The sequence below is a fragment of the Hylobates moloch genome, unplaced genomic scaffold, assembly GCF_009828535.3.
Source record: "Hylobates moloch isolate HMO894 unplaced genomic scaffold, HMol_V3 SCAFFOLD_11, whole genome shotgun sequence".
NCBI lineage: Eukaryota > Metazoa > Chordata > Mammalia > Primates > Hylobatidae > Hylobates > Hylobates moloch.
Genome location: NW_026652286.1, coordinates 49,603,140 through 49,747,318, shown reverse-complemented (window position 1 = coordinate 49,747,318; position 144,179 = coordinate 49,603,140). Strand labels below are relative to the sequence as shown.

At 42.2% G+C, this 144,179-nt stretch overlaps 3 protein-coding genes, 1 long non-coding RNA gene and 1 other non-coding gene across 7 annotated transcripts in view; 4 read left to right on the top strand and 1 right to left on the bottom strand.

Moving 5' to 3' along the window:
* RSF1 (remodeling and spacing factor 1) overlaps nt 1-17,988 on the top strand; it is a 160,280-nt gene extending 142,292 nt beyond the window's left edge. For both annotated transcript variants that reach the window (XM_058446643.1, XM_032167000.2), the window contains exons 12-16: nt 4,486-4,553; nt 5,640-5,847; nt 7,699-7,919; nt 10,744-10,932; nt 15,442-17,988. In XM_058446643.1, the coding sequence (XP_058302626.1) occupies nt 4,486-4,553; nt 5,640-5,847; nt 7,699-7,919; nt 10,744-10,932; nt 15,442-16,013 (1,258 nt within the window). In that variant the 3' untranslated portion in view covers nt 16,014-17,988. The remainder of the gene's footprint in view (nt 1-4,485; nt 4,554-5,639; nt 5,848-7,698; nt 7,920-10,743; nt 10,933-15,441) is intronic.
* A 28,004-nt stretch (nt 17,989-45,992) lies between these two features.
* On the top strand, nt 45,993-68,240 carry CLNS1A (chloride nucleotide-sensitive channel 1A). 2 transcript variants are annotated; one of them, XM_032166999.2, is made up of 7 exons: nt 45,993-46,201; nt 54,486-54,622; nt 58,454-58,555; nt 59,198-59,305; nt 61,614-61,787; nt 64,602-64,690; nt 68,050-68,240. In XM_032166999.2, the coding sequence occupies exons 1-6, from the start codon at nt 46,077-46,079 to the stop codon at nt 64,667-64,669; spliced, it is 714 nt and encodes a 237-aa protein (XP_032022890.1). In that variant the 5' UTR covers nt 45,993-46,076; the 3' UTR covers nt 64,670-64,690; nt 68,050-68,240. The 2 variants fall into 2 exon arrangements, with proteins under 2 accessions (XP_032022890.1, XP_058302748.1); XM_058446765.1 differs by lacking the exon at nt 68,050-68,240 and adding an exon at nt 65,271-68,011.
* An 8,407-nt stretch (nt 68,241-76,647) lies between these two features.
* On the bottom strand, nt 76,648-96,754 carry AQP11 (aquaporin 11). The gene is made up of 3 exons (XM_032166998.2): nt 95,846-96,754; nt 82,918-83,034; nt 76,648-76,998 (listed from the first exon to the last, which is right to left on the bottom strand). Exons 1-3 carry the CDS (start codon nt 96,462-96,464, stop codon nt 76,919-76,921), a joined length of 816 nt encoding a protein of 271 aa, XP_032022889.1. The 5' UTR covers nt 96,465-96,754; the 3' UTR covers nt 76,648-76,918.
* Nucleotides 96,755-96,899: 145 nt separating this feature from the next.
* On the top strand, nt 96,900-127,991 carry LOC116476726 (uncharacterized). Its single transcript, XR_009208754.1, has 5 exons — nt 96,900-97,105; nt 100,917-101,014; nt 106,740-106,827; nt 126,317-126,456; nt 127,053-127,991. It is a non-coding gene; the product is annotated as an uncharacterized LOC116476726 (long non-coding RNA).
* On the top strand, nt 120,178-120,238 carry LOC116477530 (U7 small nuclear RNA). Its single transcript, XR_004250499.1, has one exon. It is a non-coding gene; the product is annotated as a U7 small nuclear RNA (small nuclear RNA).
* Nucleotides 127,992-144,179: the final 16,188 nt, after the last annotated feature.

The window sequence follows — 144,179 nt, the reverse complement described above, 5'->3', positions numbered from 1 at the left end:
TGGACTTGTGTCCCCTATACCTAGCATAGTGCTGACAGATAGTTAATGCTCCATAAGTACCTAAGTGAAAGAATCAGGAAATATTACCTGGTTTACCTTTTAACACCAAAGATACCAGAGAGAGTTTTCCATGGTCACTGTTAGTAGCTATTCCTAGAAACCTTATCTTCTAAAACCCTATCTTCCAGTCTAGTGTTCTTTCCACTAAATCATGCTGTCTCATTCAAATAATAAATAAATTATATTTTAGTTATTTTAGATCATTTTTTGGCCTACAGCTTCTAAAATCTGCTGGGATAACACCAGAGCAGTTTTTTAACTTGAATAACTGGAAAAGGAAAACAGTGGATTTTATGAAACTCTTAACTTTGAACTTGCTTCTTACTTATAAACTTGCATCAGTAATCATGGAGGAATTTGCTTCTATTGTTAGTGTTAAAACTTTATAAAAATATGGTAGAATCAGTAAGGGTAAAATCCCATATATATAGGAATAGTGCCCATCCTAGTCTTTAAAAAAATACTTCAAAAAATAAAAAGTATTCTTCTATGTGTATGAAGTCAAAGCTGACAGATGGAAAGTGCAAATGTGAAGTCAGCTCTGCTGCAACATAACATGTATTTTTAAAAATCACCATGCTGTGCAAAATTATACAGGAAAAACCATAGGGATTATGGAAAATATGGGGTTAGAGACATACATTAAAAACTTCAATAGCGATGAATTAAAAAAGATAGGAATCTACTAAAAATGAGAGCGCCATTTGACATATGTTAAATAAGTAAGAAATACATAAATACTACATTAACTGTGGCGTTTTATACTGAAAAAAGACCTGAAGCTTGTCTGTGGAAGCAGAGAATTGCAGTTTGTAAATTATGGTGTGGTGGCAGAAGGAGGTTTATCTGAAATCAGAAAAGTATAACATCAGATGCAAAAGGCTATAGTTTTATTATAACACATAGTGAAGTGATGTTACTGGTAGATGTCTTAGGTGTGTGTGTTTTGTAGATTCCTGTGCAACTCAGTTCAGCTAGGTGTAGTTTTCTGCATTCACCTAGTGTTTCTCACAAATGAAATTGCACATCAATTGGCTGGGCATGGTGGCTTACACTTGAAATCCCAGTACTTTGGGAGACTGAGGCAGGAGGATCGTTTCAGCCCAGAAGTTCAAGACCATCCTGGGCATCATAGAGAGACTGTAAGAGAGAGGGTGGCAGGGAGGAGGGAAGGAAGGAAATTGCACATAAGCATGTATGAATGAAATACATATCATGTTTGAGTTGTTTTGTAATATGTCAGTCATTTTGGAACTAGGTAGAGTATAAATAAATGCGTAACACAATACATTTTATATGAAAAAACGTAGTTTACCCTAAATTCCTATTTTATTCGTATATGATTTTAGAGCTTAAAGGGATAATCTATGTTAATCCACTATCACAGATGAGACAACCAAGACCAAGGGAATATAGATACATGGAGAGTTGTATTCAGAAATCTTTTATCTGAAGCTCTGCATCTGGGATATAAATCAAGGCTGTTTAGTTGCATTAAAAATGACTTAGATTATCATTAAGGCAAGAGTAGGATGTTTCATTCTTTGTAAAATAGTTTCAGATGCCTGAAGTTTCTGATGGTCTTTGATTTTAGCAAACAAATTTCTCAGTAAGAAAGTAGTCACTCAGAGAAATAGGTTATTATGCCACCTTACAGCTGCACCCTGTCCTCAGGACAAATGCTGTTTTCGGTTAACTTTGCATCTGGCATCTGGCTTTATCTGTGTCTGCTATTCTACCCTAGTGAATGGATGTGCTGAGTTTTACTTTCTCAGAACTTAAGAAAAATCCACACTACAGCTACAAGAATGTTTCTCATAATATTGCAATTGTGAAAAATTGGAAATAAACTGTTTTAGCTAAATGTGGTACATCTGTAAGGTGAGATAATATGCAGCCAGTAAAAATTACATTGTAAAAGAAGAGCTCTAGATCTGAAATTTGTGAGTCCTTTGAAATTATATATTCTAACTCAGAAGGCAGGATATTTAGTTTTTAGAGACGGGGTCTTGTTATGTTGCCTAGACTGGACTCCCAACTCCTGGGCTCAAGCCATCCTACTGCCTCAGGCTCCCAAGTAGTTGGGACTATGGGTGTATACAGCCACTTCCAGCCTCCAGCTTTTAGTCTTTTTTCTGAGACAGGATTTCACTCTGTCGCACAGGCTGGAGTGCAGTGGCACGATCACAGCTCACCGCAGCCTCGAACTCCTATGCACAAGCAGTCCTATTTCCTCAGCTTCCCAGAGTGCTAGGACTGCAGGCACACATCATCACACCTGGCTAATTTTTTAAATTTTTTGTTTTTGTAGATACAGGGTCTCACCATATAGCCCAGACTGGTCTCAACCTCCTGAGCTCAAGTTATACTCCTGCCTCAGCCTCCCAAGAGTGCTGAGCCACTGCACCCAGCCCCAGTTTTTAGTTTTGATGCTGTTGTTAATCCATTGTGTGCCCGTAATCCCACCCTCTTCAATATACTCTGGTGATGGAAATATTCTGTTTTTTTGATGTCTGATATGGTGGCCATAGCCATATGTGACTATTGAATACTTGAATTATGTCTAGTGAGGAACAGAATTTTAAATTTTAACGAATTTAAATATATAAGTAGCCACACATGGCTAGTAATTACCATTTTTAGCATAGTTTTAAACAAGTTACTTCATCCTTTTGGCTGAGCCCTGAAGTAAAAGGCATTTTATATGTGAAGAAATCTTAGGAATCCTTTAGTCTTGATCCTTTCTTTAAGTCAAGGTAAACAGCTTCAAGAAGTACTTTTACCTAGTTCTAAAATTTTAACCATTTGTGTATGAATTTCAGTAATAATTTCAATAGCAGTAATAATATAGCCCTATTATTGGGACTTTTTTCTTTTCTTTTCTTTTCTTTTCTTTTTTTTTTTTAGACAGGGTCTCACCCTGTCCCCCAGGCTGGAGTGCAATGGTGCATTCTCAGCTTACTGCATCCTCTGCCTCTTGGGCTCAAGCAGTCCTCTTGTCTCGGCCCTCCAAGTAGCTGGAACTATAGGCACACACCACACACTCAGCTAATTTTTTGTATTCTTTATAGAGACAGGGGTTCACCATGTTGCCCAAGCTGGTCTTGAACTCCTGGGCTCAAGTGATCTGCCTGCCTTGGCCTCCCAAAGTGCTGAGATTACAGATGTAAGCCACTGTGCCCAGACATATTATTAGGACTTAATAGTATTTATGGAACTGTAATTTTGTTTTACTTACTTTGCCATGTGATTTGTATAATTAGGAGTTGGCAAATTATGGCCTGTGGGCTAAATTCAGCTCACTTCTAGTTTTTGTACAACGTGACCTCAAAGTGGTTTTTATAAATGCTTGAAGAAAAGGATCAAAAAAAAAATGATATTCTGTGAAAATTGTATGGAAATTACCTATAATTCAAATTTTAATGCTCATAAAGTTTTATTGAAACACGTCTGTATCATTTACTTACATGTTGTCTGTAGCTGCTTTGCACTACAATAGCAGAGTTGAGTAGTTACAACAGAGACTGCATTGTCTGAAAAGCCTAAAATATTTACCATCTGGTTCTTTATAAAAATTTTTGCTGACATTGCCTCAGTCCAGTTTGTCTGCTATCACAAAGTAACCGTAAACTGGATAGCCTATAATCAACAGAAATTTATTTCTCGCGGTTCTAGAAGCTAGGAAGTCCGAGATCAAGGTACTGGCAGGTATGGTGTCTGGTGAGGGCCTGCTTTCTGGTTCATAGATGGCACCTTCTAGGGTGTTCTTAATCACAGAAGGGATGAGGGGACTTTTTAGGGTAGACCCAATGCCTAGTGAAGGCCTGCTCCTTCATAGATGGCCATCTTCTCACTGTAACCACGTATGGTGGAAGAAACAAAGGGTCTCTCTCTGCCTTCTTTTATATGGGCACTAATCTTATACATGAGGGCTCTGCCAAAGACCCCACCTCCTAATACCGTCACCTTGAGATTTAATATTTCTACATGGGGATTTTGAGGGGACATAAACAATCAGACAGTAACAGACATCTGCTAAAGGTAATCTTGAAAAGGCCAGCTGGGTGCGGTGGCTCATGCCTGTAATTCCAGCACTTTCGGAGACCCAGGCGGGCAGATCACGAGGTTAAGAGATCGAGACCATTCTGGCCAACATGGTGAAACCCCATTGAAACCCCATCTCTACTAAAAGTACAAAAATTAGCTGGGTGTGGTGGCCCGAGTCTGTAGTCCCAGCTACTTGGGAGGCTGAGGCTGGAGAATCCCTTGAACCCGGGAGGCAGAGGTTGCAGTGAGCCAAGATGGCACCACTGCACTCCAGCCTGGTGACAGCGAGACTCCATCTCAAAAATAAATAAATAAAAATAATTTAAAAAAAAGAAAAAGCCAGGACAGGCTATAATGTGATCATTGTGTATATTTTAGATTTGATGAGTTTGATGAAGCAATTGATGAAGCTATTGAAGATGATATCAAAGAAGCTGATGGAGGAGGTATGTTTGTCATTCTCTCTTCTTCATAGAACTCTGCCAAGAAGTTCATTCAGGTGCCCAAATTAGGGCAGTGAGCATATGTTTTTATTCTCTTTCCCATTGTGTATCACGATTAGTACTGATGTTAGTTGTCTCAGATTTAGAGTAATTTGTGGACACAATGTCAGTGTATAGACTCAGATCTTACTAATTACTTTTAAAGCAGTTTTGTTTTACAAGCTGAGATAAAACATTGATGTTCCTGCATAGGTTAAAAAATTTACTTCTGATTCCATATAGAAAACTGAGGAAACTTTTCAGTTGTCTTTGAGACTACAAAGTCTCAAAAATTATGGATAATCAGAACCAAAATAATTGAAACCAAAATTTTTTAAGTTAACCTATTAAAAGTTGGTTTCTTAATTTCATAGTCTTTAGTAAGTGGCATTAAAATAGAAGAACTTGAAGGTAATTTAATTAAAGCACTGTTAGCCAATGCTCCAATATGGAACATTCTGGTTTCTACTTAGTTATTATGAAAACTCTGGAAAAGATTAATAAGTAGATTGTTTAAGGCTTTTCCAGAGATATATGTTTTATTTACATCTTTGCTGCTGAATTCTCACTTTTTCTGTCCTGCAAACACTGTTTTTAAAAACTCTATTGGCCTCTTTCTAAAGCCTTGTCCAAAAGACAGCTTTCAAGAAGAGATTCTTGAGTGACTGCTCATAGGTATGAGGTTTCTTTTTTGGGTGATGAAAATGTTCTGGAGTTAGGTAGTGGTGATGGTTGCACAACTTTGTGACTGTACTAAAAACATCTGGATTGTACACTTTAAAAGGGTGAATATTATGGTGTGTGAATTATATAAAAATTTAAAAAACAAGAGGTTCCCTACATAGTAAACTTCTCTTTAGTAGGATAAACGAATGCTAAAACTCTGAGACCTCTGTCAGCTGAAGTCATGAGAAAACTGCATATTTGTAGGAAGAAAATAAAGAAATGAAGAGCTGCTAAGCATGAATAAGGACTGTCTCTAGAAATTAAAGGGAAGCTTTTAATAAACACATATTTTTCTCTCCCCGAACTTCCCTCCCCCAAATTCAGGAGTTGGCCGAGGAAAAGATATCTCCACCATCACAGGTCATCGTGGGAAAGACATCTCTACTATTTTGGATGAAGAAAGAAAAGAAAATAAACGACCCCAGAGGGCAGCTGCTGCTCGAAGGAAGAAACGCCGGCGATTAAATGATCTGGACAGTGATAGCAACCTGGATGAAGAAGAGAGCGAGGATGAATTCAAGATCAGTGATGGGTGTGTGGTCTCCTACTAGACTCCAATCCCTAGATACCAGCAGGAATAGGACTGGGCTAGCAGAGAGGCTTGCCCATGCTGTGATGAGGGTTTTCTTCTTCATGTACATAGACAACCTCTGTTTATTTTCAGGATATTTGAAGCAGATTCAAGAATACTAATTTTGGCCCATTTTTAAAATTTAGAACAGAAAATAGATTTATGGTTGTTTAACATTCAAAATTGTATTTAAATTTTACTAACTACAATTAAACTTTCATTTATTGAGAGCTTTCTCTGTACCTCTGTGCCACCTTCTACCAGGTCCATGAGGAGTTTCCAGTCCTATGTGAAAAATAAATAAGATATTATCCTCTCATGACTCATAGAAGTTGGACTTGGGACTGGTAATCCAGTATAGGAGATCAAGAAAGGCTTCTTTGCAGAGTTGGAATTGGAACAATACTGCAGAGTTTCTCCTTTCAGATTATTAGAAGAGGAAACAAGCATATAAACCACAAAAAAAGCCGGGCGCGGTGGCTCACGCTTGTAATCCCAGCACTTTGGGAGGCCGAGGCGGGCGGATCACAAGGTCAGGAGATTGAGACCACGGTGAAACCCCGTCTCTACTAAAAATACAAAAAAATTAGCCAGGCGTGGTGGCGGGCGCCTGTAGTCCCAGCTACTCGGAGAGGCTGAGGCAGGAGAATGGCGTGAACCCGGGAGGCGGAGCTTGCAGTGAGCCGAGATTGCGCCACTGCACTCCAGCCTGGGCGACAGAGCGAGACTCCGTCTCAAAAAAATAAAAATAAACAAACCACACACACACAAAAAAAAGTCATTCTGCATAACTGCTACTAAAATACAGGGAAAGATAAATTAGGGTACAGAGTAAAGTTGGCTTAATCCAAAGAGTAAACCTTAAAGTAGAAGTAAAGCTTGATCTGAAATTTGAAGAATGAGTATTTGGAATCAACTAGTATGAGACTAAAAGCAGGATAAGAAAAAGGTATTCTAAGCATAGAAGTCATATGTCCAAGACAGCAAGCCGTAAAATGTCATAGAATGTTTGGGAAACTCCTGTTGGCTCTGGATAGCAGGAATAAGGGGATATAGTAGAGAGTGCCCTACTGGAGATGTGGCCAAGTGATAAAAAGAGCCAGATTAGGGAGTGTTTTATTTGTCATGCATAAGTGTTTTGACTTTATCCCGAAAATTATACAAAACCAGTGAAGGATTTTAAACACTAAATTAATATGAGATTTATGCTTCAGAAAGAGAGATTTATGCTTCATCCTGGCATTCATTTGGAGGATAGATTGAGGGGAAATGAGACCAGATATTAGAGAAACTATTTGTGGAGTTGCTTTTGTAGTTTAGGTGAGTATGAAAAGCTGAAAACAGAAGAGATCAGGTTTGAGAGATTATCTTTTAAGAGGTAGACTCTAGAGAAATTATTAATTTATTAGATACGAGAAATGAAAAGGGGAAAGTTAGGATGAATACCACGTTTCTGGTTGGAGTTACTGGATGAGTGATGGTGCCAAATACCAGACCAGGGAACAGAAGAGAGAAGTAGATTGGGAAATAATGAATTCACTTTTGAATATGTCGAATTTAACATGGGGGACATCCCAAGAGGTCAAAGCAGTACAGAAATCAACATTAATTCATCTTTACAACCCCTCCTAAGAGGATAGGTGGTAAAACATTTTCCCCATTTTATAAATAGGGCATTTGATGACAATTATCCAGATACATTGCACTATACTTAATGATTCACTGGGCTCACCAGAATTTGAACTCAGAACTCTTAAAAATGGGTTCACTCTTCTAAATACCATTGTATTTTATCTGGTTTCTCTTGGACAGATCTCAAGATGAGTTTGTTGTGTCTGATGAAAACCCAGATGAAAGTGAAGAAGATCCTCCATCTAATGATGACAGTGACACTGACTTTTGTAGCCGTAGACTGAGGCGACACCCCTCTCGGCCAATGAGGCAGAGCAGGCGTTTGCGAAGAAAGACCCCAAAGAAAAAATATTCCGATGATGATGAAGAGGAGGAATCTGAGGAGAATAGTAGAGACTCTGGTAAAAATAATCTGTAGCCATATGGTAGCTCAACAAATTCTTTTTTTTTTTTTTTTTTTCCCTGTTGCTCATGCTGGAGTGCAATGGCGCCATCTCGGCTCACTGCAACCTCTGTGTCCCGGGTTCAAGCAATTCTCCTACCTCAGCCTCCCAAGTAGCTGGGATTACAGGCATGCGCCACCATGCCCGGCTAATTTTGTATTTTTAGTAGAGAGGAAGTTTCTCCATGTTGGCCAGGCTGGTCTCAAACTCCCAGCCTGAGGTGATCTGCCCACCTCGGCCTCCCAAAGTGCTGGGATTACAGGCATGAGCCAGCATGCTGGCCAGCTCAACAAATTCTTATGACTTTTGGAGTTAAGAATTCTTAAAATTCTGTTCTTAAGACGTATTTCTGACTAAATTTTTCTCATAGAAAGCACATCTGAGAAAATACATACAGATGGATATGTTAACTTCATATCAGATGCCTAGTAGGATTGTGATGACTCCTTGGTTGTCAAATGTTTCCACGCCTAAACCTTCATCTTCATAGGGTTTCTTGGAAATCATTCTCAATAAACTGTGAACATTTCCCTCAGATGCCCAGCTGTTGGAGAGAGAATAATATAAGTTAACTCTCATTTAGACCACAGTCAGTGTTGAGTAGTTTTTACAGATTAACAGTAGTTGATGTTGTTATAGAGTATGCTTATCCCTATTAAGTGAGTAAATAGAGGCTCAACTGCTGAAAGAAATGCGTGGCTTTATGCAATTGGCAAATTGATAGGTGTCATCTTATTGGAGAAGAACCATAGATATGAGTATCAGACTCTGGCCATCCTTGTGAGGTTTTTTTGGTTTTATTTATCTTTTTTCCTAAACCATCTAAATAAGTGATGATAATATCATGCCCCTTTATCAGTGATTATTTCCTAAGGACAAGGACATTTTCTTACATAACCACAGTGCAATTACCAAATTCAGATATTTTAACATTGATATAATGCTATTACCTAATTAACAGTACACATTCAAATTTTTATCAAGTATCTCTGTATTATTGTTTATATCTTTTTTTTCTTTTCCTAACCCAGGGTCCATTCCAGGGCTACGCGTTTATTCACATCTCTTTAGTCTCCATTAATCTGGAATGTTCCTCAAATTTTGTCTCATTGATCTTGATATTTTTAAAGAGTACATACTAGTTGTAAGATGTTTGTCAGTTTGGATTTCTTTTGTTTCCTTGTGATAAGATTCAGATTATGCATTTATAGCAGGAATAGCACAGAGAATGTTGCATCTTCTGAGTCTCTTTATTATTTTTCCTTATAATTAATAAGTAATTTGTGGGAATTTGAGACTATTTAAATATCCTGTTCCTTATATTTCACCTACTAGTTTTAGTTCCTGTGGATAATTCTAACTCTGTCATTTCTGTTATATTTATTTATTGTTGTTCTGTAAGGAAGAACATTTCCCTTCTCCTCCATATGTTTATTTATTTATGTCAGTGTAAACTCGTGGATTCTTATTCTGATCAGTGGATATACTACATTCCCATCACTATTTAGGCTCCATTTGTCCCAAATTTGGCCAATGAGAACCACTTCAACCTGTTGGCTAGCTATTTTGAAATGTTTGAAATCCACAAAAGAATAACAAGCTTGAATGTCATACTTTGGTGAAATTTAACATTCTGAAAAACAGCTGTGACATAATGCCACAGCCTCACTCTGGCTTGTTGATCAGAGATGACAAGAACAATGCTATTTAGCAGTGCTTTGCAAGTTTAACTAGATCTGTGTGCTTTATTTAGCAGATTTTGTATTCTTTATGGAGAAAAGTCAAAAATGTATCTTGAGTTCTATATTTATGTGGAACAGATTCATGAGTTTTCTTTGATTAGAGGACTTAACCTCTGCAATACATTGTGACTATAGCCACAGGTACAACAGCAGATTATCAGGAGGCAGATTTGTGGTAGCCGTCCACCAAGAAGAGCAGTCATGGCAGCTCTGTACCTGACCAGGTAGCTGTAGGTCGACTGCAGTAAGGACTATTTCTAAAAAAGTATAAAACATTTAGGCCGGGTGTGGTGGCTCACACCTGTGTCCCAGCACTTTGGGAGGCCGAGGCAGGCGGATCACTTGAGGCCAGGAGTTCAAGACCAGCCTGGCCAACATGGCGAAACCCCACCTCTACTAAAAATACAAAAATTAGCCAGGTGTGGTGGCCAGTACCTGTAGTCCCAGCTACTCGGAAGGCTGAGGCAGGATAATTGCTTGAACCCAGGAGGTGGAGTTTGCAGTGAGCCAAGATCACGCCACTGCACTCCAGCCTGCGCGACATAGTGAGACTCTGTCTCAAAAACAAACAAAAAAGGATAAAACATTTTCTAATCTTGAGGATTCACTGCTAAGAGTATAGATTGTGAGGTTTGGCATTAAAAACCCTCACAGATTGACTCATTCTTTTTTATTTTTATTTTTTTTTAAGTGAGACTTAAAGGCCAGGCATGTTGTAATCTCAACACTTTGGTAGGTAGCCAGGAGTGGTAGTGCATATGCCTGTGATCCTAGCTTTAGCCACTGGGGCAGCTGAGGCCAGAGGATCTCTTGAGCCCAGGAGGTTGAGGCTGTAGTGAGCCGCGTTCATGCCACTGCACTCCAGCCTGTGTGATAGTGAGATACTCTCTCAAATAAAATGAGACTCCTAAAAGTTACTGTTCACTGAAAAATATTTATGACTGAACTCTGCTTAGTAGCTTTTCATTTTTATAACCTAAGCTACATTTCTACTTAATAGACTTAAATTTTATACTTTTTTCTTCCTTTTTTTAAAATAGAAAGTGACTTCAGTGATGATTTTAGTGATGATTTTGTAGAAACTCGGCGGAGGCGGTCAAGGAGAAATCAGAAAAGACAAATTAACTACAAAGAAGACTCAGAAAGTGACGGTTCCCAGAAGAGTTTGCGACGTGGTAAAGAAATAAGGCGAGTTCACAAGCGAAGACTTTCCAGCTCAGAGAGTGAAGGTAAGGCATAGGTCTCCTATGTATAGAAGTCTGGACAGGGCAAAATAGACATTATAAAGTGAACTCAGGATTGTGACTCTGTACCATTCTTTGAAACTCATATAACCAGGCCAGGCATGGTGGCTCACGCCTGTAATCCCAGCAGTTTGGGAGGCCAAGGCAAGCAGATCACTTGAGGCCAGGAGTTCAAGACCAGCCTGTCCTACATGGTGAGACCTTGTCTCTACTAAAAATAAAAAAATTAGCCTGTGTGGTGATATGCGCCTGTAATCGTAGCTACTCAGGAGGTTGAGGCAGGAGAATTGCTTGAACCTGGGAGGCAGAGGTTGCAGTGAGCCAAGATCGCGCCACTGCACTCCACCCTGGGTGACAGAGCAAGACTGTGTCTCAAAAAAAAAAAAAAAATTCCATATAACCAGTAGTATCTTTGAGATAAAACCTATAATTTTGTGCCTACTATAGTTTAAATAAAAGATACTCGAGAAGAGGCTAATTTTTAAGATCTCCATTGTAATTTAAATTTTCATTGAAACTGGAAAAGTCTCAAAATTGTGATCTGATCAAGATTATTCTACTTCTTTTTTTTACTCCCTTATTCATGGCCCTCATTTTGAAATAACCTCTTATGTCCTTAATAGCTAAAAAGGTTTCAAATAAAAGTGCCTACTGTCTCTTTCCACCTTGACTATGATTTCAGTTGGAAACTGTTTTATTTCCGAATAGCTGTTAACTGTGCCCCCTACCAGTAGTACAAGACAAGCTCTAAAATATGAATTTCTGACATCCATTTATCCATTCAGTCTTTTTTGTTTTATTTAACATATATATATATGTATATATATATGTGTGCGTGTGTGTTTTTTTGTTTGTTTTTTTTTTTTTTTTTTTTTTGAGACAGAGTCTCACTCTGTCACCCAGGCTGGAGTGCAGTGTTGCGATCTCAGCTCACTGCAACCTCCGCCTCCCAGGTTCAAATTATTTTCCTGGCTCAGCCTCCCAATAGCTAGGATTTTAGGCATGCGCCACCAGGCCTGGCTAATTTTTGTATTTTTAGTAGAGACGGGGTTTCACCATGTTAGCCAAGCTAGTCTCGAACTCCTGACCTCAGGTGATCCGCCCGCCTTGGCCTCCCAAAGTGCTGGGATTACAGGCGTGAGCCACCGCGCCCGGCTTTATGGCCTGTTTTGAAGATTGTTTTGCTTTCATAGATTAAACATGAATTTAAGTTTGAGCCCAAGACAAAAGAGAAAGGGAAAAAAATGTTTGGATGTGGGATGCTAAAGAAGGAAGGTGAACATCTCTTTTGAATGTGTATTTAACTTCATGTGTCACAGAAACAAACATAAATGCATTAGTTAAGCCATTAAATATGAATATTTATTAAACTAGGCCCTATTCCAAGCACTGGAATATAACAGCAAACAAAATAGCTCTTATGAAACTCTTATTTTAGTTGGGAAGAAGGTGACAATAAACAAGATAGATAAGTAGAATATATGATATGTTAGAGATGAGTGCTGTGGAAAAAAATAAAGGAGAAAAGGGGGTTGGGAAAGTACTTGAATTTCATATAGTATACTAAGGAAATCCTCACTAAGAAAACATTTGAGTGAAAACCTGAAAGAAATGTTGTGTGTGAGTCATGCAGTTATCTAAAAGAAGAATGATATAGGCAGATGGAACAATAAATATGAAGGCCTTGAGGCATGTTTGTGCTCGTCATGTTCAGCAAACAGAAGGGAGTGCAGGGTTGTTGGAGCAGAATGAGTGAAGCAAACATAATGATATGAAGCAAAGAAGTCAGTGGGGACCAGTCAGCAAACGACAGCCCACCTGCTTACACAAATAAAAAAGCAAGGTTTTTGTTTTTGTTTTTGAGACAGGGTCTCAAAACCTGGCTGGCGTGCAGTGGGACCATCACAGCTCACCATAGCCTCAGTCTGCTGTGCTCAAGCAGTCCACCCGCCTCAGTCTCCTAAGTGGCTAGAAGTGGCATAAGCCACCACACTGTGCTAATTTTTAAATTTATTTTATAGAGATGAGATCTTGCAGTGTTGCCCTGGCTGGCCTTAAACTCCTGGCCTCAAGTGATCCCCCCTACCTTGGCCTCCCACAGTGTTAGGATTACAGGTGTAAGCCACTGCACCCTGCCCTGTAATACAATTTTTACCAGAAGACTACCATACCCATTTGTTTACATATTGTCTGTTGCCTGCTTTCTCAAAAAGCTGAGTTGTTGTGACTGAGACTATAGGGCCTGCCTCTTACATAAAAAATGTGCTAACCTCTGATGATAAATAGTGCTGTGCAGTTAAACTTTCTGCACTGATTATATGTGTGCTGATCGTTACAATAGCCACTAGCCTCATATGACTATTGAGCACTTGAAATGTGGCTAGTGTGACCGTGGAACTGAATTTTTATTTTTATTTAATTTTAACTAATTTAAATTTAAAATAACCACATGTGACTAGTGTTTACCATATTAGATAACACAGAGTAGGGCATTGTATAGACTTTGGATTTTTATTTTGTGTAAGGTGAGAAACATTTGGGCCAAAGCACAGATGAGTATTCAGAGGCAGATGAGGAGGAAGAGGAAAGCAAACCATCCCACATTTTGAGCAAAAGAGTGATATGATCTGACTTAGATTTTAATTTGCTGTGGTAGTTGTGTTATGAATAGATTGAAGGGGGGCCAGGGCAGAAGCTAGAAGACCCATTGGGACGTTATTGTAATAGTCCAGGTGAGAGATGATGGAGGGTGGAACTGGGTCAGTGGCAGTAAAGGGATGAAAGCAGTCACATTATGGATATGTTTTAAAGTGAGACCCAAAGGATTTACTGTTGGGTGGGATGAGAGAAAGAAAAGAATCAAGGATGACTGAGCAATTGGAGGAGCAATTGCCAAAAACTAAGTTGGTAGAGACCACAGTGCTGCAGGTTTAAGGAGAAAGTTTAGGAGCCCAGTTTTAGACACATCATTTGAGATGCCTGTTTAGAGATATCCAAGCTTAGATGTCGAGTAGGCAGTTTGATACACTAGTCTGGTATTCAGCGGTTGCCTAAAATAAATATGAGAGCCATTAGCACATAGATGGCATGCCAAGTTGTGAGACTAGGTGAGTTCTTCTAAAATGGAAGTAGAGTCATCTTCAGTATCCATGGAGGATTGGTTTCAGGATCCCCACAGATACCAAAATCCTTGGATTTACAAGTCCCTCATATAAAATCGTGTCATATTTGCATATAACCTACCCATATCCTCTATATACTTTAAATAATCTCTAGAATATTTAAAATACCTGATACAGTGTAAATGTTATATAATTGTTATACTGTATTGTTTAGTGAATGACAAGAAAAAAGTCTATGTATGTTCAGTTCAGACACTACCATCTATCTTTTTCCTGAGTATTTTCCATCTGCAGTTGGTTAAATTAATGGATAGGGAGGCCCAACTATATAGACAAAGAAGAGAAGACAATTAAGACTACCAAGGGCATCTGATAACTAAGATGAGAGTTGGCACAGTGTTTAAGATGTACAGAGTTGGGTGTCCAGTTTGAATCTTTCTTTATCAGCATGTTGACCTGATAACCTAATTTGTGTACTAGTGGGATGGAGTTTGTTAGTTTGTAACTAACCTGTCTTCATTTAATTCAAGCATTATCAGACATCTTCCCCAAGAAGTCTGCTGTTGGCTGGGCAGAGTGGCTCACGCCTATAATCCCAGCACTTTGGGAGGCCAAGATGGGCAGATCACTTGAGGCCAGGAGTTCGAGACCAGTCTGGCCAACATGGTGAACCCCCATCTCTACTAAAAATGCAAAGAAATTAGCTGGGTGTGGCGACACACACACCTGTAATCCCAGCTACTTGGGAGGCTGAGACAGGAGAATTGCTTGAACCTGGAAGGCAGAGGTTGCAGTGAGCCGAGTTTGCGCCACGATACTCCAGCCTGGGAGACAGAGTGAGACTCCATCTCAAAAAATAAAGAAGGCCAGGCATGGTGGCTCATGCCTGTAATCCCAGCACTTTGGGAGGCCGAGGCAGATGGATCACAAGGTCAGGAGTTCGAGACCAGCCTGGCCAACATAGTGAAACCCCGTCTCTACTAAAAACACGAAAAGTTAGCTGGGCGTGGTGGCGGGCGCCTGTAATCCCAGCTACTTGGGAGGCTGAGGCAGGAGAATCGCTTGAACCCGGGAGGCGGAGGTTGCAGTGAGCCAAGATCACACCATTGTACTCTAGCCAGGGCAACAGTGTGAGACTCCGTCTCAAAAATATATATATATATATATATAGTCTAAAATCATAAAGTACACCATGAGTCATATTGGGCATTGTTATGGGACTGAGAAGAGAGAAATCAGGCCAATTATTGAAAGGAAACTATGTACAAGCAATTCTGAAAGCAGGACGTGGGGTGAATATGGGGAGGAAAAGGAGAATTAAATTCGTTTATGGTTAACCGTGCCAATGGCTTAAATGTGCTGTTTATTCTAGAGAGCTATTTGTCCAAGAACTCTGAAGATGACGAGCTAGCTAAAGAATCAAAGCGGTCAGTTCGAAAGCGGGGCCGAAGCACAGATGAGTATTCAGAAGCAGATGAGGAGGAGGTGGAAGAGGAAGGCAAACCATCCCGCAAACGGCTACACCGGATTGAGACGGATGAGGAGAGTTGTGACAATGCTCATGGAGATGCAAATCAGCCTGCCCGTGACAGCCAGCCTAGGGTCCTGCCCTCAGAACAAGAGAGCACCAAGAAGCCCTACCGGATAGAAAGTGATGAGGAAGAGGACTTTGAAAATGTAGGCAAAGTGGGGAGCCCATTGGACTATAGCTTAGTGGACTTACCTTCAACCAATGGACAGAGCCCTGGCAAAGCCATTGAGAACTTGATTGGCAAGCCTACTGAGAAGTCTCAGACCCCCAAGGACAACAGCACAGCCAGTGCAAGCCTAGCCTCCAATGGGACAAGTGGTGGGCAGGAGGCAGGAGCACCAGAAGAGGAGGAAGATGAGCTTTTGAGAGTGACTGACCTTGTTGATTATGTCTGTAACAGTGAACAGTTATAAGACTTTTTTTCCATTTTTGTGCTAATTTATTCCACGGTAGCTCTCACACCAGCGGGCCAGTTATTAAAAGCTGTTTAATTTTTCTTAGAAAACTCCACTACAGAATGACTTTTAGAAGAAAAATTTCAACAAATCCTGAAGTCTTTCTGTGAAGTGACCAGTTTTGAACTTTGAAGATAAATAATTGCTGTAAATTCCTTTTGATTTTCTTTTTCCAGGTTCATGGTCCTTGGTAATTTCATTCATGGAAAAAAATCTTATTATAATAACAACAAAGATTTGTATATTTTTGACTTTATATTTCCTGAGCTCTCCTGACTTTGTGAAAAAGGGTGGATGAGAATGCATTCCGAATCTGTGAGGGCCCAAAACAGAATTTAGGGGTGGGAGAAAGCACTTGTGCTTTAGCTTTTTCATATTAAATATATATTATATTTAAACATTCATGGCATAGATGATGATTTACAGACAATTTAAAAGTTCAAGTCTGTACTGTTACAGTTTGAGAATTGTAGATAACATCATACATAAGTCATTTAGTAACAGCCTTTGTGAAATCAACTTGTTTACTATTGGAGATAACCACACTTAATAAAGAAGAGACAGTGAAAGTACCGTCATAATTAACCTAAATTTTTGTTATAGCAGAGTTTCTTGTTTTAAAAAAAATAAAATCATCTGAAAAGCATTTGTACAGTAAAATGTATAATGAAGCTTTGCCAACCAGACTGTGCTAGCAACAAATTTTTTTAAATAGCTTTATGCAGTGGTAATAAGGTGGCCTCAAATACATTGTGTCTGATGGAGAGTTATTAGTGAAATGAATGTGGTCTTTCTTAAGGCCTGGGTGGACTGTAAACTTTGCCAATAGTATAACTCTTGTCTTCTGGCCACTTGATGTTTAAATATCTGAAATATCATTTTGAAAAAAATACATCTATATATAACATACATGAAGAGATGCTAAGCTGACAGTGGTATTTTAGCACATTTGAAGACTGGGAAGAGATTTTCAGGTGAATTTTAACTGGTCTATTCTTGCCCTTAGTATCTACTTCAAATTGAAGTCTACAAGCAAAGCAGTTCCTTTGGGAGGTTTTTAGTTTGAGTTTTAGCGTGTGTGCGTGTGCGTGTGTGTTTGTGTGTGTGCATGTGCGTGTGTGTGTGTGTGTTGGAATTTCCTATCTGCCTGGATATATTAGCAGAGTTTGAATGTAGTTTTGGCCTTTGGCCATTAGACTTCTATTAAAATTCATTAATAGTCATACAACCAACATAGAGTTGAATGAGAACTGCCGATGTAATTAATAGGCATGACATCCATTTCAAACATCTCAACACTTTAAAGAAAAGCCCTTTGTTTCAAGAAAAAGGGGTTTGTAACTAACTAAATACCTAACATGTAATTGACACTAAAATATGAACTTTGTCTTATTTAGTTTCTGTTATAGCTGTAAAATTTCAGGCAGAGCCATAACATTGTACAGAGTGTAGCACTTGTGATTAAACCTAGCCTGTTAAATCCAGAAACCTTCAACCATTACTTCTGTGGATACTTTTGCCCTGGGATTTGGGTTTTTCTGTTCCGGTGTTGTGTCTGTTGCCGGCAATGGACACACCATATCTGCTGCTGGCCCAAGGAACGTCATTAATTTTTCTTTCCAAATTAAGTATTATGTGCTAGTCAGTGTATAGTAAAGCACTTCTCTTTTTTATTACTAAAAAGCTGGCATTAGATTTGCATTATAAATACCTCTCTAGGAACTTTATACTCCTTTTCCTTCTTCAACAGGTATTGCCCTTAAATCTTATCTTTTGGCCTTGAAAGTTTATAGCTATTGTTTTTCAGTCGGTCGTTGTTTTGTTTTGTTTCACTTTAGTTCTGTAGTACCTGCCCATTAATATTTTTGCTTTGATTCTAGCAATGTGTATGTATCTGTATAAAAAATAAAATAATGAAAGCAACCTAAAAATAGGATGCACCAATAGCATGTGGTTCCAAGTAAGTTGTGATTTTTATTTTGAGACAGTGTTCCACTGGAAGGGAGGGAAGGGCTTACATTGACAGACAGTAAAGCAGGGCTGTGGAAGAAGCTGCATTCACTTACAGCCTCCTTTCCAGCTAGGTTTGTTTTATTTATTTGCAAGTCAGCTAAGAATTAACCTTTTAAACTATCTAAAACAGGCAAGCAATATAAAGATTTCTACTAGTGCAAGGTAAGTGGTTTGAATGTACAAGTGCCCTTTCCTGCCACCCAGTCTCACTCTACCATTTTAGTCCTGCAGCTGGGTAAAGCCACTATTGTGTGGAAACTCTCCCATGTGCCCTGTCTCTACCTCTGGACACACCAGCTCCTTCTTCCACCTATTAGTTCTATTCCTCAGTTAAGCCAAGTGATCAGAAGTAGTATTAAATGGGTAGATAATTTTAACAGGATGCGTAATGTGAAATAAGGAGTTATTTTTACTCTTCTACTATAGAAAGCCTAAGGTAATTTTTACCATCGCAAAGACTGAGTATTCCATTTAGCAAATGTCCCACTGACATGGGTTTGGAGACCACTTGTGCTGCCTGATATTTACCAAACTTGAATAAGTGTTTGTCAACTTGATAGTGAATGTACCCCTTCTCACCTTATATTTTGATTAAATCAATTAACTATAGGTTATCTACCAAGAATGTAATCCAAGCAGTTGATAAAACATGCAGATTGATTATTGATTATTAAATTTTGAGCAGTGCAAAAACGGTTGTGCTGCTTCGAGTTCGGATTCAGTCCCTCAAAGAGTTTATGATCACTGAAGTACACTCTGAAGGTATTCTGAAGAAGTTAAAAAAAAATTTAGAAAATGAAATGTTCTGTATACAAAGAGAATACAGTCACTACGAACTGCAGAAAGTATAGGAAAGCAGTAATTGATCTAGAGTTTAGACAGTCTTGGATCTTTTTTAGAGCACTAACCATGGATTTAGACTCAAAATAGCTGCTACATAATAGAGCCCTTTAATAATTTAAACCCCCCTTTTTGAAATACAAGTTGGACTCCCAATGTCAAACTCTAGACTGTAACAAATGTATTAAAGGGAGATGTAGATTAATATTCAGTATATTTAGTTTGCAATTTCTGTAAAGGTTTGAAAACTAGTCAGCTTTTCACAAAGCAGAAGCTTTGAACTGAAATATGTGTGAAAAGGAGTCAGACTGAAAACATTTTGGTTTTGTACATCAGTGCTGATGAAATAGTGTTTACTGTAAAACATTTTCCATCATTGGCACATTACTGCAAAATGATGGCAGAGATATTTTCAAGAATGTACATCAAGTTATATTTCCTTGACATCCTTTTTCAATTGGTCAAGGTTACAGATTCAGAGAATAAAGGGCAGTTTCATTTAGAATAAATTCATGTCTACTGGCAATCTATATAAAAGTGACCTGCCCAAGAACCAAAAACTTCAAATGCGAATGAAGCTTTTGAAAAATAATTTTTAAACAATTTTAAAAGGGTGTTATACATATCCAGTTTTTACTTTTTGGTTTGAGCAAAGTACATATATTAAGAAAAACATGGACGCTTACTTGTTTAAGTTAATAGTCAAAATGTTGAGGAAATGTTAGCTGTTTTTAAGTGGGATTGGTGGGGTGTCCTTTGTCACAAGGAATGCTTTTTTAGCTTGTTTGTGGGCATAAGAGATGTTAACCCTTTGCTAGTTCTACCACACAGCTGTAAAGAACCTAATGAATCTACAAGTTTAATATTCAGAAAAAGCTAGGAACTCCGCTCTTTACCAATACAGTGGAACAGGTCCATTATTCAAGGTGATGCCTCACAGCTGTAGAACAACTATTCAAAGACCCAGAGTTAAATGGTACATGTGTATATGTGTGTGTGTGCACACACACTTCAGATAAGTATCAGAAGGAATAAAAATGAATCCATCATTAACTATTGAAAGAAATAAGATGGCTGCATTGCAACAGATACAAATATTATGAACATCATTTAATTACAGAAAATCTAGACAACAGTTTCTCCTGATGTTTGACATTCTCAAAATATATTCCTTGTTCTCGAAGAAGCAGAGAATGCCAAGGCTGCATATCTGCTGTAATCTACCTAGCCCTCTTCTGCTTAATAAGATCCATTATTGAATCTTCTCAGATTAAAATCCATTCCTATATTATCTACCTTTCCCAAAGTGTATACCTGTAAACTTACCTTGGAAGTGGCAAGTTAACGGATTTTTTTGTGTCGTTTTTATACCAATCCTTAAGGTCAAAGCCTTTTGCTATCAATGTATTTAAACTGAGTTGCTGTATGTTCACTCAATTTGTTTTCAAAATATTTTGCTCCAACTTAAATTATCTTTTAACATCTTTTGAGTGCCAAGAATTGCTAAGTAACTGTAATATGTTGAAGAGAGTAATCGCCAAGTAAGCAAGCAGTCATAAGCCAAAATGTAATGAGCTTAGTATATAACAACTTTAGATTATACACTCACCACTTTTTGTATTCATTCACGCAAACCCTCCTGGAAGTCGATTAGAATAGGATCCCATTTGTGGACTTTTTTTCCTCCTTTTGGACACCTGAGCACAATTTTTTTTTTTCATTTCATATTTATACCACTTTGGAAAATTCAGTAAACCCAATTCTGGCACATCGTAATGGTTTCAGTTAGTGAAGATGTTTTTATTTTAATAACTTTAAAATACGACTATCCTAGGCCGGACGCGGCGGCTCACGCCTGTAATCCCAGCACTTTGGGAGGCCGAGGCGGGCGGATCACGAGGTCAGGAGATCGAGACCATCCTGGCTAACACAGTGAAACCCCGTCTCTACTAAAAATACAAAAAAATTAGCCGGGCGTGTTGGCGGGCGCCTGTAGTCCCAGCTACTCGGGAGGCTGAGGCAGGAGAATGGCGTGAACCCCGGGGGGCGGAGCCTGCAGTGAGCCGAGATCGCGCCACTGCACTCCAGCCTGGGCGACAGCGAGACTCTGTCTCAAAAAAAAAAAAAAATATGACTATCCTATACATAAGTTATATAAGAGGGCATAACAATAGATGAGTAGAAATTTATTAAATTTCTTGGATATTTTGAATGAGAAAAAACATTTTTTAAAGGAATTTTTTTTTTCCTTTTTTGGCCAAACCGGTACAAGCTAGAAAGTGTGCTAAGGACTGAATACTTGCCTCGTGCTTTTTGCCACTGGATGATGTAAGTTAAGAATGGAATTGTTAATCCTGAGTATATATTTTCTTGACTTTCATCAGTTTCTAAAGAAATCTAATGTAAGTGTTTAGCGGTTTTGTTTGATCTGTATTTATTGAGTTCTGGTCATAGACCAGCAGCTTGCACGTCATGCTCATGAACAGCCAGAACACAGTTATTGGGGAACTTCATGGCTCAAAACCTTCTGAATCATTTAACTTATTTTGTATGTTGCAAAAAAAAAGTTTATTTTGCTTGAGAGTCACCTTTTTTTTTTTTAAATAACTGTACAGCTTTTAAGGGATGGGAGGTGGGAAAATACCCTAAAATAGGATGTAGATTTTTTACAATTTTGTTTATGCTAGATCATCTACAGGTGCATTATGTAATTAAACCTAAAATTGTTTAAAAATTTGTGCCATGTCTTTTTCATTCTCCTGCCCTTTAGCAGAATTGGTGCATGTCAACTGCTATGTGGACAAGCCTTGAAATTAGAGTAACAAGCCCTGTCTCCAAACCTTTAAGGTCACTGCATGAAAATTGCACACACACACACATACACACAGATCTAGCTTATATTAGTAAATGGATTTTCAGGATCAGAACAGCTACAATAGCCCAGATTTGGCTGTTAACAGCATATTCTTGTAGCGCATGATTTTTGTGATGCCTAACTAGGGTATTCTCAATGTTAGTCTGGTGTTCTATTCTCTTTCAAAGTAGCTTCTTGATGATGGTATCTGTTGTAGCTTGCCCAAACCTGCCATGAGGTTTTGTGTACACTTTGAAAGGGTATGGCCTATGCTAAGATGGGGGTAGAGCAGGGCTTGATTTTAATCTATTCGTATAAAAGAAGGAAAAAACTAGAATTGCTCTATTTGATTATTCAGTGGACTTAATTCCACAGGAATAGTTGTCTGCTGAAGCGTGGCAGCAAGAGAAGTCAAATTCAAATTTCAGTTCCCTCCTTATTCACTAAGTATTTTGAAATCTTGTAGAACTTCTGATTCTAGCAGTCTTTTACATGGCACATTTTACCATGGTATATTCACAGCTTCGTTTAAATGTCAGTACTTTTTCCCATCTGATAATTTTGCCATTCTAATTTCTCACCTTTGTAGTACAAGTGTATTCTTGAAAGTAATTAAATTCATCTAAGTGTGTCATAATTTCTATCAAAGCTATATTCATGTGTTGCTAGCGTCAGTTTTTTGCTATCATTCAGAAGGGAAGCCTGCAGATCCTGAGTTTCCATGTGAAGAATACAAATTCCAGATAAAAATTTATAAATGGTATATTTTAGAATTTTGATTTAAAGTAATAGCTGGAATTCAGGGACTATTTGATCAGAATGCCTCTTGAATTTTCCAACATGCTTATATGAAATACTTTATTTTCCTATGCGTTAAAAAAAAAAATTCCTGGAATAGGTTCTCAGAATGTTTTATTTGGTTTCCAGGAGATGAGATTTAAAGCAGAAGCTCCAAGATTAGCATAAAACTAACTCTTGAGGTAATTAGGACCGTGCTGTTAGTCAAATAGAAGCAGGAGTGCTCTCTGTCACATAATGTACTGCATGTGTGTGGGGGTGGGGGGGCAGGGAAGATCAGAAAACTGGAAATGTAATTCTGATAACACACAAAGTAAATTGTGCATTAAAAGTATGAGAATTCTTGGTACCTTAAAGCTTCAGGGGTTAACTTCAGTGTATGAACACCTAGTGTGTTAGAATTGGAGTGCATAGTTGTTTAAATACAATATTCCTTGTAAGTGACAACCAAAATATGTTGTGGCTGGTGCCAATATTTTTGTTAATGAAATGTTCAGTGTCTCACTACAGTCTGATCAGAACTCTTGGTGTTATAAGCCAGGCCTAAAGCCATTTTATAGCTATTGGCCTAATTGTGTAACTTTTTCTTTCAAAATGTTTTATTATAATACTTCTGTCATTTATTTCACTTAATATGTCAATTGTCATAATAAAAATTTAAATTTGAATTATTTAGCATGATGTGTTTGCAAACTTAGCTTATTTTAAATTTTGTGGCACATGGAACAAATTGTCTGTAATAGTTCATGACGGTTAAAATTTATCACCCAGGCCTAGATGAATTGTTCTCCCACTATCTAGAAAGTAAATTTGCAAGTGCATCAATTTCCCTAAAATAATTTTTAAGGCTATTTGCCAACTAGACAAATATAGATATTAGAAAACTATTATTGATTTGTATCTTTAGCCTCTGGAGAACTATCACATTATAGAGGCTGTGGACTTGTTCTTTGTGGTCCCGTAGGAGCACAGAACTACCAGAGGACAGAAGCCATAGGGCAAAAGTTTTCCATTCATTCTGTGGAGGAAGCTTAGTTCTCTAATAATGAACAAGCTTGGAAGTGAATTATTAGGAATAGGGGATGTTTGGGAGTCCAAACATCCGCACATTGATCCACACATTAAAAAATGGATTAGACCAAATGACTAACCGGTCCTTCCAACCCCGAGTAGGCTTCTCAACTACAAATGATTTGACAGTTTTTATTTACTCTTGAAATACAGTAAAATTCACACTGAACTTGCTTTTTTACCAACAAACTAGCAGAGTATTTGTGATTCTGATTGAAAATATTAACTAGGTAAAGAACTTTTGAAGAATTTCACCTAACGGAGTAAAAGCTGGTCTGTGCTAGCAAGAAAATGGCTAGTTACATTGCAAATTTATTTGAAATTTTCACTTTAAGAGAATCAGTCAAATAACGTGAGCCACTGTGCCCAGCCAGCCCATTTCTTTTTCAGATTATGAGACCAGAAGATGTAGAACAGTTCTTTTCTTTTACAAACAGAATTGGTGTACTATTCTGTGATTCTTTAGTAGAGGTGGAATTATAAAAAATAACGAAAATATTCTATTGAAGTTAGATGTTGGGACCCTTCTGGGTGAGATTAATGCTTGTGTCATTTTGATTCTTAAAGAGTTTGCATGAGCTCTTTAGGGTTCTAAAAGTCTAAATGAATATCAAAGAGAAAGGACACTCTAAGAGGATGTAACTTGACATTGCAATATAGCATGTATAGTCAAATCCCAAATGAAGACAGCTGGGAACCTACTAGTATTGATATCGGCCTCCTATGGCTTCCTTATCACTCCTCCTTGCCCATTTCAGAGCCACTTTACCCACATTTGAGCACCTATCTTTCTTCCTAGTCCTGTCTCTGAGGAGGTATCTTCTTTTTGCAGTACTTTGTCTGCCTGTGTCCTTGATCGGTTGTCTTTTTATTACCGCCTCTGGGTCTTGCACATCTTACTTCTCTATCTCTGATCTCCATTACTTGACACACACTCCTCTCTAAATAAAGTTCTCCCTATTGTGGAAAACAAAAGTTCAATCCTGTCTCTGGTTCAATACCCTTCCCAGTTACTTCTTATTTAACTTCCAGTCTTTAAAATAAATAGACTGTGGAAAACCCTAAACTGTATTTGGAAATTATTACTGAAATGTCAGAAATTCCTAAGAGAAACTCCAGGAAACAAGCCACCATCTCAGCAACATACTTTATTATCAGGAACAACTGTTACAGAAAGCTGAAACTTAGAACAGGAATGCGATTCCTCCCTTTTCCCTGCACTTGCTTCATGTTTGTCTGTTGAATGTAATGTGCATTTTGTTTTCTCTTTGACATTATTGCTTGCTAGTGGGACACCAGTAATTGCACTGTGAACTCACATAACCAAATAGCTCTTACTCTACCATTTAGAACAAAAAAGTTAGAGGAAGTACTTCATTAATGATGATAGAACCTTATCTGAACCTGTACTGTCCTAGCTTCAACCATAAAAGATTTTCTGTAGCAACAACAGAGAGAGGTAGCTGGCTGAATGCTATTAGGTTGGTGCAAAAGTAATTGCAGTTTCTGCTATATATAATATATATTTTTTTTAAGGCCAAAAGCACAATTTTTTTTTTTTTTTTTTTTGAGACAGAATCTCACTCTGTCGCCCAGGCTGGAGTGCAGTGGTGCGATCTCGGCTCCCTGCAACTTCCGCCTCCCAGTTCAAGGGGTTCTCCTGCCGCAGCCTGCCGAATAGCTGGGATTACAGGCATGTGTGCCACCATGCCCAGCTAATTTCTTTGTATTTTTAGTAGAGACTGGGTTTCACCATGTTGGCCAGGCTGGTCTGGAACTCCTGACCTCAGGTGATCCACCTGCCTCGGCCTCCCAAAGTGCTGGGATTACAGGCGTGAGCCACCGCATCCGGCCCAACAATTAGTTTTGCACCAACCTAATAGAAAATCAGAAAGTTGGCTTCAGATTCAGAATAATGCAGAAGTAGGGCTGGAATTTTACTGGCCAATGCTGTGAGCAGAACCAGGTGAGGACCAGAGAGCCCAGGATGAAAGGCAAAGATCTCTTGGGTGCAGTGGCTCATGCCTGTAATCCCAGCGCTTTGGGAGGCTGAGATGGGAGGATCACTTGAGGTCATAAGTGATGATGATGAGTGGTCACTACAGCCTGAGCGACAGAGCGAGGCTCCATCTCAAAAAAAGAAAAGAAAAGAAAAGAAAAGGATCCACAAGCAGGAAAAATATATCGGAGAGGGGAGATGGAATGCTAAGAAGCCGTCTTTAAGATGACTGTCCCCTTTTTGACATAGCCACTTTTTTTTTTTGAGACGGAGTCTCACTGTGTTACCCAGGCTGGAGTGCAGTGACGTGATCTCGGCTCACTGCAACCTCCACCTCCTGGGTTCAAATGATTCTCCTGCCTCAGTCTCCTGAGTAGCTGGGACTGAAGGCGTGCACCACCACACTCAGCTAATTTTTTGTATTTTTAGTAGAGACGGAGTTTCATTGTGTTAGCCAGGATGGTCTGGATCTCCTGACCTTGTGATCCTCCTACCTCGGCCTCCCAAAGTGCTGGGATTACAGGCATGAGCCACTGCACCTGGCTGACATAGCCACTTTTAATAATCTGGATGTGCTTACATAACGATGTCCAAAAGACCTTGTAAGTTTTATTTATAAAAGTTTCTTGTTTTTTATTGAGATAATTCACATACCATAAAGTTCACCATTATAAAGTGTACAATTCAGAGGTCTTTAGTGTTACCGGTAGAGAGTCTTGACTGCAAGTTGTCCAGGTTCTTGGTGTTTTGAACAAAGAATTGGACAAAACACTCAGCAAAGCAAAGAAAGAATGAAGCAACAGAAGAAGGAAAGCAGGGATTTATTGAAAATGAAAGTACACTCCACAGTGTAGAAGCTGGAGAAGCAGTGACTCAAGGGCCCGGATGCAGAATCTTCTCGGGTCCAAGTACTCCCTAGAGGTTTTCCATTGGCCACTTCATGCTCACCTCATGTAAATGAAGTGGTAGCTCTCAATCAGTCTGATTGGTTGTGGAAAGCAACCGATCAAAGACTGAAGTGGAGGGTACAACGCTCACACTCCTCTTTTTGCAACCAATCAGAGGCTAAGGTAAAGTTAGAAAGTTGCAAACGAAGACTGGCCAGCAAACAGTCCGATTGGTTTCAGGCAGCCAGTTTCCCAACTGCCCAGCAGAAAAGGTGGGGGGTTTGCAAAGGGAGTAGTAGCCTCTGGTCCTTTTGTTACTTAGGCTGTGGAAAGTTAAGAGTTTTCTTTTCAACTTGATTCTAAGAAGTGATGTGAAATGGGCTTAGGTTCCCTGCCTCCAGACCCTATTCTCCTGTCTCATCTAGCATATTCACAAGGTTGTCAACACCCTAAAAACGCCCTACTCATTAGTAGTGACTACCCATTTCCTCCGTAGTCCCTGCCAAGTACTATTACTTTCTATGTCTACAAATGTGCCTCTTCTTGACATTTCATATAAATGGAATCACACTGTGTTGCCCTTGTGGATCTAATGTCTTTTATTTAACAAGTTTTCAAGGTTCATCATGTTATAGCATAAGTTAGTACTTCTTTTTTTTTTTTTGAGACAGAATCTTGCTCTGTCACCCAGGCTGGAGTGCAGTGACATGATCTCAGCTCACTGCAACCCCTGCCTCCCGGGTTCAAGCAATTCTTCGCTTCAGCCTCCCGAGTAGCTGGGATTACAGGCGTGTGCCACCATGCCCGGCTAATTTTTGTATTTTTAGTAGAGATAGGGTTTCACCGTGTTCGCCAGGCTGGTCTTGAACTCCTGACCTCAGGTGATCCACCCGCCTCGGCCTCCCAAAGTGCTGGGATTACAGGCGTGAGCCACCACGCCCGTCCACTTCACTCTTTTATATGCATGAATAATATTCTACTGTATGTATATGCCACATCTTGTTTATCCATTTGAAGATTTGAGTAATTTCCACTTTGAGGCTCTGAATGGTCAGGGCTATTAGAAATAATAAACATTCATGTACAAGCTTTGAGTGGGCGTGCATGTTTTTCATTCTTGAGTACATACCTAGGAGTGGAATTGCTGGATCATATGATAACTCTAACTTTTGAAGAAATTTGAACCTGTTTTACACAGTGCCTGCACCTTTTTACATTCCCACTAGCAATGCACAAGGGTTCCAATTTCTCCACATCAACAATATTTATTATTGACAGTCTTTTCATTATGGCCATTCTAGGGGATATGAAGTGGTATCTCATTGTGGTTTTGATTTGCATTTCCTAGTGATTAATGATGTTGAGCATCTTCTCATGTGTTTACTGGCTGCTCATATATTTTCTTCGTAGAAATGTCCATTTAAATCCTTTGCCTATTTTTATGATCAGGAATGGTGGCTTATGCCTGTAATCCCAGACCTATGGGAGGCCAAGGCAGGAAGATTGCTTGAGGCCAGGAGTCTGAGACCAGCCTGGGCAAAATAGTGAGATCCCATTGATACAAAAAAAATTTTTTAAATTAGTCAAACATGGTGGTATGTACCTGTAGTCCCAGCAGTTTAGGAGGCCAAGGCAGAAGGATCACTTGAGCCCAGGAGTTGCAGGCTGCAGTGAGCCATGATCATGCCACTGCACTCTGGCCTGGGTGACAGAGCAAGAAGCCATCTCTTAAAAAAAAAAAAAAGAGGGCAGGAACAGTGGCTCACGCCTCTAATCTCAGTACAGCACTTTGGGAGGCCAAGGTGGGAGGATCGCTTGAGGCCAGGAGTTTCAGATTACAGTAAGCTATGACAGCAGCACTGCACTACAGCCTGGGTGACAGAGCAACACCCTATCTTTACAAAAAACAAAAATAAATCCTCTGCCCCCGCCTTTTTTTTTTTTCTGCTTTTTTTCATGGAAATGTCCCAAAAACCTCTACCCATTTTTAATTGAGCTATCTGTCTTTTTATTGTTGAGCTATAAGTAAATACCAGCTGAATTCTGAATATCAGACCTTTACCAAATATATGATTTGCAATATTTTCTATGATTCTGATAAATCACTTTCTTGATGGTGTCCTTTGATACACAAAGGTTTTTTAACTTTGCCGGTGTCCAATTTCTGTTTTTTTTTTTTTCTTTGGTTGCCTATGCTTGATGTTAGAGATCTAAGAAAACACTGCCTAAGTCAATATCTTGAAGATTTACATTTTATGTTTTCTTCTAACAGTTTTATAGGTTTAGCTCTTTTTTTTTTTTTGAGACAGGGTTTCGTTCTTTCACTCAGGCTGGAGTGCAGTGGTGCAATCTGGCTCACTACAACCTCCGCCTCTCAAGTTCAAGTAGTTCTCGTGCCAACAGCCTGCAAGTAGCTGGGATTAACAGGCATGAGCCACCATACCTGACCCAATTGGTTTAACTCTTTTTTTTTCCCCCTGATACGGAGTGTCACTCTTGTTGCCCAGGCTGGAGTACAATGGCGCAATCTCGGCTCACCACAACCTCTGCATCCCGGGTTCAAGCAATTCTCCTGTCTCAGCCTCCCTAGTAGCTGGGACTACAGGTATGCGCCCCCATGCCCAGCTAATTTTTAATAGAGACGGGGTTTCTCCATGTTGGTCAGGCTGGTCTTGAACTCCCAACCTCAGATGATCCACCCACCTCGGCCTCCCAAAGTGCTGGGAGGTTTAACTCTTAAGTTTAGGCCTTAGATCCCTTCTGAGTTATTTTTGTATATGATGAGAGGTAAGGATCCAAATTCATTCTTTTGCATGTGGTTAAACAGTTGTTTCAGCACAATTTGTTGAAAATACTATTCTTGGCCAGTTACAGTGGCTTACACTTGTAATCCCAACACTTTAGGAGGCCAGGGTAGGCAGATTGCTTGAGCTCAGGAGTTCAAGACCAGACTGGGCAACATGGCTAAATGCTGTCTCTAGAAAAATAAAAACAACAACAATTAGCCAGGTGTGGTGGTACACGCCTAAGGTCCCAGCTACTCAGGAGGCTGAGATGGAAGAATTGCTTGAACCCGGGAGGTGGAGGTTGCAGTGAGCCAAGATTGTACCACTGCACTCCAGCCTGGGCAAAAGAGTGAGACCCTGTCTCAAAAAATTAAAAAGAAAAGATACTATTTTTTCCTTCATTTAATTATCTTGGCATCCCTGTCAAAAATCTATTGTCTTTTGTATGGGTTTACTTCTGGATTCTCAATTTGGTTCCATTGAACTATATATCTGTCCTTATTCTACTACTACACAGTCTTGATCACTGTAGCTTCTTACTAAGATACAAAATCAGGAAATGTAAGTCCTTTAGTTTGGCTCCTTTTTTTATTCAAGACTGTTTTAACTATTCTGGGCTCCTTAAATTTCCATGTGAATTTTAGGTTCCATTTTTCAATTTCTGTGAAAAAAGGCAGTTCGAATTTTGATATAGATTGTGTTTGTTTTGAGACGGAGTTTCACTCTTGTTGCCCAGGCTGGAATGCAATGGCGCGATCTCAGCTCACCTCAACCTCTGTCTCCTGGGTTCAAGCGATTCTCCTGCCTCAGCCTCCCTAGTAGCTGGGATTACAGGCGTGTGCCACCATGCCTGGCTAATTTTTGTATTTTTAGTAGAGAAGGGGTTTCACTATGTTGGCCAGGCTGGTCGTCAATGCCTGACCTCAAATGATCCACCCACTTCAGTCTCCCAAAGTGCTGGGATTACAAATGTGAGCCACTGTACCCAGCCAAATTTCATTTTTGTATTGTTCATTGCTAGTGTACAGAAATACAACTGTAGTCCCAGCTACTTGGAGGGCTGAGGCAGGAGTACTGCTTCACCCAAGGAGTTCAAGGCCAGCCTGGGCAACATAGCAAGACCCCATCTCTAGAAAAAAAAAAGCTAAGCAGAAAATAAATACAATTGTTTTTTAGTTTTTTGTTTTTGAGATGGGGTTTTCCTCTTATTGCCTAGGCTGGAGTGCAATGGTGCGATCTTCGCTCACTGCAACCTCTGCCTCCCAGGTTCAAGTGATTGTCCTGCTTCAGCCTCCCAAGTAGTTGAGATTACAGGCATGCCCCACCATGTCCAGCTAATTTGTATTTTTAGTAGAGATGGGGTTTCACTATGTTGGTCAGGCTGGTCTCGATCTCCTGACCTCAGGTGATCCACCCACCTCGGCCTCCCAAAGCGCTGGGATTACAGGTGTGAGCCACCGCGCCCGGCCAAAATACAATTGATTTTTACTTAGGAATAAACTTAACTAAGCAGATGAAAGACTTGTGTACTGACTGCTGTCAAAAAACAAACAAAAAATAATAATAAGGGTTGATGAGGACATGCCCAAACTGGAATCCCTGAGCATTGTTGACAGGAATGTAAAATGGTGCAGCTGCTGTGGAAAACAATACAGAAGTATAGCAGTTTCTCAAAAACGTTTAAACACAGTTACCAAATGGTCCAGCAATTTTGCTTCTTGGCAAACATCGAAAAGAACTGAAAGCAGACTTTCAAAGGGATATCTGTTTTTTTGGTTGTGTGTGTTTTCTGTTTGTTTGTTTGTTTGTTTTTTGAGACAGAGTCTCACTCTGTCGTTCAGGCTGGAGTGCAATGGTGTGATCTCGGCTCGCTGCGTCCTCCGCCTCCTGGGTTCAAGCGATTCTCCTGCCTCAGCCTCCTGAGTAGCTAGGATTACAGGAGTGTGCCACCATGCCCTGCTAATTTTTGTATTTTTAGTAGAGATAGGGTTGCACCATGTTGGCCAGGCTGGTCTCAAACTCTTGACCGCAAGTGATCCACTTGCCTCAGCCTCCCAAAGTTCTGGGATTACAGACATGAGACACTGTGCCCAGCCTCAAAGGGATATCTGTACACCCATGTTCACAGAAGCACTATCCAAAGTTGGAAGCAACCCAGGTGTCCATCAACAGATTAATACAATCAAAATGTGGTATAAACATACAGTGGAATATTATTCTCCTTTAAAAAGGAAGAAAATTCTGATGAGTTATAATTTAGATAAACCTTGAGGACATTATGCTAAATGAAGTAAGCCAGTCACAAAAAGACAAATACTACTTATATGAGGTACCTAGAATCATTAAATTCATACAGACAATAGAATGGTGGTTGCCTGGGGCTTGGGCAGGAGGGTAATGAAGTGTTTTTGTTTAATGGGTATAGATTTTCAGTTTAGTAAGATGAGAAGAGTTTTCCAGATAGATGGTGGTAATGGTTGCAAAACAATGTGAATGTATTTAACACCACTGAACTGTATACCTGAAAATGGTTCAGATTGTAAATTTTATGTTATGTGTATTTTACTACAAGTGTAATAAGAAAAAAAAATACACCTGAGGTTTTTTGTTTTGTTTTGTTTTTGTTTTAGAAGGAGTCGCCCAGGCTGGAGTGCAGTGGCATGATCTTGGCTCATTGCAATCTCCACCTCCCAGGTTCAAGTGATTCTCCTGCCTCAGCCTCCCAAGTAGCTGGGATTACAGGCACCTGCCGCCACGCCTGGCTAATTTTTTGTATTTTTAGTAGAGATGGGATTTCACCATATTGGCCAGGCTGGTCTCGAACTCCTGACCTTGTGATCCACCCACCTCGGCCTCCCAAAGTGCTGGGATTACAGGCGTGAGCCACCACACCCGGCCCTGAGTTTTGTATATTGATTTTGTAACCTGTAACCTTCCTGAACTTTATTTAGCTCTAATAAATTTTCTGATGTGGATTCCCTTAAGATTTTCTAGATACAAGATAATGTCATCTGTGACTAGAAATAGATGGATTCCTTTTATTTATTCTTCTTGCCTAATTGCCTGGCTAGAACCTCCAGTACAATGAAGAAACATAGCGAAAATGGACACCCTTCTGTTGTTCGTGATCCTAGGTGAAAACATTCAGTATTTCACAATTAAGTATGAAGTTAGCTGAGGGTTTTCATAGATGTCTTTTATCTGGTTGAGGAAGTTACCTTCCTTTCCTAATTTTTCAGTTTGCCAGTCTTTTTATCATGAAAGGGAGTTGGATTTTGTCAAATGCTTTTTCTGTATCCATTGAGTTGGTTATATGGCTTCTCCCTTTAGTAATATGGTGTATTACATTAATTTTCATATGTTCAATCAACCTTCCATTCCTGGGATAAATCCCACTTGGCTATTGTGTTGGGAATCTCCAAGATCACTCCAGGATCAATGATTCACCAGGAGAACTGACAGCTGTCATTTATTACAGTGAAAAGATAAAAAACAAAATCAGCAAAGGGACATGGCCCATGGGCAGAAAGGAGGTAAATAAGTACATGCTTCCAAAGGTCCTCTCTCAGAGGAGTCACACAAGACTTACTTAATTATGATAATACATGTGAAAAGTTACCTACCTGTGCAGCTCACTAGAGACTTGGGCAAGTTTTTACTGGGAGCTAGTCACACAAACACCATTTTGCCTAGCACATACCGAAATGTCAGACCCCAGAAGGAAAGCGCGTGTTCAGCATAAGCCATGTTGTTTGCACAAACACAAGGCACAGTGAGCGCCTCTTACAGCCAGGGTAGTAGGAATCATCTCAAAATCAAAGTTCCCAGGCACTAGTGAAGGGCTAAGCTTGTAAGTAGGTTTTTCTAACGATAAGTATTCTCAGGCTTGCTATGATATTCTTTTTTTTTGCACAATCCAACCTCTTGGCTCTTATCTAAGAGCAAAATACACCTTATTGTAAAAGAGTTTATAATAATTAGGGCACTGCAAAACAGAATATGCATTAGTCAGGCAGTACAGGTTAACAGAGTGCCCAATGTGGCCTCCCACCATGGGGCCTCTAACCCTAGGGTTCCCACTCTAGTCTGAAATAATTCAGCTCAGGTCAGGCACGGTGGCTCACGCCTATAATTCCAGGACTTTGGGAGGCTGAGGCAGATGGATTGCTTGGACTCAGAAGTTTGAGACCAGCCTGGACAACATGGCAAAACCTGGTCTCTACAAAAAATACAAAAGTTAGCTGGGCGTGGTGGCATGTGCCCATGGTCCCAGCTACTTGGGAGGTTGAGGTGGGAGGATTGCTTGAGCCCAGGAGGTCAAGGCTACAGTGAGCCATGATAGAGCCACTGCACTCCAGTCTGGATGGAATGAGATCCTGTCTTTAAAATTAAAATAAAATTAAATTAAAATAAAATAAAATAATTCAGCTCAGTTCTTGAGATCAGAGGCACTGCAGTCAGTTCCAAACAGCTTTGTTTGTTTGTTTGTTTGTTTGTTTGTTTGTTTTTTGAGACAGTCTCACTGTCTCCCAGGCTGGAGTGCAGTGGCACCATCCCAGCTCACTGCAAGCTCCACCTCCCAGGTTCACGCCATTCTCCTGCCTCAGCCTCCCGAGTAGCTGGGACTACAGGCACCTGCCACCACACCCAGCTAATTTTTTGTATTTTTAGTAGAGATGGGGTTTCACCGTGTTAGCCAGGATGGTCTTGATCTCCTGACCTTGTGATCCGCCCACCTCGGCCTCCCAAAGTGCTGGGATTACAGGCGTGAGCCACCACACCTGGCCAGTTCCAAACAGTTTTGCTTGTCCTTGACGTCAATTCATCAGTCTCATGAGTGTGGATGACATCTGTCAGTGTTCTGCCTGGAAAGCTGAGGAGCAGGGACCACTCTTGCTGTCTCAAAATCAGCTCTATCAGCTGTGATCATAGGCTTAGAAGTCAGTTTGAATAAAAGGTGCTCAAAGCAGCTCGGAAAGGCAGCATGGGAAGTTTTTGTTCAGTAAGAGGGGAAACAACTCTGAAGAACAAGAACATCAATTCCCTTCTTGCCCTTGCCCTCAACCAGGGCTCCCCATGTGCTGGGGCTCTGTTTTCCTACACGTTTACAAAATCAGTGTGTTCCATTCAGTCAGTGATCAATATCTTAAATTTTTTTCATCCCATACTCTAACCCGGACCTTGTATCTGGAGGAGTTGTATGTAAGAAAGACAAAAGAATTTTCACCGATATTATAGAACAGTTTCTTAACACCTAAATAAAGAAAAAAAAGAAAATGAAGAATAAGAATAAAAATAAAGACAAAAATAATAAATGAAAAAAATAGAAAAAGACTTTTCACAGAAAAATATTTTTATACTACTTAATCAAAAAGACACATCATGTTCAGAAGTTGGTCAGGATAACATCCTGAATTTTCACGCATTTTCAAAATGGGTTTATATAACTTCTCAGCCCTTTAATCCTGATTATCCAGTGAGCATCCTAGAAAAGCCTTGTTTTTCTGAAGACAGCAGCATTTTACAATCAATCTGCACTTAGATTTGTGTACCAGGAGAAAGATGAGAGAAGTAGAGTTAGGGTATCAACAATCCATTGTTGAAACTGCAAATAATTGGGAAATTCAAGCACGAGTCAACAGTAGTGAGGCATTCCCAAGAAAGGGTTGAGTCCAATCTGTCAGAGGGCTCATACTGTTTGTGATGTGCCCTCCCCTAAGTTGCAGCTTTTGGTAGGAATCACACATTAGGAATGCAAACAGTCTCTGCGTCCAAAATATAGAGATGATGAGTAATTTAATTTCACACAATCTCATCGGAGAATAAACACTTTCTTGTAGGTATCTGCAAGTGACCCAGATGGACCAGCCAGTTTCCCTGATGTTTTCACAATTTATGGCCCCACAAAGGACTGTCCTAAATCTGCAATGGTCCATGAGTGGAAGAGCTGTTTTTGAGCATATGTCTGCTTTCAGTTCTGCACAGCTCATGTTGAGACTGAAACAGGCCCATAACAGACAGTATCTAGTTTTCTGTAGTGTGAGTTCCAGGCAATTAGGGTCTGTGAATTTAGGATAACATAAAAGCCAATAGCTTCTTCAGCACCAGCAAAGTCAATATGCTTCAGGACCAGAAAACTGTGTTCCAAATCTAAGTGACAAGCAGGACTCCACTGACCCTTTTTGTCTTATGAGTCTTATAGTCCAAAATGACCCACTTAAAAATCACACATCGGCCGGGCGCGGTGGCTCATGCCGGTAATCCCAGCACTTTGGGAGGCCAAGGTGGGCGGATCATCTGAGGTCGGGAGTTTGAGACCAGCCTGGCCAACATGGTGAAACCCCGTCTCTACTAAAAATATAAAATTAGCTGGGCGTGGTGGCGCTTGCCTGTAATCCCGGCTACTCGGGAGGCTGAGGCTGGAGAATCGCTTGAACTCGGGAGGCAGAGGTTGCAGTGAGCTGAGATTGCACCATTGCACTCCAGCCTGGGCAACAAGACTAAAACTCTGTCTCAAAAAAAAAAAAAAAAATCGCGTATCAGGCCAGAAAATCATCTGTCTCTTAAGGGTCAGGTGTCTGATTTCACAAAAGCTTATTACCAAAATAAAAACTGCTTTTGAAACTCCAAAAGTGTATCTCTCTGGAGATTGTCTGTCTTTTCATGTTGTCTCCTGTTTTCCTGAAGCTCTAATAAGCAAAAATTATAGTATAAATAATCAGTTATGGGCCAGGCGTGGTGGCTCATGCCTGTAATCCCAGCACTTTGGGAGGCCGAGGCAGGCGGATCACCTGAGGTCAGGAGTTCGAGACTAGCTTGACTAACATGGTGAAACCCTGTCTCTACTAAAAATACAAAAAAAATTAGCCAGGTATAGTGGTGGGCACCTGTAATCCCAGCTACTTGGGAGGCTGAGATAGGAGAATCGCTTGAACCCGGGACACAGAGGTTGCAGTGAGCCGAGATGGCGCCATTGCACTCCAACCTGGGCAACAGAGCGAGACTCTGTCTCAAACAATAATAATAATAATAACAATAATAATGTTATGGAGAATTGTTCTGTTTCCAGTACTCAATGAGCTTATATTCTAATGTGTCCACAAGAAGTAAGGTTTTGACCACAAAATGAGTTAGTCATTTCACTAATGCGTTTTCCTTTTTTTCTTCTTTAATTTTTATTTTCATTCCCTTCTTTTCACAGGTATTGATCATTAACATGTCATCTTTGCAGCTTTCCATGATTGGAATGGTTCCTCTAGCATTTATGAAATTACAAGCATATAGGCCGGGCGCAGTGGCTCTGTGTCCCACCATTTGGGGAGGCCAAGGCGGGTGGATCATGTGAGGTCAGGAGTTCGAGACCAGCCTGATCAACATGGAGAAACCCTGTCTCTACTAAAAATACAAAATTAGCTGGGCATGGTGGCGCATGTCTGTAATCCCAGCTACTCGGGAGGCTGAGTCAGCAGAATTGCTTGAACCCGGGAGGCAGAGGTTGTGGTGAGCCGAGATTGCGCCATTGCACTCCAGCCTGGGCAACAAGAGGGAAACTCTGTCTCAAACAAACAAACAAAAAAAGAAATTACAAGCATATAACATTTTACATCAATGTTTATACATCCAGATATAACAGCCACAAAATATGAAACCATTTTTTTAAATTCCCCATTTTTTTGCTCTCACTGCAAATTTACTCAAGCCTCAGTAGTAAATTCAGCATTTACAGGGTTAACATTTGAGTTGCCAGAGAAGATCTTGGCTGGAATCTAAGGAGTGGGCATGGAGGGTCTGCTGCATCAGTGGCAGCAGCTAGGCTGAAGAATGAGCCGGGGTATTCTTCTCCCTCTGTTTTGTCTAAAATTTTACTGTAGCCCTGGACACTAATCTTTTTTCCCCCCACCTGGAAGAGAGGTTATTTTTTCCACCTGGAAGACAGAACAAATATGAAAGGTATCATCTGGACTGCATCCCTCCCCCACCCTGTGTTAGCCTGAAGAGCCAAAAGCAGCCAGGGGTTCCACTAAGCCAAATCTCCTGGAGTTGGAGCTATCATTTTAAAATTCCATAGGTAACTTTTGCCCCTCACAACAGAGCTTCAGCTGCTTTATTATATCATGGATGATTCCATAGCCATCCAGGCACCAAAGGTTCATCATACCCCATTCCCCTTCATCTTTACTCTACCCAAACAATGCGTGGACCACATATCATTGAGTCAGGGTCATTCTAGTGAATTTCACTTTTGACACATACTGTGTCAGGGTCATCGAGACAACTCTTAGGATGGACAGGAGGATGCATAGGACTCAGCATATAATCATACTCATGCTATTTGTCTTAGACGATGGGTGAGAAGGCGTTCTTTTACAAAGTAGCCAGGCATGGTGGCTCACATCTGTAATCCCAGAATTTTGGGAGGCAAGGCAGAAGGATCACCTGAGCCCAGGAGTTTGAAACCGGCCTGGGCAACACAGTGAGACTTCATCTCTAGAAAAAAAATTTTTTTTAATCTGTTAGGCCTAGTGGTACACACCTGTAGTCCCAGCTACTCAAGAGGCTGAGGTTACGATTGCCACCCCAAAATCATAACTGAGACAGTGAAAGACATCTGACTTAACCAACTCCATCTTGCCTCTAACTCCAAGCTGTCATTACTCATTCCTGGGCATTAGCTGAACTGACTTTGGGACGCACTTAGTTTATAGTCCGCAGTTTAGAACAAAGACAATAACAGCCCTTTTCCCAAAACAAACCCACTTCTTTTTTTTTTTTTTTTTTTTTTTTTTCGCTCTGTCACCCAGGCTGGAGTGCAGTGGCGCAATCTCGGCTCACTGCAAGCTCTGCCTCCCGGGTTCCCACCATTCTCCTGCCTCAGCCTCTCCGAGTAGCTGGGACTACAGGCGCCCACCACCACGCCCGGCTAATTTTTTTGTATTTTTAGTAGAGACGGGGTTTCACTGTGGTCTCAATCTCCTGACCTCGTGATCCGCCCGCCTCGGCCTCCCAAAGTGCTGGGATTACAAGCGTGAGCCACCGCGCCCGGCCAAATCATAGGGATTCTAAGCTGTTTTCTTGTGCTGAGTCAGTTCCTGGGTGGGGGCCACAAGATCAAATGAGCCAGTTTATTGAGCTGGGTGGTGCCAGCTGATCCATCAAGTGCAGGATCTGCAAAACATCTCAAGCACAGATCTTAGGCCTTACAATAGTGATGTTATCCCAGGAGCAATTTGGAAAGGGTCAGAATTGATCTTTTGGCTAATTTGTTAGTCCTACAAAGGCAGTCTAGTCCCCAGGCAAGAAGTGGGTTTGGGCCGGGCGCGGTGGCTCACGCTTGTAATCCCAGCACTTTGGGAGGCCGAGGCGGGCGGACCACAAGGTCAGGAGATCGAGACCACGGTGAAACCCCGTCTCTACTAAAAATACAAAAAAATTAGCCGGGCGTGGTGGCGGGCACCTGTAGTCCCAGCTACTCGGAGAGGCTGAGGCAGGAGAATGGCGTGAACCCGGGAGGCGGAGCTTGCAGTGAGCCGAGATTGCGCCACTGCACTCCAGCCTGGGCGACAGAGTGAGACTCTGTCTCAAAAAAAAAAAAAAAAAAAAAAAATCCCTATGATTTCATCTCTGACCAATCAGCACTCCCGACTCACCGGCACCCCATACCCACCAAATTATCCTTAAAAACTGATCCCTGGCCAGTGTGGTGGCTCATACCTATAATCCCAGCACCTTAGGAGGCCAAGGCAGGCAGATCACTTGAGGTCAGGAATTCGAGACCAATCTGGCAGTATGGTGAAACCTCATCTCTACTAAAAACACAAAAATTAGCCGGGTGTTGTGGCACACCTCTGTAGTCCCAGCTACTCAGGAGGCTGAGGCAGGAGAATCTTGAACCTAGAGGCGGAGGCTGCAGTGAGCGAAGATTGCCCCACTGCACTCCGACCTGGGGGACGGAGTGAGACTCTGTCTCAAAAAAAATGAAAGAAAAGGAAAGGAAGGAACGAAGGAAGGAAGGGAGGGAGGGAGGAAGGAAGGGAGGAAGGGAGGAAGGGAGGAAGGGAGGGAAGAAAGGAAGGAAGGAGGGAGGGAGGGAAGGAAGGAAGGAAGGAGAGAAAAAAACAAAAACAAAAACAGAGCCTTAGATTTTGAGAAGGATCTATCTACTTTCAATTCCTGGGGTTCCATGAAGAAAACAGAGGTTTTTCCCAAAACAGATTGTGTGGCACCTCCTCTGTTTTTCCCAAGGAGTCTCAGGCTATTAGAAGCTATCTTAGAGCCTCTCATGCGTGCAGAGTGGCAAGAAAAAATGGAGAAAAATAATTCAGTTGACTGAAAAGAAAAAACTTTTTTCTAGAACAACAAGATTCTAGACAAAAAAAAAAAAAACAAAAACATAAAGGCCTTTTAAATATACCTATTGGATATCCACTTCTTTTTTGAGATGGAGTCTCACTCTTTCTCCCAGGCTGGAGTGCAGTGGTGCAGTCTCAGCTCACTGTAGCCTCCGCCTCCTAGATTCAACTGATTTTCTTGCCTCAATCTCCCGAGTAGCGGGGACCACAGGCCCACAACACCAGGCCTGTCTGATTTTTGTATTTTTTTGTAGAGACGGGGTTTCACCATGTTGTCCAGGCTGGTCTCGAATTCCTGGGCTCATGCGATCTTCCTGCTTCAGCCTCCCAAAGTGCTGGGATTACAGCTGCGGGCCACTGCTCCTGGCAGATACCCACTTTTAATTAAGCTGGCTTTTAACCATAGCGCTCTTTTTAAAATCCTTTTAAATCTCTTATTACCTGACTTTAGCCATGCCAAGTGGCCAATATTTCTGGACTTTGAACTTTACCAAAGGTAACCTCCCAGGTGTTTAGAGAAAGGAAAATTCAAGAGGGGAACCCCGAAGTTGTTCATGGAGAGGAAGAGAATTAACAAATAAGGTCACACAGGCCAGGTGCGGTGGCTCATGCCTGTAATCCCAGCACTTTGGGAGGCTGAGGCAGGCGGATCACGAGGTCAGGAGATCGAGACCAGCCTGGCCAACATGGTGAAACCCTACTAAAAATACAAAAAACTTAGCCAGACATGGTGGTGGGCGCCTGTAATCCCAGCTACTCGGGTGTCTGTGTCAGGAGAATCTCTTGAACCTAGGAGGCGGAGTTTGCAGTGAGCCGAGATCACACCACTGTACTCCAGCCTGGGCAAAAGAGCAAGGCTCCGTCTCAAAAAAAAAAAAAAAAAAAAAAAAAAATTAGAAACAAAAAAAAGTCACACAAATATCACCCAGAAAGTACTTATACCCTAAGCCAGGAATTGAACTCAGGCCACCATTGTAAAATGGCAAAGTCTTAGCTGCTGAGCTACAGCACTGAGCGCTTTCTGTTGCCCTTCCCAGAAGGAGTCTAAGGTAGTTAATTTTGAGCTTGCAAACGCTTTTAACTCCTGAAAATGATTCTTGGAGCTAACTATGACATGAACCCCCAAATTCCTGTTTCCTGGAAGGTGGAGACCAAGAGAAAGTACTCTCACATGGTTACAAGATCAGGCTCCTAAGGACATAAAACAAGATGGAGACCTCATCCAGTTTTTCTGTTTGTTTGTTTGTTTTTTGTTTTTTTGTTGTTTCTTAAGAGACTTGTAGCAAAGTTTGGAACTGACTAGTTTGCTGGGATGGTTTGAACAGCGCGCTTATGGGGTCCTTTTGTTCTATCCTAAGGTACTTCTCTTTATGACAGACCCATACAGAAAGACACACAAAGCCCACCAGATTTGCTACTGTTTAAGAATAGCCTTAAAATCCTTTGTTGCATCAAGAAAAACTTTACAGAGGATATAAACAGTGATTGCTATCATTCATTCAACCGGTTTGCACAGAGAGAGGACAGAAGTCTGATTGGTAAGAAATCCTTTCACTTTTGCTGGTTCCCTTTTCCCTGAGTTGTTCTGGCTCACTGCACTATAGCCCTGGGGGCCAAGTTGCAACACAAAGAGAATTTATCTTTTTCCACATTGGCCAGAGCAAAATACATGCGACAAAACATAGACATTAGCCACTCCACTTAGCACCCAATATCAAACAGGCAAGACTCAAACTTGCCCCTGGATGGGCCCTGTCATCTTTAAATCTGTTTAGGAGCTTCTGCATTTTAATAGGCATCCCTAGATGAGACTAATTTGGGAGCTCTCATTTTTAAATGCATTTCAATGCATTGTTGTTCAGTTGAAACTTTCCACTGTAAGTTATGTTTAGTAAAATTTTGCCATTTCTGTAAGGCTTCGCCGCTTCCCAGGCCTAACACTTATGCAGGTATAAGCTGGAAGAAACTCAGTCCTCCAGAAATTAAGGATCTATTTTCACCTAAGATATGGCTTTGCTTTCAGTTTCCCTTGATCAACTTAGCCAATGATTTTTTCCTACCTAAGCAAGCAAGAAAAATGAAATAAAGGGGAGGAACACAAAAATCCCTGTGAATTTTCAAAAGCCAAATTTTACAACCCCAACAATATTACCATGTACTACCAGTTTCTTTCTGGCCTAGTCAGATATAAAAGGCCTCTAACTGGATTCAAGCCAGTTAATTACCAGATCAAATTTGATCCTGGACTCAGTCTAGTTTCTGTTGCAACTTCTAAACCCAGTTTGGAAAAGAAATTTTCTCAAAGAAACTCAGAGAGCTGGCCGGGTGTGGTGGCATGCCTGTAATCCCAGCACTTTGGGAGGCTGAGGTGGGTGGATCACCTGAAGGTCAGGGGCTCCAGACCAGCCTGGCCAACATGGAGAAACCCCATCTCTACTAAAAATATAAAAAATTAGCTGGGTGTGGTGGTGCATGCCTGTAATCCCAGCTACTCAGGAGGCTGAGGCAGGAGAATTGCTTGAACCCAGGAGGCGGAGGTTGCAGTGAGCCAAGATCTCGCCATTGCACTCAGCCTGGGCAACAAGAGCAAAACTCCATCTCAGAAAAAAAAAAAGGAACTCAGAGAGCTCAAAACACTAATCAGTGGAGCTCTGAAATCTGAGAGAGAACTTACCAGGATCCCCAACTGCTGTGACAGATCAAAGGACACAGTGGATTCTGCAGGTAACTTACTTGTTCACTCAGCCCTCCTGGGGATTGTTACAAGCTCTACTTCAGATCCCACTTCTGACACCACCTGTTAAAAGAAAAACTTCAGCAGAATTAAATTTCAAGGAGTTTAATTGAGCAATGAATAATTTGCAAATCAAGCAGCCCCCAGAATCACAGCAGATTCAGAGAGATTCCAGGGATGCCTCATGGTCACAACAAATTTATAGACAAAAAAAAAGAGAAGTGACGTACAAGAATTGGAAGTGAGGTACAGAAACAGCTGGGTTGGTTACAGGTTGGCATCTGCCTTATTTGAACACAGTTTGAACACTCAACAGTGTATGAGTTGTTGAAGTATGGCTGCTGAGATTGGCCAAGGCTCAGCTATTGTTACAGGTGAATACTCCTAAGTTAGGTTTTCAAAGTTATCTCCCTATGAACTTAGGTTACAGTGCATCCACAGGGACTCAAATATAGAAGTACAGAGCCCTCCTCAGCCCATATTTAATTCACATTAACACTACAAACAAACTAGTCTACGTTAAAGGCAAAAAAAATTTTTTTGAGATGGAGTCTTGCTCTGCCACCCAGGCTAGAGTGCAGTGGCACAACCATGGCTCACTGTAGCCTCCACTTCTGAGGCTCAAATGGTCCTCTCACTTCAGCCTCCCAAGTAGCTGGGATCACAGGCACATGCCACCATGCTGGGCTAATTTATTTATTTATTTTTTGGTAGAGATGGGGGTCTCATTATGTTGCCCAGGCTGATCTCAAACACGTTAAAAATTTAATGCTACCCTAACTGTTGAGAAGATAGAAACAAAACTACCCCACACATCCTGTCCTCCAGCCTCAGCAGTCCTATTGCAAAGGTATTACCATACTGAGTTTACAAGAGGATTTACTTGAATTTCACTAGTTCTCTCATGGCCAAATTATTGCTCTTGAGTTTAATGCCTCAGGTCTCTCATCTGTAAAGTGGGTCAATAATAGTAACTTCACAAACTTGCAAAGAGTAAATGAAGAGACGATGCAAGCAAAGTGCAGGTAAAGTGCCTGGAAGAGAGCCTGGCACAGAACACTCGTTAACTTTAGCTACCATTATGACGATTTTGGAAGTCTTTCTTCCTCTTACTACTATACTCTTTAGTGCCTAACGAAGAAACAAAACATCAATTGCAATTTTGGTGGATTAATTCCTTTCCAGTCAGTGCCCCAGCTCCTTACTGATGTAGCCAGCTCTTCACCCTGCCCTTGTTAACCTTTTATACTTACCTGCCCACCTGACACGTGGGGACATGGCTTGTGCACTAGGGCAGTATAAGGACCTAGATTGATGTATGCTACATGGTTGTGTGGACCTGAGATGTGAACAGTCCCAGGAGATGGGGATGGGGTGGCCAGATCAGAACATCATAACCAAGTTGGGAGACTTCTGAGCTCCAGATGAGTGGTCTCTATGTCCTATGCATCCTTTGGCAAGGGACTCCATGTATTAGTTTTTCTCTCTTTGTTTTTTTTTGTTTTTTTGAGTGTTTCGCTCTTGTTGCCCAGGCTGGAGTGCAATGGCGTGATCTCCGTCACTGCAACCTCCGCCTCCCGGGTTCAAGCAATTCTCCTGCCTCAGCCTCCCGAGTAGCTGGGATTACAGGCATGCTCCACCACCCCAGGCTAATTGTGCATTTTTAGTAGAGACAGGGTTTCTTTTTTTTTTTTTTTTTGAGACGGAGTCTTGCTCTCTCGCCCAGGCTGGAGTGCAGTGGCGCAATCTCGGCTCACTGCAAGCTCCGCCTCCCAGGTTCAGGCCATTCTCCTGCCTCAGCCTCCCGAGTAGCTGGGACTACAGGTGCCCACCACCACGCCCGGCTAATTTTTTGTATTTTTAGTAGAGATGGGGTTTCACCATTTTAGCCAGGATGGTCTCAATCTCCTGACCTCGTGATCCACCCGCCTCGGCCTCCCAAAGTGCTGGTATTACAGGCGTGAGCCACTGCGCCCAGTGAGACGGGGTTTCTCCGTGTTGGTCAGGCTGGTCTCCAATTTCCGACGTCAGGTGATCCGCCTGCCTCGGCCTCCAAAATGCTGGGATTACAGGCGTGAGCCACTGCGACCCGTGTATTACTCTTTCTGTGTTGCAATTCCCCTGTCTTGATAAATCGGTTCTGTCTAAGCAGCAGGCACAGTGAACCCACTGGGCAGTTACAACAGGGTTGTATGTAACTGGGTTACAGGGTTGTAACAGGGTTGCTGCTGTAATGGCCCAGTGGGTTCACCTTGCCTGTTGCCTAGACAGAGCTGATTTATCAAGATGGAAATTGAAATAGAAAAATAGTAATTAACGCAGAGCCGCTGTGCAGGAGACTAGAGTTTTTGTTGTTGTTGTTGTTGTTTTGAGACGGAGTCTCGCTCTGTCGCCCAGGCTGGAGTGCCATGGCGCGATCTCGGCTTACTGCAAGCTCCGCCTCGGCCTCCCAAAGTGCTGGGATTACAAGCCTGAGCCACTGCACGTGGCCTAGAGTTTTATTTTTACTCAAATCAGTTTCCCAGAGCATTCAGGGATCAAAGTTGGGTTTTTTTGTTTTTTTTGAGACGGAGTCTCGGTCTGTCGCCCAGGCTGGAGTGCAGTGGCGCCATCTCTGCTCACTGCAAGCTCTGCCTCCTGGGTTCACGCCATTCTCCTGCCTCAGCCTCCCGAGTAGCTGGGACCACAGGCGCCTGCCACCACACCTGGCTAATTTTTTGTATTTTTAGTAGAGACGGGGTTTCACCGTGTTAGCCAGAATGGTCTTGATCTCCTGACCTCGTGATCCGCCCGCCTTGGCCTCCCAAAGTGCTGGGATTACAGGCGTGAGCCACGGCGCCCAGACAGGGATCAAAGTTTTTAAGGATAATTTGGCAGGTTGGGGAAGGCCAGTGAGTGAAGAGTGCTGACTGGTTGGGTGGGAGATGAAATCACAGGGAGTTGAAGCTGTCCTCTTGCGCTGAGTCAGTTCCTGGGTTCGGGGGGAGGGGGCACAAGATCACATAGCCAGTTTATCCATCTGGTGGTGCCAGCTGATCCATCAAGTGCAGGGTCTGCAACATATCTCAAGCACCGATCTTAGGTGCAGTTTAGGGAGCGTCAGAATCTTGTAGCCTGCAGCTGTAATTTCTAATCTAAACCATAATTTCTAACCTTGTGGCTGATTTGTTAGTCCTACAAAGGCAGTCCAGTCCCCAGGCAAGAAGGAAGTTTGTTTTGGGAAAAGGCTGTCATGATTTTTGTTTTAAACTTCAAATTGTAAACTAAGTTCCTCCCAAAGTTAGTTCAGCCTATATCCAGGAATGAACAAGGACAGCTTGGAGGTTAGAAACAACATGGATTTGGGTAGGTCAGATCGCTTTCAGTGTCTCAGTTATAATTTTGCAATGGTGGGTTCACTGTGACAATCTTGAGGGACTTCCCACAGAACCCTCAGTTATTGAAGCCCAAAGCCTCAGAAATGGCGAGGAAGAAGGGGAGGGGTGTTGCGCGGTCAAACTCCACACGGTCTTAGCCGACCTCCGCCGCTTTTCCTAGAACGTCTCATCTCTATGGTCGACGGCGTTCAGATTCCGGGGCAGACTAAGTTGTTCTTCCGGGGTGACTGCCTCTTCCAGGGCGGGCGGTGTGGTGCACGCGTTGCTGTGTTTCAACTCCCTCAGGGCCTGTGTTGCCGCACTCTCTGCTGCTATGAGCTTCCTCAAAAGTTTCCCGCCGCCTGGGCCGGCGGAGGGGCTCCTGCGGCAGCAGCCAGACACTGAGGCTGTGCTGAACGGGAAGGGCCTCGGCACTGGTACCCTTTACATCGCTGAGAGGTAGGGTTCCTGGTCCCCAGCGCCGGCCTCCTGCGCGCCGCCCTCCTCCTTGCTGGAGCAGGCGGTGCGAAGGAGCCGGGCAAGGGGCAGGCTGGAGGCCTGCTGGGAGCGGGGACTCGTGCCCGAGACGCCTCAGGGATACCTGTACCGGGTGGAAGGTTCGATTTTTCTAGTACTCCTTCGGAGTCTTCCATTCTCTGTTTTCTCCGGCCAGAATTTCCCCTCATGGATTGTGCTGTTTTTTTTTTTCCTCTTTCTTTTTTTCTCTCTGTCTTTCTCTCTTTTTTTTTCTTCTTTTCTTTCTTTCTTTTCTTTTTTTTTTTTTTTTTTTTTCGCCTGTTTACTGGAGGTCTTGCCCGTGCGTTGCCCTTAACGCACGGTCTGGTTTTAAGCGTTTGAAGTGTGCCTGTCTTCCGGATGAACAGATGCAGGAGATGTTCCCCTCTCTGGGATACGTAGTTTCAGAGCCGACTGTGGAGGCCTTTTAAAGTTTGGTTACACGATATAGATTTTCTTCTGTAGGGATAGTTAGGAGAGGAACACCCTTAACTCGACACAGACAGGGGTCATATGCAGAGGGACCAGACTCCCGTTTTGGGGTCCTGGAAGGAATTGCCCTTTTATTTGGCCACCTGGAGCACTTTTGTATTTTGACAGTCAGATAGATCTACCATAAATATTGTGGTTGTAGAACTGAGGTCCCTGTTTCCTTGACATGCAGTTCTCTTTATTTTGAAGCCTGTAATGACACATTGAATCTTTCCTGCTCTTCAGATATGTGTTGCTTTCCCTTTTGCTCCATCACTTGTCTACAGCCAGAGAAAATTCTTTACTTTTAAGAGCTCATGTGATTACTTTGGAACCACCTGTAAAATCCAGGATAATCTCCCTATGTTACTGTTGACTGGTAACCTTAATTACGTTTGTGAAGTCCCTTTTGCTGTGTAATATAACATATTCACACGCATGACACCAGAAAGTGAAGGTCGTGGGGGCCAAAATTCTGCCTACCACAGAATCCAGAGCACAAAAACTGTAAAGAACCGCTGCTTTAAAGGGAAATTTAGACATTGAGGAAGGTTTAGGCTTTAGGCCAGAAACTGAGATAGGACATATGGATGGGAGGAAAAGCAAGATTGAGGTGAGAGTCAGATAATGAGTTTGGTCAGGACACGTGTGGAGTAGTTGTACATATGAGTGTGTGTTGGGCCGGACGCGGTGGCTCACACCTGTAATCCCAGCACTTTGGGAGGCTGAGGCAGGCAGGTTGCTTGAGCCCAGGAGTTTGAGATCAGCCTGGGCAACATGGCGAAACCCAGTCTCTACAAAAAATACAAAAATTAGCCAGGCATGGTGGCGGCCTGTAGTCCTAGCTACTCAGGAAACTGAGGTGGGAGGATCACCTGAGCCCAGGAGATCGAGACTGCGGTGAGCCGTGATTGTGCCCCTGCACTCCAGCCTGCGTGACGGAGTCCCTGTCTCAAAAAAAAAAAAAAGAATGTGTGTCTTGGGAAAGTGGTATTAAAGAGAGATGTTTGGAGGTGGTTAAAGTGTTAGTGTATACTCATGGAAATGGATTAGATATTTCAGAAGAGAAGAGGACCAAGTGTAGAATCCTAGGGATACGCCTACGGGTGGGTCATGGAAGAAGAGACTTGAGAAAGGAGGAAGGAGCAGTCAAAACAAAATGTGAAGAGCATATATTGAGTATTGACAAGGAAATCTTTGATAATTGGGGAAAGCAGTTTCTTTGAAGTGGTGGAAGATGGAGCACAGATACATTCCTAGTTCCCAGGCGTTCCTTTTTTATTCATGACATTTCTGTATGTTGACACTTCTTTCAATATTATAACTCGTTTTGAGGGACAGTCCTGTATTGGTTTTTGCACTTAGAAAAATTTCAAACCTAAGATCCAGTGCAGTGGCTCACGCCTGTAATACCGGCACTTTGGGAGGCTGAGGCAGGTGGATCACCTGATGACAGGAGTTCAAGACCAGCCTGGCCAACAATGTGAAACCCTGTCTCTACTAAAATACAAAAATTAGCCGGGTGTGGTGGCGTGCACCTGTAATCCCAGCTACTTGGGAGGCTGAGGCAGGAGAATCTCTTGAACCTGAGAGGTGGAGGTTGTAGTAAGTCGAGATCATGCCATTGCACTCCAGCCTGGGCGACAGAGTGAGACTGTCTCAAAAAAAAAAAAAAGAAAAATTTCAAACCTAAAGAAAAGTTTTAAGTGTTATACTACCCATACACCCTTCACAAAGATTTATTAATTAACATTTTGCCATGTTTATGTCTCTGTTTTTCTTTTTTTTCTGAGCCATTTGAGAATTGCAGACATGTTTTCCATTTCCTGTTCAGAACAAGGACATTATCTTGTATAACCACAATACAATTCTCATACTAAGGAAGTATAACTCTTTAAGTTCTTATCAGCTTTTAAAAAATTCTTAGCCTGGGCAAGGTGGCTTACGCCTGTAATCGCAGCACTTTGGAAGGCCAAGGTGAGCAGATCGCTTGAGTCCAGGAGTTCTTGACCAGCCTGGACAACATGACAAAACCCCATCTCTGCAGAGAATACAGAAAATGCAGAAATTAGCCGGTCGTGGTTGCACGTGCCTGTAGTCGCAGCTACTATTGGGGGTCTGAGGTGGGAGGATTACTTGAGCCTGGGAAGTTGAGGCTGCAGTGAGCTGTGATCATACCACTGCATTCCAGCCTGGGTGACAGAGTGAAACCTTGTCTCTTAAAAAAATTAAACATTATTTGTTTCAGCTTTTCACAAACAAATCTCTTATGTTTCTTCTTTAAGTTTTTTTTTTTTTTTTTTTTTTTGAGACGGAGTCTTGTTCTCTCGCCCAGGCTGGAGTGCAGTGGTGCCACCTTGGCTCACTGCAAGCTCCACCTCCCAGGTTCAAACAATTCTCCTGCCTCAGCCTCCTGAGTAGCTGGGACTACAGATGTGCTCCATCACGCCCAGCTAATTTTTGTATTTTTAGTAGAGACGGGGTTTCACCATGTTGGCCAGGCTGGTCTTGAACTCCTGACCTCATGATCCACCCGCCTCGGCCTCCCAAAGTGCTGGGATTACAGGTGTGAGCCACCGTGCCCGGCCAAAATAATTTTTTTTTGTGTGAAACATAAATACACACACATACTGTATACGTATATATACAGTCCAGCAGTTCTTCATCTGAGAGAGTGAGGGAGAATGCCCAGAGATAACAAAGCTGGAGAAGGAGAGAGTCATGTTCATGAGTTTGGCTTACAGCCTTTAGGGCTTTGGTGAAACTATTTAGTTTGAGGCAGAGAGGGACAGCAACAGATTAGGTTTGGCTGGACTTGATTTAGTCTCTCAGATTTGTGTTGAAAGATTTAGAATCTCTGGCTTATTTCAGAGCTTAGTTTTTTATAGGAAGTTGAATTTTTTTTTTTTTTGAGATGAAGTTTCACTCTTGTTGCCCAGGCTGGAATGCAATGGTGCAATCTTGGCTCACCACAACCTCTGCCTCCCGAGTTCAAGCGATTCTTTTGCCTCACGCTCTCGAGTAGCTGGGATTACAGGCATGCGCCACCATGCCCGGCTAATTTTGTATTTTTAGCAGAGACGGGATTTCTCCATGTTGGTCAGACTTGTCTCAAACTCCCGACCTCAGATGATCCATCCGCCTCGGCCTCCCAAGATGCTGGGATTATAGGCATTAGCCACTGCACCCGGCCAGGAAGTTGAATTTTTATCCAAATAAGGAAGATACAGAGGCATGAATAATATAAAATAGACAGTTTAAAACAGGTAAAATAAAATAGGTAATCAAATTAAAATTAGGTAATTTAAACTTAATTTTTTTTTTGTATCTCATTCCAAAATTAATCTTAAACCAAATTAATCTTAAACCAAATAATTAAGTTAACCCAAATTCAAGACCTCTCTTAGCTTCCTGTCCTGTTTTTCATCCCATGCTGGGAATAAAGGACACTGACCATACTTGTGCAAAAGCATTTGAATTCAGCAAAACATTTTCTCTACATGTTTACTTGGTTTCTAATTCTTCTTGTCTTTCCCTTTTGACTCACGGTTTCTTTGGAACTGGGTATGATTAATTAAATATTTTAGAAGAATTTCTTCTAGAATATATACAAAGAGTAAATGCAAATCAGAATTTAATTATCAGACAAAACAGTTATATATATATATATATATATATATTTTTTTTTTTTTTTTTTGAGACGGAGTCTTGCTCTGTCCCCCAGGCTGGAGTGCAGTGGCACCATCTTGGCTCACTGCAAGCTCCGCCTCCCGGGTTCATGCCATTCTCCTGCCTCAGCCTCCCGAGTAGCTGGGACTACAGGTGCCTGCCAACATGCCTGGCTAATTTTTTGTATTTTTAGTAGAGACGGGGTTTCACTGTGTTAGCCAGGATGGTCTCGATCTCCTGACCTCGTGATCTGCCCGCCTCGGCCTCCCAAAGTGCTGGGATTACAGGCGTGAGCCACCGCGCCTGGCCCAGTGAAATCTTTTACGTTTCTCTACAGCACCTTGAAAGTTAGAACTTGAATCCTTTGAGTAGATTTATTACAATCATCCCAGCAAACTTTAATGGCAGAATGTCTGGTCTATTTCATCATGGCCTCTGCTAGAATTAGCAAATCTGGTGGTGGTACAACAAATAATTCATGTGCAATAGGATTTAGTTTGTTGTTAATAGGTATTTGTTAAAATTAAAATTGCCAGATTAAATGAATGTACTGTCAAATCTCTTTTTTTTTTTTTTTTTTGAGATGGAGTCTCCCCCTGTTGCCCAGGCTAGAGTGTGGTAGCGTGATCTTGGTTCACTGCAACCTCCGCCTCCTGGATTCAACCAATTCTCCTGCCTCAGCCTCCCAAGTAGCTGGGATTACAGGTGTCTGCCACCACACCCAGCTAATTTTCGTATTTTTAATAGAGACAGGGTTTCGCCATGTTGGTAGGCTGGTCTGGAACTCCTGACCTCAGGTGATCCATCCACCTCAGCCTCCCAAAATGCTCCCAAAATTATAGGCATGATCCACCACTCTCGGCCTATAATGTCAAATCTTTTTTAACATAGTAACGTGCTGTTGGAAAAAATAAGTTGTCGAAAGTAAGTTGTTTTCCCATTTAAAAATATCTGTGAATATTAATATATGATTTGCATTTGTAAATCTGAAAAAGTAAAATACAGAAACCTAGGGTTTATTTTCTTTTTTTATTTTAAAAAAAGAATTTAATGATTAGAATAAGTGTTTTTAAGTGTGGAACTTGGCTTCTGTCCTATTGAATGCATAATCCCAGTTCATGTAAAAGATTATGAGAGTTCCATAGCAAATGCTGTGCAGAGGAGCATTTGTATTCTCTCTGCACTAGTAAGGAATTACAGAGTTATTATTATGACTTTTAAAAGTAAAGGCCATAATTTGATAGGCACTCATTCTATGTTTAGGTTTCAGTTTTTCCATGTCCTCATTGAGTCATTCAAGTTTTATGGCTCTGGATATTTGAAATTATTTTGGACACCCAAATTTGGAATGTTTCTTTCTGAATTGTGATAACGCCAGAAAATTTTTGAGATCAGAAAAGGGCAGTTTATTTGCTTTAAAATAATATAGCTTTTGTAGGGGACTCATGATACTTGGGCATTATTTCATCTCCACATTAAGAGGAAAGCAGTGGACAGGAAAGATGCATACAGCACATAACCTCATTACATAATACAATGTTTCTTTGGAACCAGTAGGAATTAGTTGTTCTGGAAAACAATTTGTAGAGGTTTTATCACTTTTAGCTCTTTAAGATTTATCACTTTTAGGCCAGGCGCAGTGGCTCACGCCTGTAATCCTGGCACTTTGGGAGGCCAAGATGGCAGATCACCTGAGGTCGGGAGTTTGAGACCAGCCTGGCTGTCATGGGAAAACCCCATCTCTACTAAAAATACAAAAATTAGCAAGGCGTGGTGCCACACGCCTGTAATCCTAGCTACTTGCGAGGCTGAGGCAGGAGAATCGCCTGAACCCTGGAGGTGGAGATTGCAGTGAGCCAAGATCATGCTACTGCACTCCAGCCGGGGTGACAGAGCAATACTTCATCTCAAAAACACAAAGATTTATCACTTATAAGCTTCCTAGTTTTCCTTTACTTTTTTTTTTTTTTTTTAAATAAGAATGTTGGATGGAAATCTTTCCATATGACAGTGCATATATTCTTACTTTTGCCTTTTTAAAGTATACAATTACGGGCAGGGCAGGGTGGCTCACGCCTGTAATCCCAGCACTTTGGGAGGCTGAGGCTGGTGGATCATGAGGTCAGGAGATCCAGACCATCCTGGCTAACACGGTGAAACCCCATCTCTACTAAAAATACAAAAAATTAGCTGGGCGTGGTGGCAGGTGCCTGTAGTCCCAGCTACTCGGGAGGCTGAGGCAAGAGAATGGTGTGAACCCAGGAGGCGGAGCTTGCAGTGAGCCGAGATGGAGATTGGGCCACTGCACTCCAGCCTGGGCAACAGACCGAGACTCTGTCTCAAAAAAAAAAAAAAAGTATACAATTACGTAAGTTTTAGTATATTTACAGAGTTGTATAGTTATCACCACAATCTAATAATCTGCCTTTGTTTTTGGTAATGCTTTTGGTAACTAAGGGTCATGTGGTTAGACATTTATTTCATTTAGGAGAACTGAGGTGTAAAGTTCATCCTCCCCTTCCACTGAACATGAGTGATCTCAGACTGTCACACTGTCATTGTTCCTGCTCAAGGCAGTCCTAGATTCTCCTGTTTTACTTTTGTTTTTGCTTGGTTAGAAATTAGACAGCCAGGCTTGTTAAAATTGTATAGAATATAAAATGATACGGGGGTCTTACTTCATTAACTTTTTTTTTTTTTTTTTTTTTGAGACGGAGTCTTGCTCTGTCGCCCAGGCTGGAGTGCAGTGGCGCAATCTCGGCTCACTGCAAACTCCACCTCCCGGGTTCACGCCATTCTCCTGCCTCAGCCTCTCCGAGTAGCTGGGACTACAGGCGCCCACCACCACGCCCGGCTAATTTTTTGTATTTTTAGTAGAGACGGGGTTTCACCGTGGTCTCGATCTCCTGACCTCGTGATCCGCCCGCCTCGGCCTCCCAAAGTGCTGGGATTACAAGCGTGAGCCACTGTGCCCGGCCTTACTTCATTAACTTTTAAAAATAATTCATATAGCATACAGTTTAACCATTTAAACATACAATTCAGTAGTTTTTAGTCTGTTTACAGAATTGTGCGATTATCACCACAATTTTAGAATATTTTCTTTACCCCAAAAAGAACCTGGTACCCATTAGCAGACATTCCCTATTTCCTTCTAGCCCTAGGCAACCACTATATTGCATTAACATTTTTTTTTTTGACTTCTTCAGGATTTTTTACTTTTTTTCTGCTGAGTGGTACAGCTCCAGATGGATGAAGTATTATCAGAAAATTAGCTAGCCTCTACTGAAAGCTCAACATACTGATTTTGGTGGTGTGTTTCCTTTGTTCCACCAATAAAATATTTGCATTTGACCACATTTGAGGGAAAACTAGACCTATCTTTTCTGTGGCTTTCTCTTAAAGACATTGAATAAATGAAAGGCTTCAGGGAATCTGTCTCTCGAGGTAATAATTATTTCCTGACTTGCGGTGAGTGTGATTACAGCCATTTCATATATATGTCTTTTAGTGTAGGATTCATGGAGAAATGCATGATTACCAAGGATTTATTGCATACTTAACTCCTGAGCTCTTTGTTAACGGTTTTGAAGAATGTTAAATAAAGGAATGTGACGAGTTCTGCTGTCCAATAGTTCACATTCCATAAGGGCACATATAAGACTCATTACCACAGAGTTAAGTGCTAAAATTTGCAAGTCAGAAAAAGAAGAGATCTTTATGGACTGGTGTAGTTGAAAGGAGGCCTCATGGAAGAGAGGAGGATTTGCAAAAGCAAAGAGGGTATTTGAAGACGTACCAAAAAAGAGTAAGCATGAAAGTCATAGAAACATACATGTGACTGAAGAAAATGGAATTTCAAGTCTGTTTGAATTTATAGCTAGAGGGAAGGAGACTGTAACAGAACTGATCTTAAAGAAAACTCAGTTTCCACTACTGAATTTTCTTATTTTATGAACGTTTCTAAAAAAGTAAACTTGAGTTTGTTTATATGCGTAAAGGTGTCCAAGCTGAACTTTTATATACTTTGTGGTCTTACATGAGGATTTACTTTCTAAAAATAGTCTACTTAAAACATGTTTTTCAGCCGCCTGTCTTGGTTAGATGGCTCTGGATTAGGATTCTCACTGGAATACCCCACCATTAGTTTACATGCATTATCCAGGGACCGAAGTGACTGTCTAGGAGAGCATTTGTATGTTATGGTGAATGCCAAATTTGAAGGTATGTATGGTGTAATTTAATCTAATGCCTCCTTTGATAGCAAATTATATTTTAAAAAAGAGTCTTTGAGGCCAGGCGCGGTGGCTCATGCCTGTAATCCCAGCACTCTGGGAGGCCGAGACAGGTGGATCATGAGGTCAGGAGATCGAGACCATCCTGGCTAATACAGTGAAACCTCGTCTCTACTAAAAAATACAAAAAATTAGCCACGCGTGGTGGCGGGTGCCTGTAGTCCCAGCTACTCGGGAGGCTGAGGCAGGAGAATGGCGTGAACCTGGGAGGTGGAGCTTGTAGTGAGCTGAGATCATGCCACTGCACTCCAGCCTGGGCGACAAAGCGAGACTCCGTCTAAAAAAAAAAAAAAGAAGAAAAAAAAGAGTCTTTGATAATAATCAATGTAACATTGAGGGCATCGACTCATTTTGGATATTAGTTTATTAAGCAAAATTTCAGCACAGCAACTTGGACACTTGAAGTTTTCATAATGGATGTTCATGTGTGTCTGTATCTCTATATTTGCACTTAGAATTCTTCATTTATTATGGATGTGTATTTCTAGCTTTTCCTCTAAAGTTTCACTGTTTATTTTGCCTTTCTCTTTTTAAAAGGCACCCTTAGGGGCTTGGATCAGTATACCCTGTGCTTCTCAGAATTTAAGTTAGAACTGTTTTGTTTTGTTACAATAGTGGTTCTCAGTGGTTGTAGGGGGGATATATTTTCCATGGGCCTCCACCAACCTCACCGTTCCCCCACATTTGGCAGTGACATTTTGGTTGAAAGAGGAAGGGTATTATTGGCGTCTAGCAGTTAGATGCCAAGGATGCTATTATTATACTAAATATTCTATGCACAGATGGTCCCCCACAACAAAGAATTATTCCATCCAAATGTCAGTAGTGCCAAGGTTGAGAAACTGTAGGATATAAAGATTCTCAAGTTTTGCTTTGGGATAATTGCAAAGACTTGTAAAAATCTAGTGAAGATGCTTATGTTTAAAATAATGGGTTGCTTTTCTTTGAAGTAGTGTGTAAGAGACAATCCCATGAGGTTACCTATAAGGCTATTGCTCTTTCAAATTGGGATTTTAATATGGTTTCAGATATAATATGATCATTTATATTCAGTTGTGACACTATTTAGTAATTCTTAGGACTTTTGGCAAGCCCTGCCTCATTAAGTGGTAATGACTGATTCAGCTATCTGAAAATATTTTTGTTATAAGATGTCAAATTCTTGCCATTGGAAAAGTTTCAGACATTTAAAAATCTGGTGAAGTTTGAAAAAGTGGATGAGGAAAAGTAAAAGGCTGTTAACCTTGGGGTATAGAAGTGTAGTAAGACTTCCTAATAAGGCATTTGGCACAAACTTTACTCTCCATCTAAGTAAATGCAACTGTGATTTTATAACCAAGAATATTATGTGTCATGTTTAGTTTAAAGCATTCATTCATTTGCAGAAATGCGAAACCTTACTCTTGTCAGTCAGCTCCAAATGCTGGTGTGAAATGGCCCTAAATAGTGACGGCCATTGGAGGTGGGAAAGGTACATGCCAAGAGAAAGGCTTAGGAAATAGCATTTAATAAATACTAGCCTAAGGGCAAAAGCACATTGAATAAGAAAACTCTGTCATTAGGCCGGGCACAGTGGCTCACAGCTGTAATCCCAGCACTTTGGGAGGCCAAGGCGGGCAGATCACAAGGTCAAGAGATTGAGACCATCCTGGCCAACATGGTGAAACCCTGTCTCTACTAAAAATACAAAAATGAGCTGTGCGTGGTGATGGGCGCCTATAATCCCAGCTACTCGGGAGGCTGAGACGTGAGAATCGCTTGAACCCGGGAGGTGGAGGTTGCAGTGAGCTGAGATCATGCCACTGCACTCCAGCCTGGGCAACAGAGCAAAACTGTGTCGGAAAAAAAAAAAAAAAAAGTAAAAACTCTGTCATTAACTTGCTAGGCAAGTCATTTGCATTTGTTTAAAATGCAAATGCTGTGAGTCCTAAACTAGGAAAAAGCAGTTCAGGAGGTTTTAGGGTGTGTGTTTTAAATATGTGCTCTATAATCATACAGAGTCTATATGATTGATTGTAATTGATATGATTATGATTAATCCTTTCTTAGTAAGATATGCAGGATTTCCTGTCTTACTAGAAATTAGTACTTTTCTGGGTCACATTTATTTCACTAATTCTCCAGTTCCTTTTATTTTTTTTTTGAGACGGAGTCTTGCTCTGTCTTCAGGTTGGAGTGCGGTGACGCCATCTCAACTCACTGCAACCTCCGCCTCCTGGGTTCAAGCGATTCCCCTGCCTCAGCCTCCCGAGTAGCTGGGACTACAGGCGCCTGCCACCACGCCCAGCTAATTTTTTTTTTTTTTTTGTATTTTAGTAGAGACGGGGTTTCACTATGTTAGCCAGGATGCTGTCCATCTCCTGACCTCATGATCCACCCACCTCAGCCTCCCAAAGTACTGGGATTACAGGCGTAAGCCACCTCACCTGGCCCTCCAGTTCTTTTTATCTTAAACTCTTCTCATAAATTACATGTGCTTGAATCATATTTTCCCAGCCTTTGTTCCTTGCATTCTGATTGTCCAAGCTCCAAGTTTTTTTTTCCTCTTTGGCGTACCTCTGTAAATTTTTAAAATGACCATCAGGGCTGGGCGTGGTGGCTCACACCTGTAATCCCAGCACTTTGGGGAGGCCGAGGCGGGCGGATCACGAGGTCAGGAGATCAAGACCATTCTGGCTAACACGGTGAAACCCCATGTCTACTAAAAAAATACAAAAAAATTAGCCAGGTGTGGTGGCGGGCGCCTGTAATCCCAGATACTCAGGAGGCTGAGACAGGAGAATGGGGTGAACCTGGGAGGCAGAGCTTGCACTGAGCCTAGATGGCGCCACTTTAGTCCAGCCTGGGCAACAGAGCGAGACTCTGTCTCAAAAAAAAAAAATGACCATCAGGACCGGACACAGTGGCTCACATCTGTAATCCCAGCATTTTTTTTTTGAGATGGAGTCTCACCCTGTCACCCAGGCTGGAGTGCGATACTGTGATCTTGGCTCACTGCAACCTCCACCTCCCGGGTTCAAATTATTCTCCTGCCTCAACCTCCCGAGTAGCTGGGATTATAGGCGCCTGCCACCACGCCTGGCTAATTTTTGTATTTTTAGTAGAGACGGTTTCACCATGTTGGCCAGGCTGGTCTCAAACTCCTGACCTCATGATCTGCCCACCTCGGCCTCCCAAAGTGCTGGGATTACAGGCATGAGCCACTGTGCCCAGCCACAATCCCAGCATTTTGAATGGCCAAGACAGGAGGATCACTTGAGCCCAGGAGTTTGAGACCAGCCTGGGCAACATCTTAAGACCCCATCTCAAAAAAACAAAAGTTAGCAGGGTGTGGTGGCAAGTGCCTGTAATCCTAGCTGCTTAGTAGGCTGAGGTGGGAGGATCGCTTGAGCCTGAGAGGGCAAAGGTGTCCAGTCTGGGTAACAAAACCAGTCCCAGTCTCAGAAAAAAAAAGATGACCCTTAGCTCATTGTTGATGAGATTAGATTATCTTAAAAACAACCTTAAAAATTCATTCCCGGCGAGGCGAGGAGGGAGCACTTTGGGAGGCGGAGGTGGGTGGATCTCGAGGTCAGGAGATCGAGGCAAGGCTTTTCTAGGATGCTCACTGGATAAATAATCAGGATTTTTCAACCATAATTGGAAATAAATTTGTCAACCATAATTGGAAATTAAAATTGAATTGCAATATTCAGATTTTCAATACACTTCATTTTTTTTAGTCAAATAATGACATTAAAAGGATATTTTTATTTTCCAGAAGAATCAAAAGAACCTGTTGCTGATGAAGAAGAGGAAGACAGTGATGATGATGTTGAACCTATTACTGAATTTAGATTTGTGCCTAGTGATAAATCAGCACGTGAGTGTTCTACAGTATTGATTCTTCCCCTTTTACATACCAAGCATTCCCAATTGACACACACACATACACACACACACACCTCTCACCTTTACCACCATTACCTCCATTCTATTGCTTTTTCTTCATTTTAGCATTGGTAATATCATTAAGGACCAAATACCTATTAATATCAAAGGTTGTGACTGTAGTGAGGATATTGTAGACACTTTGTCATCTGGGTATATTTTGTGAATGGACTCTGGTTAGTTTTACTGATTGGTGCTGTTGACTTAATCTCACCTGCTGGATGGCAGAGGAGTTACGGCAGTTTTAAAGTGGAAGATCTCAGGATGGCTGGAAAGAGCCCTATCAGCTGAGAGCAGTCTTCACCCTTCACCCTGATGCCAGCAGTCTTACCAGGACTCTGACCCTTTTTTCTTGGAAAATCCCACGAGCCATAAAGAGATCACAATAATCTCTCATAATGAATTCTTATTATTTTATGACTTGTCCTTTGCTTCAGCTGCTTTCAAGACTGATCTTACAATTTGGCAGGTTTTGTAAATACTGTGGCCTTTTGTGTACCCATTAAATTTATTTGCACTGATGGTTACTTTTATTATAAAAAAAGATTGGTTACAGTTTAATTTCTTTGTTCAGTGGAGGCAATGTTCACTGCAATGTGCGAATGCCAGGCCTTGCATCCAGATCCTGAGGATGAGGATTCAGATGACTACGATGGAGAAGAATATGATGTGGAAGCACATGGTTAGTGAAATGGATTTTAAAGTGGTTTTTTTTGTTTGTTTAGTGTTTCATTTTAAGCTTTTATTTGTATTAAGGGTAGAGGATTATAGTTCTTTATATGTCTGTAAAGTATGCAGTATGGTAAGATTGTTATTATGATTATCATTATGATTATGATTATTATTATTTTTTTTGAGTTGGAGTTTTTGCTCTTGTTGCCCAGGCTGGAGTGCGATGGTGTGGTCTCGGCTCACCACAACCTCCGCCTCCTAGGTTCAAGCGATTCTCCTGCCTCAGCCTTCCAAGTAGCTGGGATTACAGGCATGCGCCACCGCGCCAGGCTAATTTTGTATTTTTAGTAGGGACGGGGTTTCTCCTTGTTGGTCAGGCTGGTCTTGAACTCCTGACCTCAGGTGATCCGCCTGCCTCGGCCTCCCAAAGTGCTGGGATTACAGGTGTGAGCCACTGTGCCTGGCCGGTAAGATTATTATTAAAATAGAATGACACGGTAGAACACTTTATGCCAAAGCCTTTTGCAACAGACAAATTTTTGAGGGTAAGAAATAGAGATCGTTAGGGGGAAGTATGGTTAAGTTGAGCATATGGAAGGAAAGAAAATGGTAGATAGGCAAGTGGATGGTCAGGAAAGTCTTCTAAGCTGAGGCAGCTGCCCCCAGAGCACAAGCTTCTCTCTCTACACCTTGAGAACCTGGATCATTTATATTGTTTTATTATTACTATTACTATTTTGCAGCAGGGTCTCACTCTGATGCCCAGGCTGGTGTGCAGTGGCGTGATTTCTGCTCGCTGCAACCTTTGCCTGCTGGGCTTAAATGATTCTCCCAGCTCAGCCTCTTGAGTAGCTGGGACTGCAGGCTTGCGCCACCATGCCTGGCTAATTTTTGTATATTTTTTATAGAGACTGGGCTTTGCCATATTGCCCAAGCTGGTCTCCAACTGCTGGGCCCAAGCAATCCTCTGGCCTTGGCCTCGCAGAATGCTGGGATTACAGGCATGAGCCACCGGGCCTGGCCTGCATCTTTATTTAACATGTTCCTTCAAACAGCTCACTGTCAAGGTCATTTCTTTTTCTCAGAACCATACTTCATTTATTTAAGAACTCTTTCCGATTGCCTCCTCCAGACCAGAATGCAGTCACTAGTGTGATAAGAGTCTTTACAGCTTGAAGTGCCTGCTGTTCTCTTTTCTTTTCCCTACTGGTCTTATGTACACCAATCTGGGTGTCCAAAGCCCTTTCCTTCATAGGTACCCACTTCCTGGCCTGAGGTAAACACATTTATGGGATTCTCCATCACATACCTAAATATATCCAAATATATCCTTATCTTTCTGAGATTTTTTGAGTGATTTAAAATTTTTTATCCTTTTTGTATGTTCGAGAATTTCTAATTTTTTTTTTTTTTTTTAAACAGGGTTTAGCTCTGTTGCCCAGGCTGGAATACAGTGGTACCATCACCACCCACTGCAGCCTTGAGCCACTGGACCAAAGCTGTCCCACCCCAGTGTCCCGATTAGCTGAGATTGCAGGTGCACACCACTGCACCCGGCTAATTAAAAAAACATTTTTTTGGAGAGATGAAGTCTTACTATGTTGCCCAGGCTGATCTTGAACTCCTGGGCTCAAGCAGTCCTCCCACCTCGGCCTCCCAAAGTGCTGGAATTACAAACGTCAGCCACTGCACCTGGCCCTGATTTTTTTAAAGAAAGGAGCATGTTTTTTAATCAGAAAACATTTTCATTATACAAATTAATATCAAATTAATTTGTGCTCACTTGTAAAATTCCCACTCAGGATAATGTAGGACTCTCTGACCTTAGGAACACACTTTTTTTTCTAGTTCCTGGACATGGGATTCTTTGGGAATTGTTTACTGGCTTGTTATCTCTTTTAATAACCCTAGAGAGTAGGGACATCTTTGTACTTCTGTCTTCAGCAGTAGCCTATATATGTGTACAAATAAATGTTGAAAAGTATCTTCCTGGAAGCCTGTTTGGACTGCATGTTATCTTCAGCAGATTCTTTTTTTTTTTTTTTTCCAAGACAAGGTCTTGCTCTGTTGCCCAGGCTGGAGTACAATGGCATGATCTCGGCTCGCTGCGACCTCCACCTCTGGGGTTCAAGCAATTCTCCTGCCTCAGCCTCCTGAGTAGCTGGGACCACAGGCGCATGCCACCACACCTGGCTAATTTTTGTATTTTTAGTAGAGATAGGGTTTCACCATGTTACAGGCCAGGCGGGCGGCAGATACATTATTGATTCCATTTTGTTTTTTCTAATTGTTGTATTTAAAGTTTTCTGTTTGTTTAGAACAAGGACAGGGGGACATCCCTACGTTTTACACCTATGAAGAAGGATTATCCCATCTAACAGCAGAAGGCCAAGCCACACTGGAGAGATTAGAAGGAATGCTTTCTCAGTCTGTGAGCAGCCAGTATAATATGGCTGGGGTCAGGACAGAAGATTCAGTAAGAGATTATGAAGGTGAGTGTCCTTTTGCAGTGTGAACAGTCAGATGAGCACTTGGGCAATAAGTTATGGATAGTCAATAGAAGTTAATTAAATAACTAAGAGAAAGAATTGACTCTCTATAGTATAGGAAGCAGATACAGAATTACATAGTGTGGGAAAGCTTATGTCATTTGTTTTTAGTGATTTTTCTTTCCTCATTACCAAAATAGTCTTTGTTCATAGTCAAAAAAATTTGTTTAATGTGCGCAGGCAAAGTAGAAGTGAAAAAGAAACAAGCGTAATTCTAACTGAGAGATACCCACTATTAATTTACTGTTGCATCTCTGTATTAGTTTGCTAGGGCTATTATAACAAAGTGTCATATAGGCTGGGTGGCTCAAACAATAGAATTTTATTGTCTCATAGTTTTGGAGGCCAGAAGTCCATGATAGGTTATCTCTGAGGGCTGTCAATTCAGGCATCTCTTCAGGTATACACACACCTACCAAAGCAAGAGAGAGATTTTAAGAAATTGGCCCACGTGACTGAAGGCTGGCAAGTCCAAAATCTGCAGGGTAAACTGGCAGACTGGAGACCCAGAGAAGAGTTGCTGTTGCATTCTGCTGCCTCAGAAGTTCTGCTGGCAGAATTTTTTCTTGCTCAGGGGAGGTGAGCCTTTTTCCTGTTGAGGCCTCCAGCTGATTAAATGAGACCCACGACACTGTGCAGGATAATCTGCTTCACCCAGTTTTCACCAGTTTATAAGGCTAATCTCATCTAAAAAATAACCTCCACAGAAACATCTAGAATAATGTTTGACCAACTATCTGGACACTGTTGCCTAGCCAAGTTGATACATAAATTTAACTATCACACTCTTCTTTTTTTTTTTTAAGACGGAGTTTCGCTCTTGTTGCTGAGGCTGGAGTGCAACGGCATGATCTTGGCTCACTACAACCTCTGCCTCCTGGGTTCAAGCGATTCTCCTGCCTCAGCCTCCCGAATAGCTGGGGTTACTGGCGCCTGCCACCACTCCCAGCTAATTTTTGTATTTTTAGTAGAGACAAGGTTCCACCATGTTGGCTTAAAGTATGCACAGGCAAAGAAGAGGTAGAAAAAAATAAATATAATTCTGAGAGGCATTTACTATTAATTTTCTGTTGCATATCCTTTCAGTCTTGTGTCCTTTTGTGTGTGTATATACACTGATTCTGTGTGTGTGTGTGTGTGTGTGTGTATGTTTCAGACAGAGTCTTGCTCTGTCGTCCAGGCCAGAGTACAATAACGTGACCTCGGCTTACTGCAACCTCTGCCTCCCAGGTTCAAGTGATTCTCCCATCTCAACCTCCCGACTAGCTGGGATTACCCACTACTATCATGCCTGGCTAATTTTTGTATTTTTGTAGAGACGGGGTTTCACCATGTTGGCCAGGCTGGTCTCGAACTCCTGACCTCAGGTGATCCACCTGCCTCGGCCTCCCAAAGTGTTGGGATTACAGGCGTGAGCCACTGCACCCAGCCATGATTCTGTCTTATTTATTTATTTATTTAAGACGGAGTCTCACTCTGTTGCCCAGGCTGGAGTGCAGTGGCATGATCTTGGCTTACTTCAACCTCCACCTCCTGGGTTTAAGAGATTCCTCTGCCTCAGCCTCCCAAGTAGTTGGGATTACAGGCATGCGCCACCATGCCTGGCTAATTTTTGTATTTTAGTAGAGGCGGGGTTTCACCATGTTGGCCAGGCTGGTCTCGAACTCCTGACCTCAGGTGATCTGCCCACCTTGGCCTCCGCCTTCCTGGTTCAAGCCATTCTCCTGCCTCAGCCTTCCAAGTAGCTGGGATTATAAGTGCCTGCCACCACACCCGGGTAATTTTTTTGTATTTTTAGTAGAGATTTTGCCATGGGGTTTCACCATGTTGGCCAGGCTGGTCTGAAACTCCTGACCTCAGGTGATCCACTCACCTTGGCCTCCCAAAGTGCTGGGATTACAGGTGTGAGCCACTGTGCCTGGCCAAGACAACTCTTTCCATGGGGCTTGTATTAGTCTGTTTTCACACTGCTGATAAAGACATACCCAAGACTGGGCAATTAGCAAAAGAAAGAGGTTTCATTGGACTTACAGTTCCATATGGCTGGGGAAACCTCACAATCGTGGTGGAAGACGAGGAGCAAGTCACATCTTACATGGAAGGCAGCAAGCAAAAAGAGCTTTTGCAGGAAAACTCCTCCTTATATAACCATCAGATCTAATGAAACTTACTCATTATTATGAGAACAGCACAGGAAAGACCTGCTCCCATAATTCAGTTACCTCCCACCAGGTCCCTCCCACAACACGTGGGAATTCAAGATGAAATTGGGTAGGGGCACAGCCAAGCCATATCAGGGCTCTTGTTTTTTTTCTCTTGTTCCCTCGCCACCTTTTATTTAATGAGATGACAAAAACGGAGAAATAAGCAAAAAGCTTGCTGTACTGATTTTTGTCTCCTGAATTATGTTGTAAGCTTTGTGAGGATAGGGCTGTATACCTTAAAAAGCCTAACAGTAAATACTTAGATCTGTAAAGGGTGAATAATTGATACTGCATTTGAAAGTTCCTACATAGAGTTATTTTAGTATTGAGGTTGAGAATTTACACAGTTAGTGTCGCAGACTGATTTTGATGTGGCCTAAATCCCCAGGTAGCATTTTCTTTCTCAGTTTGTCCCTTCAGACTTTTCCAAAAAGAGGAAAAAACAATTCTTACCAGCAGAGGGCACTAGCTTCCTTCTCGTAGAAGTTATAAGTTGAATCTACCTGTCTGAAGTGTTCATAGGGATTGCTCAGTAGTTAATTTTTTTGTTTAGATGGGATGGAGGTGGATACCACACCAACAGTTGCTGGACAGTTTGAGGATGCAGATGTTGATCACTGAAAATGATTTATGCAGTTTAAGGTGAGTAGTTCATTTTCTCTCTTGTAGCTGAACATGAAAATCATATGAAATGATTACTTTCTATTTTTTTTTAATTCTTTTTTGAGACAGGGTCTTACTCTGTCACCCAGGCTAGAGTGCAAGTGGCATGATCCTAGCTCATTACAGCCTTGAACTCAAGCAATCCACCTGCCTCACCCTCCCAAATAGCTGGGACTGTAGGCACATGCTACCACACCCAGCTTATTTTAAAATTTTTCGTAGAGACAAGGTCTCACATGTTGTCCAGGCTGGTCTCAAACTCCTGGCCTCAAATGATTCTCCCTCCTTGGCATCCGAAAGTACTGGGATTACAGCTGTGAGCCACTGCATCTGGCTTATTTCTTTTTCCTTCTTTAAAAAAATTTTTCTTTTAAACCTCAGATTGTTCCTGACAATTTATTTGCTACTCCATTATTCTGAGAAATATATTGTCCTTTGCCAGCCTAAGTATTTCAACTATATGTTAGAGAATAACTGAAGGTCATGTTCATATCATACAGAGCTAGAACTGGTATTTTTTTTTTTTTTTTTGAGACGGAGTTTTGCTCTTGTTGCCCAGGCTGGAGTGCAATGGCACGATGTCGGCTCACCGCAACCTCCGCCTCCCGGGTTCAAGCGATTCTCCTGCCTCAGCCCCCCGAGAAGCTGGGATTACAGGCACGTACCACCACGCCCGGCTAATTTTGTATTTTCAGTAGAGATGAGGTTTCTCCATGTTGGTCAGGCTGGTCTCAAACTCCCAACCTCAGGTGATCCACGCACCTCGGCCTCCCAAAGTGCTGGGATTACAGGCGTGAGCCACTGCGTCCGGCCTTAGAACTAGTAATTGTAGTAGTCCTTTATAAGCTGTTGTTAAATTGTTGTCCCTGTTTCCCCACTACAACTTCCTCCTACCTTATAGCATTGTTTTCTTGAATACTGGCTATCCTCCAGGCTTTGAGATGCTCTTGCTATCCTCCTTTTATTTTACTAAAGCATATAGTAATAGCATGGTAAGATTTATATGTTTTGACTTGACTCTGCTACCACTATCAGTCATCCAGTTAAGTTATAAGATCCTTTGTTATTCCCTGCAATGAGAAATATTTCAGAATTCCTTCTCTTTTCTTCTGATACAGATTTTAGTTCTGAACCTAGTTCTGTAATCATTGGCTTTTCTCCAGTTACAAGTTTTAATTCCTTTACCCCTGTTCTATTTCATTTCAGAAACCAGCCTTTTAAAGTTCCAGTTAGCTTCTAAGTTACTGCCATTGTGAAAACTGTATAACATTGCTTCTTACACTGACCATGAATTGTGATACTGGACCTCTGCTTTCTTCTCACATCCTCCCAGTGGAACTATCAGAAAATAACCTCTTAGAGTTTTATGATTTATATTTTCCCTTAAATACTTAATTTTAATTTCCACATTTACTTTTGTCAGTGGTAGCCATACAGTCTAAAATCAGCAATGTCTCCTCTGTTAAAATCATGTGTTCACGTCACTGGAGCTCTGTTAACTTTGATTTTTAGCTCTCACAGTTCCAATTGTCAGTAACTTCACTGTTCTACTTCATGGGAAATCCTTTGGTATCAACTTAAGTCTCCTTTCCTTATTTCTCATCACATTATAGCATATTAATTTTTTCAGTTCAGTGATAATTGTTTAGTAACTGTTTTATTGCAATTAGAAAACAGATTTTTGGGTCTTTGGGCTTTCACATATTTCTTTTGAAGAATAGACTGTACAGAGAACATCGGCCACTCTATTATTAATCAGAATCATGAGAAACTCATTTGGTATGTCACTAACAGTTAAACAAATGGGATGTTACTGCAGTCCTTGGCAAGAATTCTTAGGATTCTTTTTAATGGTGAAATAGCCACAAACTTTTTAATGAGCTTTGTTTTCTGTTAATTTTATCCTAGAGCTCAGAGGCAGAGGATTATTTTATTCATAATGGTTTTTCTTTTTTTTCTTTTTTTTTTTTTTTGAGATGGAATCTCGCTCTGTCGCCCACGCTGGAGTTCAGTGCCGTGATCTTGGCTCACTGCAACCTCTGCCTCCTGGGTTCAAGTGATTCTCCTGCCTCAGTCTCCTGAGTAGCTGGAACTACAGACCCATGCCACCACGCCTGGCTAATTTTTGTATTTTTAGTAGAGAGAGGGTTTCACCATGTTGGCCAGGATGGTCTTGATCTTTTGACCTCGTGATCCACCTGCCTTGGCCTCTCAAAGTGCTGGGATTACAGGCATGAGCCACCGCACCCTGTTTATAATGTATAAACGTTATATATAATGTTTATACATATTCTTCATCTGGATAATTGATCTGAATTCCAAACAATGTCTGTACATTTTTTTTTTTTTATTTTGACACGGGAGTCTCTCTCTGTTGCCTAGGCTGGTGTGCAGTGGCGCAATCTTGGTTCATTGCAACCTCTGCCTCCCGGGTTCAAGCGATTCTCCTGCCTCAGCCTCCTGAATAGCTGGGATTACAGGTGCCCACCATCACACCCGGCTAATTTATTTATTTATTTTTTTTTTGAGACGGAGTTTCGCTCTTGTTGCCCAGGCCGGAGTGCAATGGTGCAATCTCGGCTCACCGAATCCTCTGCCCCACCCCGGGTTCAAGCGATTCTCCTGCCTCAGCCTCCCGAGTAGCTGGGATTACAGGCATGTGCTACCACGCCTGGCTAATTTTGTAATTTTAGTAGAGACGGGGTTTCTCTGTGTTTGGTCAGGCTGGTCTTGAACTCCCGACCTCAGGTTATCCGCCTGCCTCGGCCTCCCAAAGTGCTGGGATTACAGGTGTGAGCCACCGCACCTGGCCCTAATTTTGTATTTTTAATAGGGACAAGGTTTCACCATGTTGGCCAGGCTGGTCTCAAATTCCTGACCTCAGGTGACCCAACCACCTTGGCCTCCCAAAATGCTGGGATTACAGGCGTGAGCCACCACACCTGGCTGTGTAAATTTTTAATCATTTAAAATTGTACATGCTTTAAAAGAATGAATAAGGAATAAATAATTAAGAGTAGTTTATGCAACCGTTAATAATTTCAGGATAACGGAACTAGGACTTCTCAATGCACGAGGTGGGGTGGAGACGGCACATTAATGGTGGAATCACAACTCTGCCACATACTTGTGTACACCTTTGGACAAGGCATATAACTTATTTAATCCTCACTTCCCCCATCTGTAAAATGGGGAGGATAATACCTACCTTGCAGGGTTGTTGCAGAGGCTGAGATAAAATGTACCTAAGTCCCCTGGCACTCGTGACTAGGCATTCAATAAGTAGTAGCTATTATTATTATTACTATTGTAAACACTGTAAACCTTTTGTTTTTCAGATTCTGCTCCTAACCGTAGGAGAGAACTTGGTGCCTCTTCCACTCTGGAGTGAAGTTAATGAAAGTCTTTTTCCTTTTCCAAAACCCAACCTGAACCAGTTCTTTCTTGAGACAGACTATACTGAGACAACAAGTTGTCACCAGCAGAAGATAGATAATATGACCTTTATTAACTTGACGAATTAACTTAACCGAGAGGGTATTTGTAGTTTATTATTTACCCCAAAACTTTCTGTGTCTGGGTACCCTCTGAGTACGCCTATAATTCCTACCTTGACTGTGTGCATCATTTGTAAGCTAGCAGATCCATGTGGTGAAAATGCACAGGAGCTTGGTGTAGGTAGACTGGGGGGGAAAGAGAGAGCTCCTTTTGCCATGTTTTACCAGTCTGCTGTTATAACCTCTTAGGTTGTATCCTTTAATTTCCAGCCTTTTAGGTTAGTTTCTATAACAGAACAAGTGAGTCTGGGATGAAGTCCTCAAAGTACTTCAAATGGTAATTGTTTTGTTTTTGTAATAGCTTAACAAATAAACCTAGGTTTTCTATATTACTTGCTCTCATTCTTGACTAAAATCATTAATGAGAAATGTTTTTTAAAAAATAATGCTGGCAAATATGAGAATTTTGTTGGCTTTATTTTTGTTTACTTGTTGAGAAGATGAACATGAAATTAATAAGAAAATAGAGTTACAGCTTCTGGCAAGTATTTAGTAAGGCAAAGATTTAACACATTTCAGGGGATTTCTGCCACTTCCTTTTAGATCAGCAGTAATTTCTTATATTTATCAACTCTCAATTTTTAGTTTTCATAGATACCTGGGTATTATAAGGCTGATTTGTGATTACTGATTTATACTTGGACTTTTGATATCATTATGTGTCCTTAAAAATAAGGTTATACAAGCTAACCTTCTTACCAGAATCACATGGCTAATTAGTGACTAAACCGATGTTTGGTACCACTCAGCCCAGTGTTCATTTCAGCACTGTCACTTGGTTTCCCTCATCTTGCAAGGTAGACTGAAAAAAAAACTAATTTTCCTTTTTCTAACCAGACTCTCAGAATTTCTGAGTCTGTTAACAATAGGCAAGTAAAACAGCCAGTTGAAATGGAAACTAAAATTTACTGAGACCTCTGTACCAGCCACTGTCCTGAGTTCTTTATTATGTATTATAATATTCTTAATTATCTTATGAGATACACTTTTATCCCACTTTGTAATTGAGGAAACTGAGTTATAGAGAGAGGCAAAATAACTTGCTTAAGGTCATGTAGATAGTGAATTGTGATTTTTGAGCCTGTGCTTTAAAACATCATACAGCCTTACCACCTACCAGCAGCAGAAAGCACGCACACTCTCCCCACTGCTGCAGGGTTTCAGTGTTAACATTTCAATGGCCAGTACAAGAGCTTCCCAAGTTTCTCTGCTACCCATCTGAGCAACACCCATAATTCTATCCTAGAAGTTTGTCCATTCTTCAGTAAGCAGTCAGGACATTCTCACAGGCTAATATTAGAAATTCCATTTGAGTTCCTTTTAAAAGGAACAAATTTGTAATTGTGACTTTCCATGATGAAGCATAAATTGCTCTGATAGCAAAATGTCGAGAAGATTCAGAGTGTACTCGGTTTGTTGTTGATGTTGCTGTGGTCAGTGCAATATGCAAAAAGGCAGGAGACCAAAGCATGTGGGCACCTCTCTGGGCTTATTTCCTCATTAGACTAAGTGACTTTCAAAGATTGAGCTGTAACATTCACTAAATAGTTAGAACCGTAGCATTGAGAAAATGGAAGCTGAGAAAAAAGAGCAGGTCAGGCTTTTAAAAGATAAAATTTATAATGATCAGCCAGACAATATTTATTGATTTCATTTGAGCCTAATTTTAGGGTTGCTGGAATTGTTTTCTTTGTGTGTTCCTGATGTAGAGACACTTAAAGGTACATAGACATTTCCCTTCCAAAATGTAAGTCATCTAAATGTTCCTAAAAGTTAGGGTTAGTGGTTCTCTGTTTTAGGTTCTATCATTTAAAAAATGTATTCATTAAGATATGGTCCCAACCGGACGTGGTGGCTCACACCTGTAATCCCAGCACTTTGGGAGGCTGAGGTGGGCAGATCACTTGAGGTCAGGAGTTTGAGACCAGCCTGGCCAATATGGTGAAACCCCGTCTCTACTGAAAATACAAAAATTAGCCAGGCATGGTGGTGGGCACCTGTAATCCCAGCTACTCAGGAGGCTGAGGCACAAGAATCGCTTGAACCCAGGAGGCAGAGGTTGCAGTGAGCTGAGGCCATAAGCTTGTTTAAATCTTTATAGGGGCTGGGCACGGTGGCTCATGCCTATAATCTCAGCACTTTGGGAGGCTGAGGTGGGTGGATCACCTGAGGTCAGGAGTTCCAGACCAGCCTGGCCAACATGGTGAAACCCTGTCTCTACAAAAATACAAAAAATTAGCTGGGTATGGTGATGGGGCACCTCTAATCCCAGCTACTTGGGAGGCTGAGGCAGGAGACTCCCTTGAACCCGGGAGGCGGATGTTGCAGTGAGCTGAGGTCACACCGTTGCACTCCAGCCTGGGCATCAAGAGCAAAACTCCATCTCAAAAAACAAACCAAAAAAGGTTATGTGGTTATGTATTTTTGAGGTTCTGTTAGGAGCTTTCTCAATATTGGTAAAGGTGAGAGATTATGTGCAGATGATCATAATATACAGGTTGAGTGTTCCTAATCTGAAATCTGAAATTCCCCAAAATCTGAAACTTTTTTGAGTGCTAACATGATGCTCAAAGGAACTGCTCATTGGGGCATTTTGGATTAGGGATGCTTAACCAGTGTAATGTGAATTATTCCAAAATTTTAAAAACATTCCAAAATCTGAAATACTTTTGATCCCAATAATTTTGCTTAAGGGATATTCAATTTGTATAGTCCTTTACTTTTAGAAGAAGACAGGTATGATTACTTACTGCTCAGAGATAATAGATATTTAGATGCAATTTATCTGCAGGATTTCAGATGGGTTCACTATTATATACCTGATTATCATGCAGATCCTGTTTTAAAAGTATAGAATGGATGAATCCATATCTGGGACTCATCTTTTGTGACCAATAACTGAATTCTAAGCATTGTCTCTCATGGGGATCCTCATAGAATTGTTGCCATCCCTTTATGAAGGAGCTGGAACATATTTTCACTAACATCTCACTCTGTTCATGTTTACATAAGTAAAATCAGTATCTAGGGAAATTTCATAATTTCAAATGACAAAAAAATGGATTATTTTGGAGATTACATGAATCACTAGTACATGTAAAGCACTTAGAACAACAGTGCCTAGAATATAGCTGAATAGATGGTAGTTGTTACTAACAGTAGTAATCCTTTTCATAACATAGCAGCTACAAACATCAACTCACTATTTAGAATACATCTGATTAGCTTGAAGTTTAAAAATCCACTGAGCAATTAGACATCATGAAATCTATACTTATTTCTCGTAGGACCTCAGGCCTTCACTGCAAATCTCTACTCTTGCTCTATAAACAGGTCTGATGTACTTGAATATCTGGTTTCTAGGCACACAATGGGTTTGACAAGGAGAAAGAGGTGCTTGCATCAGTTTTATCAGTAGCAGCAGTAAATAGCTGACAGAATTATGAAAAAAGGTAAACATATATTCCCACAAAATATAGCAGTCTAAGCCTCTATAGTAAACAGTACAAATATAAGGACAGTGTAGCAATTTATGTTCATAAAATAATGACCCCGCATCAGCCCAAGTTATGATTGTAAATCCAAATCTGACTAAGCAGGATTTTTTTTTTTTTTTGAGACGGAGTTTTCCTCTTGTTGCCCAGGCTGGAGTGCAGTGGCATGATCTTGGCTTACCGCAACCTCCACCTCCCGGGTTCAAGCAATTCTCCTGCGTCAGCCTCCCGAGTAGCTGGAATTATAGGCATGCGCCACCACACCCAGCTAATTTTGTATTTTTAGTAGAGACAGGGTTTCTCCATGTTGGTCAGACTGGTCTCGAACTCCCGACCTCAGCTGATCCACCCGCCTTGGCCTCCCAAAGTGCTGGGATTATAGGCGTGAGCCACCGTGCCTGGCCTAAGCAGAAAATTTTTATTAGAAGGCTATCTGGTAGCTCACTAAATGGACAGGAAAGTTGAAATAAGCCAGGTTCATAAAAAGATGAAATCTACATGTTACGATTCCTCCGCTGCTGTTAGACTGATTTCTTGATTGTCCCTGTGTCTGTGAGTCACCACACTTAAGATGTAAACTTCTGGTTGGCACTGTGTGTCTTCCATTGCCAAGGGCAGAAGGAGTATCTGAGCCTTTCAGCTTCTACACTGGAAGGACGCTGCCCCTGTGCAGATGCTCACAGGAGTGGATTACCCCAGATAAGAAGGATGCTTAGATGCTGGATTGCAAAAAATGTACAGCTGTCTACTATAACCCCAAATCCTTTTTTTTAAAAGCTGCTATTCTATTGCACAAGTGCAGGCATGGAATAAGCAAACAGTTGGATTTAATCAAGTTGAGGCTAAGCTCTGTGAGTATGAGATAGAGGAGCAAGGGAGTTAAGGGTGTATGCATGTGATGATGACTGGGCAAGTAAGCTGCTTAAGGAGAAGAGGGTACTTGAGAGGGGTGAGAGATGTGAAAAAGTGGTGTTATTGTGTCCAGAATTGGTGGGTTCTTGGTCTCACTGACTTCAAGAATGAAGCCGCGGACCCTTGCAGTGAGTGTTACAGTTCTTAAAGGTGGCGTGTCCGGAGTTTGTTCCTTCTGATGTTCGGATGTGTTCGGCCTTCTGGTGGGTTCGTGGTCTTGCTGGCTCAGGAGTGAAGCTGCAGACCTTCGCGGTGAGTGTTACAGCTCTTAAGGCGGCACGTCTGGAGTTGTTCGTTCCTCCCGGTGGGTTTGTGGTCTCACTGGCTTCAAGAGTGAAGCTGCAGACCTTCGCGGTGAGTGTTACAGCTCATAAAGGCAGTGTGGACCCAAAGAGTGAGCAGCAGCAAGATTTATTGCAAAGAGCGAAAGAACAAAGCTTCCACAGTGTGGAAGGGGACCCGAGCGGGTTGCCACTGCTGGCTCGGGCAGCCTGCTTTTATTCTCTTATCTGGCCCCACCCACATCCTGCTGATTGGTAGAGCCAAGTGGTCTGTTTTGATAGGGCGCTGATTGGTGCGTTTACAATCTCTGAGCTAGACACAAAGGTTCTCCCTGTCCCCACCAGATTAGCTAGATACAGAGTGTTGACACAAAGGTTCTCCAAGTCCCCACCAGAGCAGCTACAGAGTGTCGATTGGTGCATTCACAAACCCTGAGCTAGACACAGGGTGCTGATTGGTGTGTTTACAAACCTTGAGCTAGATACAGAGTGCTGATTGGTGTATTTACAATCCCTGAGCTAGACATAAAGGTTCTCCAGGGCCCCACCAGAGTAGCTAGATACAGAGTGTCCACTGGTGCATTCACAAACCCTGAGCTAGACACAGGGTGCTGACTGGTGTGTTTACAAACCTTGAGCTAGATACAGAGTGCCGATTGGTGTATTTACAATCCCTTAGCTATACATAAAGATTCTCCACGTCCCCACCAGACTCAGGAGCCCAGCTGGCTTCACCCAGTGGATCCCGCACCAGGGCTGTAGATGGAGCTACCTGCCAGTCCTGCGCCATGTGCCCTCACTCCTCAGCCCTTGGGTGGTCGATGGGACTGGACGCCCTGGAGCAGGGGGGAAGCGCTCGTCAGGGAGGCTCGGGCCACACAGGAGCCCACGGAGCTGGGGGAGGCTCAGGCATGGTGGGCTGCAGGTCCCGAGCCCTGCCCCACGGGCAGGCAGCTAAGGCCCGGCGAGAAATCGAGCTCAGCGCCGGTGGGCCGGCACGCTGGGGGACCCAGTACACCCTCCGCAGCCGCTGGCCCAGGTGCTAAGCCCCTCATTGCCCGGGGCCACTCCGAGTGCGGGGCCCGCCAAGCCCACGCCCACCCGGAACTCCAGCTGGCCCACAAGCGCCGCAAGCAGCCCCAGTTCCCGCTAGTGCCTCTCCCTCCACACCTCCCTGCAAGCTGAAGGAGCCAGCTCCAGCCTTGGCCAGCCCTGAAAGGGGCTCCCACAGTGCAGCAGTGGGCTGAAGGGCTCCTCAAGTGCCGCCAAAGTGGGAACCCAGGCAGAGGAGGCGCCGAGAGCGAGCGAGGGCTGTGAGGGCTGCCAGCACGCTGTCACCTCTCATTATCAGTGGACAGAAGTTCCACGTGGGGGTCAAAGGATCACTGGAAATGGGGTCCTAGAGAGACTGAGCTGAAAAGAGGTCAGTGGTTAGAGAGTAGGGTGTCTGAGTTCATAGAAGATTTCAGTTATTGGTAGTAAGTTCAAGGTTACCACCAAAATTGCAGCTGAAGCAAAGTAGAAGACAAAATTATCAAAGGAGAGATCCAATGAACTCCACGACCATGAAGCTGGAAGGATCATCTTTGTATCTGTCACCAAGAAGTATAACTGTGGTGGTGGTAGAGAGTGAGACAGGAACTAAGATCTGAAAGGAACAAAGGGGAATTGAGGGGACTATATACTAGAAGACTGCAACAAGTACCCAGGTAACTGATGACATGTTTTTAATGGAAGAGGCAGAGGAGAATGGATGAGCAGCATCCAATGAGGACAATGAGGACAATGAGGACAAGGAAATCTACTCTGCCTCCAGGCACAGTGGTATACTAGGTGTGGGAGAGAAAAGAGCCACTACTTGAGAGGGCTGTAGAGGTAGCAGTGTCATCAGAAGTCACAAACTCCAAAGTCTGACAGGGGAAGTTCAGAGGGCTAGGCATTTTCACAAATTAATACTCATTTTTCTTAACCCACAGAAGTCCTCATGCTAGAGATGTAAAAAGGCATATTCCTATAAGAAAAACAGCCATGAAACAGTAAGTGAAATTTAGCTTCATGTTTGCAGGATGGGACCATTTTAAAGGGAACAACCATTATTTTGTGTTGTATGGCAGAATTCAGGCCTAGTATTGCAAGGTCTTTGGAGTTTTTCTAAGAGCAGCTAGAATTATGGATTTTACTTAATTTCGACTTTTTAAAAAAAATACTGTGAGGCCAAATAAAATATGTCAGAGACTGCATTTAGCCATTTAGTCACATTTGTGAACTTTTTTTTTCTTTTTTAAGATGGTATTTCACTCTTGTTGCCCAGGCTGGAGTGCAGTGGCGCGATCTCAGCTCACTGCAACCTCCGCCTCCCGGGTTCAAGCGATTCTCCTGCCTCAGCCTCCCGAGTAGCTGGGACTACAGGCGCCCACCACCACGCCCGACTAATTTTTGTATTTTTAGTGGAGACAGGGTTTCACTATCTTGGCCAGGCTGGTCTCGAATCCCTGACCTTGTGATCCACCCACCTCAGCCTCCCAAAGTGCTGGGATTACAGGCGTGAGCCACCGTGCCCGGCCGAACTCTGCTTTTTAAAATACAAAGCTGGCTACCTTGTTGGGTAGACTTGGCAAAAGGCTGCACCTGTTCAGTCTGCAGGTGTAAATAGAGTGATTGTCTACAAGCTGATCACCAAGCAGCACTTGAATTACCTGGCAACTGCGACTACATGTGCACGCCACCACGCCTGGCTAATTTTTATATTTTTAGTAGGGATGAGGTTTCACCATCTTGGCCAGGATGGTCTCAATCTCTTGACCTCGTGATCTGCTTGTCTCGGCCTCTCAAAGTGTTGGGATTACAGGCGTGAGCTACCGTGCCTGGCCTTTACTTTCAATTCTAATTCTGATAATGGAATTTCCTTTGAAGGGAAACACACTTAACCTTTCATGGCCTGAACTTTTAATAAAAATTAGACTGCATACAATAAAAGAAGCCTTCTAATATAGTAAAACTGGAAGGTTCTTTAAACCTCAAAAAATACTAGTTAATTTCTAAATAAGTTTTAACGTTATTATAAAGTATTTAATGTTCCTATGAACCCTTGATTTCCCTTTAGTCATAATCCTGACCGAGACGAATTTTTGGATTGAAGTTGAAGACTAGAAATGGTATTTGGCTCTATGTGATCTAAGCCAGGGCAGCAAACCCATCTAGGCTTAGTTTCCTTATCTGTAAAATGGAGATTAAAAATACATGCCCTCCCTACTTCATAAGGTAGCTAGCTGTTGGTTCAAAGGAGAATGTGAAAAGCTTAAATCCTGACTTTGTATAGGTGTTTTGTTTTATTATATTCTATTAAAGAATAACCACTTGGCTGGAGCTAGTGAGATTGTGTAGAGAAAATATTTTAGATATTAGATTTTAATGTACTTAAAATGTAGGAAATTGCTTGCATGTGAGTGAATATATATTCTACTTCTAAAAGCAACTTTCCTGTTGAAAGATGACACTGCTTGATGGTATCATTGTGTGAGGTGGTGGCTGAAAGTATCCTCTCCCCAGTTCTGTAAGTTGACGGGTTGTACTTATAGTTAAAAATTCTGTTCATTTGGGTGACACTTGATACACAAATTCTTTGGTCTTACTATCACCTTTACTTCCCTTCGCATTGTGTACTTGTTTTTCATCAAAGTTAACAATTATCATTTAAGATTGATTTATGTTTAATGTAATGAGGCTTTTCTAGCAGCATTTAATACATCACTCAAAGAACAAGTCTTAACTGAGAAGTACAGAATACCTCATTTTCACAGTAATTTGTTTTTAAGTCCCAGTGATGAAAACTATAAGGCAGCTTCCTCAAAGGAAGTTAACACTGATGAATCCAGTGCAGCCGGTGTTTTCCATATGAGGTGATAAAATCTTTATCACATCCAGCTGGACTGTCCTGTATGTTAGTCTGAGTCTTTGGAACAGTTATTCCTTCTTATTAATTGTATGGTTGTTATGCAGCCATGGAAGGAAAAGGCTGAACATCAAAATCATCAACAATATACCTGAAAGACAAAATACAGTAAAATAAAAAAAAAACTTTAAGGAAGTTCATAATCACTAGGTGGGTATATTTTAAAATTACATACAATTATATACCTAGATGTTTGGAAAGCTATGCTTAAAGAACTGGCTACATCAATTCTACGTGAAACATGTTAGATATTTAAATCTAATATTCTCAGATTTAAATCTAATATCATCAGATTTAAATCTATTATTCTCAGATTATTTTTTCTTCAACTGTGAATCCTTAAACACAGTATGCATTTGGTAAAACCAATAGGATCTAAACAATGAATTCAAAGGATAAACCAAATCCAAAGATGTATAGTTTTAGTTCTGGCTCTGTTACTGACTTGCTGAGTGAGAAACCCTAGACTTGGGTCTTCATTTTCTCCTCTTTAAAATGGTAACACTCTCCCTTCCCTCCGTGCCCCAGGGACATACCTAGAGAATAAAGCAACTGAAAGCACTCGGAGTTTTCACTTAGAATGCTCAAATAAAAACAATGTTAGGTTACTTTCTCCAGTCTCTCTTTTTTTCATTAATCTCAACCATTAACAGTTTTTTCATTTTTATCTCAACCTTTTTTAACTGACCATTAACTGCTTTTAGAGATGTGTCAAGCAAATTAAATATCTAAAACAAAATTTCAGTCGATGGTGGAAGTTTAAATCTGAAATATAATACAAAATTGTTGTTTGTTTGTTTTTGAGACAGAGTTTTGCTCTTTTGCCCAGGCTGGAGTGGTGTGATCTTGGCTCACTGCAACCTCTGCCCCCCAGGTTCAAGCGATTCTCCTGCCTCAGCCTCCTGAGTAGATGGGATTACAGGCGCCCACCACCATGCTCGGCTAATTTTTTTATTTTTAGTAGAGACGGGGTTTCACCATGTTGGCCAGTCTGGTCTCAAACTCGTGATCCACCCACCTTGGCCTCCCAAAGTGCTAGGATTACAGGGGTAAGTTGCTGCACCCGGCCCAACATGTTTTGAAAATTCACATATTAGTAATCTTCATTTCTGAGAATTACAACAGAGAAATCTGGCATGTAGCTGTTGGTTAATTTTTCAATGTGAAATAGGGACTAAGGAGAGTGAGCCAAGGGCTCAAGTCACTGTCCTGAACAGTACATCTGCAGTGGCTAATTCTTCATCTTGATCTGAATGTACTCAGGCTTAAAGCCCTAGATCAGTTTAAATTCAGACTGAAAACAAGTTTTGTCACATGCACATTTGAAATTATGTTCTCTTGTTTACAACAATAAAAAACCTTAAGGTTTGGCAAGCACGTAGATACCTTAACATATTTGTGAGAGATTAGTCTGTTTGCAACCAAAGGCTTTAAATGAAAAAAAAATCAGAAACAACCTCTATGTTAACTGACCCACAAATTTTTTTGTCATTTTTTATAAAGTCAGAACTGGAAAATAAGACATTACATTTAAAACTTTTTCCAAAAATAGAATTGCAGTTTCATAGAAGCAAACAGAATTTTCTACTTTTCACTGTATGAAATGTAGAAACTAGAGAATTCTATATACTTTTTTTTTTTTTTTTTTTTGAGACAGGGTCGCACTCCCATCACTCAAGCTGGAGTGCAGTGGTACGATCTCGGCTCACTGTAGCCTCGACTTCCTGGGCTCAGGTGATTCTCCTACCTCAGCCTGCCGAGTAGCTGAGACTACATGCATGTACTACTACACCAGGCCACATATACATCCTTGTAGTCAGATTTCTAAATTTTTAATTTAGGAAGATGGCAGGGGCCATTAGAGGAATTATAATTATCTCTGCTGTGATGAGAAACAAGAAAGAATATGGACTATGACTCCCAAGAACAGTTTGCTTCCTGCTTGGTCAAGAAGGAAAGAAGGTGGATATCTTGGGATTACTCTTTCCTCTGTCTCACTCCCCTGGCACCCTGGCACTGCCTAATTAATGTAGCTTTGGTAGTTGAGTGGTGTTTGTTTTGGGGTTTTTGTTTTTATTTTTATTTTGGACTCCTCATCTCTTAACTCTTTGAATGATTCTTTTAATTTATAATTTATTTTTTCCCCATTCTTTTCAGAGTTATATAATGTGTCGCTTTATTTCTTTATTTCATTTGGAGCTAATTTTTTTTCCAGTGGGAAGGTAACTTCAATATATGACAAAATTCAATGGCAGGCTAGAATGCAGTATTCTAAAAATCATCATTTATTCACATACATGTCTTTTATTTACATATATTGAAGGATGCCTTTATTCTCATTCATAAACCTCAGAAAGAAATACAGAAACATGCCTCTTTAAACCAAAAATACAATAAAAATTTTATGTTGGGTCTATTTTAAAAGGTAGGGGTCCTCAGACCAACTAAGAATCTTGGAATACATATTTTCAACAAGATAAATATAAAAAGTATCATATGAATTCGAAAATGTTTGATCTCAGCCAAGCATGGTGGCTTACACCTATAATCTCAGCACTTTGTCAGGCCAAGGCAGGCGGATCACCTGAGCCCAGGAGTTCGAGACCAGCCTGAGCAACATAGAAACCCCGTTTCTATAAAAAATACAAAACTTAGCTGGGTGTGGTTTTATAGAAACCCCATTTCTATAAAAAATACAAAACTTAGCTGGGTGTGGGGGCTACCTGGGAGGCTGGGGCAGGAGGATCACTTGTGCCTGGGAGGCAGAGGTTGCAGTGAGCCAAGATTGCACCACTGCACTCCAGCCTGGGTGACACAACCAGACCAAAAAAAGTTTGATTCCACTTCTATTTCTAAGAGATTTGGGCTTTTTTTGGCGGGGTCGGGGGTGGGGGATGTTCGGATTATTGGGGGGGTAAGTGGTTCTTTAAAATGTTTTGGCTACATATAATGTGTTATCTTCCTGTTTGTACTACACTAACATGAAGAGAATATCGTCACTTTCCCCACCCTATGACACTTTCAGCTCTGTAAAGGGAGAAGATTTAGCATTCCTTTTTTATCTATCATGAGGCTTTTTTTCTAGTATGTTCTTCCGGGAAGTCATTAAGTGCTGCTTTGGCTGGAAAATGTGTTCTAAGAAAAAATCAAGATCCTTTTACAGAGATTGTCATTACTTCAGATTCCTTTTTAAAATTCTTCCATAAAGACCCTTTTTTAAAAAATTTATTGTTTAGATGTGGTTTTGCTATGTTGCCCAAGGTGGCCTTGAACTCCTGGCCTCAAGCAGTTCTATCTCAGCCTCCCAAGTAGCTGGGACTATAGGCACGTGCCACTGTGCTTTTTTTTTTTTTTTTTTTTGAGACTTGCTCTGTCACCCAGGCTAGAGTGTAGAGTGCAGTAGTGCGATTTCAGCTCACTGCAACCTCCACCTCCTGAGGTTCAGGCGATCCTCCTGCCTCAGCCTCCGCAGTAGCTGGGATTACAGGCACGCATCATCACACCCAGCTAATTTTTGTATTTTTAGTAGAGTTGGCCAGGCTGGTCTCGAACTCCTGACTTGAGGTGATCCACCCACCTCGGCCTCCCAAAGTGCTGGGATTACAGGCATGAGCCACCACACCCAGCCTACCTGGCTACTTTTTAATGTTCTTTCAAGTAATGGATGAAATAATTCCTTAACACAGAGATCCTCAACCTTTTTAGCACCAGGGACGGGTTTCCTGGAAGACAGTTTTTCTATGGACTGGGGGCATGGTTTTGGGATGAAACTGTTCCACCTTGGATCATCAGGCATTAGTTAGATTCTCATAAGAAGCGTGTAACCTAGATCGCTCACATGCTGAGTTCACAATAAGGTTCATGCTCCTGTGAGAATCTAATGCCACCGCTGATCTGACAGGAGACGGAGCTTTGTAAGCTTGACTGCCACTCACCTCCTGCTGTACGGCCTTGTTACTAACAGGCCATGGACTGTACTGGTCTGCAGCCTGGGGTTTGGGGACCTCTGCCTTAGCCTACTGTTACAATTGTAGTTGGAGCACGCTAATAAATAAATCATGTTAATATATGTTAGTCTCCAGACATACTGGGGGAATTTTTTCATATAAAAACTACCAGTAGGCCTGCCCAATTAGTGACCTTGTTTGTTAACTTCTTCTTTACATTAGTGACCTTTTTAACTTTAAAATTTAAAAATGGATTTTTTGAGACGGAGTCTCGCTCTGTCACCCAGGCTGGAGTGCAGTGGCACGATCTCAGCTCACTGCAAGCTCTGCCTCCTGGGTTCGTGCCATTCTCTTGCCTCAGCCTCCCAAGTAGCTGGGACTACAGGCGCCCGCCACCACGACCAGCTGATTTTTTGTATTTTTAGTAGAGACGGGGTTTCACCATGTTAGCCAGGATGGTCTCGATCTCCTGACTTCATGATCCACCCACCTCGGCCTCCCAAAGTGCTGGGATTACAGGCGTGAGCCACCGCGCCTGGCCTAAAAACGGAGAAAATTTTTCTTTAAAGAAGTTATCGGAAAATACTAGCACTCTGTAGAACTGACCAAAAGTTATATTACTAGCATTTAAAACCAGTTTTTCTCTGATATTCTTCATGTTTAGGCCTATAGATATTGAGCAGAACAATTTGATAGCATAACAATATTGAGCATATCCATTAATGTGAGATAGAGGAATGGAAGGTAAACAGGAAGAGTAAAGTGTGATTGACTATTCAAACCTGTTGTGGCACTTCCCTTCTGTGTTCCCATCTGTGTGTGTGTGTGTGTGTGTTTTAAAGAAAATGACTAACAAGAAACAATATGCTAACTGGATAAAAAGAAGAGTGAATTAATGGAGGGCCAAGCATCTTCATATTCACTTACAGTTATGAGTTATAATCAGGCTTAAAACAGATGACTAAACAAAATCAAGAAATGTTGATAACTTTATATAAGTAATGCATAAGAAATGCATAATAACTTTTTGTATATTGTATAATTTTGTGTATTTGACCCAACTTTATAAAGAGTTTATATATCTGATCTAAATAGAAATAACTGGGCCGGGCGCAGTGGCTCACGCTTGTAATCCCAGCACTTTGGGAGGCCGAGGCAGGTGGATCATGAGGTCAGGAGATCGAGACCACGGTGAAACCCCGTCTCTACTAAAAATACAAAAAAAAAAATTAGCCGGGCGTGGTGGCGGGCGCCTGTAGTCCCAGCTACTCGGAGAGGCTGAGGCAGGAGAATGGCGTGAACCTGGGAGGCGGAGCTTGCAGTGAGCCGAGATTGCGCCACTGCACTCCAGCCTGGGCGACACAGCGAGACACCGTCTCGAAAAAAAAAAAAAAAAAAGAAATAACTGGAATGTAGCCTGAGCAACACAGTGAGACCTCATCTCTACAAAATACACAAAAATTAGCTGGGTGTGGTGGCACATGCCTGTCATCCCAGCTACTCAGGAGGCTAAGGCAGGAGCATTGCTTGTGCCCAGGAGTTCAAGCACAGTGAGCTATGGCTATGATCATGCCACTGCCCTCAAGCCTGGGTGACAAAGAGAGACCCTGTCTTGAAAACAAAACAAAAACAATAAAAATAACAGGAATGTAACTTGTGGATAATTTTTAAACTATACTTAATACCGGTATTCATTGTTTCATGAGATGCCGTTCTGCAAAATGAGTCAAATGAACTAAATGATACTTTATCTGGAGCTCACAAATGTGAAAAAACAAATTTCTTTAGCAAAAAAAAAAAGATTATTTTTGAAGGGAAGTAAGCACTCTTTGCTTTTTTGGTGCTCAGATCTCAAGGTTTCTTAAAGTGATAGCATATCTGAAACTGACTAACAGTTTTAAAGGATACTACACAAAGTATTATTTAAGGCATGTTAGCTACCTTTTTCATTTTCTGTTTTGTGCCTGCTGTGGCTTTGGAAATTGATATGTTACGATGATATATACATATCATATTTTAAAATACCCTAATCTTTCAGACATATTAAATAAAAATATGCTTACCTAAAGAAGGAGCCAGCCAGTATACTATAAAAAACTGAGGGAATTCTTCGTCAAAACACATGAAATGTAGTGAAAGTGCCAAAGCTGGATTAAATACAGCTCCTGTTAGGCTTCCTCCTGTAATAGATGTTAAGCAGAGTGATTCCAAATGATTTATCTTCCATTTTCTTGTAACTGGAAATAAATGGTTACTAAATGTGACTTTTATTTTAGGTATTCTTAGTCTGTGATCTTCCTTTGCAGGATCACCTGGCATATTTTAGACTATAATCATAGATTATAATATGCCCCGTTATTATAAAAAAAGACAAAGGACATTAAAGTTTGAGCCCAGTGCTTTTCCTATAGACTATAAAATGGACACTGAAAGTTAATATGCTCTATTATTATTCCTACAGTTTTATAAAATAGATTTGGCTGCCCTGAACATTCATCAATTTAAATGAATTAATAATAATAAAAGTAAAATGAAAATACAGTTAAATAGATACAATGACCCAAGATCCTCTTGGGTACAAGCGTAACTTTGCATTGAAAAGAAAAGGTAAAATGGACCAATAGACCAAAGCTTTATCATTGGTTCCATTTTTACTTGTCAACAGAGCCCTTGAGAAGTGACTGTGAGTAGTCATGAGAGATAAGCACAAATTATAACTGTTGGCTACTTTTTAGGATTTGTGTTCCAGCTCTGCACCCAGGGTATTTCTCTGACATGGGGCTAGGAGTCTATAGTCTGGCCACACAAGTACGGAACGGAAGAGGGGGCTGGATGCCTGTCCAGCAGTACTCCACAGAGCTGTGTCTTTGCTTTTCGAAGTCCAGCCTAAAAGCATCCCTCAGACAGTGACATTTTCAGCAGTTTTTCCAAGTGGAAGCTTAGGCACACAACTCTGCCTCTTTTACTTAGCCACAGAGATAGATCCTGAGATCTTCAGAAGTTTTACTATTGACATGCACCACTGTGGCCTGTTTTCATGGAAATTAAGTGGCCCTTTCATAAGATTTCACTACTGAGATTTCACACTTGAATAGGCCAAGAACAATGAAGCTGTGTTGAGATGAAGATATTGAGCAATGAACTAAGCTCACTCAATAGCTAAGAGTTTTTTCTAGTGTACCAGCCTCACAGCATGATTCATATTCATTACTCAGCAATTATAAATGATATCATAGACCTTCAGAATCATTCCTGAATAGTCAAATCCTAGAATGTTAAACCTGCAACTGCTAAGGGTGAACAGAATTGTCTGGTCGGCAGCTAGTCATTTCAGTTTGATTACACAAAAACTTATTGAGTTCCTGTGTACTAGACACCATGGGCAGAAAGATAAAGACTCACACAGACATTTACAATATAATGTAATATGACCTATGATAATATAAATGACCTGTGACTTTTAGGCATGTATTGATAAAAATGGACTGAATCATTACCCTCACTTAGTTTACTTCAGTATTCAAGGCCATGGTATACTGAAGATTTTCCACTAGATCTAAGATGAACACCACCGATCAGTCTTATACCATCCTAAAACTCAAACGACTTCACTTCCTAATCTCATCCTCACACAGCAGTTCTGATCAGTGTGACTTAGTGGTAGCTGCTTCTCCCAGCAAGATGTTGTCTACTTTCCCTCTCTTAAAAATGAGCTGGTTTTGCAACTTGTGTTGATAGATAGAGTGCAGCAGAGTAGGGCTATGGGAATTCTGAATGTAATAGGAGTGCTGCTGTGTGAATTCTAGGTTCACGGCTCAATAAACCCATCAGCTTCCACTTTTTACTCTCTTGGAAGAATGCCCTGACCATGTAAGTTTGCTGGTCTAGGCTGCTGGAGGATGAAAGGCCACATGGAAGAGAACTGAGGCATCTTAGATGACAGCTGACAACTGCCAGACATATGAGTGAGGTACCTTGGGCTTTCCAGCCTCACCACTGGTCAGTTGAATGCAGCTATATGAGAGATCTCAGAGGATCTGCCCATCTGTAACCCACAGAATCATGAAAAATAAGTTATTCTCAGTTTGGGGGCCAGGGATGGTGGCTCATGCCTGTAATCCTAACACCTTGGAAGGCTGAAGCGGGTGGATCACTTGAGCCCAGGAGTTTGTAATGAGCTCAGGCAACATAGCAAAACTGCATTTCTATAAGAAATACAAAAATTAGCTGGTTGTGGTGCCACATGCCTGTGGTCCCAGCTACTTGGGAGGCTAAGGCAGGAGAATAACCTGAGCCTGCAGAGGTTGAGGCTGCAGTGAGTCGAGATTGTGCCACTGCTCTACAGGCTGGGTGACAGAGTGAGATCCTGTCTCAAAAAAAAAAAAAAAAAAAAGTTTTGAATGGTGTATTACACAGCAATAGTTAACTGATTGATACAGAAATCCATGTCAGGTGTGGGTTCTGTGTGAACAAAAGCTAAAAACATGGCATTGGCTTTAATGTCTTACTGGATAATTCTTTGTTGTGAGCTATCCTGTGCACCGTAGTATGTTTAGCAGCATCCCTGGCCTCTACTCAGATGGCAGTGGCTTATTCCCTCTCCCCACGTTGTAACAACCAAAAATGTCCCCTGGGGGGAAAACTGTCCCTAAGTTGAGAATTACTGTCCTAGAGAAACACTGGTATTTGTGTATGAGAAGATATATACAAGATTTTATTTTTTTGAGATGGAGTCTCGCTCTGTCGCCCAGGCTGGAGTGCAGTGGTGCGATCTCGGCTCACTGCAAGCTCCACCTTCCGGGTTCACGCCATTCTCCTGCCTCAGCCTCCCGAGTAGCTGGGACTACAGGTGCCCGCCACCACGCCTGGCTAATTTTTTGTATTTTTAGTACAGACAGGGTTTCAACATGTTAGTCAGGATGGTCTTGATCTCCTGGCCTCGTGATCCACCTGCCTCAGCCTCCCAAAGTGCTGGGATTACAGGCGTGAGCCACCGCACCCGGCCCTACAAGATTGTTTATTGTAGCAAAGAACTAGGAAAAACCTATATGTCCATTCATAGGGAAATTAGCCCTAAACAAATTTACTATTACTTTGGAATATCACGCAGTGTTTTGAAATAATGAGAGAAATCTCTTTACTAACATAGGTAGATATCCAAGATGTATCGTTGAACAACTACCACCAAAAAAAGCAAATTGTTTCCTCATCCTGTATCTTCCATGTCATAAATGACCTGTGACTGTGTCTTGCCCTTTCTTCTCCAATATATATCTCCAAACACTTCTCTGCATTCCACAACTACCCCAACTATTTGTTTAACTACTTGCCCCTTGAAGGACATCCAGATAGTTGTTTCCGGCTCTTGGCTATCAGGAATAAAGCCTGCTGAGTAAGGTATGATACTTTTTAATGTTAACACAAGTATACACATATACAATAATATATATAATAATATATCATTCCTGGCTGGGCGCAGTGGCTCACACCTGTAATCCCAGCACTTTAGGAGGGCGGGGTGGGTGTACTGCCTGAGCTCAGGAGTTTGCGACCAGCCTGGGCAACACGGTAAAACCGCATCTCTACTAAAATACAAAAAAAAATAGCTGGGCATGGTGGCGTGCACCTGTAGTCCCAGCTACTCGGGAGGCTCAGGCAGAACTGCTTGTACCCAGGAGGCAGAGGTTGCAGTGAGCCAAGATCGCGCCACTGTACTCCAGCCTGGGCAACAGAGCAAGTCTCAGTCTCAAAATAAATAAATAAATAAATAACAGTAATAATATATCATTCCTGTAGGGTTTTATCTATATGTATAATAAATGCACATGAAAAGAGTTTGGGCCTGGGTTTGATGGCTCATGCCTGTAATCCCAGCACTTTGGGAGGCTGAGATGGGTAGATTGCTTGAGTCCAGGAGTTCAAGATTAGCCTGGGCAACATAGCAAAACCCCCATCTCTACAAAAAATACAAAAATGGGCTGGGTATGGTGTCATGTACTTGTGGTCCCAGCTACTCAGGAGGCTGAGGTGGGAGGATCCTGTGAGCTGGGGAGGTGGAGGTTGCTGTGAGCTATGATTGCACCACTGCGCTCCAGCCTGGGTAACAGAGTGAAGCCCTGTCTCAAAAAAATAAAAATAAAAACACAGTTTGGGGCTGGGCATGGTGGCTCACGCCTATAATCCCAGCACTTTGGGAGGCCGAGGCTGGTGGATCATTTGAGGTCAGGAGTTCAAGACCAGCCTGGGCAACATGGTGAAGCCCCTACTAAAAGTACAAAAAGTAGCCAGGTGTGGGGCCTGTCATGGGGTGGGGGGCAGGGGGAGGGATAGCACTGAGAGAAATACCTAATGTAAATCATGAGTTAATGAGTACAGCAAACCAACATGGCACATGTATACCTATGTAACAAACCTGTATGTTGTGCACATGTACCCTAGATCTTAAAGTATAATTTTAAAAAATAATAAATTAATTTAAAAAAAATTAGCCGGCTGTGGTGGCAGGTGCCTGTAATCCCAGCTACTCCAGGGGCACAAAAAAAAAAGAAAAAAAAATTAGCCAGGTGTGGCCAGGCATGGTGGCTCACGCCTGTAATTCCAGCACTTTGGGAGGCTGAGGCAGGCACATCACCTGAGGCCGGGAGTTCAAGACCAGCCTGACCAACATGGAGAAACCCTGTCTCTACTAAAAATACAAAATTAACCAAGTGTGGTGGCGCATGCCTGTAATCCCAGCTACTCGGGAGGCTGAGGCAGGAGAATCGCTTGAACCCGGGAGGCAGAGGTTGCAGTGAGCCTAGATGGTGCCATTGCACTCCAGGCTGGGCAACAAGAGTGAAACTCCATTTCAAAAAAAAAAAAAATTAGCCAGGTGTGGTGGCAGACGCCTTTAATCCCAGCTACTCAGGAGGCTGAGGCAGGATAATCATTTGAACCTGCGAGACAGAGGTTGCAGTGAGCCCAGATTGCACCACTGCGCTCCAGCCTGGGCGACAGAGCAAGACTCCATCTCAAAAAAAAACCCAAAAAACAACAACAAAAAACCAGTTTGGAAGGTTGTAACACAAACATCAGAGACAAGGATTACCATGGAAGGAAGAGTAGACAGGGAAGGAGAGGAAACAGGCACGGAGGCATGGAGGATGGCAGTCAAAAGGCACTTTAGTCTTTGAATTTTTTACATAGAGAACATATCACGTATTGTGTAATTAAAAAGGAATTATTTTTTAAAGAATCATCAGGCACAGAACTATCAGAAGATGGCTTCAAAAAACAAGTTACTATTTATTGACATTTGAAGGGGAGATGACAATCATGCATGTCGAAGAAGAGGTATAACCGGGAGATCCAGCTAGTCCACTGCCAAGAGTCAGAGGACAGCACGGATTTGGTGAAATTACCACGGCCAGAGGCTAAGTCTCAAATCTGGCAATTTTAGGCACTAAAGTTTCTCAATATTCCTAAAGGGAATAAAATTCTCTGTGACAGAAGAATACTAGTTAAAAATCACATAACACCAATGTAGAAGCTGGAAGGTCTATTTATTAATTTAGAGTGGAAGCTAGCTTTCTAGTAACCGGAATATTTGTCTTCCCTCTCCAGAGAACCCATTTTAATGAGCACATAAGCAAAGAAAAAGGAGTGTTATCATACCATGATGAGCTCTGATAAAATATCATTGTCAGGAGTTGAAAATACCTCTCTAGGCCGGACGTGGTGGCTCACGCCTGTAATCCCAGCACTTTGGGAGGCCGAGGTGGGTGGATCACAAGGTCAGGGGTTCAAGACCAGCTTGGCCAAGATGGTGAAACCCCATCTCTACTAAAAGTACAAAAATTACAGCGCGCCTGTAATCCCAGCTACTTGGGGGGCTGAGGCAGGAGAATCGCTTGAACCTGGGGGGCGGAGGTTGCAGTGAGCCGAGATCGTGCCACTGCACTCCAGCCTGGGCGACAGAGCGAGACTCCGTCTCAAAAAAATAAACAAATAAACAAAGAAAAAAAGAAAATACCTCTCTAATGACAAGCCTGCTTGTTTTCCCCAAATTCAATCTCTACTCCTGGACATTACGGGGCAAATAATTTCAAAGTTTGCATCTCCAAACTCCACTTTTCATTTCTGGTTTGTATTCTGTTGATATGCTAATGTTACTAACTAAGCTAGCTAGCTAGCTGTTTTCTTTTCTTTTCTTGAGAGATTCTCACTCTGTCACCCAGGCTGGAGTGCAGTGGTATAATCTCAGCTCATTGCAACCTCCACCTCCCGGGTTCAAGCGATTCTCATGCCTCAGCTTCCTGAGTAGCTGAGACTACAGGTGTGAGCCACCATGCCCAGCTAATTTTTGTATTTTAAGTAGAGACTGGGTTTTGCCATTTTGGCCAGGCTGGTCTCGAACTCCTGGCCTCAAGCAATCCGCCCACCTCGGCCTCCCAAAGTGCTGGGATTACAGACATGAGCCACTGTGCCTGGCCTGTTTTCAAATTAGTTGTTATTCTTACAGACCTGGAAGAATGACATTAGACTGTTCTCAGATGTTGTGGGGAACACCTAGGGATTTGTACCAAAATCTTTACTTATTTGCAATGGACAAATTTCGTTATAAAAGTTACAACTTACATTTTCCTGAATTTATCCCAAAAGGAGTTGTGAGCAATAAAACTGATCAAATTATATGCAAAAATGATCAAATTATACTGGAAGCCTGTTGGAAATATAGAGGGAAATAATAATAATAAATAAAAATTATTTCCCAAGCACTTCGTGTATGGCAGGTACTATGCTACAAACTTGAATTATTATTCTTCATACTAGTCTTAGGAAATAGTATTCTTCATTTTAGAGATGAGGAAAGTGAGGCCCAAAATAAGTATTCAGCCTAAGGGCACAGTCTTTTTTTTTTTTTTTTTTAATCAAAACAAGATCTCACTCTTTCACCCAGGCTAGAATGCGGTGATGAAATCATGGCTCAATACAACCTCAAACTTCAGGGCTCAAGCAATCTTACTGTCTCAGCCTCTTAAGTAGCTAAGACTACAGGTGTGCACCACCATACCTGGCTAATTTTAAAATTTTTTTGTAGAGACAGGGTCTTGCTGTGTTGCCCAGACTGGTCTCAAACCACTGGTCTCATGCAGTCCTCCTGTCTTGACCTCCCGGTCCTGGGATTACAGACATGAGCCACCGTACCTGGCCTTAACCATTATATATATATACATATATATAATTTTTTTTTTAATTGAGACATAGTCTCGCTCTGTTGCCCAGGCTGGAGTGCACTGGTGTGATATCAGCTCGCTGCAACCTCTGCCTCCCAGGTTCAAGCAATTCTACTGCCTCAGCCTCCCAAGTAGCTGGGATTACGGTCGCCTGCCACCATGCCAGGCTCATTTTTGTATTTTTAGGAGAGATGGGGCTTTACCATGTTGGCATTGAATTGGTTAAAGAATAGTAGAGTAATGAGGATAATGAATAGGCTGTGGGTGGTCATGTTGATTCAGATTATGAATCAACAGGCTGGTCTTGAACTCCTGAACTCAGGTGATCCGCCCGCCTCCGTCTCCCAAAGTGCTGGGATTATAGGCATGAACCACTACACCCGGCCTTAACCACTATATTATACTGGCATAACAAAATAAATTTTGGACCTTTGAAGGTGTTTTTCATTTGTAAATTAATAGCAGCTCCTATTTAAAAAGAACATATGTTCCCTTCTTTTTTTTTTTTTTTTTTGACACTGAGTCTTGCTCTGTTGCTCAGGCTGAAGTGCAGTGGCATGATCTTGGCTCACAGCAACCTCCACCTCCAGGGCTCAGGGGATCCTCCCACCTCCACCTCCCGGGTTCAAGGGATTCTCCTGCCTCAGCCTCCCAAGTAGCTGGGATTACAGGTGCACACCATCACGCCCAGCTAATTTTGTATTTTTAGTAGAGACAGGGTTTCTCCATGTTGGTCAGGCTGGTCTCGAACTCCCGACCTCAGGTGATCCGCCTGCCTCTGCCTCCCAAAGTGCTGGGAATACAGGCGTGAGCCATCCCACCCGGCCATATTATTTCTTCCTGTACAGTTTTTTAGAGTAAACAGAATATTTGCTAGTTCGTTCACTTATTCTAAAAATACTGTTTACTTTGTACCAGGTCCTATGCTAAGATCTTGATATATGTTATGACAAATAAAACAAATGTGGTCTACAGACTCAAAGCTTATCATCTGGTAGAGGAAAACAGGCATGTGTCAGAAAACAATATAATTTAAAATTCTATGAAAGAAATGAGCAGTATGCGGTAATAAAGACAACTGACATGTGTAAAATAACAGATGTTTTTCTTTTTTTTTTCTTTTTTTGAGATGGAGTTTTGCTCTTGTTGCCCAAGCTGGAGTGCAATGGCGCGACCTCAGCTCACTGCAGCCTCCGCCTCCCAGGTTCAAGCGATTCTCCTGTCTCTGCCTCCTGAGTAGCTGGGATTACAGGCATGTGCAAGCATGCCCAGCTAATTTTGTATTTTTAGTAGAGGTAGGGTTTCTCCATGTTGGTCAGGCTGGTCTCAAACTCCTGACCTCAGGTGATCCACCCACTTTGGCCTCCCAAAGTGCTGGGATTACAGGCGTGAGCCACCACACCCGGCCCAGGTGTTTTTCAATATTTAATTATGCATAAAAATGAATGCAGCTCTCTCTCAAACTGTTCATTGAACTAAATTCTTCCAGAACCCAAAGTAAGGAAGATTTGCTTGAAATCTGATTAACAGTTTATAGCTCTAATATGTTAATAAATCACACAGCTTTTTTCTTTTTTTACACTATTGGGGAGCCAGTTAATACACGATACATGGTAATGACATAACTGGGGCTCCATGTGCCCATCAAAATTTGGGGTGCTAAATCAATAAATACACAGACACTTGGTCACTGGCTATCCTAGGAGCCTGTGGCTATGTTGCTGGACGCTTATGTTCTGTAATCCTAAAATACATAAGTTATTTTGATGTACCCTGTATTGGTGACTTCTCAGTGCCCTTGAAATGCAAGTGATTAAAGAAATCTCTCAATGTGCACCTTTGTCAAATCTGTACTTGTAGTATCTTAGAAGCTTAAAAAAGACATAATAACTTGTAATGATGCCTGACTTAGCCAACTGTCCCAAGACAGTCTTATTTGTAACAACTCTGTTCCAAAGTTATGGCTTAGAGCCATAGAAAATAAAAGGGAGAGATGGGACTTAGTGCAGCATTTCCCAAAGTATGTTCTCTTCTGCTATGCACTCCTAGACAAGAGGATCTCGTAAGTTTGAAAAACTGTGCTCCAAATCCTCCTCTTGGAGTTTCACAATACTTAGAAGCATAGTAAAGGCTCTATGAAGTCTTAAAATTAGAAAACCTGTTTAATCCAGTGTCTGCCAAATTTATTTGGCAACAACATCATTTTGTAACTTAAAAATTGTATAAGTTGTGGTGAAATATGTATATACCACAAAGTATGCCATTTTAGCCATTTTTAAGTGTATAAGTCATTGGTGTTACATTCACCATGCTGTTTCACCAGCAGCACCATTTCCAAAGGTTTTCATAACATAAACTTTGTACCCATTAAACAATAAGTCCTCCTTCCTTCCTACAGTCCCCGGTAACTCTATTCTACTTTCTGTCTCTATGAAGTTGCCTATTCTAGATATTCTGTATATGTAGAGCCATACAGCATTTGTCTTTTTGTGTCTGGCTTATTTTGCTTAGCATATTGTTTTTGAGGTTCATTCATGTTGTAGTATACATCATAACTTCATTCCTTTTTATGGCTGAATATATTCAATTGTGTATAGTTTTGTAACTTTTGAGGAGCACACTGTGGAAATGCTGATAATGAATCCATATGAGCTTTAGTGCCAGTTGGAACCATGGTTCTAACACAGTCTAGTTATGTAAGCTTAGATAGATCATTTCACTTTTCTGGGCCTCACTTACTTTACTAAAATGGGAAGAATGTATTCATCGATGGGTTTTTTTTTTTTTTTTGAGATGGGGTCTCACTCTCTCGCTCTGTCTCCCAGGCTGGAGTGCAATGACTCGATCTCGGCTCACTGCAAGCTCTGCCTCCCAGGTTCATGCCATTCTCCTGCCTCAGCCTCCGAGTAGGTGGGACTACAGGCACCTGCCACCATGCCCGGCTAATTTTTTTGTATTTTTTAGTAGAGACGGGGTTTCACCGTGTTAGCCAGGATGGTCTCAATCACCTGACCTCGTGATCCGCCCACCTCGGCCTCCCAAAGTGCTGGGATTACAGGCGTGAGCCACCGCGCCCGGCCGATGGGTTGTTGTAAGAATTAATTAAGATAACTCTCATAAATTTCCTTGCAAAATGCTTGGCCTGTAACAGCTGACAACTGAATAGTCTTATCTCCCTTATATTGGCAGAAAACAAAGGGAAGATCATACTGCATCATAAATTTCTGTAACTAGTAGTAATCAACAATTGTCTATTTTGTTCTACCCATGCAAACAGACTCTAGCACTGTCCAATCCTGTACCCACTAGCTACTGCACAATTTGACAACTGACCACTTGAAATGTGGCTACTTTAAATCTAATTTCAGTTAATTTAAGCGTAAACAGCCACATGCAGCTAGTGGCTACTGAATTGCACAGTGCAGGTCTAGACTCCTAAAGCAGTGCTTCTTTACCTTGGTTTCATAATGGGATCACCTGTGAAGCTTTAAAATACACCTCTGCCTAGGCCCCTTGCCAGAGCAATTGGATTTTAATCTGTGGGCCCAGAACAAGGATGTTTAAAGAGCTCCCCAGGTGATTTTAATACAGAGAGAACCACTGCTCTAGTGATCCCTTTATACTCTCCCTTTCCCCCATCAATTAGTACCCTCATTTCAAGAAAAAAAGGGCAGTGTTTTTGATCTGTTGATATTTTATAGATTACTTCTAATAACTTTCCTTATATCTATGACTGGATCTATAACTCCAAGTATTATCTGTGTCTCTTCTCTCAAATTTTTTGTCACTGATAAAATAGGGAATGGCTAATATATACAGTATTATCTATGGAATCGTAAATATGTATTAAAAGTAGACAGAAAGATATCAACTTCAGGCTACTCAAGAGAGGGAAGAGGAACACAGGTATTGAAAAATCCAACTGTAGTTAATGTTCTATTGATGTAAAAATTCTTTTTTAAGTTTTTACTGCTTTTAATTGTAGAAATAAAGAGCTAAACCATGGCATAACTCTTTTTGCAGCGACAGTTCTGTTCATATACAGGGGATGTTTCTGCTTTAGCTAAAATCTAAAACTTCAATAAATAAGCAACTACTCACCAATCCCTCAAATATGCCTGTACCTGTCATTGTTTTTTTCTTTTTCTTTTTTTTTTCTTTTGAGACAGACAGGGTCTCTATAACCCAGGCTGGAGTGCAGTGGCACTATCACAGCTCACCACAGCCTCAACCTCCTGGACTTAGGTGATCCTCCCACCTTAGCCTCCCAAGTAGTTGGGACTACAAGTGCACACCAGCACGCCTGGCTAATTTTTGTATTTTTTGTAGAGATGGGATTTCTCTATGTTGCCCAGGCTAGTCTCGAACTCCTGGGCTCAAGCGATCCACCCGCCTTGGCCTCCCAAAGTGTTGGGATGACAGGTGTGAGCCACTGCGCCCGGCCCCCTTCACTCTCCTATACCATTTATTTCCATTTATGTCTACTTAAAAAGTGGTACCAGACCTAAAGAAGGGGAAATTGATTGGGAAGGCTTGCTTGCTTTCTTTTTTTGAGACAGTCTCACTGTTGTCGCCCGGGCTGGAGTACAATGGCATGATCTCGGCTCACTGCAACCTCCGTCTCCCGGGTTCCAGCAATTCTCCCGCCTCAGATTCCCGAGTAGCTGAGATTACAGGCGCCCACCACCACGCCCGGCTAAATTTTTTTTGTATTTTTAGTAGAGACGGGGTTTCACCATGTTGGCGAGGCTGGTCTCAAAACTCCTGACCTCAGGTGATCCACCCACCTCGGTCTCCCAAAGTGCTGGGATTACAGGCGTGAGCCACCGCGCCCAGTTGAAGGCTTTCATTTTTACCCTAGAAGGTCAAGTACATGTTTAGCAGTCCTTATCTTGAAGTTTGCTTCTAGTCATGGTTTCACTTTTAATGGGCAGAAGATAACTATTACCACAAATTTCCTTTGTTATTTCTGCCTCCACAGTCTTTTATAATTTAGATGTAGTCCCAATAAAGATATTCTGTTGTAATCATTTAAAATGACACATTTCATCATTAAATACTTGTGTTTTGGATTTCCTCCTCCCACTTAGGACTAGATTGCCCACTGCATCTGAGATCTGTTAAAGTAAACAAATGGTTTAAAAGAAATCAACAGATTTCTCAAGAGTTATATTTTAAAAAGCATCTTTAATTTGAAGCAAGTTATAATTTAAACACATTTTCTTAATAGGTCACTTAAAAGTTCATGTATAACTCAAAGTGAATTATTAAGGAAATAAGAAATGACTTTACGTCATTTATAGGACTAAAATGGAACTACAAAATTTCTACCCTCCGCTCTTATACTAACCAATCATGTGCCTTGTGCTTTAAATCGAAAGGAACTTTGTAAAGCCAGGATCATTTTTCAGTAAGAGTATCCGAAACGATCTATACCACCTTGGCATGAAGAAAGAGGCAGTTAATAAGTTATCTTTCCTTTCTACCATTAAAACAATCCCTTTGTAGGATATGTGAACCCTTGGCAATATCTCACTATCTCAGTTTCAGCACAGAGGTGGCTCCTTTCTCTGGTTGTTCAAAGAAGCACTGCATGAAGGTCTGTATGTGTCGGCCCTACCGGTTAAGAACGGGCTGCAAAATGGTTAGAATAACGGGGATACCAGCATTTACATCATAGCGGGATAGAGGGTGTCAAATGTATTTTAGTAAAGAACTTACAGCCTCATGTCATAGAGGCTCTGGAAGTGCCAAGTATTTGGTGAGAATGACAAACCTGCATAGACCAAAAAGGTGATGAGTGCAGCCAGCAGGTGGATACGAAGCTTGGTTCGGACCTCCTGGAAGTGCAGCAGAGCGCTGTGGAAGAGAAAGGAGCAGACGGCCTCTGTGATGACCGCTTTGAGCAAGTCGACTTGGATGGGATTCTTGCAAGCGAAGCTCCTCTCGCTGATGTGATACTGGGTCAGACCCAAGCTCCACAAGGCGCTTGTGCAGTACCTGCTGCACAGGGCACTAACCAGCTGAGCCAATAGCCTCACCACACCCGTCTCGGGGGACATGCCCCCCAGCATCATCTGCATCATCACGCCGCACGGGTTGCTGGACGTGCCCACCAGAGTCAGGCCATGCACAAGCGAGAAGAAGTAGACGAGCGTCAGCGTCCAGGTGGGGTGCGTAGGGTGCTGTTCGCTCAGCAGTTGCAGCTCGTGGGTGCAGCAGCAGAGCTGGAAGGTGGCTAGAAATTCCAGGACGAAGGCGTGGGCCACCGGCCTGTGCAGCTGCTGCCGGGCGACCACGCGGGCCAGCCCCATGAGCAGCACCACCGACAGCATCAGTCCCAGCGAGGTGCAGGTGTCCTGCAGCTCGGGCCGGAGCCCCAGCAGCGGCGACATGGCTCCGTCGCCGCCAGAGCGGGTTGCGGGCTCCGGCTCTGGGTAGGAGGCGGTCTCCAGGCCAGAGTCCGAAGTCCGTAGCCCCTCCCCTCCTCACGCCCCTCGGGGCGGGACGAGCGGGAGGCTTCCGAGCGGCACACTTAGGGAGTCCTCCCCGCCTCCCCGGCTCGGCGCTGGGGTGTTGGAACCAGATCCGGGGAGGCGGGGAGGAGCGGGGAGGCGCGGGGCGGCGAGGGGCGGCGAGGGGAGGTCTGCTAGGGCGCCGACCGAGGGGCCAACGGTCAGCCGAACCCGCCGCGCACTCGCCCTCCGCCGCCTCCCTCAAGGCCTTGTAGGCGGGCGCGGCGGCGGAGGGCAGGACGGGGCGTGGTCGACGCAGCGCTCTTGGTGCCCACTGCGCACGCGTGCTGCTGCCTTTGCGCCCCTGCGGGTGGCGACATGCGGACCCCGGGGCGGAGAGGAGCGGCGCGGCGGAGCTCCGACGGTTGCTTTGAAGCGAGGACCTTGGAGTTTTTCTTTCCCCGCTCCACACTGTAAAACCGTGGAGCTGGAAAGACCGCTAAAGGCCATCTCACATAGCCACCTCGTTTTTATCAATGGGGCGACTGAAAAATTGAGAGGAGACGCGGCGCAGGGGGCGGGTGAGTTAGTGGGCGTAGACCGGTGCGCAGGGCCTTCTGGAGCCTTGCTTTTCTAAACCTGCCAAAAAACATTTATAAAAATGGTGGTAATATATGCCAGATAAAATTCGCCACTTTAATCAGTTTAAGTGTATATTTCAGTGGCATCGATTATCTTAACAGTGTTGTTCAACGGTCACCTCTTTTTTCCAGAACTTGAGCGGTGATTCTTCAAAGTGTAGCCTAGTTTTAGCATGTGACTGTCTATAACCTTTGGCATGAACTCTTTACGTATAATATGAAACAGTTGTGTCTTACTGTTACATGCACTCTTCCTACCTGAAGAGGAAACAACAGGTAACTGGAGAGGTCTGTTTCCAAGAACTGGGGGTCCTGGCGCACCTCCTCCATCTGCTTTGAAAGCAGGAATACGGCTGCGTGAGGTGGCGCGCGCCTGTGGTCCCAGCACAGAGAGGCTGACCCCAGGAGTTCCAGGCTGCAGTGAGCTGAGATCGCGCCACTGCACCCCTGCCTGGGCCACAGAGCGAGACGCTGTTTTTAGAAACAAAAACAACAAAAACCGGGCGCGGCTGGGCGCGGTGGCTCACGCCTGTAATCCCAGCACTTTGGGAGACCGAGGCGGGCGGATCACCTGAGGTCGGGAGTTCGAGACTAGCCTGACCAACATGAGAAACCCCGTCTCTACTAAAAATACAAAATTAGCCGGGCATGGTGGCACATGCCTGTCATCCCAGCTACTCGGGAGGATGAGGCAGGAGAATCGCTTGAACCCGGGAGGCAGAGGTTGTGGTGAACCTAGATCGCGCCATTGCACTCCAGCCTGGGCAACAAGAGCGAAACTCCGTCTCAAAAACAACAACAACAAAAACAAAAAACCAATCAAACAAAAACAAAACATGAAAGCCATTTAGTACAGTTCCCAATACGTAGAAAATATTCACTAAGTGGTAGCTTACAGTGGAAACAGCAGGTTTCAGCAGCCACAGTGCACGGCTCTTGCCACCACATCCCAGTCCCAACAGCTCGTCCCCTGGGGTGGCCCACTGTGGGTGCAGCACTTTGGGAGGCCGAGGAGGGTGGATAACAGGTCAGGAGTTCAAGACCAGCCTGGCCAACACGGTGAAACCCCGTCTCTACTAGAAATACAAAAATTAGCTGGGCATGGTGGTGCGCACCTGTAGTCCCAGCTGCTTGGGAGGCTGAGGCAAGAGAATCCCTTGAACCCGAGAGATGGAGGTTGCAGTGAGCCAAGACAGCGCCACTGCACTCTAGTTTGAGCAACAGAGTGAGACTTCGTCTCAAAAAAAAAGATTCTTTCACAAGACACAAACTAGTAGAAAATCAAGACCTTTTCTCTTTCCTGTGTTGATTGCCTGGCCAGAAAGAATTTACAGTAAATTAGAATTATTTATTATTATTATTTAAGATAGAGTCTCGCTGTCTCCCAGGCTGGAGTGTAGTGGCGCGATCTCAGCTCACTCTCCTCCCGGATTCACGCCATTCTCCTGCCTCAGCCTCCCGAGTAGCTGGGACTACAGGCACCTGCCACCGTGCCCGGCTGTTGTTTTTTATTTTTTATTTTTAGTAGAGATGGCGTTTCACTGTGTTAGCCAGGATGGTCTTGATCTCCTGACCTCGTGATCTGCCCGCCTTGGCCTCCCAAAGTGCTGGGATTACAGGCTGTGAGCCACCGCGCCCGGCAATTAGAATTATTTTTAAGTCACTGCTGTTTAAAGAAGTTGCCTTTAAATCAATCCTATGAATGTAACCCTTTCAGTCCTCCCCTAGACTAGAAGTCACTTGAGGATTAATGTGAGTGTATTTTATTTACTGCTCTGCTGATAATTCACTTTTACCTGGAAGAGTCATGTAGAAAACCAGTGTTTTGGACTTTGGTAAGAAATTTTAGTATCGTCATAATACACATTGTCATTAAAAGGACTTTGGACATTGTTTTAATTAAAGAACAAGGGCAAAATTAACATAATTAATTGCTACTGATTGGATATTTTACATCAAATCAACCTTCCTATTTTCAGAAGCAAGAAATCACTAATTAAAATCTCTTGAGAGTGACATCATGGACGAAGACCTCTGTTAGCTTTGGTAAAACAGCAGTAAAAACAGTCCTCGCTCTTGAATTAGCATAGAAGAGGGAACAGAAAACAAAATTAAAATATAGTGTAAAAGTACAATGGTAAAAGAAGAGAGGCCTGGGCATAGGGAGGGGCCCCCACTCAGACTTATGGAAAGGCTCCTTGGAGGAAGTATCATCCTAGCTGAAACCTGAAGAATAAATAGGAGTTAAGGGGTGAAGAGAAGAGGGAGAAAGAAGAGAGGCAGAGGCACTGCATTTTGCAAACAGAGAAAGCCTAGAGGAGTCCCCATGGTCTAGGCTGGAGTATGAAGGGGAAAGCAGCAAGAGATCAAGGTTAAAAGAAATAATGCCTGAAAAAGATTTAGTACATGGCCCAGCACATAGTAGTGCTTAATAAGGTTTAATATATAAAAATGGAGGTAAAATAGATGATAGTTCAATAATCATGGATTTTGCACTGAAGCTTCAGACAAGACAAAGAGAAATGAAGAAAAAAAAAAAAACAAAACCCCCGCCAAAATTCAGAATTGCATTTCATTAACATCTGCGAGGAGATAAAACATTTAAGAGCTTCTGCGCCAGGCGCGGTGGCTCACGCCTGTAATCCCAGCACTTTGGGAGACCGAGGTGGGTGGATTACCTGAGGTCAGGAGTTCGAGACCAGCCTGGCCAACATGGTGAAACCCCGTCTCTACTAAAAATACAAAAATTAGCCAGGCGTGTTGGCACATGCCTGTTGTCCCAGCTGCTCGGGAGGCTGAGGCAAGAGAATTGCTTGAACCCAGGAGGTGGAGGTTGCAGTGAGCCAAGATTGTGCCACTAAACTCCAGTCTGGGCAACATGGTGAGACTCCATCTCAAAAAAAAAAAAAACTTCTGAAGCCACGTCCTTTGGCTTGACGTTTATGTGGGAAGAAACATGGGAAGAATTTAAGTAATTGCATTTTAAAAATATTTTTTTTTGAAATATTCTGAGGTTTTCAGAAAAGTTGCAAGTATAGTACAAAAATTTTTTTCCTGAACCATTTGAAAATTAATTGTTGATATTATGACCAATTACTCAGAACATTTTAGGGTGTATTTTCTTAAACAACTGTGTCCTACATAGCCATAATAAGACTATCAAAATCAGGAAATTAACATTGTTACTACCATCTACTCCTCAGATCCCATTCAAGTTTTGCCAGTTGTCCCAACATTGTACTTCTTAGCAAAAGGATCCAATTCAGAATTGCATATTGCATTTAGTGTCATATCTCATGAGTTTCCTTCAATCTAGAAAAGTTCCCCAGCTCTTCCTTGACTTTCATCACCTGGACAATTTTGAGGTTACAGATCAATTATTTTGTAAAATCTCCTTGAATTTGAGTTTGCCTAATGTTTCCTAGATACTAGTTTCAGGTTGTGTCTTTTTTTTTTTTTTTTTGAGACAGAGTCTCACTGTGTTGCCCAGGCTGGAGTGCAGGGGCGTGATCGTGGCTCAATGCAGCCTCACAGGGTATGCATCTTTAGCAGGAATATCACAGAAGTGATGCCATATTTTTCTCATTGTGTTTTATCAGATGTGTACTCCAAAAATCTGAGACATATCTCAGTTAATTTAGAAAGTTTATTTCACCAAGGTTGAGGATGCATGCCTATGACACAGCCTCAGAAAGTCCTGATGACATTTACCCGAGGTGGTCACAGCACAATTTGGTTTTATACATTTTAGGAAGTCATGAGACAGCAATCAATATATGTAAGAAGAACATTGGTTCAGTCTGGAAAGGCATGACATCTTGAAGCAGAAAGGAGGCTTCCAGTTCCTAGGTACGTAAGAGAAAAATGGTTGCATTGTTTTAAGTTTCTGATTAGCCTCCTCAAAAGAGGCAGTCAGATATGTTTTTATCTCAGTGAGCAGAGGGGTGACTTTGAATAGAATGGGAGGCAGATTTGCCCTAAGCAGTTTCCAGCTTGACTTTTCCCTTTAGCTTAGTGATTTTTGGGGGCATAAGGTATTTTCCTTTCACATATCCCACTTTTCTTTTTAAAAATCTTTTGGAAAAAGCATTTTAGAAGAAAATGAGTTTGTAGTCTCAGGTTTTGTCTCATCTGTCATGGCTAGGATGGTTTATTCCTAGACAAGTAGGTCCTGAGTTATTAGGAAAGTTCATTTTTAGAAGGTTGTGAAGTCTCATGTCCTATGAAAAGAAAACGGGGAGCAAGGGAGAAAAACAACAAACAAAAGAACAATCCTGTAAAATCGTTATAGGCTGTATTACTCTGAAGTCCATACATCAGTAGGCAAGTATGAAAGTGGCTTATGTATGTAAATAGGTTGCTGTTATTTTCTTCTGAAGTTTAAGTTGTCTGGCTTCAGTTTGCAGGGCTTTAAGAAAGCACAGCTAGCCGGGCATGGTGGTGCACACCTGTAATCCCAGCTACTCGGGAGGCTGAAGCAGAAGAATTGTTTCAATCTAGGAGGCGGAGGTTGCAGTGAGCTGAGATTGCCCCACTGCACTCCAGTCTGGGTGACAGAGCAGGACTCTATCTGAAATAAATAAATAAGAAAGCACAACTTAGTCCAGACATGGTGGCTCACCCCTATAATCCCAGAATTTTGGGAGGCCGAGGTGGGTGGATCACTTGAGGTCAGGAGTTTGAGACCAGCCTGGCCAACATGGTGAAACTCGGTCTCCACTAAAATACAAAAATTAGCTGGGAGTGGTGGCAGGTGCCTATAATTACAGCTACTCAGGAGGCTGAGACAGGAAAATTGCTTTAACCCAGGAGGCAAAGGTTGCAGTGAGCTGGGATCATGCTACTGCACTCCAGCCTGGGTGACAGAGCAAGACTCTGTCTCAAAAATAACAAAAAGAAAGCACAGCTTAGTTTTCCATGACTTCAAACTAGAAAAAATGGGGGAAAAAAGAAGAAAAATTGAAAACCTTATTTTGAAGACGTGTAGCTAAAAAAAAATTAGAATTCTGTCCAAATGGTACAAAAATAATGAAAACTGAAAAACATTAGGCAAGTCTAGAATCTAACAACAGGTGTACTACAGTTTTCAAAACATAATTTTTCTTTCTCCAGTTTCCCATTTTTACTAAAGTCATGGTAGGACTGATATCCCTTATTATACTTGGCCTAATTATTTGTATAGAATGCAGCAAGAATAATTATGTTTAAAATACACTTTTAAATTGGCTTTGATGGAACTTTGTTCTATAGAAGGAATCTTAGATAAGATCTTTTTAAATTTTTTATAATTTCTTTTTTGAGATGGAGTCTCACTCTGACACCCAAGCTAGAGTGCGGTGGCACGATCTTGGGTCACTGCAACTTCTGCCTTCCAGGTTCAAGCTATTCTTCTGCCTCAGCCTCCCAAGTAGCTGGGATTATAGGTGCATGCCACAATGCCTGGCTAATTTTTGTGTTTTCAGTAGAGTCAGGATTTCACCATCTTGGCCAGGCTGGTCTCGAACTCCTGACCTCAAATAATCCACCCGCCTCAGCCTCCCAAAGTGCTGGGATTACAGGCGTGAGTTACTGCACCCGGCTAAGACCTTTATTTAAAGCCCAGCCCAGCCATGGATTTGTGCTATTAAATATCTATAAGTTGGATGATCCTCTGCTCTTGAGGTTCCAAAGTAAACTTGGGGCTCCTGGGCCTGTCAGAAAGTGACATTCTTTACTTACCACAGGTCAGGAACCCTGTACAGGGAAGGTATGAGGCCAGTTTCTCCAAGGGGCTTTATTGGCTCCATAAGTCGAGTTTGATTCCTTAAAGGAAAGCACACCATTCCAGTCAGAGCCTTGGTAAAATAACTAGTTTCTCCATTTGAGTCCTATTGCAAAATGAAAACAGATTCTTACTATGCTTATGCAAATTACAGTATTGCCATCAGTTAAGCATGCTCAAAAATAATTCCCAAGTTCTAGAGAAATCAGGTAGAGAGAAACAAATGTGCTCCAAGTTATAGTCATAGGAGTATACTAAATTGTTAAAAGCTGTCAATAGCTCAAAAGAAAAGTTTCCTTGCCGGACGCGGTGGCTCACGCTTGTAATCCCAGCACTTTTTGGGAGGCCGAGGCGGGTGGATCACGAGGTCAGGAGATCGAGACCATGGTGAAACCCCGTCTCTACTAAAAAATACAAAAAATTAGCCGGGTGTGGTGGCGGGCGCCTGTAGTCCCAGCTACTTGGAGAGGCTGAGGCAGGAGAATGGCGTGAACCCGGGAGGTGGAGCTTGCAGTGAGCCGAGATTGCGCCATTGCACTCCAGCCTGGGTGACAGAGCAAGTCTCCATCTCAAAAAAAAAAAAAAAAAAAAAAGAAAAGTTTCCTTGACTCTGAAAAAAAACAAAGAATCAGCAACATTTAAAGCAAAAGACAAAAAGATTACTTTAGTCTTCTATCAGTTCAGTTTATGCAATTAACTCCTGTTCTGCTTGATATTCTTGAACATTTCAGCTCTCCATGAGAGTCCTGAAAGTTTCTTTTTTCCTCTCTTCTAATGTCACAATTTCCAAAGTTATCAGAAACCTGCATTTAAGAACACCTGTTAGAGTTCTATAGCAGACTATAAAACCACCTCTAAAGAGGGCCAAAACAAGACAACAATTGTCTGGATGACAAACAGTTTTAGAGCAGCCATAGTCAAAGACACAATTGACAAGGACATTTGTTACCTCTGTGGCACACAATAATTTAACATAGGAATTATAATTATTACTGATAAGGTACACTAAGTTATATCACTAGATGTCTCTCACTATGTACACTTAGTTATAATTATAGGAGTTTCCCATAATTTTGGAACACATACCAATAACATATTTATATAAATGTAGCCCAAAGAAAACCAAACACTATTTTATATGTGACCATGATTCCTGTATAATTTTTATACCAGATAAGCCAAATGTGTCATTTTTGGACTTCGGGGAACCTATAAATAATACCTTAAAGGATTAATTAAATCAGAAAAAGACATAATTTATAATTTGATTTTGGAAAGTTTGTCAAATGTCAAAGGTTTAAAACACTTGATATCACAAAATAGGATCACAGGTCATTGTTAAATAAGTTATTCATTTAACCAAAGTGATAATTCAGGGATTTCAAAGAAAGGATGAAAACCTTCATTCTTTGAGAGAGGATATTTAGTTTTCCAAACAATAAGCCTTACAAAAACAGCACAGGCTGGGTGCAGTGGCTCACACCTGTAATCCCAGCACTTTGGGAGGCCGGGGGTGGGGTGGATTACTGGAGGTCAGGAGTTCAAGACCAGCCTGACCAATATACTGAAACCCCATCTCTACTAAAAATACAAAAAATTTAATCCCAGCACTTTGGGAGGCTGAGGCAGGTGGATCACAAGGTCAGATCGAGACCATCCTGGCTAACACGGTGAAACCCCGTCTCTACTAAAAAATTAAAAAATTAGCTGGGCCTGTTGGCATGTGCCTGTAGTCCCAGCTACTTGGGAGGCTGAGGCAGGAGAATCACTTGAACCTGGGAGGCAGAGGTTGCAGTGAGCCGAGATCGTGCCATTGCACTCCAGCCTGGCGACAAAGCCAGACTCTGTCTCAAAATAACAAAACAAAGAAAGAAAGAAACAAAATTAGCCATGCATGGTGGTGGGTTCCTGTAATCCCAGCTACTCAGGAGGCTGTGGCAGGAGAATCACTTAAACCCAGGAGGCAAAGGTTGCAGTGAGCTAAGATCACACCATTGTGCTCCAGCCTGGGTGACAGACTTCGTCTCAAAAAATAAAAAAAGAACAGCATGAAGCCAGTCAAATTTGTTTTTCAAAATTGTATAAACACTCTATAACATTTTAATCTTGATTGTAAGATATAACTTCAACAAGCCTTTTATAACCTTTACTAAGGAGTTAATGCTTCAAGAAAACCTTGTTAATCTGACACAGTGGCACATTCTGGTCTTGCATCAATGTGCCTTTGACATTAATGGTTAATTTATGGATGTAATAATCTTAATTAAAAATTTTTAATCTCATTTTTTTCCTAAGCAAACCAAAACAATAGTAATAGCATAGGAATTCTTTTGATAAAATGTAAAATTTATTAGGCTAGTTACCACAAGGCAAAAGAAAAGATCTTCTGCAGTGTACAGAAAATTACGTTGGAAGAAAAGATTTCCTTTAGATCTTTAAGAAAATATTGTTAGCATCAGGCCACAACAAACAGAACTTGAGGGAAAAAAAAAACGTATATGAGCTGAAAATGAGTTGAAGGAGAGTGTTATAATTTTGCACCTTTTAAAAGGGGAAAGAAAACTGAAAACAGCGTGATGCAATAAAAGTTGAACCTTGGGTTAAAAAATTTAAAATCTCACTCATAGGTGGGAATTGAACAATGAGAACTCATGGACACAAGAAGGGGAACATCACACTCCAGGGACTGTTGTGGGGTGGGGGGAGCGGGGAGGGACAGCATTAGGAGATATACCTAATGCTAAATGACGAGTTAATGGGTGCAGTAAACCAACATGGCACATGGATACATATGTAACAAACCTGCACATTGTGCACATGTACCCTAAAACCTAAAGTATAATAAAAAAAAAAAATTAAAATCTTTATAATTTATTAAGAGGTAATCAATCCCTTAAGGAAATTTTATTGTTGTAATGAATTCTTTAGTGTGTATGTTTCATTACATCACACCCAATGTCTAGAAGAACCCATTATAATTTTCCTTTAATTATAGACGACTTGATCATAGAAAAGTTTTTGATTTTTTTAGGTAAATCCTTTTATTATGACTTACACAGACCATTCATGACATGCTTGGACTTTTTGGGTTGTTCTGAACATCTTTCTTTCTTATACAACCAGTCATCTTATTCTTGGTCTAAATTTACCATACAAGATTATTTTTCATATAAAATTATTTCCCATTTGGGCATAGTGACTCATGCCTGTAATCTCAGCACTTTGGGAGGTCAAGGCTAGTAGATCACCTCAGGTCAGGAGTTCGAGACCAGCCTGGCCAACATGGCAAAACCCCATCTCTACTTTAAATACAAAAATTAGCCGGGCGTGGTGGCAGGCGCCTATAATCCCAGCTACTCAGGAGGCTGAGGCAGAAGAATCACTTGAACCCTGTGGGAAGAAGGTTGCAGGAAGCCAAGATTGCGCCACTTCACTCTAGCCTGGGAGACAGAGTGAGACTTCATCTCAAAAAAAAAACAAAAAAACAATTTTTTCTCTTTAAGCTTTCTTACCAAAAAAATACATCTTTCTTTCTATAATTTTGTTTACACGTCTCTTATTTCCTGGTTCCTTTTACCTTGTTTTATACATGACCTTTAAATAAGCTTTGAATTAGACAAAAATCGTTCACCTTTTTAAAAGCGACACTTTTTTTTAGAAATAACGTTTTCCTACAATATATTATTATTGGAAAATACCAAAATAATGGAATACCTATAATTTAATTTAACTGTAGATTCTAAATTATGACTAGTTTATCTATAAGTATCCTATTACATTTATCTAATTATTTTATTTTAATCACTTACCTAGATTATTTATGAAAACTGTGATAGTCATCATTTAAAGTTATGAAACCGCCATTGCAAAATTATAACTGAGACAGTGAAAAAGATTTGCCGTAAGTGACTCCATCTTGCTTCTAAACTCCAAGCTGTCCTTGTTCATTCCTGGGTATGGGCCAAACTAACTTTGCTAGGAACTTAGTTTATAGTTTAGCTTTGAAATAAAAATGGTAACTGTCTTCCCAAAGGAAACCTCTTACTGCCTGTGGACTAGACTGCCTAACACCACAGGATTAGAAGTTATGGTAATCTGGCCGGGCATGGGCGGCCTGTAATCCCAGCACTTTTGGAGGCCGAGGCGGGCAGATCACCTGAGGTCGGGAGTTTGAGACCAGCCTGACCAACATGGAGAAACCCTGTCTCTACTAAAAATACAAAATTAGCCAGGTGTGGTGGTGCATGTGTGTAAACCCAGCTACTTGGGAGGCTGAGGCAGGAGAATCACTTGAACATGGGAGGTAGAGGTTGCGGTGAGCCAAGATCATGCCATTGCATTCCAGCCTGGGCAACAAGAGTGAAACTCTGTCTCAAAAAAAAAAAAAGTATGGTAATCTTACTAAATTCAAGATGTAGCTTTTTTATTAAACCAATATCAATGTATTATTTATTAAAGATTACACTGGCAAAGATAATTCTATCTTGGGCTGGTTTTATAGTTTTGTAACCTCTATACCAAATTTTGACACCTTATAGTATCTGGCTGGGATAAGTATAAAATTGCTTGATAAGTAGATGCAAATGAAAATGTATTGCTGGCAAATTCTTAAGACATTTCTAATATTATTTTACCAATAATTTTAAATCCAGCTTATTTATTAAAAATTTTACTTAAGTCCTGTGAACCTGAAAAAGCATTTGACTAGTCTGTTTTCTTTAGTGTCTGATGTAAGCGCTTTTGTTTTTTAAAGCCAATTAATTAGCTCTTTTATATATTTTCAGTAGTGAAATATTGTGTGCACAACATGTAAATACGTAGATGTATTAGGCATGCTGATAGAAGTACATCTTATAGATTCATAAAGACCTTTTTTTTTTATCTTAGACTTTCAGGTTCTTGATAACCTGTTTCACAACCCTAGGCAGTTGTCAGCTAAATAGCCTTAAATTTGCCTGGTTAAGGAAACAACTCAGGTGAAAATCAAATAACAGAATTGACATCATAAGGTACAGAGAGGAAAAGTCTGGTGTGCTAGAGGGAGATTAAAGATAAATGTCAAATCAAACATAAAATTATAAAAATCTTATCATAGGATTGTATAAGGAGACCAATTTTATTTGGATAGGGACTACCTATCTTTTAACTGGATCTCTGAGCTCTAGGAAGAGCCTGTACCAAATCCTGGGTTTCCAAAAAGGGATAATTATTATGAGGCTAGACCAAGTGATGTTTTCACACTGCACTTAAAGAGAATTTTTTTTAAAGAAAGACGTTTCTCAGTATTGAATACACACTTCCTTAAAAACCTAAGGCTAGCCTCTGTTGCAAATAACTATTTTAGTCAATAAACCATGTAACACAATACAAAAGCAAGCAGTTTAAAAGCTGAGATGAGCTTGTCTGTTTATACTTTTGGCACCTTCTCCACTTTCTTAAAGGAACTCCAGGCTATCATAAACTATTTCAGGTCCCTCCTGCAGCAGAGGGTGCAAGAGAAAGGAGAGACAGCAGAAGGAAGTGAAGAAAACAGAATTCAGTCAACTGAGAAGAAAAACCTTGCTCAAAAGAACGACAAGGTCCTAGGAGAGAAAAAAACCATGAAGACCTTTTAAATACAAACACACACACCCATATACACACATATCTTGGATGTTAGCTTTTAATTAAGTTGACTTTAACAAATGAGCTCCTTTAAAAAAAGAAGTTTTTAAATCTCATTACCATATTTCAACTGGGACAAATTGGTGCTATTTCATCTTCTTTTCTTTTTTCGAGATGGAGTCTTGCTCTGTTGCCCAGGCTGGAGTGCAATGGCACGATCTCGGCTCACTGCAACCTCTGCCCCCAGGTTCAAGTGATTCTCCTGCCTCAGCTTCTCGAGTAGGTAGGATTACAGGCATGTGCCACCATGCCCAGCTAATTTTTGTATTTCATTTTCTTTTTCTTTTTTTTTTTTTTGAGACGGAGTCTTGCTCTGTTGCCCAGGCTGGAGTGCAGTGGTGCAATCTCAGCTCACTACAACTTCTGCCTCCTGGGTTCAAGCAATTCTCCTCCCTCAGCCTCCTGAGTAGCTGGGACTACAGGTGCACACTGCCATGTCCAGCTAATTTTTTGTATTTTAGTACAGAAAGGGTTTCACCATGTTGCCCAGGCTGGTTGCGAACTCCTGAGCTCAGGCAATCCGTCTGCCTCGGCCTCCCAAAGTGCTAGGATTACAGGCGTGAGCCACTGCTGCCACCTTTATTTTTTTGTTTTTTATTTTTTGTTTGTTTCTTTGCTTTTGTTTTTAAAATTGCTGCTATTTCAGAAGTACAACCATTGCTCTTTCAGATTGGCCTGGCTAGCTAAAAGGTGGCCTTGTAAATAAAGCCCGTGTAGTACTCAAAATCAAAAATCTTTCCTCTTTTTTCTTTTTGCTGGCAGTTTTTGTCCCCCACCATACCACCTTTTTGTGTGTGTATGGGAATTTAAGTATTTGAGAGGCCTTCTTCCCCATAATTTGGAACTTTCCTTCAGATTTGATGAAGTCTGATAGAGTTGGTCAAACCTAATGGGACAAAGACCCAAACAACAACAAAAACAGAAACAACAACAATGAAAAACACTTAAACAAAACAAATGATCACAGAACTTACATGATTACTGAACACTTTAATGGTAAGGAGAAATTATGACCATCTGGTTGTTAACTTTAGCCAAGACAAAACCTCAATTCAGCTACTTACCTAGGGATGGGTCTCAGGCTGAAGACTACTCTCTACCGTCCTAGAAGCAGGAAAAAAAAATAGCCTTTTCTGTTGGAAGCAAGCTCAAACTCCGTAAAGGAATTACCTGCCTTCCATTGTCATGGAAGCAGGAAAACTTGCTTTCTTGTTGGAAGAAAGTAAAACTCCAAAAAAAAAAAAAAAAAAAAAAGAGGGAGTTGTACAGCAAAATAAACTTTAGATCTCAACCAAACTTTGGGAGAGCAGGGATTCTCTGGAAGGAGTGCTCCCAGCCCTCAGCAAACTATTCATAAAGTTAGCTTATGCTGATACCAAACACCAGTAAAAGATGTGTCAAAGTTCAAGTGTTCCTTTATGCAGAGTCCCTCTGTGGTTACCAAAATGTTAACCCCCGTAATCTGAGACAAGTCTTAGTTAATTTAGAAAATTTATTTTGCTAATTAACTGGGTGTGGTGGCGCAAGCCTGTAATTCCAGCTACTCAGGAGGCTGAGGCACGAGAATCGTTTGAACCTGGAAGGTGGAGGTTGCAGTGAGTCGAGACTGCATCACTGTACTCCAGCCTGGGCGACAGAGCGAGACTCTGTGTCTAAAAAATAAATAAAAATAAAAAATAAAGTTTATTTTGCCACAGTTGAGGATGTGCACCCATGACGCAGTCTCAGGACGACATGTGCCCAGGGTAGTCAGACCATAGCTTGGTTTTATACATTTTAGGGGGAAATGAGACATCAGTTAATATATGTAAGATGAACACTGGTTTGGTCTAGAAAGGTGGGACAACGCAGAGCAGGGAGGGGCTTCCAGGTCATAGGTAGAAAAGAGACAAATGGTTGCATTCTTTTGAGTTTCTGATTAGCCTCTCCGAAGGAGGCAATGAGATATGCATTTATCTCAGTGAGCAGAGGGGTAACTTTGAATAGAATGGGAGGCAGGTTTGCCCTAAGAAGTTCTCAGCTTGACATTTCCTTTTAGATCAGTGATTTGGGCGGGCCAGGGGGAGCTCATACCTATGAACAGAGACATAAAGTAGAAGGATGGCTGTCAAGTGATGAGGGAAGGGAGGAGTGAGGAGTTAGTGTTTAATGGGTACAGAGTTTTAGTTTCACAAGATAAAAAGAGTTCTGTAGATGGATGGTGGTGATGGTTGCATAACAATATAAATGTACCTAATACCACTGAATTCTCCATTTGAAAATGGTTAAAATGGGCCGGGTGTGGTGGCTCATGCCTGTAATCTTGTGGGAAACTGAGGAATGGAGAGACCAATATGAGAATACAGGAGGATGTTTATTTTAAGGTATGCACCAGCTGAGTGGATTCATATCCAAAAAGCTGAGCATTAAACAAAGACAGAGCAGGGTTTTTATAAGTGGACTTACAAAAGTAAAACAAAAGCAGTTAATCATATAGTGCATAACTTGTGGCCTTGCATAGCTGGTGGCCTTGTAGCTGTGTCAAAAGAAAAACAAGAACTGGCTAAATACAGACATTTGTAAAACATAATCATGCTTAAGAAGCTAGGGAAAGGAGTAACCGTAAAGGAATTTGTCTTTCTCTTTTTTTTTCCTTCAACCTTGTTCTGGAGGGGAGGGATGTCTGGAGCCCATTCCTTTGGCCTTGGCTTCTCAAACAGCATTATCTTATAACTGTCCTTGAAGTGAGCTTGCTAGGCCGAGGAAAACTTGTTCTTTTCTTTTTAACCCTTGCCTTGCCTGTTACTTTTCTTTTCTTTTTTTTTTTTTTTTTGAGACGGAGTCTTGCTCTGTTGCCCAGGCTGGAGTGCAGTGGCGCCATCTCGGCTCACTGCAAGCTCCGCCTCCCGGGTTCACGCCATTCTCCTGCCTCAGCCTCTCCGAGTAGCTGGGACTACAGGCGCCCGCCACCACGCCCGGCTAATTTTTTGTATTTTTAGTAGAGACGGGGTCTCCATCTCCTGACCTCGTGATCCGCCCGCCTCGGCCTCCCAAAGTGCTGGGATTACAAGCGTGAGCCACTGCGCCCGGCCTGCCTGTTACTTTTCTTGGAGTGAATAAATGCATATTTATTTTTAAATTTCTGCCTCAGTTTCCCCCCTTTGATGCCTTTTATAAAAGAAGTTTAATAGGAGGCATCACTATTATTTAATTTTACATGAAGAGACAAGTTTTCTTCTGTAGACAAAAGTTGACATTTACATAGAGCCATTAGCTGACTGGTAGTTTGCCTAGCTACTATTGCCTGTATAGTTGATTGAATGTTTCTAACAAGGAGAGGTAAGAGACAAGGGAGTATTAGGCAACTTCCTAGTATGGCCAGAATCAATCTTATTAAAGTCTAGAACCCTCCGAAAAATGAAAAACAGCCTCCAAAGAGAGAATCTGGAGACCACCCTTTCTACGTTTGAACTGGAACATGGGTTAATTTTCTTATTCTTGCAGTTATTTCCATAATTGCCTTTCCATTGTGATTGATTTCCAGGCAGCAATTAGTTAGACTGAATTTTCCACATACTCCTCCTTCCTGGGCTAGGAGGTAGTCTAAAGCTAATCTGTTCTGATAGATAGCATTCCTCATTTTTGTAGCTTGCTAGGTCAGTAAATCTAATGCATTTGATGTTTTACTAGTGATGATCTCAAGCCCTGCCTGTAACCTTATGATACACTTAAGCACGTAAGTAGGAGTACGGTAACTCCATGACCTATCTTCCACCTAGGTAGCTGGCCATTTCCTGGGTCATAAATTGAATAGGTAATCTGACTATAAGTACAAGTTCCTAGGTGAGTCCCTGTATACTCATAGTAAGTATGGTATAATAGAGTCCTGGTTATACTGTTTTCTGACCATGTAGTATGTGTACAATGGGGACACCCTTCTATGGGTGTTTCTTCTAGCATGGTTAAGGGGGGTAACAACAGTAAAACAATGTACAGTATATTCATATCTAGTAAGGACAGAAGAGGTCCTTACTTGGGGGAGGAGGTTGAGCACAGTGACAGAACAATATTAAAACAGTTAATATTACAAGGAAAACTACTAGTTCTAAGATTTCTAACTACATTTACTTGCTTGACGAGTCCTCAAGCTTTGGCCGTGCATAGACTAGTCAGCTTTCAGTGTTTGACTAGAGCAGGGCTTGTTGTTTCCTCAAACTTCAGCCGTGCGTATCAGCCTCTGGAGTGACCAGAACAGGGCGGCCGTCTTCAGCAGCAGTTTGGTCCCGTCTCAGGATCAGCGGGGTTGGATGATCTGGTTCCTGCTGGCTGGTCCACTTGTCTTCAGTTGTCGGTTTCAGTCAACTGTGGTGGATCCAATGCATAACAGCTGCAACTTTAACACTAGTGGGAGTGGGTAAGATCTCAGTATAGGGCCCATCTCATGTGGGTCCTAGAGAAGTCGGAGTCCACTTTTTAACCCAAACAGAATCTCCAGGTTTAAAGGGGTATTCTGGGTCTGTTAGACTTATAGGCATTCTTTTCTGTACCCAGCCATGGATCTCTTGCATGGCTATTACTAAAGCCTGCATTTGTTTTGTTTTCTTTTCTTTTCTTTTTTTTTTGAGACAGAGTCTTGCTCTGTCACCCAGACTAGAGTGCAGTGGTGCGATCTTGGCTTACCGCAAGCTCCGCCTCCCCAGTTCATGCCATTCTCCTGCCTCAGCTGGGACTACAGGTGCCTGCCACCACGCCCGGCTAATTTTTTGTATTTTTAGTAGAGACGGGGTTTCACTGTGTTAGCCAGGATGGTCTCGATCTCCTGACCTCGTGATCCACCCGCCTCGGCTTCCCAAAGTGCTGGAATTACAGGCGTGAGCCACCACACCCAGCCACATTTGTTTTCTTAAAGTTAATTCCCCTAGTTCTCAGAGGTTTCCTTTAATTTGACTTATGATTGGGGGAGGCCGACAGAATAAAATCTCATAGGGTGAATATCGAGTTTGTTTGGTGGGGGTGCACCTGACATGGAAGAGGACTATAGGCAAAACCTGATTTCATTTCAAATGAGTCTTTTGGCAATATTTCTTCAGTAGCTGCTTGAGTGTCCAGTTCATGCATTTTACTTTTCCTGAACTTTGTGGCAGATAGGCTATATGTAACTTCCATTTTATTTTTAACAGTTTTGTTAAATCTTGCATTATTTCAGCTACAAATGCCAACTTACTGTCTGACTCTAAAGTTAAAGGCAGTCCAAACCTGTGGATAATATCTCTTAACAGTACTTTAGTCACTTCTCATGCTTTCTCTGTTTTGATGGAGAAAGCTTCAACCCACCCTGAAAAGGTGCAAACAAACACTGGCATGTACCGATAGCCTCCAGCACGGGGCAGTTCGGTAAAGTCTATAAGTAAATTTTCACCAGTAGTAGCTGAACTGAAACTGGGAGCAACTCCGGTCTGGGTTCGTCAGTACCCAGTTCCCCAAAAGGCTGTACAGGGTGTCTGCAAACATTTAGAACGGCTCTATAAACATGGGATCTTAATCCGATGCCAGTGCCCCTGAAATACTCCACTTTTGCCAGTATGAAAGCCGCTGCTGGGACCAAGGTCTGATGAGTAGACAGCGGTGCAAGATTTGCATGCTGTAAACCTTGCCATGGTGACCATCCATCCAGTGGCACCAAACCCATATACTTTAATGGTACTTATTCCAACAAGTGCCACTAGGTTTACAGTCTTAAAGGATGCTTTCTTTTATATTCGCTTAGCACCAGTTAGCCCATTTTTGCATTTCAGTGGGACAAGGAATCTATGCAGCTCACCTGGACTAGGCTTCCACAAGGGTTCAAAAACTCTCCTACAATCTTTGGGGAAACACTGGCCTCAGACCTCAAGGCCTATACCCTGCCAAATGATAACTGTGCTTGTTACAGTACACGGGCGACCTTCTTTTGGCGGCCCCAACCCAAGAGGACTATTAATCAGAGAACTCAGGACCTCCTCCATCTCCTGTGGAAAGCAGGTTACAAAGTATCTAAAAAGAAAGCCTAAATTTGCCATAAAGAGGTTAAATATCTAGGTTTCATAGTGAGTCATGGGGAATGCTGGCTTGGCTATGAGTGAAAGCAAGACGTTTGTGCACTACCAATCCCAACCACCCAATGTCAAATAAGAGAATTTTTAGGGGCAGCAGGATTTTGCCGCATCTGGATTCCAGATTTTTCCTTGATGGCTAAGCCGTTATATGAAGCCACAAAAGGGGGAGAAAAAAAAACCCTCCTTTGGGAGACTAATTAGAAAATGCACTCAAACAAATCAAGGAAGCTTTAACTCAGGCCCTAGCCTTAGGACTACCAGATATAACTAAGCCTGCCTTTCTATATGTTTATGAACAAAAAGGAATGGCTATAGGAGTTCTGACTCAAGTTCTAAGGTCATAACATCACCCAGTAGCATACTTATCCGAACAATTGGACTCTGTGATGCTAGGATGGCCTCCCTGTGTTAAGGCATTAGCCGCCACCACCTTGCTAAACATAAGAGGCTAGCAAATTGACTCTAAGACAGCAGTTAACCATTCGGGAGCCACACTCAGTCATAACTCTGATGGACCGACTCCCAGTTCCTGTGTACCTAATTGGGGTGACGAGCCACTCTCACTATCTCCAGTTTCCTTAGTTGGGGTGGCGAGCCACTCTCGCCATCTCCAGTTTCCTTTTCCTAACCAACTTAGTGAGCCACTCTTGCTTCCTGTGTTGATTGGGGTGAGAGTTTCATCTGAATTGACAGCCACTCTCATCGCCCCCAGCCCCTCTGGGTCGGACTATTAGGCACACCCTGGGAGGTGATCAGGCTCCCTTTCTGTCCTTACAGGATGGGTCCTGCCTTGGACCCCCAAACCTTAGCACGATTCCTGAAGCATGCTGTTTCTAGAATCATCCTGTAGCTCCTCTCAGGTTCTGTTGTGCTGCTGGGTAGGGGTGCCAGGTCACGGAGAGCTGATTTCCCCTCTGGGCTGAAGTTCTCCTGGTGGTGCCTGGGGTCATAGGTCTCCCCTGGCCCAGGGCTCCAGCCCCCCATAGGCAAAGGAGATAGTAAGCCTGTCATCTCCACTCCTGGCTGGCTGGCTCGCCAAGAAATGTTGTGGGAAACTGAGGAATGGAGAGACCAATATGAGAATACAGGAGGATGTTTATTTTTAGGTATGCACTGGCTGAGTGGATTTATATCCAAAAAGCTGAGCACTAAACAAAGACAGAGCAGGGTTTTTATAAGTGGACTTACAAAAGTAAAACAAAAGCAGTTAATCATATAGTGCATAACTTGTGGCCTTGCATAGCTGGTGGCCTTGTAGCTGTGTCAAAAGAAAAACAAGAACTGGCTAAATACAGACATTTGTAAAACCTAATCATGCTTAAGAAGCCAGAGAAAGGAGTAACCGTAAAGGAATTTGTCTTTCTCTTTTTTTTTTTTTCCTTCAACCTTGTTCTGGAGGGGAGGGATGTCTGGAGCCAGTTCCTTTGGCCTTGGCTTCTCAAACAGCATTGTCTTATAACTGTCCTTGAAGTGAGCTTGCTAGGCCGAGGAAAACTTTTTTTTTTCTTTTTAACCCTTGCCTTGCCTGTTACTTTTCTTGGAGTGAATGCATGCATATTTATTTTTAAATTTCTGCCTCAATCTCAGCACTTTGGGAGGCTAAGGTAGGTGGATCACGAAGTCAGGAGATTGAGACCAGCCTGGCCAACATGGTGAAACTCTGTCTCTATTAAAAATACAAAAATTAGCCAGGCACGGTGGCATGCTGCTGTAGTCCCAGCTACTTGGGGGGCTGAGGCAGGAGAATTGCTTGAACCTGGGAGGTGGAGGTTGCAGTGAGTCGAGATTGCGCCACTACACTCCAGCCTGGCAACAGAGCAAGACTCCACCTCAAAAAAAGAAAAGAAAAGAAAAGAAAATGGTTAAAATGGAAATTGTTGTGTTTATTTTACCATAATTTTTTTTTTTTAAAGAAATGAGCTATCAAGCAAAGAAAAGACATGGATAAATGTTGAATGTATATCAGTAAGTCAAAGAAGCAAGTCTGATGGCTCTTTACTGTATAATTCTTTTTTTGTTTTTTTTTTTGAGACAGAGTCTGGCTCTGTTGCCAGGCTGGAGTGCGGTGACATGATCTCGGCTCACTGCAACCCCCACCTCCCGGGTTCAAGCGATTCTCCTGCCTCAGCCTCCCGAGTAGCTGGGACTACAGAGGCCTGCCACCATGCCTGGCTAACTTTTGTATTTTTAGCAGAGACAGCATTTCACCACGTTGGCCAGTATTGTCTTGATCTCTTGACCTCGTGATCCACCCGCCTTGGCCTCCCAAAGTGCTGGGATTACAGGTGTGAGCCACCGTTTCTGGCCATGATTCTACTTGTATACATTATAAAGGTAAAACTACAGAGATGAAAAACAAGTTGGTAGGAATTCAGTAAGGGAGGAGGATTGAATAGGTAAATCACAGGATATTTTAGGATGGTGACATTATTTTGTGTAATACCATAATGGTAGTGACATGATACATGACACCTTGCATTTGTCAAAACCCTTAGAACCTAATGTATGCAAATTAAAAAAAATCATTTAAGAGCTCAGATAGATGATCCCAAGATGAAATAAAGAATGTGACAAAATAATCTAACCGTATTATGAAAAAACCTCAATGAAGGAAATGGGAGAAAATTGCTGACCTAAGTAACTTTGGAAATGAGTGGATTCTGTAAAACTAAATGCAAAAGGAATACAGACTAGGGAGCAATATGGCCAAGCAGAGGCCTCCAGAAATTGTCCTCCCTGCAGGAACACCAAATCGAATAACTATTCACACAAAAAACACCTTCATTACAACCAAAAATCAGGTGAGTAATCATAGTAACTGTTTTTAACATCACATTAAGGAAAGAGGCACTGAAGAGGGTAGGAAAAATAGTCTCAAATTGTCTACAGCACCCCTCTCTGATCGCCTAGCTGTGGCTGCATAGCACAAAGCGAGAATCTGTGCACTTGTGGGAGGGAGAGTGCAGTGATTATGGGACTTTGCATTGGAGCTCAGTGCTGCCCTGTCACAGCGGAAAGCAACATAAGGCAGAACTCAGCTGGAGGCCAAGGAGGGAGCATTTGCATCAGCCCTAGCCAGAGGCATATTACCCATCCTAGTGGTCAGAACTTGACCTCTGGCAAGCCACCACCATTTGGTAAAGGGCTCTGGGGTCCTAAATAAACTTGAACGGCAGTCTAGGCCCTGAGGATTGCAATTGCTGGGCAAATCCTGGTGCTGTGCTGGGCTTGGAGCCAGGGTACTCGTACTCAGGTACATGTGACATGTACGTGGAGCCATGGAGGCCAAGGCAGTGCTTGCATCATCCCTCTCCCAACCTCAGGCAGTGCAGTTCACAGCTCTGGGAGGGACTCCTCCCCTCTACCTGAGGAGAGAAGGGAGAGTAAAGAGGACTTTGTCTTGCAACTTGGATACCTGCTCAGCCACAGTAGGACAGGGCACAAGACAGAATCCTGAGGATCCCATTCCAGGGTCTAGCCATCACATGACATTTCAAGACACACCCTGGGCCAGAAGGGAACCCACTGCCTTAAAGGGAAGGAATAATCAGTGGTGGTAACCAGGCATTATTCCCCCTGGGCCTTGGGTAAAACTCAGAGCTGTGTTGCCTTTAGATGTGATCCAGCACATTCCTAGATGTGGTGGCTACTTGAAGAAAGAAGACGGAGGAGTAAAGGGCATTTTGTCTTATAGCTTGGGTACCAGCTCAGCCACAGTGGGATAGAGCACCAAGCAGGCTCTTGGTGTCCCCAATTCCAGGTCTTGGCTCATGGATGGCATTTCTGGACCTGCCCTGGGCCAGAGGGGAGTACTCTACCCTGAAGGGTGAGTCCCCAGCCTCACAGCATTCACCACAAGCTGCTTGAAGAGCCCTTGGACCTTGAGTGAACATTGGTGGTAGCCTGGCAGTACTTGCCGCGGGCTCTGGGCAGTGGTAGCCATGAAGAGAGACTCCTGTTTGTGGAAAGGGGAGGAAAGAGGGGGAAGGACTTTGTTTTGTGGCTTGGATGCCAGCTCAGCAGCAGTAGATAAGATTTCTAAGGTTCTTGGCTCCAGACTCTGGCTCCCAGTGGCATCTTTGGACACACCTAAGGCCAGGGGGAACTTACCACCCTAAAAGGAAGGACACAAGCCTGCTGTATTTGCCACCTGCTGATTGTAGATCCCTTGGGTCTTGAGTGAACATAAGTGGTAGTCAAGCAATGGTCACTGTGGACCTTGGATGAAACCCAGTGCTATGTTTGTTTCAGGTCTGACCCAGGACAGTCCCAGTGGTGGTGATCACAGGGGAACTTATGTCACCCCTCTCCCAGCTCCAGGAAGTTCAGTACAGAGAGAGAGAGACTTCATTTGTGGGGGAAAGTAAAGGATGAGAACAAGAGTCTCTGCCTGGTAATCCAGGGAATTCTCCTAAATCTTACCCAAGACCACTAAGGCACTACCTCTATGAGTCTGCAAGAGCCACAACATTACTGGGCTTGGGGTTTCCCCTAGTGGAGATACGGCTGCAGTGATAAAAACTTAAATCACAGCATCCGAGTCCCTTCGAATGGCTGGAAATCCTTCCCAAGAAGGACAGGTACAAACAAGCCCAGACTGTGAAGATTACAATAAATACCTAATTCTTCAATGCCCAGACACCGATGAACATCCACAAGCATCAAGACAATCCTGGAAAACATGACGTCACCGAATGAACTAAATAAAGCACCAGCCACCAGTCCTAGCTGTCTCTTAGCAGAACTGATCAAGCAGAAGAAAGAATTAGTGAGTTTCAAGACAGGCTATTTGAAAATACACAGCCAGAGGAGACAAAAAAGAATTAAGAAGAAGGAAGCATGACTGCAAGATCTAGAAAATAGCCTCAAAGGTGGAAATCTAAGAGTTATTGGCCTTATAGGTCTGGGTAGAAAGTTTATATAGAGAGATAACAGATAGTTTTCCAAACCTAGAAAAGGATATCAATATTTAAGTACAAGAAGGTTGTAGAACACCAAGCAGATTTAGCCCAAATAAAAGTATCTTGAGACACTTAATAACCAAACTCCCAAAGGTCAAGGGTAAAGAAAGGACCCTAAAAGCAGCAAGGGGAAAAGAAACAAATAACCTACAATGGAGCTCTAATATGCCCGGGAGCAGACTTTTCAGTAGAAATCTTAAAGGCCAGGAGAGAGTGGCATGACAAATTTACAGTGCTGAAGGAAAAAAACTTTAATCCTAGAATAGTATATCCAGTGAAAATATCCTTCAAATATAAAGGAGAAACAAAGAATTCCCCAGACAAACAAAAGCTGAGGGAATTCATCAACACCAGACCTGTCCTACCAGAAATGCAAACGAGAGTTCTTCAGTCTGAAAGAGAAGAATGTTAATGAGCAATAAGAAGTCATCTGAAGATATAAAACTCACTGGTAATAGTAAGTACACAGAAAAGCACAGAATATTATAACACTGTAATTTTGGTATGTAAACTACTCATATCTTCAGTAGAAAGACTAAAAGATGAACCTGTCAGTGTTACAGCTTTTTTAGAATTTGTCCAGCAGGCTTTCTTGTTTTTGCTGGAAGCCTCCCTCGCAAAAAATGAACCTGTCAAAAATAAGAAGTACAACAACTTTTCAAGATACAGACAATATAATAAGATATAAATAGAAAAAGCAAAAAGGTAAAAAGCAAGCAGATGAAGTTAAAATGTAGAGTTTTTATAAGTTCTCATTGCATGTTTGTTAGTTCATTTGTTTATGCAATCAATGTTAAGTTGTCATCAGCTTAAAATAATGGGTTTTAAGATATTATCTGCAAGCCTTATGGTAACCTCAAATCGAAAAACATACAACAGATACATGAAAAATAAAAAGCAAGAATTTAAAATACACCACCAGAGAAAATCACCTTCACTACAAGGAAGACAGGAAGAAAGGAAAGAAGGAGGTTAAGACTACAAAACAACCAGAAAACAAATAAAAGGCAGTAATAAGTTCTTATCAATAATAACATTGAATATAAATGGACTAAACTTCAATCAAAAGACACAGAGTGGCTGAATGGATTAAAAAAACAAGACCCAATGATCTACTGCCTGCAAGAAATATACTTCTCCTATGAAGACACACAAACACTGAAAATAAATGGATGGAAAAAGAAAGGGCAAGAGTAGCTATATTTTTGTAAGACAAAATAGATTTCAGGACAAAAGCTATTTAAAAAAGACAAAGAATATTATTGTAAAATGATAAAGGGGTCAATTTAGCAAGAAGATAATAACAGTTATAAAAATATATGCACTTAACACAGGAGCACCCAGACATATAAAGCACATATTATTAGAGCTAAAGAGAGAGAGAGACCCCAATGCAATAATAGCTGGAGCCTTCTACACCACATTTGCAACATTGGACAGATCATCCAGACAGAAAATCAAAAAAGAAACATCAGACTTCGTTTGCACTATAGACCAAATGGACCTAATAGATATTTACAGAACATTTCATCCAACAGCTGCAGAATACACATTCTTCTCCTCAGCACTTACCTCACTCTTAAGGATAGACTATATGTTAGACCACAAAATAAGACTTTAAAAATTGAAAAAAAAAGCCAGACGTGGTGGCTCACGCCTGTATTCCCAGCACTTTGGGAGGCCAAGGTGGGCAGATCACCTGAAGTTGGGAGTTCGAGACCAGCCTGACCAACATGGAGAAACCCCGACTCTACTAAAAATACAAATAAAATTAGCTGGGCGTGTAGGCGCCTGCCTGTAATCCCAGCTACTTGGAAGGCTGAGTCAGGAGAAGCGCTTGAACCTGGGAGGCGGAGGTTGTGGTGAGCCGAGATCGCGCCATTGCACTCCAGCCTGGGCAACAAGAGCGAAACTCTGTCTCAAAAAAAGAAAAAAAAAAAAAGAAAAAATTGACAAATAATTGAAAAAAAAAAAGAAATTATATCAGGTATCTTCTCTCACTACAATGGAATACAACCAAAAATCAATAATAAAAGGAGTGTTGAAAACTATACAAACATATGGAAATTAAACAATATGCTCCTGAGTAATCATGGGTCAATGAAGAAATTAAAAAAGAATTTTTAAAATTTCTTGCAACAAATGAAAATGGAAACACAACATGCCAAAACCTATGGGATACAACAAAAGCAGTATGAAGAGGAAAGTTTATAACAATAAGCACCTACATTAAAAAAAAAAGTAAAACATCAAACAAACAACCTAATGATGCATCTTAAAGACCTAGAAGGCCAGCTTGGTGGCTCACACCTGTGGCCAGCACTTTGGGAGGTTGAAGTGGGCAGATTGCTTGAGCCCAGGAGTTCAAGACCAGCCTGGGCAACATGGCAAAACTCCATCTATATAGAAAATACAAAAGAGAGAGAGAGGGAAAGAGAGAGAGAAAGAGAGAGAGAGAGCTAGAAAAGCAAGAGTAAATCAAACCCAAAATTAGAAGAAGAAAAGAAATAATAAAGATCAGAGCAGAAATAAATGCATTTGAAATAAGAAAACAATACAAAAGATCAACAACATGAAAAGCTGCTTTTTTTTTTTTTTTTTGAGACTGAGTCTTGCACTGTTGCTCAGGCTGGAGTGCAGTGGTGCGATCTCAGCTCATTGCATCCTCTGCCTCCTGGGTTCAAGCAATTCTCCTACCTCAGCCTCCCAAATAGCTGAGATTACAGGCACCTGCCACCACGCCTGGCTAATTTTTCTTTTTCTTTTTTTTTGTATTTTTAGTAGACACAGGGTTTCACCATTTTGGTCAGGCTGGTCTTGAACTCCTGACCTCGTAATCCACCCACCTTGGCCTCCCAAAGTGCTGGGATTACAGGCGTGAGCCACTGCATCTGGCCAAAAAGTTGCATTTTTGAAATGATAAACAAAAGTGACAAACCTTTAGCCAGACTAAGAAAAAAAGAAGTTCCAAATGAATAAAATCAGAGATGAAAAGGAAGACATTACAACTGATACCACAGAAATTCAAACTTCATTAGAGACTACTGTGAACAACTGTATGCCAATAAATTGGAAAAACCTAGAAGAAATGGATAAATTCCTAGGCACATACAACTTACCAAGACTGAACCATGAAGAAATACATATCCTGAATAGACCAATAACAAGTAATGGGATTAAAGCTGTAATAAAAGTCTCCCAGCAAAGTAATGCTCGGAGCCCAATGGCTTCATTGCTGAATTCTACCAAACATTTAAAGAAAAACTAATACCAATCCAACTTAAGTTATTCCAAAAAATAGAGGAGGCGGGAATACTTCCAAACTTACTCTATAAGACAAGTACTACCCTGATACCAAAACCACACAAAGACACATCAAAAAAAGAAAACTACAGGTCAGTATCTATGGTGAACATTGATGCAAAAATCTTAACAAAATATTAGCAAACTGAATTCAACAACACATTAATAAGATCATTTATCATGACCAAGTGGAATTCATCCCAGGGATACAAAGATGGTTCAACTTAATCAATGTGATACATCATATCAACAGAATGAGGGACAAAAATCATGTGATCATTTCAATTGCTGCCAAAAAAGCATTTGATAAAATTCAACATCCTTTCATGATAAAAATCCTCAGCAAACTGGGTATAGAAGGAACATGCCTCAACACAATAAAAGCTGTATATGACAGACCCACAGCTGGTATCACACCAAATGGGGAAAAACTGAAAGCATTTTCTCTAAGTTCTGGAACAAGACAAGGAAGCCCCCTTTCACCACTGCTATTCAACGTAGGACTGAGCAATCAGACAAGAGAAAGAAATAAAAAGCATCCAAATTGAAAAGAAAGAAGTCAAATTGTCCTTGTTTGCAAATGATAAGAGCTTGTATTTGGAAAAACCTAAAGACTCCATAAAACTACTAGAACTGACAAACAAATTCAGTAAAGTTGCAGAACACAAAATCAACATACAAAAATCAGTAGCATTTCTATATTCCAACAGTGAGCAATCTGAAAAAGAAAGTAATCTTATTTATAATAGCTACAAATAAAATAAAATATCAAGGAATAAACTTAACCAAATAAGGGAAATATCTCTACAATGAAAACCATGAAACACTGATACAAGAAATTAAAGAGGACACCCAAAAAGTGAAAAGATATTCCCTATTCATGAATTAGAAGAATCAATATTATTAAAATGTCTATATTACTCCAAGCACTCTACAGATTCAGTGCAATCCCTATCAAAATATAAGTGACATTCTTCACAGAAATGTAATCCTAAAATATATATGGAACCGCAAAAGACCCAGAATAGCTAAAGCCATCCTGAGCAAAAAGAACAAAACTGGAGGCATCACATTACCTGACTTCAAATTATACTACAGTGTGATAGTAACCAAAACAGTATGGTGCTGGCATAAAACCAGACACATAGACCAGTGAAACAGAATAGAGAACCCATAAACAAATCCATATAACTACAGTGAACATTTTTGACAAAGATGCCAACAACATACCTCGGGGAAAGGACAGTCTCTTCAATTAATGATGGTGGGAAAACTGGATATCCATATGCAAAAGAATGAAACTGGACTCCTATCTCCCACTGTATATAAAAATAAAATCGAAGTGGATTAAAGACTTAAATCTAAGACCTGAAACTATGAAACTACTAAAATAGAACATTGGGGAAACTTTCCAGGGGTATTTTGTGGGTTTGTCATATATGGCTTTTATTTGTAGCTATTGGGTAAGGATTTCTTGAGTAATAGCTCATAAGCACAGGCTACCAAACAAAAATGGACAAATGGGATCACATCAAGTTAAAAAGCTTCTACACGGCAAAGGAAACAATCAACAGAGTAAAGAGAAAACTCACAGAATGAAAGAAAATATTTGCAAACTATCCATCTGATAAGATATGAATAACCAGAATATATAAGGAGCTCAAACAACTCAAAGGGAAAGATATAATAATCTGATTAAAAAATGGATAAGAGATCTGAATAGACATTTCTCAAAAGAAAACATACAAATGGGAAACAGGTATTTAAAAGAGTGAAATGCAAATGAAAACTACAATGAGCTATCATCTCACCCTAGTTAAAGTGGATTTTATCCAAAAGATAGTCAATAACAAACACTGGCACAGATGTGGAGAAAGGGGAACCCTCATACACTGTTGATGGGAGTACATATTAGTATAACCCCTATGGAGAACAGTATAGAATTTCCTCAAAATACTAAAAATGGAGCTACCATATGATCCAAGAATCCCATTGCTAGGTATATACTCAAAGGAAATCAGTATGTTGAAGACATATCTGCACTCCCTTGTTACTGCAGCACTATTCACAATAGCCAAGATTTGGAAGCAACCTCAATGTCCATCAACAGATGAATGGATAAAGAAAATGTGGTACATATACACAATGGAGTACTATTCACCCATAAAAGAGAATGAGATCCTGTCATTTGCAACAACATGGATGGAACTGGAGGACATTATGTTAAGTGAAATAAGCCAGGCACAGAAAGACAAACTTCTCATGTTCTTACTCATTTGTGGGAGCTAAAAGTTAAAACCATTGAACTCACAGAAAGTGTAGAGTGATGGTTACCAGAGACTGAGAAGGCCAGTGGGTGAGAAATGGGGATGGGTAACATATATAAAAATATAGTTAGATACAATGAATAATATCTAGTGTTTGACAGCACAACAGGGTGACTACAGTCAGCAATAATTTGTTGTATATTTTAGAATAACTGAGGGAGTACAGTTGGAATGTTTGTAACACAAAGAAAGGATGAATGCTTGAGGTGATGGATACCCCATTTACCCTGATGTGATTACTATACATTGTATGCCTGTATCAAAATATCCCATACACTCCATAAATATATACACTTACTATGTACCCATAAAAATTAAAAATTAAAAAAACATAAATTTCTCTAGCTTTATCTTACATGTTTTACCACCAGCTAACATATATAACATTAATAATTAACATCCCAGGAATAATCCAGTACTGAAGACCCAATGCTCTACCAAGTGAACCTTGCCCTCCCATGAAAGAACACTTTAAGAAGCTACTGACTTACTCAGCATTGCTCTAGTGCAGTACTACCACCCTTGGCCCTGGGCAGACAGGGCCCTGTCACCCTCCATCCCGCTGTAGAGTACCCACCTTGAAATTTTAAGTTTCTCTCTTTTGACTGGGACAGGTTGGGACTAGTAGTGTTCTCCAGGTGGGATGCTGTAAACTCAGTTTCTCCCCTTCAAGTGCTCTCTAACCTTCTTCCTAGTGCATGGGGTCAAACAGATGTCCTGAGGAGCTGCAGAACGTGTGCCTATGGGGTGGTCTCAGAGCCCAGTGGCCAGGCCACATTTCCAAAAGGACAGCCTGTGGGGGCAGATCACTCCTGCTGGCCAGCACAATATTATTTTACTGGCTCATGTGAAGTTGGACCATTAGGATGGTGCCGATGCAGATTTCGATTGACTGGCACAAGCAGACACTGAGCTGCTATACCTTAGCACTTTGTTGATCTTCCCCCTCATATATCTTGGAATTTCTGCTGCTTCTCTACTACTGACCTTTTGGCTTGGGCTGCATGTGTGGGCCTGTCTACTGACTCTTGCCTGTGTACACTGTGACATCTCCTATCCAGAGCACTCTTGTGCAGATGGGCCACTCATCTATTCTGCCTGCTGATGAAAGGGAAGGGTTCCACTGACATTGAGGAAGATTACATTCAAGGAAATGCAATGATAACACCCTAATGAGTTCAAGAGAAGACATAGTTGGAAGGTGAGTCATGTGTTTGTGCCATAAAATCTGAAATGATAGGCTGGGCATGGTGGCTCACGCCTGTAATCCCAGAACTTTGGGAGGCCCAGGACGGGGGATCACCTGAGGTCAGGAGTTCGAGACAAGCCTGACCAACATGGAGAAACCTTGTCTCTACTAAAAATACAAAATTAGCCAGGCTTGGTGGTGCATGCCTGTAATCCCAGCTACTTGGGAGGTTGAGGGAGGAGAATTGCTTAAATCCAGGAGGCAGAGGTTGCAGTGAGCCGAGATCGCACCATTACACTCCAGCCTGGGCAACAAGAGTGAAACTGTCTCAAAAAAAAAAAAAAAAATCTGAAATTATAATTTAACATTACCAGAAAAGCAGTTGTCATTTCCATTCAGACTCTGGATAAGACATGCATTTGTGTTAGTCATCAATGAAGCATGATAACAGAGTCACTGGAGACACGTGCTTATGGTGGATGATTCAGTGTCATGAGTTAAAGGTTTTAAGGATCAGCAGAAGCCGAAAGGTCTATATTGCTTCAATACAAACAGGTTCCAAACAGTCATGGCATTGTGAGTAATAACAGCATTGCTACCTTCTTCAGGAGTGGGAGCCTTGAAACCAGCGAGGAATGGTGCATTTGAAAATAAAGAACATAAAAAGATGGTTCTCAAACCAGAACAGAAAGACACGGCACCTGGACACTACAAAGAATCTTCATGCGCACTGACTTGACAACAAATACCTGAATACCTCTTCTATACTCGTTCTAAATCTTCATCAGTAAATCACCATAGCTCACGTGAGCTCATGAGTTTTGCAATATATTTTAAAACATATTGTTAATATTAACATCCCCCCCACCCGTACACACACCCACACACACTGGCCCAGGGCCTTGCACACTCCAGGGAAACAGTTTTCTGTGGAAGGTGGTGGCAGCAAGTTTGCACCCCCCTCCACCCCACCGCCCCTTGGGGCATTTGGCATTGTCTGGAGACAGTTTAGATTGTCACAGCAGGTGGGAGCGGGCATTGCTACTGGCATCTAGCAGGCAGAGGCCAGGGATCCTATGAAACATCCTGCAGTGCACAGGACAGCACCCAGGGCAAAGAATTGATTTGGTCCCAAATGCTATTAGTGCCAAGATTGAGAAACTGTTAGGGCATCCCTGTTCTAGTAAGCTTATTTTTAGGCTTATCTCTTCCCCTACAGCAGTGTTTTTCAAAAGGAGCCACAGACCACTGCCTCAGACTCACATGGATGTCATTTAAAATGCCTATTTGCTGGGCGCAGTGGCTCACACCTGTAATCCACTTTGGGAGGCCGAGGCGGGCGGATCGTGAGGTCAGGAGATCGAGACCACAGTGAAACCCCATCTCTACTAAAAATACAAAAAAAAAAAAAAATTAGCCAGGTGCGGTTGCAGGCGCCTACATGTAGTCCCAGCTACTCGGGAGGCTGGGGCGGGAGAATGGCATGAACCTGGGAGACGGAGCTTGCGGTGAGCCAAGATCGCGCCACTGCACTCCAGCCTGGGCGACAGAGCGAGACTGTGTCTCAAAAAAAAAAAAATAAATAAAAATAAAAAATAAAAATAAAATGCCTACTTACAGATCCTTACTCAGATCTCTGTGGATGGGGTCCTGGAATAAGCTTCCAGTGATTCTTGAAACTGTGAGAGCTGGTGCTCCAGAAATGGCCACCCATCTAGATTCCTTTACCTGGGGGTTTGTTCATTCTCTCAACGAATATGAATTGGGTGCCTAGTCTGTGCTAGGCACTGTGCAAGGCGCTAGGGACAGATGAAGTCTCTGTCTTCAGGTGCTTAAGTTGGGGCCGGGAGCCAGAAAATAATAAACATATAATATGAGATGAGTGGTAGAGGTGCTGCAAATTAAAACTACACAGGTCAAAGGGGATAGAAAGGGACTGGGGATGGATTTGTGTGTTTGTGCTGCTTTGTAAGAGTATCTAGAGGAGCCTTTCAGGCAGAGGAACAGCAAAAGGGAGGAGGCCAGTGGGCAGAGCAGGGTGAAGGAGAGGCATGGTGTTGGGAACTGAGGCCAGAGAGGGAGCTGTGTATCAGGTCACCCAGGATCGGGTGGGTGAAAAGGCCAGGGGTAAGAGATAAGCAGAATCGGAGGATACAGACTCTGATAGGATCTTGGAATGCTGTGAATAATGGGGAAACTGCTGGGGGTGGTGGGGGGAACTCAGTGATAGGGGTTTTGCATTGCAATACCCACAACAGCACAAATGTTTAAGTGGAGGAACGTTTGGCCACATTTGTCAAATGCCTACAATTTGCCAGGAATTTACACACGTGTTCTAATTTGAACTTACAACAATACTATGAGATGAGTGTTACTGTCCCCATTTTATAGATAAGAAAATTTCAGACCCAGAAAAATTAACCTGACGAAGGTTATACACGACAAGTTATTAGGGCCCGGTGGCTCATGCATGTAATCCCAGTACTTTGGGAGGCCGAGGTGGGTGGATCACAAGGTCAGGAGTTCGAGACCAGCCTGACCAACATAGTGAAACCCCGTCTCTACTAAAAATACAAAAATTAGCTGAGCATGGTGACATGTGCTTGTAATCCCAGCTACTTGGGAGGCTGAGGCAGGAGAATCGCTTGAACCCAGGAGGTGCAGGTTGCAGTGAGCTGAGATCACGCCACTGCACTCCAGCCTGGGTGACAGAGCGAGACTCTGTCTCAAAAAAAAAAAAAAAAAAGGAGAGGGTCTTATTATTTGATCCTTAGAGGACTTTATTATTTGACCCTCAGTTCTTATTTATTTTCTCATGTTGCTGTCATTGATTCCTTCTTAGTATTAAATTTGAAGAAAGAAAATGATGTTACTGGTAGGAAGGCACTGGAAAGATGACAAAACAGCAGGTGTGGCTAGAGTTTCTTGTGCTGGGCTGTCCTCGCTGTTGGTTACTTACACACTTGGCCTGGCCCAAAATGCCGAAAGATGGCAGCATCTTAAACTCATTTGTTTGGTGGCCATTCATGCTCCACAGTCAACTTTTTCAGTATGAAGATACTGAATAAAAAATAGCACTTTGGGAGGCCAATGCAGGAGGATTGCTTAAGCTCAGGAGTTCAAGACTAGCCTGGGCCACATGACAAAACCCCATCTCTACAAAAAATATAAAAACTGGCCAGGTGTGGTGGTGCGTGCTGGTAGTTCCAGCTACTTTGGAGGCTGTGGTTGTAGTGAGCCGAGATCATGCCATTGCACTCTAGCCTGGGTGACAGAGCCAGGCTCTGTCTAAAAAAAAGAGAGTTACAGCCTATATTTGGAAATGGAGCCATTATAACAAGAAATATGTATCTGGAAATAGAGTGAAAGCCCCTAAGTTCACAGAAATATTTTACCCATTCACAAGCATTAGGCATTTGCCTCCATCCAAGTAAGCAAGATTTAAAAAAATCATTTTCAATGCCATGTGAGAGTTATGCAAAATAGTAGAATGCAATAATTTCAAGTTTCCATTTGGGGCAGCAGAGAGACCTGTGTAAAAATTCTAGCTCTGACATTTAGCTACATGATGTTGGGCAGATGAAAATCATTTCAAACTTATTTCTTCATTTGTATAATTCCTACCCTTTAAGTTAACTGTGAATATTAAATAGCACACATAGAGCTGTAGGTGAAGTGCTTGACACCACTCAATGTGTAGTAGCCATTATATAATAATTATTTATTGTTGTTTTTCTCTAGCTTCCTAATGCCAGAATGGTAGGAAACCTTAGAGATTATCTAGTCCAGTGCCTCTCCATCTTGGATGCACTTTGGAATCACTTGGGGAGCTGAAAAAGTCTGCTGCCCAGGGTCCCAGCCCAAGGCTGTGGCCTGGGGTGCAGCACAGGCATTAGGAGATAGTCTCCTCTGTCACCCCAGGCTGGAGTGCAGTGGCAAGATCATGGCTCATTGCAGCCTCGACTTCCTGGGCTCAAGCCATCCTCCCACCTCAGCCTCCCCAATAGCTGGGACTACAGCTATGCACCGCCATACCCCGTTGAGTTTTGTATTTTTTGTAGAAATGGGATTTTGCCATGTTGCCCAGGCTGTGAACTCCTGAGCTCAAGCAATCCACATGCCTTGGCCTCCCAGAGTGCTAGGATTACAGGCGTGAGCCACCGCGCCCGGCCCATTTGGATTTCTTAAAGCTCTCTGGATGATTCTACTGCCAGGCAAGATTTCAGAGCCCCGACACCGGGCAGTGGTTGACTTGTGGTTTGGTAAGAGAATTTACCGACAATAGTATAGGTTTGAAAAAAGGAAAGTTTATTAGAAAGGAAGAATGTTGCAAAAGGGTGCAGCAGGGTGCCTCAGTGAGAGGACTGAGAGCGCTGCCCTCCATGGGTTTTTCCTTAGGGGTATTTATGGTTGTCAAATGAGTTTTGGCATTCCAGAGATGTATAGAAATTTTAGTTACTTATAAGTTTTTTGGGGGGAAGGAAATCTGAAACCAGAAGCCTGCTTTAGATAATAGGAAAGTCCTTTTGGTGCTATCTTGGCTCACGGCAACCTCTGCTTCTTGAGTTCAAGCAATTCTTGTGCCTCAGCCTCCTTAATAGCTGGGTCTGGAGGCACCTGCCACCAAGCCTGGCTAATTTTTTTTTTTTTTGGTATTTTTTTAGTAGAGACGGGGTTTCACCATGTTGGCCAGGCTGGTCTCAAAATTCTGACCTCAGGTGATCTGCCTGCCTCAGCCTCCCAAAGTGCTGGGATTACAGGTGTGAGCCACCATGCCCCGCAGGGAAGTCTAATTACTTCTAATTTTCTCCCAGATAAGGAGTTTTGCCTCAGTATGGCCTGTTTGATGGTCACCAGGTGGTCTTTCTTCCCTTCTAAATTCCTCAGATTAGGAGTTTTAGTCTCTGGGGCCTGTTTAGTGGTCACTAGGTGATTTTTACTCTCCTCATTTTCCCCCAACCAATATTTTGGTCAAATCTTTGACCCTTTAGTTCCCCCATGCTCATGTCTACCTACTGCCTATTGGTGTTACGTGCATCCTTGTGAAGAGACCACCAAACAGGCTTTGTGTGAGCAATAAAGATTTTTAATCACCTGAGTGCAGGTGAGCTGAATCCGAAAAAGGAGTCAGCAAAAGGAGAGAGATAGGGGTGGGGCAGTTTCATAGGATTTAGGTAGGTAGTGGAAAATTACAGTTAAAAGGGGTTGTTCTCTTGTGGGCAGGGGCAGGGGTCACAAGGTGCTTGGTGGGGAGTTCCTGAGATTCATTGCCCAGGAGAAGGAATGTCACAAGATCAGTTAGGACAGGGCAGGAATAAATCACAGTGGTAGAATGTCATCAGTTAAGGCAGGAACTGGCTATTTTCACTTCTTTTGTGGTTCTTCAGTTGCTTCGGGCCATCTGGGTGTATATGTGCAGGTCACAGGGGATATGATGGCTTAGCTTGGGCTCAGAGGCCTGACATTCCTGTCTTCTTATATTAATAAGAAAAACAAAACAAAATAGTGGTGAAGTGTTGGGGCGGTGAAAATTTTGGGGGGTGATATGGAGAGATAATGGCGATGTTTCTTAGGGCTGCTTTGAGTGAGATTAGGGGAGCGTGGGAACCTAGAGTGGGAAAGATTAAACTGAAGAAAGATTTTGGGGTAAGGGGTGATATTGTGGGGTTGTTAGAAGGAGCATTTGTCATATAGAATGATTGGTGATGGCCTGGATGTGGTTTTGTACGAATTGAGAAACTAAACAGAAGACACAAGTCCTAATAAGAGAAGGAGAAAAACAGGTATTAAAGGACTAAGAATTGGGAGGACCCAGAACATCCAATTAGAGAGTGCCCAAGGGGATTTAGCATAATTATTTGCTTGGTTGTCGAGTTTTTGGGCTCTATCCTTGAGTTTTTTTTTTTTTTTTTTTTATGTTGTCATATACCAAGCCAGATTGATTTAGGTAAAAGCAACACTCTTCATTTAAAAATATACAGAGTCCTCCTTTTTTAGCAGTAAGTCAAGGCCTATTCCTCGATCTTCTTATATTAATAATAAGAAAAACAAAACAAAATAGTAGTGAAGTGTTGGTGTCATGAGGGGAACAGGAAGCTGTTTGCTAGCTGCTGCTTTAGGTACCTTATCAGCATAAGCGTTGCCCTGAGCGATGGGATCTGATGCCCTTTGATGCCCCTTGCAGTGAATGACCTCAGCTTCCTTGGAAGTAGAGCAGTTTTAAGAAGAGTTTATTTATTAAGGAGGCATTAATAATGGAGGACCCTTGTGGAGTGAGGAAACCTCTTTCTGCCCATATAACAGCATGGTGGTGAAGGATGTGGAAGGCATACTTGGAATCTGTATGGATATTGACACGTAGTCCCTTTGCAGGAATGACAGCTCAAGTTAAGGCAATGAGTTCAGCTTGTTGAGAGGTAGTGGAAGGGGACAGGGCCATAGACTCAATGATAGGTGTGGAAGACACTATAGCATAGCCTGCCTTTACCGGTGATTGGTGATTGGGCCTGGAAGAACTACCATCAATAAACCAAGTGTGGTCTAGGTGGGGAACAGGAAAGAGGGAAATATGGGGAAATGGGGAGAATGCCATGTGGATTAGAGAGATACAGTCATGGGGTTCAGATGTAGTATCAGGAATAAGATGAGAGGCCGGATTGAAGTCTGGCCCAGGAACAATGGTAATTGTGGGAGATTTAACAAATAGTGAGTACAGCTGAAGGAGCCAGGCGGGGGGGCAGTATATGCATCAAACATGAGGAGGAAAATAGATTTTGAAAGTTATGGGAACTGTAGAGAGTAAGTGGAACATAGCTTGTGATTTTGAGGGCCTCTAAAAGTATTAGAGCAGTGGCAGCCGCCGTATGCAGACATGAGGGCCAGCCTAAAACAGTAAGGTCAAGTTGTTTGGACAAAAAGGCTACAGGGTGCAGTCCTGGTCCTTGTGTAAGAATTCTGACTGCACAGCCCTGCACTTCAGCTGTGTGTAATGAAAAAAGTTGGGATGAGTCAGGGAGAGCTAGTGTGGGAGCAGTCTCTACAGCTGTTTTCAAGGAATGGAAAGAGGAGTGGGGAAAGGATTTAGGATCTATGGGGTCAGCTAGGTTTCCCTTTGTGAGTTTATATAATGGTTTTGTTAGGATGGCAAAACCAGGTATCCAAAGGTGAAAGTATCCAACCATGCCCAGGAAGGAAAGGAGTTGTTGCTTTGTAGAAGGGGTTGGGGTTTGAGAGATCAGCCGGACATGATTGGCAGGGAGAGCATGCGTGTTTTCATGAAGAATTATGCTGAAGTAGGTAACAGGTGGAGAAGAAATTTGAGCTCTGGAGGGGGATACCCGATATCTCTTGGGGAATAAATGTTGAAGGAGCAGGAGGGTGTCTTGTTGAGAAGATTCAAAGGAGGGGCTACAAACTAGAAGGTCATCAATATATTGAATAAGGTGAGAAGCACAGGGGTGGAAGGAAAGTAAATCATGAGAAAGAGCTTGGCTGAAGTAATGAGGGCTGTCCCTGAAGCCTTGCAGCAGTACAGCCCAGGCAAGTTGCTGAGACTGATGGGTGTCAGGGTTAGTCCAAGTGAAAGCAAAGAGAGGCTGGGATGAAGGGTGTAAAGGAATAGTAAAGAAAGCATCTTGGAGATCCAGAACAGAATAATGGGTTGTGGAGGGAGGTATTGAGGATAGGGCAGTATATGGGTTTGGCACTATAGGATGGATGGGAAGGATGATTTGATTAATAAGGCAAAGATCCTGAACCAACCTGTAAGACTTGTCCAGTTTTTGGACAAGTAGGATAGGGGAGTTGTAACCCTTTTAAAGCCTGCCGTGGGATGGGATACTGGCATTGAGTGGGGTAAGGGTGATTAGGTTTTAATGGGATGATAAGGGGTGCATGATCGGTCACCAAGGAGGAAGTAGAGGTATCCCATAATTATGGATTAAGGTAGGGAGATACAAGAGGAGGATGTAAAATAGGCCTTGAGTTGGGTAAAAGTGCAGCAATGAGATGTGGCTGTAGCCCAGGAATAGTCAGGGAAGTAGATAATTTGGTTAAAATGACTTGGCCTAATAAGGGAACTGGGCAAGTGGGGATAACTAAAAAAGTGCATAAAAGAATGTTGTCCAAGTTGGCACCAGAGTGGGGGAGTTTTAAGAGGATTAGAAGCCTGGCCATCAATACTCACAACCGTTATGGAGGCAAGCGAAACAGGCCCTTGAAAAGAAGGTAATGTGGAGTGGGTAGCCTCCGTATCGATTAAGAAAGGGATGGACTTACCCTGCACTGTAAGAGTTACCTGAAGTGTCTGTGATGGTCCAGGAGGCTTGTGAGGTGATCGGGCTGCGTCAGTCTTCAGCCACTAAGCTGAGAAGATCTGGGAAGGAGTCAGTCAGAGAGCCTTGGGCCAGAGTTCCAGTTGGACAGTCCAATTTCCAGTGGGGTCCTGCACAGATGGGACATGGCTTAGGAGGAATCCCAGGCTGTGGGCATTCCTTGGCCCACTGGCCAGATTTCCGGCACTTGAAGCAAGATTCTGCGGGAGAAGGTCCTGGAGGAACGCTTGGCTGCTGCGGTTTAGGCGTTTTGAAGTTCTTGTGTGCTGGAGATGTGGCTGGGGTTTCTCTCACAGTGGAGGCAAGTAATTGCAACTCAGAAATACATTGCCATTTGGCTGCCTCTTCTCTATTATTGTACACCTTGAAGGCAAGGTTAATTAAGTCCTGTTGTGGGGTTTGAGGGCTGGAATCTAATTTTTGGAGCTTTCTCTAATGTCAGGAGTGGATTGGATAATAAAATGCATATTGAGAATAAGACGGCCTTCTGGCCCCTCTGGATCCAGGGTGGTAAAGTGTCTAAGGGTTGTTGCCAAACAGGCCATGGACTGGGCTGGGTTTTTATACTTGATCAAAAAGAGCCTAAATGCTAACTGATTTGGGAGAGGTCAGCTAAAGAAAAAGGAGCATTAACCTTGACTATGCCTTCAGTTCCAGCCACCTCTGTAAGAGGAAATTGTTGGGCAGGTGGGGGAGGGCTAGTCGCAGAACGAAACTGTTAGCCGGACTGGGTGTGAGGAGGGGAGGTGATAGAAGGATTATAGGGTGGAGGAGCAGAGGCTGAGGAAGAATTGGGATCTGGCTCGGCCTGGCGAGGAGCAGCCTGGGGAGTGGGGAAAGGTCAGATGGGTCTGTAGAAAAGGAGGATTCAAAGGACTCAGAGCTTGGGGTGGAGCCTGAAGGAACAGACTGGAGAGAAAGAAGAAAGATTTGGGATGAGTCACATTGGGAGCAGAGACTAGGGAGGGACCGATGTGTAAAGAATGCCTAGACATCAGGCACCTCAGACCATTTGCCCAATTTTCGACAAAAATTATCTAGGTCTTCTAGGATAGACAAATCGAAAGTGCCATTCTCTGGCCACTTGGAACTATTTCTGAGTTTGTATTGGGGCCAAGTGGTATTACAGAAGAAAATAAGATGTTTAGGTTTTAGGTCAGGTGTTAGTTGAAGGGGTTTTAGGTTTTTAAGAACACAGGCTAAGGGAGAAGAAGGGGGAGTGGAGGGCAGAAGGTTGCCCCTAGTGAAGGAGGTAAGTTTAAAGAGAAAGGTAGAGACACAGGGTGGGGGGTGAGGGTGAGCAGCCCTGGGCTGTAATGTGGGTGAGCAGCCAAAGCAGGCGTCCCCACAATTGACTTGCCACCAAGGAAATGTGGGTAAATGACCAAGGCAGACATCCCTGCGGTGATCAGACACCAATGGAATGTGGGTGAATGATCAAGGCAGGCATCCCCGCGGTGATCAGACACCAGTGGAATGTGGGTGAATGATCAAGGCAGGCATCCCTGCAGTGATCAGACACCAAGGGAAGACTGTCTTCCCAAATCTGTGACCGACGTCGGAGTTTTTGAGTTCATGGATAAAATGTGTCTCCTTTGTCTCTACTAGAGAGGAAAAAGAACTGGAATTAGAAGGACAGGGAGACTGAAGGGTAGCGAGAGAGGCTGGAGAAGAGAGTGAAGAGACCACTTACCTGATCTGAAATTGGTGAGATGTGCTTTGGGCTGATTTGAGGACCCAAGGTCGTAGGTGGATCTCCTCAAAGAGTGAGGGCGAGGACATGGGACCAGTCTCCTGAAGGAGTCCCCCTGTCCCGGGTCTTGAGCACCAAATGTTACATGCGTCCGTGTGAAGAGACCACCAAACAGGCTTTGTGTGAGCAATAAAGCTTTTTAATCACCTGGGTGCAGGTGGACGAATCCAAAAAAGGAGTCAGCAAAGGGAGAGAGATGGGGCGGGGCAGTTTTATAGGATTTGGGTAGGTGGCGGAAAATTACAGTTAAAGGGGGTTGTTCTCTTGTGGGCAAGGATGGGGGTCACAAGGTGCTTGGTGGGGAGCTCCTGAGATTCATTGCCCAGGAGAAGGAATGTCACAAGGTCTATTGATCAGTTAGGGTGGGGCAGGAACAAATCACAGTGCTGGAATGTCATCAGTTAAGGCAGGAACTGGCTATTTTCACTTCTTTTGTGGTTCTTCAGTTGCTTCAGACCATCTGGATATATATGTGCAGGTCACAGGGGATATGATGGCTTAGCTTGGGCTCAGAGGCCTGACAATTGGGGTCTCAAGAAAGGGAAAACACCACAGTGAAGAGGGGTGTTGAGTCTGGCTACTTCCCGCTGAAAGGGGGCATTGAAGGGATAGTTGCGTTTTTTCCTTTCTTGCTCTGTCATAAAGGGAATGAAGGGTCATGAAAAACTCGTTCAGGACGGGAAAAACCAGATTCCATCAAGAGGCCCCATGCAAATGGAAGTTGCTATTACAGGCTGATATTGGGATTGCATAGCCATCTGTAGGCAGAATCTTTGCAATCAGGAAGATATAAATTTAATGAGCATGTTAAAAAAAAGCAGGGATCAAATATTAAAAGAAGAATGACAAGGAACAAAGGTCCAAGGAATGGGAGAAGCCAAGTGATTTTTGGAAACCAATTAGTAAAAGTTTTGGTCCATTCTTGGTTAGTTTGGGAAAGTGTGTGTAGTCATTTGGCTTGTTTGAAAATTTCTTGGACATCAGTTTCCACGTCTCCAGACACGTTAATGTAGGTGCAACAGGTTTTGTTGATGACAGCAAAGACTCCTCCCTCTTCAGCTAGGAGATAATCCAGAGCACATCTGTTACCAAAAACCAGAGGAACCAGTACCTGCTTTGGAAAGTAGGGAAGTCTAATTACTTCTAATTTTCCCCAGATAAGGAGTTTTGCCTCTGGATGGCCTGTTTGATGGTCACCAGGTGGTATTTGCTCCCTTCTAAATTCTAAATTCTCAGGTAAGGAGTTTTTGTCTCTGGGGCCTGTTCAATGGTCACCAGGTGATTTTCAGTCTCCTCATGTACTAAGTAGCCAGGGTAGAGAATTATTTCTCCAGACCAATACCCTCACTGTACAGATGGGAAAGACAAGCCTGGAGAAAATGAAAGTGATTTGCCTGGTGACATGAAATCAAGAACTTAAGCTGAGGTCTGCTCACTCCTAGTCATGGGTTCTCTCAGCACTCGACACTGCCTTGGCCTCACTTTATGTGCTTCCACAAATGCTCCGCCCACACCAGGTCCACCCAGGTGTCTAATCCACAGCAATGCCAACAGCCATGTGAGTGTTTATTATTGTGCTACTTTATATATATTATCTCTAATCCAGACAACATGCTTTCAAGAAAGGTGAGCATATCCCGGTTGTAAGAGGAGGAAGCTGCTGCTCAGAGACTTTAAGAGACTAGCTAAAGTCACAGCTAGTGAAGACAGTTCAGAATTTGATGCAGTCTTTTGGACTCCAAAGCCTGGGCTCTTTAGCTACACTCACCTCCATCTGTTCCTGCTCCATCTTACCTTCCCCAGGTTATTTCTTCATCAAGAGCTAGCTCTAATTCTACTCCCTCCCCAAAAGCCCTTCCACCCCAGACCACAGGGATCTCTTCATTGACTCAACTTTCATGGCAATAATCACCTGCATTAGCTGTTTGGCACAGTCTAACTCACATGGTAATTTATTTTGTCGTGTATATGACTTGCTTCCTTATCTCTGAAGCTGAGAAAGAGAAGAAGCTTCCTCTAACTGTGTGTCTGTCCTTGTCCTGTAGCTGTGTTGAGTTGTGTTGATACTTCAAGAGCATAACATTTAGTCTGTTATAAGATTCTGCCCTTGGAAATACCTAGGGAAGGGATGCCTGTAGGCCCAAGTGGTGTTGAAAATTCAAAATGAAAAAGAACAGCATTCTCTTCGGGTTCAGATTTGTAGTAATATTTATTCTCTTTTCCATAAGTAAGCCTCTAGGTGGCAGTTGAAAGCCTAGTTGTGAGAGCGTGAGTGTCTCATAAATGAAATCACAAAATCTCAGGCTGGAAGGAGTTTTTCTCTTCTAACCACCGATTCAAAGCTAGAATTCCCTCCCTGACATAACAACAACTATGGCAATATCTCTTCCATCTCAGGGGCTGGTGATGAGAAACCCACTTTTTTCGAAGCACCTTTTCCATGTGTGGTCAGTTTATTAGAATATTGTTCTTGATTTTATGTGAAAACTACTTTCTTGTAGCTTCTACCTACTCCAGAAAGAAACTAAGTGCATCTGGGCCTAGGGATGTGAGAACAGCAGAGTCTGAAGATCTGGAGAGCATTTGACTGGCTCAGAGAAGCCTCCTTTTCACTTCTATTCTTCCCAAGGGCTTCTCCCCAAGAGCCTGGACTTCATTTAGCCAAACCCACTTTTTCTGATCAAAATAACAAAGAGGCCAGGGCAGGCAGTTCATGCCTGTAATTCCAGCACTTTGGGAGGTTGAGGTGGGCTGATCATTGGAGCCCAGGGGTTCAAGACCAGCCTGGGCAAAATGGTGAGACCCTGTCTTTAAAAAAAAATAAAAAAATTAGTTGGACATGGTGGCACATGCCTGTAGTCCCAGCTACTCAGGAGGCTGAGGTGGGACGATGGCTTGAGCCCAGGAGGCAGAGGTTGCAGTGAGCCATGATTGTGCCACTGCACTTCAGCCTGGGCAACAGAGCAAGACATCTCAAAAAAGATAAAAATAAAATAACAAAGAGAGATTAATACTGCACTTCCTGGTCTCAAATGTATTCCTTAGAAATATATAGGACAAGGCCAGGTGTGGTGGCTCACACCTAGCACTTTAAGAGGTCAAAGCAGTGGGTCCCTTGAGCCCAGGAGTTTGAGACCAGCCTGGACAATGTGGCAAAACCCCATCTCTACAAAAAATACAAGGACTAGCCGGGTGCAGTGGTGCGTGCCCAGTTACTCAGGAGGCTGAGGTGGGAGGATGGCTTGAACCTGGGAGGCAGAAGTTGGAGTGAACTGCGATTGCAGCCTGGGCAACAAAGTGAGAGAAAGAAAGAAAAAGAGAGAGAGAGAAGGAAGGAAGGAAGGAAGGAAGGAAGGAAGGAAGGAAGGAAGGAGAAGGGGAAGGGAAGGAGGGAGGGAAGGAGGAAGGGAAGGGAAGGGAAGAAAGGAAGGGAGAGAGAAAGAGAGAGGAAGGAACGAATGAAGGAAGGAAGAGAGGGAAGGAAACAAATATATACACTGACTACGTACCCACAAAAATAAAAAATAAAAAAATTAAAAGAAATGAAAAAATGTATCTATAGAACAAACAAGTGTCTCTTCTTCTAGGGATCTAAAGACAGAGATTGAGTCATCCATCCATCCATCCATCAATCCATCCATTTGTCCATCCATCAAACATATCTTTACCTGGAGCCTACTATGTTACAGGCACTGAGTCTGCTAGTGGGCAGTCAAGAAGTGGTAAATACTTAATAACCTGATGATTAACTCAGTCAGAGGTAGGTCCAATTTTACATGGTACTTTTTTTTTTTTTTTTTGAGACAGAGTCTCACTCTGTTGCCCAGGCTGGAGTGCAGTGGCACGATCTCGGCTCACTGTAACCTCCGCCTCCCGGGTTCAAGCGATTCTCCTGCCTCAGCCTCTTGAGTAGCTGGGATTACAGGTGTGCGCCACCACGCCCGGCTAATTTTTGTATTTTTAGTAGAGACAGAGTTTCACCATGTTGGTCAGGCTGGTCTCGAACTCCTGACCTCATGATCCACCCACCTCAGCCTCCCAAAATGCTGGGATTACAGGCATGAGCCACTGCACTCGGCTACATGGTACATTTTTGAGAAGAGACTGGAGAAACAAGGGAACTAGCATTTACTGAAGAGTTGCCTATTAGGCAAGGTGCTGGGTGCTTGCTTTACATGCCTTATACTGTTTAAGACTATCTAATGAGATAGGTTATCTACATCTCCACTTTACAAAAGAGGAAGCTGAGGATTAGAGAGCTTAATAACTGGACCAAGGACCCACAGCCAGAAAGTGATGGAGCTGGAGTCTGGATACAGAGGTCCCCAACTGCAAAACCACCACACTGTGAGCCTTGCACAGGGCTCCCTAGGACAGCAGAAGGGACAACATGGTCCCCTCCTGTCCTGTGTCTGATATAAATATTGCTTTTTTTTTTTTTTGAGATGGGGTCTCGCTGTGTCGCTCAGGCTGGAGGAGTGCAGGGGTGCAATCTCGGCTCACTCAACCTCCACCTCCCAGGTTCAAGTGATTCTCCAGCCTCAGCCTCCTGAGTAGCTGGAATTACAGGCGCCTGCCACCATGCCTGGCTAATTTTTGTATTTTTAATAGAGACGGGGTTTCACCATGTTGGCCAGGCTGGTCTCAAACTACTGACCTCAAGTGATCCCCCAACCTCAGCCTCCCAAAGTGCTGGGATTACATGCATGAGCCACTGTGCCTGGTGACATATTGCTTTAAGTTAGGTTTTCTTTTCACACTTTCACACCCAAATCCCTCATTTTCAGCTTTTTAAAAAACTTATATTTTTGGAGTGATTTACTTGTGGTTTCTCATAAAAGTCAAATTTCCCATCAATACGTTCTGTTATAAACGTGGACATGGGACAGAGCACATGAAAATCAATATTTCATATGTAATTGTGTAATTTGGGTATTCATTAGTTTGTTTTTATTATTTGTTTGTTTGTTTTTGTTTGAGACAGGGTCTTGCTCTGTCACCCAGACTGGAATGCAGTGGGACGATCTTGGCTCACTGCAACCTCCACCTCCCGGGTTCAAGCGATTCTCATACCTTAGCCTCCTGAGTAGCTAGGACTATAGGCACATGCCACCACGCCCAGCTGATTTTTTTTTTTTTTTTTTTTTTAGTAGAAACAGGGTTTCACCATGTTGGCCAGGCTGGTCTCGAGAACTCCTGACCTCAAGTGATCCTCCTGTCTCAGCCTCCCAAAGTGCTGGGATTACAGGCATGAGCCACCACGCCCGGCCATAGTTTGTCTTTACTTGATTATACTTAATTGATCAGTTGTGTTAAGAATATCAAAGAAAATTTTCAAGAAAATAAAAAAGATTACCCCAAGTCTCATATTCTAATACAACTATTTTCATTCTAATTCATACTCATAGTACATATTTTTCTTTGTAAATTCTATTGTAAATAAACGCAGGCTATTATTTTGATTATTTTCGCTCAATGTTATTTAAGGATCATTTACTCATGTTTCTATGTAGCTTCTTCTTCTTTTTTTTTTTTTTTTTTTTTAGAGAGGGTCTTACTGTCACTCAGGCTGGAATACAGTGGTGTGATCATAGCTCGCTGCAGCCTTGACCTCCTGGGCTCAAGCAATCCTCCTGTCTCAGCCTCCTGAGTAGTTGGGACCACAGGTGTGTGCCATCACATCTGGCTAATTTTAAAATTTTTTGTAGAGGCAAGATCTCACTATGTTGCTGAGGCTGGTCTTGAACTCCTGAGCTCAAGTGATCCTCCTGTCTCCCAAAGTGCTAGGATTACAGGCTTGAACCACCATGCCCAGCCCTATGTAGCCTTCTTTTTTTGTTTGTTTTTTTCAGACAGGGTCTTGGTTTGTGGCCCAGTCTGGAGTAATGTGGTGTGACCTCAGCTCACTGCAACCTCTGTGTCCTGGGCTCGAGTGATCCTTCCACCTCAGCCTCCCAAGTATCTGGGACAACAGAACCACGCCCAGCTAATTTTTCTATTTTCGTTTCTTTCTTTCTTTTCTTTTTTTTTTTTTTGAGACGGAGTTTCACTGTTGTTGCCCAGGCTGGTGTGCAATGGCTCAATCTCAGCTCACCACAACCTCCACCTCCCGGGTTCAAGTGATTCTCCTGCTTCAGCCTCCTAAGTAGCTGCCACGCCTGACTAATTTTGTATTTTTAGTAGAGACGGAGTTTCTCCATGTTGGTCAGGCTGGTCTTGCCTGATCTCAGGTGATCCGCCTGCCTTGGCCTCCCGAAGTGCTGGGATAACAGGCATGAGCCATCGTGTCCAGCCTAATTTTTCTATTTTTAGTAGATACAAGGTTTCTCCATGTTGCCGAGGCTGGTCTCAAACTCCTGGGCCCAAGCTATCTGCCTGCCTCTATGTAGCCTTCCTAAGGATCACATTTAACAGCAGACCAATAGTCTGTCAATTTACATATTTTAAGGCCTTTAGAGATGAAGTTCAAGGATTACTGAAAAAAAAAATGCTTTCTCCCTTTTTAATTCATGATTTAAGCAATCTGCTCAAGCACAGCTTTAATTCTTTTTGCAGTATCCATTCAATGTATTACAACACCAAAAGGATAGAAAACTTTCTAATAAGTAGGACATTGTCTTTTCGGTTTTGGAGGTTTTTGTCAGAATTGGATTTGCAGTATTAGTATCTCAAGATAGTGGCCATGAGTCAAATCGGTGCTTATTTCTTCTCAAATCCTCAGTGCTCTGATCATGGCTCCTGCCTGCTGAAGCCCTCAGTTGCAGCTTCCGAAAACCTAGTTAGGCTTCAGTTAGTCAGTTATTCATCAGGGCTTTCAGGGCTTTGCTTGGTGGACAGAGGTTCTTCCTGGCCTTGTTCTTTCAGTGCCTGCTTTTTTTTTTTTTTTTTTTTTGAGATGGAGTCTCACTCTATTGCCCAGGCCGGAGTGCAGTACAACCTCCACCTCCCGGGTTCAAATGATTTTCCTGCCACAGCCTTCTGAGTAGCTGGGATTACAGGTGCATGTCATCACGCCTGGCTAATTTTTGTATTTTTAGTAGAGACGGGGTTTCACCATGTTGGCCAGGCTGGTCTTGAACTCCTGACCTCCAGTGATCTGCCCGCCTCAGCCTCCCAAAGTGTGGGGATTACAGGCGTGAGCCACTGTGCCTGGCCAGTGCCTACTATTTCTGGCAGTGAGTCAAGCGGTGGAGACCACGGTTTTATGGGTTTTTGCTGTTGTTTTTGTCATTGCTGTTTGTTTTATGCAATCTTAAACATGTTTCTTTTTCTTTTTTTGAGATGGAGTTTTGCTGTTGTGGCCAAGACTGGAGTGCAATGGTGTGACCTCGGCTCACTGCAACCTCCACCTCCCAGGTTCAAGTGATTCTCCTGCCACAGCCTCCTGAGTAGCTGAGATTACAGGCATGCACCACCACGCCCGGGTAATTTTTTGTATTTTTAGTACAAAAATAGAGACCGTGCCCGGCTTAAATGTGTTTCTTTCTGCAATCTCCTCTTCTACAGCTTAAAGGCTGCCAGAGGCAGCAGGAGAGAGAAACTGGGATGTGACCAAGGTTAGAGGTTTTTTCCCCCAGTCAGTACTGTAAGGTCATGCTTATCTCTAAGGCTTGTACTTAAAAGAGTATTTCAGGCCAGGCACGGTGGCT

Bases quoted from the DNA above. Each gene is read 5' to 3' on its own strand.
- CLNS1A (XM_032166999.2), top strand. From the start codon at position 46,077: ATGAGCTTCCTCAAAAGTTTCCCGCCGCCTGGGCCGGCGGAGGGGCTC. The intron at 54,623-58,453 runs GTATGTATGGTG...TTTATTTTCCAG, and splicing joins GGTGAATGCCAAATTTGAAG to AAGAATCAAAAGAACCTGTT. The intron at 58,556-59,197 runs GTGAGTGTTCTA...TTCTTTGTTCAG, and splicing joins GCCTAGTGATAAATCAGCAC to TGGAGGCAATGTTCACTGCA.
- AQP11 (XM_032166998.2), bottom strand. From the start codon at position 96,464: ATGTCGCCGCTGCTGGGGCTCCGGCCCGAGCTGCAGGACACCTGCACC. The intron at 83,035-95,845 runs GTTTGTCATTCT...CATCTATTACAG, and splicing joins CACCTTTTTGGTCTATGCAG to GAGGAAGCCTAACAGGAGCT. The intron at 76,999-82,917 runs GTAAGCATATTT...TTTGTCTTTCAG, and splicing joins CTGGCTGGCTCCTTCTTTAG to GTATATTGTTGATGATTTTG.